Source organism: Rousettus aegyptiacus, unplaced genomic scaffold (assembly GCF_014176215.1).
Source record: "Rousettus aegyptiacus isolate mRouAeg1 unplaced genomic scaffold, mRouAeg1.p scaffold_m13_p_10, whole genome shotgun sequence".
NCBI lineage: Eukaryota > Metazoa > Chordata > Mammalia > Chiroptera > Pteropodidae > Rousettus > Rousettus aegyptiacus.
The window spans coordinates 60,447,797-60,591,975 of NW_023416285.1; the positions used below are offsets into that span (position 1 = coordinate 60,447,797).

The 144,179-nt window shown below is 31.2% G+C and overlaps 1 pseudogene; it reads right to left on the reverse strand.

Moving 5' to 3' along the window:
* Positions 1–43,634: 43,634 nt before the first annotated feature.
* On the reverse strand, positions 43,635–43,752 carry LOC118609125 (annotated as a pseudogene).
* Between the last annotated feature and the right edge of the window lie 100,427 nt (positions 43,753–144,179).

Consider the following 144,179-nt stretch of genomic DNA (forward strand, 5'->3'; position numbering starts at 1 on the left):
ACCATAGATATGATAATAGTTGACCCCTTCTGGAGAGAAATAATAAGCATTTAAAATGTAAGCCTTAATGTGGTGGTTCAACTGCTATTTTATGTAGTCCACTGGTCATGTCTTTTCTAACAGTTATTTATGAGTGCAGGGGCTCGCTTTAGAATACTTTTTTAGAGAAATGAACTTCTGTTGTAGAAAAGCAAAGGAAGAAATCCCTAAGTGAGCAATAAAAGGTTACAATGATAGATAGTGTTAGCTGAGTGAAATGACCAGAGCTCCTTTACAGCCAAATTAAAATGGGCAATGCCTGGATAATTGGTACCTAAGGCCTCCAATTCCAATTTGTTGCCCTTGAAAGGCAAGTAAGAGAGGAACTAATGTAGGGAATCTCTCTGACCAAATATGGTTCTTAAAAGGTAAAAATCTACTGCTTATGATCATCAGTCTTCTGAGTCACTAAGGATCCATTTAATTGTAAGGAATAGATATCTGACTTAAAGTTAAATTATAAAAAATTGCATTGCCATATAACAAGTAGTCTACATATGGAGAATTTCAGAGCTGATACAGTAGTTGAAGAAATTAAGCCTCACTTCCCTGGTATATTTTCGGTTTGTTCTTTTTGGTTATAAGGATGCTGCAGTAGCCTCTGAGCATTACTTCTTTAATGACCTGAATAGGAAGAGGGAAAGGATTGTTTATTTACCTGCTTGCTCAGAGATGAAAACATTTCCTGGAAGCCCCCACCTTACTTCTCTTTAAAATTCAAATGCCACAAATGAATCATATGTTCACTTTTAAGCTATTTACTGTCAAGTTGGGATGGGATACCATAATCCGTGAAGAGCAAATATGATTTATTCCCTGAGGAAGGGAATGTAGCCACCTACGAAATAAAATAAATAAACAAACAAGAAAGAAGTGGGCACTTTTTTGATTAGTAGCTAATCCACATTATCTGGTCCATCATTTCATTTACTTTTTTTTTCCCCCCCAAAGCTTTCTTTCTCTATACATTGGGAATGTATTATCTTTCATAGCTTGAAGACATTGTTTTATTAAACACCAGTTGAGTTTGTATACTGGACACTGCAAATGTAAACATTGTTATTGTTGTAGCCACCAGCCCCCGAAATACACGTGGACCACCAGAACTCAGTGAGTTATAAGAAACACATTCTTTATTCAGCCAGCTGGGTCTGCCAGGGGTACACAGACCCCAAATTAAGTAGCCCCGAAATGTAGAGGTATAGGGTTTTTAAGCCCAAAATTCTATTCTTCATTCTGTCTAAACACAAAGGTCTATTTTTCTTTTATTCACTACCTGTCAACTCACAGGTCAGGTGTGTAAGCGGAGTTACAGAAGCAGAAAGCTTGTTTAGAATGTTATGTTCCTATAATCAAAGGCCTATGATCCCATAGTGATAGTCAAACAGTAATTTCCAGTAAGAGTCATTTTTTCAGCCACTACGTTATGAAACAGATCTTAGTTGCAGATTCACCTTATCCGACCTTGGAAGGTAAGATTTAAACAACAACAAAAAGTTTCCTAAATGAGAGGTCTGTCTGAGTTTTAATGTAGAGAAGATATTGTTCATGTGAAGGTCTGGTTGTTAAGTTGTTAGTCAGGCATTAGCTAAAGAGTCAAAGCCCAGCTCTGTAACCATAGAAAATTCCCTTGAAGACTTTCCTTAAGTATCTCCCAGAAATACCTCCCTTTTAGGGTTATAAATTATTCCAAATCCTAGAGCACAAAGGCCTTAAAAGCTGCTGGCTAAACCAGCTACAGATGCATGCACAGAAAGTATTGCCCTTAACTTCAACCTTATAGTACCATTATTATAATATTATGACTATCCTAGAAGTTCCTGAATCTAATTATAACAGACTAAATTCTGGATAAAGCACATGCACAGTAGACAAAGTATTATATAGCAGCTAATTGTCAGTCAAGGTAACCTCATATGTGGATCATTTAGGCCCTCCCATCAAGGCACAGATATAAACAGATCTTCCCATTTCTGCATTGTTACAGTTCTCCAGATTGGAAACTCACCCCTCCCTTTGGGGTATACTATCTTATCTCTTCACCTCCTAAATTCCACAGGGCTGCAGCCTATCTTAGCATGGACAGTCTCCTTCTAAAATGTACTTTCAATGAATTTTATTTTATCTCAATCTCATTGACCTGTAATTCATTGCTGTGTCGCTGTGGAAGAACGGAGGAACAACACACCATGACACTGTCCACTGTCCACCACCTTCACCTTCCCCATGCTGTGGGGCAATGCCAAATTTCACATCACCCCAGCAATGACAAGGTGAAGGGGAACAGTGTGTGTAGTGAAAAGGAGAGCAAAATTATGAAGGACACAACTAATAAACAGCCAATTTGCCTGGAGAAACTGTAGCTCAAGGCTAGTGGCTGCTACATGTGAGGTGGTAGATTGCCTTTTTAAAATTAACTTTAGGGAGTTATGTATTAATAAATTATTACAGACCAAATGTTTGTTTCTCCTTCAAAATTCCTAAATTGAAGGCCTAATCCCCAAGGTGATAGTATTTGGAGATGGAACCTTTGAGAAGTAATTAGATTTAGATGAAGTCCTGAGGTTGGGGGTCCTCATAATGGGATTATACCTGTATAAAAAGAGATCAGAGAGATTCCTCCTTTAAGGACACATCAAGAAGATAGTCATCTGCAAGCCAGGAAAAGAACTCTTACTGGGAATGAACTGGCCAGCATCTTGGTCTTAGACTCCCCTGCCTTCAGAACTATAAAAAATAATTTTCTGTTGTTTTAGCCATCCAGTCTATGATATTTTCATATGACGGACAGAGCTAAGACATAAATATACAAAAACACTGTAATACTTGAATAACCCTGATAAACTTGGATAAAATAAAGATTCAACCTCAGAGCAGGGTCATAGATGAAAAGCACAGCATAGAAGTTAGCTATCAACAAATGTCTTAAATGGATCGAAGAATGAAGGGGCTCTAATAATTGTTATGAACAGGAAAGCAAACTGCTAAATGAATATCTAAGAACTGTAACATTGTGAAGAACTCTGAGATCACTACACTCTCATAGTATTCAAGAGAAAGAGGAGGCCATACCAGTTTACTGGAGATTATAGCAAAGAAGAATAAGGGGGCGATTTATACATCTCTTAATCTCTGTAATGCTATGTGAGCTATGGGGGGAAAAAATGTTATTGCTAAGAGGTCTGCAGAGGAATCCTTTGCCTCAAGGGACAACTGAGTATTAGTTACAGCAGCTAGATAAAAGGTGGTTTCACAGAAGTAATGAAGATTTGGAGAAATTTGCTAGAGAGCCAGATTAGGAGCCAAATTAAGGAGAGCAGAGAGTGTGACTTTTTTTTTTTTTTTTAGAATTTTCTTAGGTGGCTATAATCTTGGTCAGGGTGGTTTTAGTGGAAGCTCTTAGATTCTGCAATCTCTTCAATTTCAGATAACTGTGATGTCTTGTGTAGCTGCAGAAAAGTGGCAGTCATGCAAAGAATGAGATAAAGTTATGATGGCTTCTCTTAACTCACACATTTGGTATTTCTAATATACTAAATGGGAATAAAATGTATTTATATTTACTAAAATTTATTCAAATTACCTTTTTTGAACATTTTCTTAGAAAGAAAGAAATACCACCAAAACCCCCCATATTACATTTGAAGCACTTACCACGGATTTACTTGGTAGCATTCTGAGAATACATACTTTTTTAAAAAATCCAGATTGAGTGCTGTATGAACTGTTAAAAAGTAAACTAAAGCACAGTAAAATTTTTCAAATGTTACTTGAGCATATATCAGTTTTTGGATCTAATCTGGCGGTCTCAATGAAATGTACTTTGCATGGGTACTTCAGTGACAGAAGTTAGGGGAGAGATTTTTATAGAGAAGGTAGGAAAGCAAAGCAAGGAAAAGATTTGATTGTCTATAGCTTAAGCAGTTGCCTTATTGGGAAAGGCTGGTTGGCTGTTTGTGATTGGTTGTTCCTGTTGTATTTTCTCACATTTGAGTGCATTGACTCTGGTTTTGGTTTTGGCTTGATTACGTAAGCTACCAAGGCATTAGAACAACCTCAGTCCAATGGCCTCCTTATTTAAATAATTTAACAAGACTAATGCTTATATAACACATACAAAAAAACTCTTTGCCATTATAATTTGTTGAGGATTTTATTTAACTTATTTCACGTAAAAAATAAATGTTACAAATCTTTCAAAAACTTTATAATCCATTCACTAGCCTGCATACAGTGTGTTTCAAATATTTTATTTATAAATTACAAGTTTAGATTAAAATCAAAGCAGTTTTAGTCAGATGTGGATTATAAATTAATGCAAATTTTTTATTGATATTTATACATTTGTCAATTTTACTCTAACAGCTACACTTGGTATTTACTTTGTTTTTACTCCTTTAATTTGCCTCATTTTACTTTACACATTTACCCATTTTTAAAAATGCATTGCTTTATTTAATTCTTGATGAAAACTGTTATTTTATAAAGAATGACATTAAATGCATTAAGTAGCATGGAATAGATCATTTTTTGGAGTAAATAATTATTTTATAAAATACTTCTTAATATTTTTAATTGACTTTATTTTTTGGAATAGTTTTAGATTCACAGCAGAAAAGAAGCAGAAGATATAGAAATTTTCTATATATTCCCTGTTCCCACTTATATATAGCTTCCTCCATCATCAATGTCATCTGATACAGAGTTACCTTTGTTACTTTTGATGAACCTTTATTAATACATCATTATCATCCAAAGTCCATACTTTATATTGGGGCTCACTCTTAGAGTTGTATGTTCTCTGGATTTGGACAAATGTATAAAGGCATATATCCATCATTATGGAGTAGTTTCACTGCCTTCAAGACCTTTCAATACATATATATTTTGCAAAATAAGATATACTTAGACATTTTGTTCTTATTGGTGTAATTTCATCTGTGTTTTTGCTCTCTGAAAATAAAACAGTTTAAAAGACTATCATACCCTTCCACAGTGGGTACAGAAGAATTTAGAAGACTTCGTCATCTATATCACCATCTTTGAGTACATTCTTCCACACATAAGCAGTTAACTCCAGAAGAGGGAACAGATGGTAGGTGGGACATAAAGTGGATCTAACTGATTTGTGCAGGACTGCACCTGGGCAAATAACGCCCTTTGACCCTATCTTGGAAAATAAGATAAAGGAGTTCCAGAGAAAATTTTCTCTCTTTCTTGTTACCTGTCACTGTACTATTAATCATCTTTCAAATTCTACAAACTAACTTCAGCCAGTCTTAGAAAGATAGTCTTTATCTTGCAACTTGGGCCATATAAATGTCACTAGATCAAAATCATGCTCATAATCACTCTATAAAACTATAAAGTCTGGGTCTTTACTATGAAAGCCTTTTTTACTTGTCAAGGTGATAGGTGACTTAATTAATTAAAATTAGGTTCTTAGGACAAAGGCTCCTGACTTCCTTTATTGCTTTAAAACTTAATAGCTGTCAGCCTTAAAATAATCAGTTTTCTATACCTATAAAATTATGTAAGTTAGGAATATATCTGGTAACAATATTAAAACTGAAAGTTAAATGTGAATGACTTAAAAATTATAAATATTTTTTGGAATGTTGACTAAAAATCTGATTATAGTATAAACAATATTCTTCTGTCAATTCATATTGTCAAAAGAAGTTTCTGGGTCTAAATATAAATTAAAAATTAGTAACATGAAAAATATCTTTTCCCGAACAGAGAAATATTTTTCTTTTAACAAACAGAAACAATATAATTTTGCATCTTATTTTAAGACTACCTATTGATGGGTCAAGAAGACTTGAATATGTCTTCTTGAATATGTTTAGGAAAATTTAAGCCTAAAAACCTTACGTACCTTTTTAGGTTCTCTTTCAATATTAAAGATTTAAAATTACCCTGTATCTATTTAATGAGCCCTAGGAATGAAAAAATAAACAGATGCCATGACTGAATTTGCAGTGTAACTGCCTTTTGTAGCTATAAAATGAGAATACTCTTGAATTACATTTTTTGTTATGTTTTATAGAAATATTTCCAAATAAAATAAAAGAGGTGGCATTCTATTGAAGAAAACATATAAACATCAAGCTCTTTACTCACCCTGATGCTGTTTATTTGTTCATTTGTTTTTGCTAGTGTGATGATTTCTTAGATAAGCATATGGTATCCACTTTCTCTCTTCAATGTATCTATTATGTAGATATGAACAAGGCTTTCCTTCCGAGTGTTTCTGAGCCCAGTATAAATAAAATGTAAAGTTTTCATTGTTATAATTCTTTGTACTTTTTGACTGTTTAAACAGGATTTGGTTAATAAGCTATTACACGCATCTGCCAGTAGTCAACTCACTTCCCACAAAACTAAAAAAAAATATTTTTAAGATAGAATTATTTTGTTACAACTGACATAAAAATTCATATAACTGGAAGTCTAAAGGCTGATTATGTCAGAAAAAGCATATGATTTAGAAATATATAAACAAAGGCTAATCTAACACAAACTAAGTAATCAACTACATGGTCTATCTTTCCTACAGAGCTAGTTTCTCCTTTTTCTCCATAAAACTTGGCTACCTTCTTTTCCAGGATTACAATTGTTCTTTTACCTGTCAGCCTTCCCATTAGATATTCTGTCCATCAAAGTCTAGAGATGTGCCTTGTTCTTTGTAGCCATTACAATGCCAGGATAGTGAATTATTGAATTAATAAAGATGAAAACATAAACAAACAAGATAACATCAGTAAAAAAAATGTAAGGCCTAACTTTGTATAGATGAGTTTTCAAATGTAAAATAATGTATTTGTAATGATAATGTTTTTAAAAAAGGATATTACAGTAGTAAAATGTATTGTGTATATTTCTTTTTAATATTGAGTTGTGTGAAATGAAAGGAACTAATATTGAATATCTTATGAACCTTCATAAACGAAAAATAAATAAATCTAATTAGTCAACTTAAATGAAAAGGGAGATGGAGAAAGGCAGGGAAAGAGAGGAAAAAAGGGGAGGGAGAGGGAAAATTTGTTGAATATAAGGATACTATTAATCAAATCTTATTAATTAAGGTTAGAATTTTAACCATAGGGAGCTATGTACTTTATGAATTCAATAAACCTGGAAATCAGCTTTCTGTCATATTTTCTTTAGACTTTTTTAAAGTAATCTTTAATATTTTATGTGACAAAGTCACAAAGAAGGCTGCACTCCTCTTATCTATTTCTTGTCAGAAAATCTGAAATATAAATTTTTTCTTCCTTCTCTTCAAAGTGTCCAAAGTGAAAGTGAGTCCTAATATTCACCTGTATTTGGTAAACTTTATAATTTGTGTAGCGAAGGATAATGCAGCTTCTCTGCATCCACTGTGTAAAATATTTTCATGATTATAATCTGTCATTAAAGGGTTACATTAGAGAATTGCTGGTGGGAAGCACAGCTGGGAAAACAAAAAAGTAAGTGTTCGAGAACTTTTTTTTTTTTTTTAAAGAGAACTGTTGTCAAAACTTAGAACTTTGTAATTCTCATGGAATAATGAATACTAATTGTTAAAGCTTATTGAGCATAATCAAAGGATATTTTTATTTGTAAACAAATTATTTTTAATAAGCGGATGCAATGTAACATAATTATTATATATTCATGAGCTTTGGTGCCAGATTCATTAACATGCAAAAATCAAAACCAGGATTTGAAGTTATTTCATCATGAACAACTTACTATGATTTTTCTAAAATCATCTCAATTTATCTATAAAATCAGGATAATTATGCTTACCTCATGAAGTTGTCATAAAACTTATTTGAGAAAAAATATATAAAATGCCTACCACAGGGCCTGCCTCCAAGTAAATGTTTAATAAATATTATATTTGTACTTGCCTACAGAAATGTCTAGAGATTTTAAAGCACTGGTGCAAATTATGCACTGATATGTTAAGCTTTTAACTCATGACAGGTAATGAAGTCCTATTCTGCCTCCATAGGCTGTTTTCATTACTCTGCACAGGCTTCTTTAATGTATGAGTTTGAAATTAATAGATGGAATTTAGGCAAGTTTTTTATTTACTTGAAACAAGAGTTTTTCTAGCCATTTTAGGTTATTACATATTATATAAAATGAATAAAAATATTTATCTTTTTAAAAATGGAAGTTCTCAGCAGTTTAAATATTCTAGTAGTTATTTTTTTATATTCTAGTACTTATATTTTATTTTTGTGTTATTAAATTATTATTATTGACCAAGTGGAAAGGTAATTATCAAATGCAAAAATGCAATCATGTCTTTTTTTAAGGAACACTTTAAAATGCTCCTTTAAAATAGATAATTGTAATCTTAAACTCTCAGATAACTTTATTCTTTGTCTCTTTTACTTTAACTAAGGGAGAATTTCAGTTTCTCTTAGAAAATTTTGTTGAGTATTTCCTGGGAAGGCAATGTGGTCAGAGTTTGGAATAAGAGAAGAGTATAGAAGCTATATTAAATTCCCAGAATATAAACACCACTAGGAACAACAACAACAACAAAACAAAAACAAAAAAGGGAAGGAAGCATTTGTGTTGTTTTTTATTAAATTCTGTTGTTCCTGTAAGAAGAAATAGAGTAATAATTACTTTTATTTTCCATTCTAGTTATAATTATTGATAGCTACAGAATTATACCTTTCCTAATTAGAGTTCAGTCATATAGTTAGATAGATATATTTTTCTTAAGTCGTTTTCATCACACACCAAATTAGCTGCTAGTAAATATGAAGAATCAGAAGATTCTATCACTATATCAATGGTAAGGAAATAAAGGTTAATACAGCCCACCTATTATAGGATAGAAATTGCTCCTATAGGGCAGAGTAACAGCACAACAAACATCATTTATTAAAGCAATAGAGACTTGATTAACATTAAGTCAGACAAGAAACCTAGATGGTGAAAATTCAAGAAATAAAATTGTGATCTAATATAAAGGGATTGACTTAAAAAAAATTACATTGGATAATCAAAGGATTTTTGACTTCACTTTTAACATTTACATAATATATGAATTTATAAGCATATACATTTCAATGAAAGAATAAAAAATAGGTGAGATGAAAGTATAGAAACCTTATATATATATTTATTTCCATCAATAATTTTCAATAATGATTTATTGTTCACTTATTATTACTAAAACAAAATAAGGCCACAAATTTTCTAATGTTACTGACAATCTGCTAACCATTTGTAGAGATTTGCAAATTCCTGACTCAATGTTAACATTTTATTAATAAAGTTTACTGTCTTCATTATTACTGTCAGCATTCCTTTATAGTTCCATATATTTATGTGACATCTAATTTTTTGACTCCAGAAAATACACAATATTTTTGTCTATAGTCTGTTATTTCTGAACACATTTACCTTACAGAAATGTTGATTTCATCAGTTTCCTAAGTACCTGAAAGATCACTAGTAGGAAAGCAAGATTGATATATGGATTGATAAGAATAGCTGGTTTTATATGGAGGTGATCTTATTTCTCAGGCTACACTCTATTCCCTAATTTATTAAAGAATCTATTAAGAATCATTGGGCTAGTCTGTTGGGAACAGAACATGAGAAAGATGAACATGAAGCAGAGGTTTACGGGCACTCTGAGCATGGGAAAATTGGCAGTTCTCTCTGGAATCTCATATTTACCTTAAAATTACAAATTATATTTATATTATCAGAAGATTATAAATTATATTTGTATTATCTAATATGAAGCACATCGGTAATAATTTTTAAATGATAATTAATATATAAATAAAAACATAAATAAAATTATTTAGGTAAAAATTAGATTTGGATGAAATCATTCTCTAGAATTTGAGAGACAGGTGTTTCTTACCTCTGTCACAAAATATTAATCTAAATTTTTGAGAATTCCAAGTAAAACATAATTAATAAGATCGTTCCTTTATACATGAACTTTTATAGGGAGTGCACATCCTCCAGCCACTTTCCACTCTATGTGACCACAGAATGAGGAGTTCCGATGATTGTGGCATGTAAAGAAAACTAAAAAAAATAGATTATACATAAAAATATATTTTGCCAGGAAAATCATGTCACTTAAGTTGTTTCAACTTATAATTCTTTTAAATTTTGCCAAATTTAGATGCTATAATATCATAGCCTTTTCCGATTTATTCAAGTACTGACATAGAATTATTCAATTAAAAAAAGAACTCCTTCCAATGACTTTTCGAAGAAATAGAAAATATCTAATCTAAAATTAATTTGGAATCTCTAGGGATTCCAGATAGAAGTCACACTTTCTTATTTCAAAACTCATTACAAAGCTATGGTAATCAAAGCAATGTGGTGTTTGCATAAAGAGACACAAGGACTAATGAAATAGAATAGAGAGTCCAGAAATGAACCATCACAAATATGCTCAAATGATTTTTGACAAGGATGCCAAGAGTATTCAATGGATAAAAGACAATTTTTTTCAACAAATTATTCTGGGAAAAATGGATATCCACATACCAGAAAAAAATAAGTTGGATCATTATCTTACTCTATATACAAAAATGGACCAAAAAAAAATGAATCAAGACCTGAATATGTCAAAACTCCTAGAAAAAAAACATATGGAAAAAGCTTTAGAACACTAATTTTTGGCAATAAATTCTTGACTATGATATAAAAAGCACAGGCAACAAAAGAAAAATAAATTAGACTTCATCAAAATTAAAACTTTTGTGTATTAAAGGCCACTATGAATAGAATGAAAAGTCAGTCCATAAAATAGATGGGAATATTTGCAAATCATACATCTGATAAGGGGTTACTATCCCAAATATTTTTTAAAAACTTCTATAATTCAACAACAAAAATCAAACCACTTTGTTAAAAATTAGCAAAAGACTTGAATAGACATTTTTATAAAAAAGATGTATAAATCACTAATAAGCAGATAAAAAAATGCTCAACATTTTAAATCAAGAAAATGCAGATAAAATCCACCTCACACACATTAGGATGATTGATATAAAGCAAATAAATAACAATAAAAAATAACAAATCTTGGTAATTATATGGAGTAATTAGAACCCTTGTACATTGCTAGTGAGAATGAAAATAGTATGGTGATTGCTCAAAAAATTAAAAATACAATTAACATATGATTCAGCAAGTCTACTTCTTGGTATATACCTAATTGAAATAAAAAAAATCCAAGAGATATTTGCACATCCATGTTCATGGCAACATTATTCACACTAGCCAAAAAGTGGAGGCAACCCATCAATGGATAAATAAATAAACAAAATATGGTATACAATGAAATACTATTTGAACTTAAAAAGGAAAGCAATTCTGACACATGTTATAACATGGATGAACCTCGAAGACACTATGCTAAGTGAAATGAATAAGTCAAAAAGGATAAATACTGCATGATTCCACTTATATGACATTCCTAGCATAGTAAAATTCATAGAGACAAAAAATAGAATGTTGGTTGTCAGGAGCTGCAGGGAGAAATGAGTTATTGTTGATGGGTACGAAGTTTCAGTTTTGGAAGACAAAAAATGTTCAGGGAATGGATGGTGATGATATTTGGTGATAATATTCAACAGTGTGAATGTACTTAATGCCACTAAAGTGTATGCCTCAAAATTCTTAAAATGATTAAAAAAAAAAAACCTATTAAAGTCTTTTTTCTCTTAAGGCTGAGATAAAGCAAAGCCCACTGATGGAATTTAGAAATTGTGCTATTTGACCACTTCTTGTTTAATTTGTTTGAGTTTTTCATTCTCTTGTAAGAATAAACATCTGGTTTACTTTAAGAGCTTTCTTTACATCAATTTTAGTTAATTTTTTTTCAGGATTTTTTTGGCTCTATTCTTTATATTGATTAAAGATTTTTAACTAATTTTTGAAAAAATGGCAACCAAAATTTAGAGTACTTGAATAAAATGTAATATTATTGTAGCAGTTAGGCTAATTCACAAAGTAGTTTATTTAAAAGATGCAAACATTTCCAAAATCTAATCGATAATAGGAAGCAGAGAGAAAACATATTATAACATGTAGAAATTTACATTTTTATCTCAACATTTTATGTAGCAAATGTACTATAGATAAAATATTTTTAAATTTTGACAATTTTACTCCTTAAAGTTATAACTTTTTAAATCCAATTTTATTATATGTTCATAATAAACAATTGCAAATTTATTTTTACTCAATAGTTTTCTCATTTACTAATGACTATGTTTACTAAGATAGTGTGCTATACCAAAATTTGTATTTGTGTTATCATTACTATTACAAAAATAATTTAGTCTTGAATGTCAAATTTGTATTGATAATCTCAATGATTTCAGATGTTTTGTGTTTACCAAAGCCAACTTTCAAAAGGCTTACTAATTGACTCCATGAATCGGATAAAAAAATAAATTATTGCTGAAATAATTTTTTTCAGTTTCTTTTTGAAGACTATGTTAACAATAAAGTTTTTTGTAAACTTCTGCTGATGCAATGAAGACAATGATTAACATCTATCACCTCACTTTCAACAAACACAAATGAATGAGCAGGACTTTTCCAGAATAATTATTTGATTTAAGTAAAAAGTCATGTTTCATATAGAGATACATATGAACATAACTTCTACAGTTGTACTCACTTGCCTACATTAAGGAGGATAATCTGCTTTATCAAACTCTACTGATTTAAATGTTAATTTCATCTCCAAAATACTTTCATAGCTAGATCTAAACTGGTGGTTAACTGAATATCTAGGCACCATAGCCTACCCAAGTTGATACATAAAATTAACCATCACAAGTTCAATGAATCAATAAGACTGCTACAATGAATACAGAATGTATTTCCAAAGGGCACAATAATTTCATTTCTTGGTATGACTGCTTCTTTCAACCAGGATAGTAGTTTTGGCCTAAGAAAATAGGAAGCACGGGTCTTATTTTATTGTTTTGAGCAATCATTCTAAACTATGTTCTGAGGGGCCAAATCTCTTTAACCACTTCTTTTATAAATAAAATTTTATTGGATCACAGCCACACCCATTCATTTGTGTCTACAGCTGCTTTCATGCTACAAATGCAGAGTCCAGTAGGTGTCACAAAGATTGACCTAAAGACTAAAATATTTACTAGGTTTTTATTTACAGGAAATATTTGCGGATCTCTTGTCTAGAGTCAGAACCTCCATGTATTACCCGAACCTCCTAGAACTTGAAAATATGGAACAGATAAGGTCTAGTAGAAGTAAAGCCATATTATTGGAAAATAATTTTATCTTGCTTTTACTATGTCAAGCAATGAGAAATTACTTCAGTTATTACTAGAATTGTGCTCTCAATAATTTTGAGATAATTACAGTGGGTGCTTAAATAAAATGGGCATGAAAATGTCTTATTACCTTTAGAAATTGTAGCCAAGGTTTCCAAGGGACTACTTTTGTATTTGAGATGTTACTGTTCATTGCAAGAGCTTTACTAAATATTAAAATAAAGCCAGAGTTACTGCTCTCAAGACTTGTAAAACATATCCTTGGAACAAACTACTAAATTATGCAAACTGTGTGTGTTTTAAAGTGTGACCAGATAGCCTGTTAGGAAATTAACTCTCGACTACTTTTCCAGTTTGAGGCAACTTAAGCTTTTTAATCACAAACTCGCCACATCCCACTATATTTTGCATAAAGAATAATGCATTCAATAATTTGGGCTTCGAAGGCTAATGTGGTGATGAAAATTCAGTGTTTGTAGCCACTCAAACTAATTGTTCCATTGAAAATATAATGAAGAAGCCATAAAGGAATTTCATGGATTTTTCAAAGTGCTGGAGCAATAAATGATCTCTCATGGTTCCTCTTTGAAACATTATTTTTTGTGCTTCACAGCTCTTACTAACAGAATGAGAACTATTTGGGATGTATTTATGCATTAAAAGAATATTGTCATTTCTGACCAAGGCACAGATGGTGAGAATTAAAAAGTTCATTCCCAGGGACAAGATTCAATATATGAATACAAAGAAGTTGATAAATGATTTAAAAAGGAGAAGTTAACTGTAGAGTGTGAAATCTTTCTAACAAACATGTTAAGTTATTACAATATTACCAGGTTATTCTCCAAATGTACTTTCATAGATCTCTTTAAAGATAGACTACATTTATTTTTAAGATAGACAATTGTTAAGCTGGTGCTTATGACACTTGGGAAGTAATAGACAGGACAGTTATGCCAATATGGATCAGGAAAAAAAATGGAATTACTTATATTAATATAAAATGTTATAGCTGTCATTTTAGCTAAACTGTTATTGTTGAAAGCAAATATTAGCCCCCCCCCATTTAATTAATCCCATTTAATTAGAACTGTCTAGTCTGTATTCAAATCATCAGCACTTTGGTGGGCAAATTTAGGCAAAGGCACAATTTTTGTTATTTTCTGTTCCCTGATTATTGCCCAAATTCATTTGCTAGTTCTTGCATGGTCTATTTTTAAAATTCTTTTATAAGTATATGTTTGTTACTTGACAACTATGTATTTATGAGACTGGTTTTGCAAAGGAAGAATGATTCTAGTGGTAGACAGAATTCTAGGATGGCCAGCAACAACCAAAGTCATTGAATAACCCTTGCATTTAATGTGCCTAAGACCCCTGAATGCAATGTGATGTCACACCTATGATTAAGTTATGTACATAGCACAAACAAAAAGTATCCTGACAGTTTCAGAGAATAGGGGAAAGTTAATTAGCCAAGAAAATATATTAGGCAATTTTCTTAACCCAGAAGAAAAATAGATAAAATCCATAACTCATTTTTAATCCAATTATCATTTAATTCAGTTATAATTTATAAGAGAAATTGTTAGGACTGGCTATTGATGACAAATTGAAGATAAATTTTGAAAATATGTCATTACACTGTTGAGTTATTTTGAGTAAAAGTTCAAAAGTAATTGTTTGAGCTTCCTAAAATTGCTTTAGATTTTTTTTTCTGTTCTCATCAATACATTCTGTTAGATTGGTTTCTCCTATAAGTTGCTGTATTATTGTCATCAGTCCAACCTAAACTAAATTAACAAATAAAAAGCAAGCTCATCACTTAAACTTTTAAATATTGATATGCATAGTATTCATTCAGATACACCTTTACTGTAAATAATTTTATTTTACACATGGAATTTTGTTTATATTGCAGAAGAGAAAATAGTGAGTATAATAGCTATTTTCTATATATATTGCCTATGTGTTCATTTTTTTAAATGTACATTTTAATGTTTTTATTATGTTTATTGAAATGTAATTTTAACAGTAAAAATTAGCATTTATGATTCGAGGATACCTTTTAACATTTTATTTTCTAGTTCTTAGTTTTTTGTGTTTGTATGCATGTGTGTGTGTGTTTTCACAGGAGAATCAATCCATGACAGATTAGTTGAGAAAATCTGGTTCTTTTACATGGATGGTTTGAGAAAAAATATCCTAGCTTTTAAGGATATAATTTTTTCAGTGTTATATGCAGACTATTTTTTAAGTCATATCCAGATAAGATTCTTTAATATGGAACTGACTCAAGAACTGGTATGGTATAGAAGGGCTAAATGTGGACCACTCATAGATTTAGTTGTAAAAAGCAAGTAAGAATGAATGTATGAGTTGTGTTTGATATTTATTACAGACAACTACAAAGGAATATAGCTCAAGAGTAATGGAAAGGTGGAGACATAAGTTTCTTAAAATATATTTGAAAATTATCTTGTATAAAATTTAAAAGTCTAAGGAAACTGCTGAATTGCACAGGAAGTTCTCCATTGAGCTTCCTCTTAAGGAACCATATACAGCACTTGTAAAGGGAGATTCTCATTGCTATGCCTAAATAGCAAAAAAGGCATAAAGATATAAATCCATAATATTCAATTTCCTTTACTTAAATTTTGAAAAAAAAAAAGCAGTGAAAACGTCAGTAGTTGTGGAGATCACTAAAATGTTGGCCTCTCGAGGAATAAAAGGTGTTGGAAAATTTTGGGTGATTCTTACCATCCTGAGGCCCAGTATAGCCCCTGCAAAAATAGATATCAAGATAGCAGAAGAGGAATTATTGATTCATTTGCTAGACATTAAAGATGCACATTTCTTAGAATGTCCTAAAAATGTAGGTCTTGATTGTTTCTTAGAGTCATTTTAACAAAGAAAACAGGCAGTCTCAAAGGACTCTGTAACACTTACCAAGCAAGAATTGTGATGACATCCCATGACAATGTGAGGTGGGAGATAAGAATTACACAGTTTTCACACTATTCTAAGGAGCAAAGTTGATGTGAACCTTAAAAATGTAAAAAACTCAGTGAATAAATCTTTGGCCTCAGATTTTGCATTATGAACCTGAATCAATTGGAAGCACTGGGGCAAGTTTGAGTGTAGGAATTTTCTCCTCTCACTTCGACTGTCATTTTATGGCACAGTCCAGCCTGTGCAGTGTACACATGGTTTCTTTGCATGTAAAGCTGAAGGATGAAAACAAGGAGTTACAGTTTAGGATATGTTGAAAATTAAATCAAAATGGAAATGCCAAAGATGACTCCAATTGAAAGGAGTATATGGGTGAGAGGAGTCAAAGAAATAGACTAAACTTAGAGATAAGGAAAAAGAAAGTGAGTAATTATAATAGTAAGAAAATAACAATAATAATGACAATAATAATGCCTAGCATATATTAGTTACTTGTATAAGTCATTGTCCTAGGCACTTTACGTACATTCACAGTTAATCTTCTCTGCTTAATGATGGGATGAACCTTGCTATTGCCATTTTTTTGTTGTTGTTTACAGGTATATAGACTGAGGTACACTGAAAATAAAAATTTGTTCTTATTTAAGTAGAACAAGAACTAGCATGAAGTTGGCCTAGAGATATTTACCATGGTTATGCTTGTGAAGATATGCTAGGTTAATTTAAAGGATAAAAGATGGAGCAGGTAGACCAGCTACTTGAATTCAGTTTGTAAAAATGATTGAACAGCACATTAAGTAGTTGAGATTTTGTTATTTTTCTCTGCTTGGATATCTCTACAACTCCTTTAATAAGAAATAAAGAATAATCTAATAATTAGAGTTTTAAAAAAATGCATTACCTACCATAAGGGTTTAAAATAATTACATTTTAAAAATTAATCATGCCCATACAGTCTGTAAGACTGTCAAGAGTTGTTTTAGAGGAGATTTCTACATTTGGATGAAACATTCTTTAGTGTACCCTCCATTTCAGAAATTGTATGGTTCATTCTTATCCAAGGTACTGTCTTTTAAACAAATAGATATTGCTCTAATTAAATATATGATAAATTATGGCTTTAAAAAATCCTATCCTATATTGTAAGATAGCATGCTATGTGGAATTTTTCTCAAAATGTAGAACAAAAGCCTTCCACATATTTTAACTTTGCTTAAAGAAACCTTTGCAAAATTAAACTGAACTCCAATTATGTGTGTGTGAAAGAGATGTGAGAGATAAACTATACTGTGCATTTTTATTTTCTAATCCAGCCAGCCATTAGTGATTGTTGAAAGTTGATGTATAAATTAAAAACTTATTTTCATCTCTAGTTATCAATGTGTCTTGGTATCTGTTTTCAAAACTTATTGAATATGACAGAACCAGAATAGAGGGAGTCTGCATTTAGTTTTGTTTGTTGGAAAATAAACGAACTTATGTGGGGAGAAGAGTGTTAGATATTGAGTTGAGTTTTGAGTTTGCTATACCTGAAGGATGAAGACTTTTTTCTTCTGGGGGCAGGGGAGGCTTTTTTTTTTTGTAAACCCCACCCACCCAGAAAGTTATAAACTGTCTCAGGAATTGTTAGAAAAATTTTAGATGGAGTTATAGATTTGCAATGCATCTGTATGCAGATAATAATTGAGAAAATGGGAGGGAGATTTTCTAGAAAATTAATGCAGAATGAGTTGAGACCCTAGCAGGGAAGATATATTCTAGGGAATAGCAAGAAGAGAGATTAACATGACTATGATTCCTCCTCAGCTGGAGAAGCAGTGCTGTAATCCTGGGAGTTAGGAGATAACAGTATTTGTCCCATGTCTAGACACACTTTGTTTTAGACAACTTATTTTTTCACATAAATCTACTACCCTTCTCTGAGCAACTATCAGCTCTCCTCAAATAGTACCCTCCCCTACTTTCCACTCTTCACACACATAATTGGCTTTCACATGGGAGCTAACAGAATATCTTAAAATGTAATAGATTTTTATTATTAATCTTTCTTAAATATTTTAATAGATTCCCACCTCACACTTAAAGCCAGAAGTCCTTCTAGTATACAAACTCTACGCTTGATCTGACCTTCCCCTCCAAATCTCAGTAACCTAATTTCCTACTATTTTTTTCTTAATTTCTTATACTATATCAATGATATTTCCCTCTTCTTCAATCCCTTTCATGATACAAACATGCCTACCTCAGCACCTCTGCACTTTCTGTTTTTTACTGGATTTAATCTCAAATCTTATGTAATAAATAGCAGCCCTATCCATTTGTCACTCTCTAAAATATTTATTGGCTTAATGTTTCTTGATGGTACTTATCTCAACTCTATATGGTAAATAATTATTTTTTTATACGTTATCTGTCTCTTTCTATTAAAATCTAAAGTCCCTGAAAGCACTGACTGTATCTGGTTTACTCACTAATGTATCCTGTGACAAGAATGGATTCTGTAAACATGTGGTAAGCATAAAATAGAATATTATTCAGCCATAAAATAATAAAATCTCTCTATTTGCAATGTGTGGAGGAACATAAAAGGCATTATGCCAATTTAAATAAGTCATAGAAAGACAAATACTGTATGATCTCTCTTATTAGTGGAATAAAAAAAAAATCCTCATAGTTTCACAGGATAGGTTAGTGGTTACTTGAGGCAGGTGGTGGAAGAAATGGGTAAACAGTTCTTATATCTGTAGATTTATGACTAACACATTTGGGAAGTTTTCAGTCATTATCAATTCAAATATTTTGATCTGATCACAATTCTTTCACTTTCTGGAACATTGATGACATAATGTTAGATCTTCAGTTTTTGTTGTTCTGCAATGCAAGTCATGTGCAACATGTTCATTTGTTTTTCAATTTGCCTTTGTAGTTCAGATTGAATAATTTTTATTGATTTATCTTCATGTTCACTGATTTTCTTTTCTTTTGTCATCTTCATATACTATTGAGCTTTTCCGGTTGAGAGTTTTGTTTTTGTTTCAGATTTGGATTTTTTAGTTCTAAAAGATCCTTTCAGTTCTCCTAAAGTTATAATTAGAAAATATAAGTATTTTCTATTTCTTTACCAGAATCAATATTTTCTTAATTAAATCTAAGAGTGCAAATAATGGCTTGTTAGAGCATTTTAAAGAATGTGGCTTTAAAATATTTGTCAGATAATTCCAACAGCTATACCATCTTGGTGTTAGCATCTGCTAATTGAGATTTTCTTAGTTCTTGTTATAATGATTAACTTTGGTGTATATTGGCAATTTAATGTTGATACTCTGGTTCATATTTGACTCTCCTAGTTTAGGAGGCAGTCAACCTGTTTATGTTCAGAATAGTACCTCTTTAGGTTTTGTGGGCTATGGTTCACATGTAAAATTAATTTTCAAAGTCTTACCCCACTGTGTGCTAACCAGAAGACAATTTAAAATCTGGAGAGTTTTCCATACCATCAATCAAAGTATTGGCTGTATTGACTCTGGTTAGTTTATCCACGGGTCACTCAGAGGTATGCTCAGACTTTCTTTCCTCTCATAATCTTTTATCAACTCCCTCGTTGGGAAGGAATGAGTTGACACCTATTTGCTCTATTTGCTATAATTTCTTTGGTACCTGGAAGGAATGGTCAACAGGGTTTGTAACCTAGTTTTTGTAAACAAACAAACAAACAATAATAAGAATGAGTGCATGTAAAAATGTAAAATGTAGGTAATATCATTGTTGAACAGTATTGTACTAATTTAGTTTCTTGGTTTAAATAATATACTATGGTTATATAAAATGTTATTGAGAAAATCTGAGTCAAAAGCATAAGGGAACACTATATTATTTTTTAACTTCTTGTGCATTTAAAAATTGAAAACAAAATATTTAAAAATAAAAAAATAGAAAGATACATCTGTGTATATATATTTTTAAAATTATATATAGAGATCTTAACGTGATGGTATACATATGATAAACAAATAAATTTATAAATGTTCGTGTGTATAATGTAACCTATACCAAAAACTTAACAATATACATATATGAACATAGCATTTAATATTGCAAAAATAAAAATTATACTAAAGTAATGAAAATGATGGAAAATTTGGAGAGATATGTCAGGGAAGGGGAGATTTTTCATGTTAAAATTATGTAATCTTTTTATTGTTTCTTTTATTAAAGTTAGGTTGCGATATATTGAGAAAAATTCTCCTGCTTTTAATGTACAATTCGGTGAATTTTGACAAATACATAGTCATGTAATCAATACCACAATCAAAATATGAAACACTTCTATCACTCTGAAAATTTTCCTCATAATTCTCTGTAGTTAATCCCTTGCCTCCATTCTCAAGCCCTGAGAAGTACTAAACTATTTACTGTCCAAATGCCTGTGTGTTTTCTGGAATGTCATTGAAATGTTACGATAGATTACTAAATCTTCTGACCCTGGCTCTGTTCAGTTAGCATAACACATTTAAGATTCATCCATGTTGTTTTATGCATTCTTAGTTTATTTCTTTTTATTGCTCTTAGTACTCTATAGTATGATGAGCGTACAACTTTTTATTTTCCATTAACAACTTGTTGGACAATTGAATTGTTTCCTGAGAGTGGTGATAATAAATAAAGTTTATATAAATATCATATACAATACAAGTGTTTGTATAGACAGACGCTATATTTATTTTTTTGAGTAAATACCTAGCAGTGAGCCATAAGATGAGAATGTGTTGCTAGCCCCTTTTGCAAGGTGGCTTTATCATTTTGAATTTTTACCAGCAACTCATGAGATTGCCAGTTAGTCAGTTCACTCCCTCACATTTGAAATGTTCAGTTATTTTACTTCTTTAAAACCACTTTAATACGCATATTACATTATCTCAGCATGGTTTTAATTTCCATTTCCCTAATGAGAAATGATGCTGAGTGTCTTTTCAGGTGCTTATTTGTCATCTATATCTTCTTTGGAGGAATATCTATTCAAATCTGCTCATCTTTAAGTTGGGTTATTTCTTATAATTGACTGTTGATAATTATTTTTATATAAAGTGCATCTATAATTTACATGTACTGTATATTGTGTGTGCGTGTGTGTGTGTGTGTGTGTGTGTGCTGTGTAAATATTTATTTTTTGTACCTAGTCATTCTCTTCACTGTCTAATAGTAGAAGTTTTAGGTACTTAGTTGTCACAAAGTCAAATTTATCATTTTTTTCCATTTATGCTTCCTGTTTTACGGGTGTTATCTAACAAAAATTTTATACTAACCCAAGATTGCAAAGATTTTCTCCTATGTTTTTATTCAGAAATTTTATAATTTTGGATTTCACATTAGATTTATGATCCATTTTAAATTGAGTTTCTTATATGCTTCAAGGCAGTACTGCTCTTAGACTAAAGACTATCTTTACCTTTCTCCCAACATTAAGAGGAACATATTCAGTGTTTCACCATAGGGGGTCATGTTAGTAGGTTTTTCAAAGAATTTTTTTTTTCAAGTTAAGAAAGTTTACATGAATTCTTACTTTGCTAATAGTTTTTGTTTTGCTTTGTTTTGTTTTAAATTATAAATTGGTGTTGAATTTTGTCAAGTGCTTTTTCTGCATCGTTGAGGTAATCATACTGTTTTCTTCTTTAGTCTATGATTATACAGCTGCATTGATTGATTTTCACTTGTTGAACAACCTTACATTTCCAGGATAAACTCCTGGATCATTATGCTTTTTTTTTTTTTTCTCCCAATGCCCTTCTATTCTCAGAGCAGACTTGTGCAAGATATAGGTCAAAATTAATGTTTTATATAGAGTTGATTTACTGATATTTTGTTGAAGATTTTATTTGTATTCATGAAGGATACTTTTCTATAGTTTTATTGTAATTCCTTGTTTGGCTTGCAATCGGAATATTTCTTGTCTTAAAAAATTCAGTTGGGACGTATTCCTATCGCTTCTATTTTCCAGAGAGATGATGTAAAATTGATATTCTTTGTCCTTAAATATTAAGTAGAATTAATCAGTGAAGTTATGCAGGCCTAGAGCTTCCTTTGATGGAAAGTTTTCAAATATAAATTCAATTCTTTAACAATGTGACAATTTTAGATATCTTTTTTTATCTTGTATTAGTGTTGATACTTTTTTTATATTTCAAAGAATTTGTACATTTCATACACATTGACAAACATATTGTCATAAATTTGTCTGTAACTTTCCTTTGGTTTCCCTTTAATATCTACAGAATCTTTAGTAATGACCTGAATTTTATTTCTATATTGATAATTTGTTTCTTTAAAAATGTATTTTGAAATAATGTTAGATTTACATATTTACAAGAGAGTTCCCTGTGTAATCTTCGCCCATCCTCCCCTAATATTAACATTTTACATAACCAACGCACTGTTACCAAACCTAAGAAATTAACATTGATAGATACTGCTAAAATGATAACTGTATCTGGATTTCTTCAATTTTTTTTCTACTATTTTTTTTTTCTATTCCATGATCTAATTCATAATCCTACATATTTACTTGTCATGATTTCCTTGGTCTCTTTCAATCTATAGCAGCTTTTCAATCTTTCTTTGTTTTTTATGACCTTGACATGTTTGAAAAGTTCTGGTCAGTTATTTTATAAAATGATATTAATTTGATTTTGCTGATGTTTCTCATGATTAATTTGAAGTTATGCATTTTTGTCAAGTATATCACAAAAGTGATGTGCCCTTCTTGGTGCATATTGGAGGTATATATTCTCAATATGTATTACTGATAGTATTCAGCCATCCCTGTACATTTGTGCCACAGAGTTGTTTTTGACATTATTTTGCCCTTCTCTCAGTGATAAGCTGTTGCTGTTTGTTAGTGGGCGCATACCAGTATGATTTTGGTGAGAGTAGTCTGGCCTCATGGGTGGGATTTCTTCACTGTTTCTTCCCTTCTTTCTCCTGAGAGTCAAATATTTTAATCTCTGGTGAGTCTCATGTGGGAAAGAGGTTTTATTCCCCCTAGAAATAAGAGATCTCTAATAGTATTAATATAGGCTCTAATAGTATTAATATAGGATGCTGAGCTCAGGAATGCTTCTTGCCACTCCCCCAGGTTTATAAGGTGTTTTCTTTCCATCCTTTCTCCACTCACAACCAGATGTTACTTACATCCTGATAACAGCAGAGTTTGCTTCTCCTCTCCTTAGCTAGGGTTTTCTCAGTATGAGAGATGAATCCAAGCAGAGGGTAGAGTTTTGGAACCTTTTTAACAGCAGCAGTAAATCCTTTCCTACAGGCACTGAGGGACAGAGGTTCTATTTTCATTCATCTACTCTCCACACTCCAGTGCCCGCGCCCCCCCCCCCCACTTGTCTTTCTTGTGAGCACCTATTGGAGAGCGGTGAAAAAGAACTTGAAACAGTGTTAGTTCCACTTATTTCTGAGGCTGCAAAGAGTTCTATACTGTCACTCTAGACCACACTCATCCTTATCACAAATTCTTTAAAACATTAGCTTAATTTATTCTCATTCAATCATATCTTACTTTCATGTTCTGCTATTCATGATCCAGTCTCTCTCTCCCTGGAGGAGTCTGTCTCTCCAACTTTATAGTTCTTCCAGCTTTTTCTCATGTATAGAGTGAGATTTTATTTATCCAGTTTTCTACATTCAAAAGGGAAGGAAGCTCTTCATTCTTTATAAACTTATTTAAAATATGGTTATAATTGTTAAAGTAAAGCTTAATTTTGATCACTGAAAAAAAGAAAAATATAGAATTTTTATTTTTTTTCATAACTTTGATAATATATTTAACATACCATAAATCTATAATTTCAAAAGAAGTTATTGTGAGATGAATTTGTTTAAATCTGTTGGAAAATGTGATCTCTAATTATGGTAATTTCTTCTACATGAATGGAGCTTTAATAACAGTAAGATTCTCGCTATTAGATTTCACATTAATCAGTCTTCCCTTAAGGAACAAGAGTGACTTAGCTGATTAGAAATTTAGAAAGAATAAACTGGGTATGTGTAGCTCAGGCTGTCCTTTCTCTCACAATCTGTGTGCCTATAGAAATCACAGATTTTGCTCTGCTTCTCCATGCTACGAATTTGACTTAGTCAGGCTACCTACATGGAAATCACTGAGACTGATATTGTTAGTAACTGGATGTAATTCTGCATTTTTGAGTTTAGTAAGTGACCCATTTAAATATCATATAAATTAAACTACATTCTCCAAATAAATTGCTATCATGGTAATATTTTAATTAAATATTTTAATATTTAAAATGTTACCAATAATGGTAATATTTTATCCTCCACCTAATCAGTTGCTTTTTCTGAATTTTAAATATTTTTTTAGAACCTCACCAGGGAAGATACAACTGTTTATGTAATGCCCTATTAGAGACGCCAATGTCTTTTGCAAGACTGGAGACATTGCAAAGCAAGAGAACACAAAATATATAGTAGAGGCTTTTTATGGAGCCTGACCATGTTGGGGACCTTGCCTAGAGGGGCAGATTTCATAGAATGGCTAGCTTTTATATGTAGTAAATGTGTTGCAACAAAATTAACTTCTTGTTGGGACTTCTCCTAATTGAATGTTAACCAGGTCATCACAGAATCCAGATAGCCGGCACAGACTACTTAGTTCCAGACTGCCTGGTATTCCTGATTTTTGGCTAAAACCAAAGATTCATTTTTGTATCCACTCTTTTACTTCCATATGATTAAAACTCTGTCTTGACTTCAGTAATACTAAATACTGGGTCCTGACACAACTAGTGTAAAATTAGAATGGATTTTTTTTCTGAATTGGTAGTTATACAGTTAGTGCTCTGATAATCTTGTTTCTTAATATTTTGGCCTCTTTAAAATATGAATTATTCCATTGTGAAAATGTATGATAATGCATTCAGCTATTGACCTGTGGTAGAGATTTGGGTTGTTTATAGTTTGGGGCTATGCACTGCTGAAAAAAAAAAGAGAAGAAGGCAAACATAAAGTCTACATACATTGTTATCATTCCATTCAAACAAAATTCTAGAAAGTCCAAACTATAATGATAGCAGTTGGGAGACTTCAGGAGTTCACTGAAAAACGCTATTAGAGAGATTTTTGGAGTGATAGCAGTATTATATCATAATTACTGTGGTAGTTACATGGCTCTACACATTTGAAAAAATGTAATAAATTGCATTTAAATGTACATTTAAATTTAGTAATTTAAAAATATAATTAGATGCATTACAGACTCAATGTAAAACCAATACAATTTCAGAGACTCTGAAGGAACTTTACCAATTATCAAAACAAACAGCACAGACTGTAGCTTTAGAAAGAACATCAGCTTTGATAAAGAATCTATGTGGGACTCAACAGGAAAAGGAATTGGGGAGAATGGTTTTAAACTTAAATTTACTTAAATATTTGGTCTTTAAACTTTTAAGTGAAAAGAACAAAATAAGTCTATTTTGAATTTAAAACATTTTATTTTTAAATACAAAGACTAATATTTAATTTCAATTTCTCCCTGATAACTTATTAATCAGAAAAGATTTAATAATCAAGTTAGATCAAACTACTAATAGTTATTACAACAATTTATATTATGTTCATTATTTCTTTTCTTTTTTTTAATATTAGGTGTTGTTTTTTGTTATTTTGGTATGAATTTAGTTTGGAGGATATATTTATATTGGCTTCTTTAAATAGTTGGAAAGTTTTTCTTATATCTCACACTCTCTGGAAGAATTTGGATAAGATCGAGAGTTGGATAATCTTGTTAGTGACCACTTGTACACTAACATATTTCAAGTACCCAAGATACAGATGGGAACAAGTTTGTTGGATTAATGTATTTATCCATCATACTTAACATTTATTTATTTGTGAATTTTTTTTCTTTGCAGCTTTTGACCAATATCATCTATTTTGCACTGCTTTAAATTATTGTTGTGTTCTCTTTTTAAAATTCTTGAATTGAATACTTATTTTTACTCTTCCTTTTTAGTAATGAACATGTTTAATCCCATAAATTTTCCTCTAGTATAATTTTGGCCATATTCCATTTTAACAATGTGCTGGGCTCATTAAGTTATTTTCTAAATATGCCATGATTACATCTTTGCATTTTTCTATGTACTCTGAGTGCTTTTTCAGAAAACATTATATGTTTTCCCAGTGACTTTGTTTAATTGCTGGTAATGTAGTTTATCCTATTTCTAATGTTCTTGGATTTTATAGAGACATTTTTTATCTTTTCTATTTTCTTAATTTAGAATAAAATATGTTTATTTAGAGCCTCTATATTCTCTCCTTGTCTTTTTGAACCATCAGAGAAGACAAATACATTTTTTGTGCTCTTTTTCTTATCTTTCTATCTAGCATTCTTTTCATTTTATATATTTTGCTACTAATTATTTTTTACTTTGAATTTAATTTATGTTCTGACACTAAAACATGTGGCAACTGGTTCGTTTTTATTTGCATCTTCCCCAGATTGCTCTCATTCTTTTACATTCAAGTATTTAAAATCACTCAGTTTTAGGTGTGTCTGTTTTTAAACAATGCACAATTGAATTTTACAACTAATAGATTTAATTTTATAACCCTGAGTATAAAGTTATTACATTTATACGTACACATATGCATATGCCTATATTTATCAATTTAGCATATAATTTTTGTTTTACTAATGTCATCTTATTTGGTTTTCTGTTTTTTACTGTTTCCTAGCAATTGCCTTTGTTTTTTAGCCTGTGCTTTATGAACTGTATTATTGTTTCACCTGTTACCTTCTGATAATCTGGGAACTATAGAATGATTTTGTTATATTAGTAGAATATATTTTACTTGTTTATATCAATCCTTAATTTATATTTCTTGATTTATCAACTTCAGAAACCAAGGACATAATGCTGACTCTATAAAACTAAAATAATATATTATTTATGCCTTCTATGACCCTTCTAAAAACACTATTTTTCATGTTTACTATTTTTATTTCAGATCTTAGTAAATAATCATAAATTTTGCATCAGATAGTAAATTTTTCACAAGTTACAAAATAATGTCATATCAACAATTAATACAGTTAAATTAACACAATTCCATGTTTATAACTGGACTCAAAGCTACCACCAGTATTCAATACTGTTATGTTCTGATTGTAGCTTTTATTTCTGTTTATTATTTTGTAATCTAGATGGTGATATCAAGTAGATTTTATTGGGAAATTATATAGATTATATACGGTTCATAGAGAGGTTGATTAGAGTTTTTATTTTCATTGATTATTTAGGTGTTTGACTTCTAGCATTTGTTTATTAATATATTAAAATATTTATTGATAATCTATTGACTATTTCCTTTCAAACACATTTTCAGATGTCAGGTATACAACAGTATACAAGCATTCAGAACCTCAACCTTAATAGAACTCTCACTGAATTAAGACTGTAACTCACACATAAATAAATATATATGTATATATACACATATATATGTGTGTATATGTGTATGTGTGTGTATATATATATGTATGAATATATGAATATGTAGGCTATGTTTTGGAAGCATGGGCAGGATAGGCATCTGGGAGCAAGCAATTTGAAATCAGACAAGAGAACACCTAAGCAGTGGAAACATCAAATACAAAGTGTCTGTGGTTTTAAAAACTCTTGGCTTTGCTAGGAACAACATAGAGACCAGTACGGGCAGAGAAAATTAAATGTTGGAGTATGTTGTATGAGAGATTAGAGATAAAGCTATGAGCCAGGTAATTTAGGGAAAAGTAGTTTGGATTTTTTAAGTGTGATGCAGTGTTCTAGAAACGAGGGGTTAAATAATCTGATTTAATGTTTAAAAAAATTTTCTAGTCATTCTATTCTAAATAGACTTTGGAGTTACCCAGTGTCACTGAGAAGGCTAAGATCAGTTTGTTTAAAATCTTTTTTTTTTTCTTTAAAGGTTAATAGCTTCAGATAGTGTGCTCATGGGTAGGAAGAATCAATATCATTAAAATGGCCATACTACCCAAAGCAATGTATAGATTCAATTCAATCCCTATCAAAATACCAATGGCATTTTTTAGAGAGCTAGAACAAATAATACTAAAATTTATATGGAACCATAAAAGACCCTAAATAGCTACAACAATCTTGAAAAGAACAAAGTTGGAGGTACCACACTACCTAATATAGAACTATACTATAAGTCTACAGTAATAAAAATAGCATGGTACTGGCATAAAAACAGATACTCATCAATGAAATGGAATAAAAACCCCAGAAATAAATTCACACCTATATGCTCACTTATTATATGACAAAGGAGGCATGAATACACCATAAAGTAAGGACAGTCTCTTCAATTAAATGGTGTTGAGAAAATTGGACAGATACATGCAAAAAAAAAAAAAAGAAATTATATCACCTTCTTACAACATATGCAAGAATAGACTCAAAATGCATTAAAGGCTTAAATGTAAGACCCAAACCATAAAACTTCTAGAAGAAAACAAAGTCAGTAATCTCTCTAATATTGCTACTAGTAACTTATTTGGGGGCATATCTCCTCAGAAAAGGGAAACAAAAGAAAAAATAATAAATGGGAATATATCAAACTAAAAATTTTTGTACAGCAAAGGAAACCATTAACAAAACAAAAACAACCAACTGAATGGGAGATGACATTCATATATGATACATCTGATAAGAGGTTAATATCCAAAATACATAAAGAACTCATACAACTCAAGAACAACAACAAAAATCCAATTTAAAAAATGGGCAGAAGATGTTTTTCCAAAGTACAGGTGGCCAATAGACATATGAAAAGATGCTTAAGGTCACTAATTGTCAGAGAAATGCAAATTAAAACCTCAATGAGATATTACCTCACACTTGTCAGAATGGCTGTCATCAATAAATCAAAGAACAACAAGTGTTGGTGAGGATGTGGAGAAAAAGGAACCACATACACTGTTGGTGGGATTGCAAATTGGTACAGACCCTATGGAAAACGGTCTGGAGGTTTCTCAAGAAAGTAAAAATGGATAAACCTTTTGACCCAGCAATTGCAATTCTGGGTATTTATCCAAAGAAAACAAAAACAATAATTTATAAAGATCTACGTACTCTTCTGTTCATGGAAGCACAATTTATAATAGCCAAGATATGAAAACAATTTAAATACCCATCAACAGACAATTGGATAAAGAAGTTATGGTTCATTTTTACAATGAAATATTACCTAGCCATTAATAAAATGAAATCTTACCATTTGCAAAGACATGGATGGACCTAGAAGTTATTACTCTGAGTGAAATAAGTCAAACATAGAAGATAAATACCATATGATTTCATTTACACGTGGAATCTAAGGAACCAAAAAGAACAAACTAATCAAAAACAGACTCACTAATATAGAGGACAATCTGGTGACTGCCAGAGGGGAGGGGTCTGGGAGGAAGGGGTGAAGGGTTAAAAAAGTATTAATTAGTAGTTGATACACAGTCTGCCTGGCTTAATTCTCTTAGCATGAGTATCTCAAGGTCCATCCATGTTGTCACAAATGGCAGTATTTCAATCTTGTTTTATGGCTGAGTAATATTCCATTGTATATATGTACCACTGCTTCTTTAACCAATCGTTATCATAACACTTCAGTGTCCTGGCCACTGTGAATAATGCTGCTATGAACATCAGTGTGCAAATAACTTTCCACATATGGGTTTAGCTAACTCAATCTTCATCACAAGCCATTGTCTTTTATTTTTTTAAGTAGAGTTCATGGTTTATTTATTTATTTTTTGTAACTTAGAGTAGGAATGTAAATCTTTACTAAGTCATTGTTTATAATTTTTCTTTATTTCTACATGATATCTGTATTTCCATTTTGTTCACTGCATCTTATTTACATATGTTTCTTTCTTTTCCTTCTTTTGTTTGGATGAGTTCAATTTCATACAAACCTAATTCTCATATTAAATATTGGCATAATGTATGGTCTTCTCATGAGGCCCTCTTATCTTCTCTATATAGAGACTCTTTCTAGTCATATAGCAAACCATAACCACATACTAATGTGTCCTAAAGTTATATTATGATTGAACTGCTCAGTTGTGTATTAAATTACCTGCTTTACATGTTAATTTTTAGGTCTTATTACCCATATCGTTAAATGGTAGCCTTGTCAACTCAGTTGTCAGGTTTCCTTTTTTAATTGGAATTAAATAGTAGTTTATCTGACAGATAATATTCTAAGTTTGTAGTATGAGGTTGTGACCATTTTCCAACATTTTAGCATAAAGGTTTTTAAAAAAACTCTTTAAAAAATTATGTGTTTTCAAAGATGGATTATTATAATTATGCTGTCTACTTTCCAGAAATCAAACTAGTTTTTAATAGAAATGAGGAGAGCTATCACTCAGATTAATTCATTTTGAAAAAAACTTTTTTTCTCAAAATGGAAACAGTAATTAATGGGACTTTCTATAAATAATTACTCTAATTTGTCCAGAAATAATATAATTAACTTATTATTAATTTACAAAAAATAAACTCTGCCTGTCAAAAACCTCATCTCTAAAGGATTCACATTGGCTTATCTTTGCCTGCTCAAGAAATGTCACTCTGAGGCTCAGAAATGGTAAGGTCTATTTTGACAATTTTTATAGTTCATTTAAATAATCATTCAGTATCTATGAGATATTAAAACCTATTTTGTGTATGATGCTTATATCAGGTTCCTGTGGCTACTGTTACAAATTAACATAAAATGAGAGCATAAAACAAAAGAAATTTATTTCTTCATAATTCTGGGGCTAGAAGTCTTAAGTCAATGTCACTAGGCTAATATCAAAGTGTCAGCAGGTTTCTCTCTGGAAGCTGTAGGGTAGAATCTGTTCTTTGACTCTTCTAGCTTCTGGATACTCCTGGCATTTCTATTCTTATGGCCACATGACTCCAAACTTCAAAGCCAGCATCTTGAAATTCTCTTTTACTCCATTTTCACTCGTGTGTGTGTGTGTGTGTGTGTGTGAGTGTGAAGGAGGGAGGGAGGGAGGGGGAGAGAGAGAGAGAGAGAGAGATCTAATTCTCATAAGGATTACTTAAGGGTAGGTAAGTGTATTTAGAGCCCACCCTTATAATCTAGGATGATTTCCTTATCTCAAGATCCTTAATTAATTACATCTGCAAAGGCCTTTTAAATGTATAATGTAACATTTCTAGGTTTCAAGAATTAGGATCTGGTATCTTTGAGAGCCATTTTTCAGCTGCCCACAATGATACTACAAGTCTTATTTCTAATACTATTCACTATCTACTTTCAACTGAAACATGTCTTTCTGAAATTCTCCTCCTGGTGTTATCTTTCTTTCTCCCAAATATTGACTTCTTTTACTTTGCTGTCCTTTGCATCTTTAGTTTATTGAGGGGAAATTGGACTCCATGTGTATGTACCAGCCTGCCTTCGATCATTCCCTATAAATATTCTTCTCTATAATACGACATTCTCCTACCTCTTTAGGTTGTTACTGATGAATGTATTTTTTATTTAAAATACATTTTTAAAGGTTTTACTCTAGCCTATTTTATTTGATAAAAGATAGAAGCGTCTCTTATTTTATATGAACATAACATATACTATAGACGATTAATGTTATACTTGTCCTATGCCAGATTTATAAACATTTCTATTGTTAATATATTTCTTACTCTTATTATATAATTTTCTTTGTGAATAACTTTATTTTTCTCTATTGTGACATTATGAGTGTGTGTGTGTGTGTGTGTGTGTGTGTGTTTATTTTTAAGCTACTAAAATAGGTTTGGAAATAGAGAAATGTAGCTTGTACCTGAGGAGAAATTTTTTAAAAACATTATACACTGCTATCTCTAAAGAACACACTTCTGACATAGAAATTTATGTTATTATTTTAGAGGTGACCTGGAATTGTTAAAAACATAGTATTTGGAAATACTAACTTTGTAGCTTAAATAAAAGTAAATTACCTGACTAAACCATTGAGTATTTACAGCAGGCATAAAAGACCAGTAATAACTTACACTTTAAGAAAACTTCTATTTTCTGAGTTTTAAAAATTGTAATACTCAATGACTTCTAAGTACATTTGATAGAATTAATTAATAATAGAGTTTTATAATAGTAACTAAAGAGAATTAACATACTTGCTAAGGTTATAATAATTCTTTTGCATCAGGTCCACAACTATCCTGGGTACTAAGGCAGTACATTTTTATGAGCCTTCATTTATCCAGTCTAAATCTCTATTTTTTCCATTATTTATCACTAGTCTAAGTAATGAACTGAAGGCACAGTGAAGATATAACTTAAGACTAAATTTCGCCCACTGTTATCTATTAAAATCATGTGAAAATAAACTTTTATTTGGCAGTAATGATGACCGAATATTATTAAAAATATTGAATCCCAAACTATTAAATCTGTGAAATTCAGAAATCACTTATAACATTATAACATAAAATTACTAGACAATTTAGAAATTATTTTTTATAACTGATTTTCATTTTATGTTAATGAGCAGTACCCTATTTATACTGAGAATTCTTCCTAGTGATTCAGAAATTTACATATTTGTCAAATGTTCAAGATTTTTAAATGCATTTTTTTCAAACACTTATACAAATATTTCAAGTTATATTTGCTATGAATGAGTTGAAGTTCATTTTTAAATTTATTTTAAGTTATTACAGTTATAAATTAGAAAAAAATGATTGTTGAAAATGAAGAAAAATGTTTTACACTTCTATTTAATCCATATAATTGCTTAGTTTGAATGGCTTTGTGTATACATTTACATCGCATATAGATTATAAGAACTTTTACATAAATTGATTAATTTGGCAATATTATAGACATATAGGACACATTAGTGAAAAATTCAGATGAAAATTTATGCCCTTTTATAGATTACATTTGTAGTTGAAAAAGGCAAAAAGAAATAATTATATGGAAAAATCAAACAAACAAGAGGAGAGTAGACTAGAGCTACTGCAACTTTAAGTAGTATTATCAAAAATGCAAACCAAAGGGTGACATTTGAGTAAAGGTCTGAAGAAGGTGATTGAGCAAGCCATTTCAATAACTTTTAATTTTATTCCAAATGATATAAATTGTCATAACAGAATTTTTAATGAGATGACATATGCTATATTAATATCACATTGGCTGCTCAGTAGGTAATATTTAAACATATTTTTTAAAAACATATGTATGGCTACCTAATATAAAAATATTCCCTTGGAGAGCTAACCCCAACATTTAACTTACCTTTTTTCATTATGTCAAACACTTGAGTAACTCATCACATATATTAATCAATACCAAGACTTGCTGATAACTAAATATTTAGAAAGATATCCTATTTTTAACAATTATCCTTGGCTAACTAATTTTATTGCTTTAATAAAGTAAGTCATCAGAAAACATTAAATTGATCCATACTATCCCCTGAAATATTCTTTGCAAATTCAGGGCATGATACTATGCTTAATTTTTAAGGGTATAAATGTGGCCCATTTGAAAAATATTTGTGAAGTTTTCACAAAATCATAACCAAATGTTGTTAAAACAGACAAAGGAAGAGACACGCACTATGAACTCATGGTGTAAGTATATATGTTAGATTGTGAAGGGAGAAAAAAAAAAGGGTGAATAAATAACAGGTCCAAATTTTGTGAGGAACGAGGAATGGGGGTTGAAATTTTAGATAGAGGGCCTAGGAAAGGTCTTTTTAGAAAGTTACTTTTGAATGAAAACCTGGGAGAAATGAGAGAACTGACCATGTAGATATAAATGGAAAGAGAGATCCAGGTAGAGAAAATAATAAATGTACTTAGAGAAGAGCCTTTCTGGAGTGTTTGGGAAACATGAAGGAGGCCAGTAAGTTGGAGGTAAAAGCAAAGGAAGAGGGGTGAGAGCCAAAGAAGGCCTGATCATGATTGGAAAGTTAAAGGGGGCAAGTCATGTGGGGACTTAGAAGGTTTTGACTTATACTATAAATAAAAAGAGTGGCTTGGGTCAGAAGATTGGTATGACCTTAGGCTTTGACACAATAACTGTGGCTGCACTGTGAAGAACAGAGATAAAGACAGCTTCGCTATCAAAGCAGTGTATCTAAGATTTTTTTTTAATTAAGATATAATTGACACATAATGCCGTGTAATTTAAGGTGTTCAATATGTTGATTTGATGCATTTATATATTGAGCCATGATTACCACCGTAGCATTAGCTAACCATTATATCTCATAATTACATCCCATAGTATCACATAATTATAATTTTTGTTGTGGTGAGAACTTTTAAGATCTAGTTTCTTAGCAACTTTGAAATATATAATGCAGTATCGTTAACTATAATTACAATTCTGTGCATTAGATCCCCAGAATTTATTTATCTTCTAACTGCAAGTTTGTACCCTTTGACAAACACCTAAGATTAAATAAATAAATGACTAGCTTTGACAGCTGAGTCACAAACAGGATTGTATTGATGCCATTTCAAAAATTTTTTTCTCCATTCTGAAAAACACCAGACAGAGTGTTTGAAACCATAGCCAATGTTTCAGAAGTTGCATGCTGGTGATCTAAAGAACAGATTTAGCCTGTAGATTTATTTTGTTTGGCACATGACTATTTTCAGCCAACATTTAAAAATTGGAAACATTTGTATGAAATATGTTTTTTCAGATTATCTTGAAATGTCAGACACTCTGGCAACATTAGGTCCAGCATCAGACACTAAGCAACAACAGGAGCTGGTTAACAGCTGCCTAATTTACACAAGGCCATGGGCTTTCCAATTTTCCACAATCTCTACCAGACTTTATTGTAGCACTAATAACAAAGAGTGAAGGTAAGTTTCATTACATCATTACATTTTCCCTTTTGTTTTTCTTATGATATAGAAATATTCTATGTACATCTCTCTCTCTCAAATGTGGCAAAATAAAAGGTATTACAGAAAGTGACCTGCTTCAGTATTTATATTCTCAATTTATGAGTATTTGAGTTTGTGACCTCTATATAGATGTTTTACAAAATTTAATTGTACAGGAAAATAATTGAGACAATACATTCAATGGAATTATACTTTGGTATTAGGAAACAATATATATGTTGCTAAAAAATAACATATTCTAACATGTCCTTCTTTAAATTCTGAAGCTGGTAATGAAGAAAATTATTATGAGTCTGGAGGTCTTTTCACTTTCTAGAACTATTACACTTCGTAACTCTGCCTTCAGTCAAAACTTCATTTGTGTTCCTATTCTTTGCTTAGTTATATATACATCTTACTTAAATTATATAAACACCTTACTTAAATACTAATGTTTTTTTCTTGCACATAGAAAGAGAAATGTCCATAAAGAAACAACACATCGGTTTAATTTTTTTCTTCTATTAAATCATAACTATTATAACATTAAATTATTTATAAAGAATAAATAACATATATCTATATTTATATCTACTTAATAAATTTGAATCCTATCTCATTGATGAATTGAAAAAAAATGTGAACTACTAATCTCTCAATCAATAATGTTTATTTCCATAGATTGGTTCTGTGTTCAAGAGGGAGAATAGAGAATAGTGGTTATTACGTACTTAGAAGGCAGATGATTGGCATTCAAATAATTAAAGAAGGTACAAGAAAGTTCAATAAACATTATAGTGAAGTGATTAAGAGCAAGAGCCTTGGCTCTTAAGTGAGGTAGATATAAGTTCAAGTCCCAGACCTGACCCTAAATATGTGATAATTTGGAACAAAGAGCTTAAACTCTCTATATTTAATTTTAGTCATTTATAAAATGAAAACATAGTAATAATGCCAATCTCAGTCTTATTATGAGGATTAAATAAAACAATATTTCATTGTGTTCTTGTTTCAATATTCTTTCCCATACAGTTCCATAATAGAACATCTAAATGTTATTTAAGGCTATTTAATTATATTTATTCTTCTAAAAATGTCTTCATTTGAAATCCATGCAGTGGTCTTGGGAATAGTACTGACAAAATAGAAAGCAGTAAGTATGGTAGAATACTTGACTTTTAGCATAAAAATCTAGATATTCATTTAAAATTTTACATCAAAGCAAAGCAATTATATCACTACTGATAGATTTATTCCCCCCCCCCCCACCAACTGACACAGCTGTTAAGGCATGGATTCAATATCTGAAAATCCAAACTTATAATTACAGGTCATAGGAAAAAAGCATCAACTCTTAGGTGGCTTTGTCAGATAGTTCTGGTTACTGATTTCCTAATGTAAACCCATTGCAGTCTTCTATCAGACACTAAGTTCAGAATGTTTATGTAACAAGTAGTCTATATAACAGCAAAGAAACTTTTAAGATTTAAGTTGTAAAAAAAAAAGTATGTACAACATGAATTCTCTACAAATAGCCAAGGACCTGATAGCTTAGATTTCTACTTGACTCTGTGACACTGGGAAAATTACTTATTTTCTCTATGCCTATTTTTTTTTTCATGAGTAGAATTATAATAGTATATTTTATTTGATATATTCTCATTGAAATGAGACAAATTATTGACTTGGTTTGCATAGACACTGGCACAGAATCTGGGCTTAGTAAATTATGATTATTATTACTATGTAAGCATAAAAAATATAAAGATATGTAATGAGAAGATGTTATAGGTTGAAATGTGTGCCCCCGCCATTCCAACATTTATATGCTGTAATCCTAACACCTAGAATCTTAGACTGTGACCTTATTTGGAAAAAGAGTAATTGCAAATGTAATTGGTTAAGAGGAGGTCATAGCAAAGTGGGGTGGACCCCTAATTTAGTATGGTGGTTACCCTTATTCAAAGGAAAAATATAGAGATGGATACACAAATAGGTAGAATGTCCTGTGATGATAAAGGCAGAAGTCAGGATGATGCAGCAAAAGCCAAGAAAACTGCTGGAATCTAAGAGAGAGTCATGGAACAGATTTCCCCCTCACATACCTGAAAGGGATCTCTGCCAACACCTCAATCTCGGGTTTCAAGCCTCTACAATTGTAAGACAATAGATTTCTGTTGTTTAATCTACCCAGTTTGTGGCACTTTGTTATAGAATCCCTAGTAATCCCTAGTAATACAGATAGTAAATAGTAGTCATTTCTAAATACAGAAATGATGAGAAATGTTAATTTTCAAATTTATGTCACTTCTGTCAAACTTTCAAATTTTAATATATAGTACTTTTTAATAACCAATATATTATAAAAGTTATTCATAATTTAGAACTTTACTAGTAAAATATACTAATTACACTTCATGTAGGACCACAATATACATTATTACTATTTTGTATGTATGGCAATATTTATACATGAAAGTAAAATTAGAATACAGAGTTGTATCTTTTTCATTTTAACTAAAGTGAGTTGGAATTATGTTATTGAGATTGAGTCTATAGATATTAAGAGATGGGTGCTAAAAGACCCCACAAGGAATGACAGTTCAAATTTCACAATAATCACTGTGTGGCTCAAAGTAGGATGCTATACAACAAAATATAAGGCCGTATGTATGGCAAACATATTGGCTTTAAGATGGGCTCATTTTGATGTCTTAAGTATCATAAAATATGTGATTCAAGGAGGAAGAACTCAGATTTTCTAGCACAACACTGGTGAACTTAGCATGGATTTTGTTCTACTACTGACTTAAAAGATGGATGGACCAAAGCTATTGTATAAATAGAAAAAACACAAAACTTTGAAATAAGGATATTACAGAAAACTTACATCATATTCTCATTCATAGTTTTTTTTTAAATCACTAGCATATGACACTAGTCAATGTAGCAGACACAGACATTGCTCCAAATAAATTACATATCACTTAATACCCACAATGAGAAATGCTATTTATATAATCACTGGTATGTAAATAAAATTTTTAAAAAATGCTTTCTTAACAGACATATATCATATTATTGACCGTGTTGAAGAGACTTTGGCATTTTAATATGGTAATTTGAAACCATGCATTTTCCTTTAAGTAAATCAGTTAAATAATGATGTGAACATTATTTAACTGCATATATATATATATATATATATATATATATATATAAACTTGAATAGCATAGTCAACACATGGTTATAATCGTTCCTCTTTAGATAACTTATCCATTTTAATTTATTCCAGGCTTAACAGCTCATCACTGTTCTTGTGTTTGCACTGTTCAATCATAAATTATACAGCTCTCTTCCTTGGAATTGTTGTGAAGTATTCTTAAAGTTTTTTGAAAGGATCTCCGGTGGCTTTTACAAGCTCTGTTTTGTTTTATTTTTCTTCTTGTAGAAGCTCCAACTAATGGCTGACTGCACAACCTTCTATACTAGCTTTGGCTATTCTGAAGGAAATCAATATTGAAAAGGTTACGCTACTTGGCCTTCATTTTCGCTTTTCTTTAAAGCAGACAAAGGATTAAGTTCTCTCCACCAATCATCTTTCAAGAAGGAGCTTTGTTCATTCTCACCATTCAGATACTTTATTGGTATATTCAACACACAGGACTAAAATTTCTAGTTCCTAAACCAGTTTATATATTCCTCCCACCAACCTTGCCTCACCAGTAGAACTGGACAAATACATGTTCTAAACAATGCAAATGATTATGAAATTAAATGGAAATAATAAAAACAAAATGATTAATTCAGGGACTATAAGTAATCATCACAGGAGGCAGAAAATAAAAAGAGGCTAAAAAGTGATAGAAAAGGAGAAATTTCACAGACCTGAAAACTCCTTTTGAATGAATGCATTGATTAAAATAGTGGTATCCTCCTTTACAAATCTTCATTTTCTGAATTTTAAAAACTCCTTCAAATGTAAAGTTAAGTGCTTACTATTAATGATGAAATGGTATGTTACTATTACCTGTAGCTATAACATTTTTCTGACCTTCTCAAAAAAAAGGCCATCTTGCCGAGGAAAGCTTGAAAGCACTAGAATTTCTTGCTTTTTTTTTTTTTCTATTACATTGTGGCATGCTTTAGAGAAGATAGAACATCAATTATAATTAGACATTTCATTTTAGAGCAGCACTTTGCCACCCAGCTACACCCTTTGCTTTCATAATGGCTGTGCTATGCCTGCAGGGCAACTCCAGCCTCTATATTATTTTACTTTGCAGATTATTTTCAGTTCACAATTTACTAAGAAAAAACAATTGCATCAGAGTGAAATGAAATAAGCAAAGCACCAATCAACAGCTCTTTTCATCTGTTGGTGTCTGATTACTTATTAATTCAGTGGCCAAGGCTGACTGCTCTGTTACTTAGAGAGTCAGTTCTCGAGTCAGTTTTGTCCCCATTCTAGCCAATGCTCAGGGTTCAGATTACTTCTTTATTGTATTTAACACTGAGCAAACTGCTTCCAGTTATTTTGTTTTTTTTCTCATTACCTACAGGCCTCCAAGATTAGAAGCACAATGCTTTATTATACATTATGTCATAGGAACTTTGCCTCTCCCAAAAGGGAAATATTTGCCATTCTTAAAATGCATCATGAGGACTCCATATTATTAAATATTTCACAGAAAACTCTGATTCTATTATGTACATGATATACTCCTAAGAAAAAGTATAGAATGGCAACTATTACTTACTGATTCTTCAGATATTATTCTCATTTCAAAAATATATCTAGAAGAAAATAAAAATTCTCTACATTTTGAAAAAAGTATATAATGCATTAAAAATATTAAATCAGCCTAAGAAATAATTGGTGTATACTAATCAGCCAGAATGAAGTTTCATGCTAGATTTAAATAGACTCATTTAGCTAGAATATTAATATCATTACAAGAATAATGAATTATCTGTTACCTTTAATGACAGGGAAATGTGGTATTATAGTTAATCACATATTTGTATTAATGCTATTGTGCATATCATGCTTTTTTTAAATCCAAATACAGTATGTTAAAGTGTTGTTAAAATCATGCTGAAAGGAATTTAATAGATAATGAGTCAGATATCATCAAGGTGTTCATATTATCATCATTCTAAATAAATGCTGAAATTCTAGTTAATAGGGTTCTGATGACTGTAATAATAGATGAAAGAGAGGTAATAGAAATATATACATGTCCCAATGCTAATAAGCATTAAAATTTCAGAATCGTGGTTATATTATCTACTTCCTTAAGGAGTCCAGAGAAAATCTTTTGTTCATTCATTCATCAAATATTTATTGAACATCAATAATAGGCTAGTCACTTGGTTAAGGGCTATAAATATAACAAGGGATGAGACACAGTCACACTCCTCAAGAAGCAAAAAGTCTAATGGCCAATTTAAGCAGGTAAAAATACGACCGATTGCACAAAAGACACCTCTCACAGTCCTGCAGTGTCATAGAAAGATTCATGGAGCCAGTAAAAAGGATGCTGAAGAACATTTCAGGCAGCCTGGACAGCAAGGGCAACGGACCACTGCAGAAAAAGCATATTAAGAGGGGAAAGTATAAGTTTTAGAGTAAAGCATCTTTCAGATCAGAAAATGCTGTCATAAATTACAAATCTGTTTAATTATGTTTTCCTTTTAAAATATGACATAATTAGAAAAAAATTTAGCTGAATAACAAGATCAATATTGTACTATGGACACAGAGGAAATAAGTATTTACTCAGGCTTTGCAATATGACAAAAAATAAATTCTATAATTTTTTTTAAAAATTGCATTTTATACTTTTTGTTAGTTCTAGTTCTGATAGTGGAGATGAATAAGGAGTTATTACAATAGTAATAAATTTACCAAGGGTACTGTAGAAAAATTCAAAGAATTTAATACTGTTAGACCGAGTACATGTAAGAAGCTATGGGGAAAATTTTCCATTCATAAAATTGAATGAGAAATTAGATTGTAAGCTACATGGTTTATAGATATCACTTGGTCTAATTTATTTCATCATTTATTTATAAAAGATTTTTCTTTATAATTATTCAGTAGTTACTATGTGTCAGGTAATTCTATAGTCACTGGGTACACAGCAGAGTGATGAACAGAGGCCATATTCCTGATTTCATGGAATTTACACTATTGGATTATAAACTTTTTACTATGATCCTCAATTTAGAGTTATCTGAAGTAGCCACATATGCCCAATGGGGTCAATTTATCAAAGTAGGAGTTATATGTAAGGTTATGAGACGATTTTACAGCAAATAAAATGAAGGGATGTCCTGTGAAACACAGTCTTAATGCATATTTCGTTTGCTCTTGGTCATGTAAGCTGAACCTTCAGTATGCATTTACATTTTTGAATTAGTTGTCAATGTTGAAATATTAGGAGGTTTCATTAACAAATTAGGATTCTTAAATTTTCCTTAACCATTGGAAACTGACCATACTGGGCTTGTGTGATCTCATGGAACCTCTGGGTTGTTACTGGATAATATCTGCACCTCTAGAGTTGGGGCAGGGAAAGGAATCCCTACTTTGAAGTGGAGACTCATAAGTACAAAATTAATTTGATATGACATAGTTTATATATTTTAAAATTTTATTTTTAGAGCAATTTTCTGTTTACAGCAAAATTAAGAGGAAGATATAGATATTTTCAAATATTCTCTGTATCTACACATGCATAACATCCCCTGTTATCAACATTACGACCCCTCCCCACCCCAGAGTTGTAGATTGGTTATAATTGATAAACTTACACTGACACAGCATAATAGCCCAAAGTCTGTATGTAGTTTACATTACACTCTCCGTGTTGTACATTCTATGAGCCTGGACAAATATATAATGGCATATAACCATCATATATCCATCTTTATATATCTGCCATCAATACAGAACATTTTCACTGCCTTAAAAGTTATCTGTATTCTGCCTATTTATCTCTCTCCAACCTAACCATTGACAACCACTGATTTTTTTATTGTCTCCTTAGTTTTCCCTTTTTCAGAATGTCATATGCTTGAAATCGTATAGTATGTAGCCTTTTCAGATTGACTTCTTTCACTTAATAATATGCATTTCAAATTCCTCTAACTCTTTTAATGGCTTGATAGCTCATTTATTTTTTAGCACTGAACAATAATATTCCATTATTGGAATGTACCATAGTTTATTTATCTCACTTAAAGAAGACATGGTTGTTTCCAAGTTTGGAAATTAATGAATAGATAATATCCATGTATATGTTTTTGTGCAGACATAAATTTCCAGCTCTCTTGGATAAATACCAAGAAATGGGTTAGATAATATGTGAGAGACTACCAAACTGTCTTCTAAAGTGCCTGTACTATTTTTGCTTTGCCACCAGCAATAGATAAGAATTTCTCTTGCTCAACATACTCTTCAAAATGTGGTGGTGTTAGTGTTTCAGATTTTGGGCATTCTAATAAAAACGTACTGATATCTCATTATTTTTTTATATTTTTCTGCCAGTTTTTGGTTTATGTTCTCATTCTCTTGACATTGTCTTTGGCAGAGCAGAAGTTTTTTTTAATTTTAATGAATTCCAGCTTCTCAATTATTTCATTCATGGATCATGCCTTTTGTGTTGTATATATAAAGCTATTACCATACAGGAGGTTATCTAGATTTTATTCTATATTATCTTCTAGCAGATTTACAATTTTGCATTTTAAATTTAGCTCTCTGATCCATTTCGAGTTGATTTTTGTGAAGTGTGAGTTTATGTCTAAAGTCATTCTTTTGCAGGTAGATGTCCAGTTGTTCCAACAACATTTGCTGAAAAAATTATTTTTGATACATTATATAACTTTTGTTCCTTTGCCAAAGATCAATTGACTGCATTTGTGTAAGCGTACTTCTGAGCTCTCTGTTCTGTTCCGCTGATCTATTGGTCTAGTCTTTTGTCAGTACCAAACTATCTTAATTACTGCAGCTTTATTGTAAATTTTGAAATCAAGTAGTTCTTCAATGGCGAGTTGGATAATCTGGATCTTTTTCTGCTGCATATAAATTTTAGAATTAGTTTGTAGATATCCAAAAATAAATAAATAAAATGATTATATTTTGATTGGGATTACATTGAATCTATAGATTGAGTTGAGAAAAATTAACATTTTGACAATATTTAGTTCTCCTATTCACGTACATAAACTCTCCATTTATCTAGTTTTTCTTTGATTTCATTCATTAGGGCTTTGTAGATTTTCTCATACAGATCTCATACATGATTTTTTAAATTGATACCTTAACATTTTATTGGGGGAGGTGTGATAGTTTATTTTTTTATTTTTTAACACCTACAGCACTTGATATTCCTAGGTGGTCTCCCATCCAAGTACTAACCAGGCTCAACCCTGCTTAGCTTTCAAGATCAGACAAGATTGGCATGTTCAGGGTGGCATGGCCGTAGACTGGGGGGAGAGGTGCTAATTTAAATAGTATTGTGTTTTTAATTTTATATTCCATTTGCTCATTTATTGCTGGTCTATAGAAAAGTGATTTATTTTTGTATGTTAGCCAGTATTCTATAAACTTGGTATAATGACATAAGTTCTAAGAAGTTTTTTGTTGATTCTTTTGAATTTTATACATAGATGATCACATCATCTGTGAACAAAGTTTTATTTCTTCCCAATCTGTACACTTTAATTTTTTTTTTCTTGCTTCACCTGGTTATCTAGGACTTCCAGTACAATGTTGAAAAAGGGTGGTGATAGAGGATATCCTTGCCTTGTCCCTGATCTTAGTGAAAAAAGCTTCAAATTCTTATCACTAAGTATGTTAGCTGTAACTTTTTGCATGTGTTCTTTATCAAGTAAGAAATTCTCTATTCCAAATTAATTGAGAGTTTTTATTCTAAATAGGTATTGGATTTCATCAAAACTTTTTCCGCATTACTAAAAAGATCATTTAATTTATCTTTAGTTTGTTGATATGATGAGTTACATTTATTTTTTAGTTTTGAAGCAAAATTGCATACTTAGGATAAATCCCACTTCGTTGTGGTGTATAATTTCTTGTATATGTTGTTGGACTTGATTTGCTAAGGACTTTCGCATCTATGTTCATGAGAGATACTGGCACGTAGTTTTCTTTTCTTATAATGCCTTTGCCAGGTTTTGTTATTAGGGTTAAGCTGGCCTCAAAGGATAAGCTAGAAAATATTCTTTCTGCTTCTGACCTCTGAATAAAATTTTAGAGATTGGTGAATTTTTCTCTGTAAATGACTTGTAGAATTCACCAATGAATACATCTGGGTCTGCTGTTTCTGTTTTGGAAATTTATTCACATGAATCCAATTTCCTTAATAGAGATAAGCCTATTTTATTGTATTCTTTTTGTGTTGGTGTCTTGTTTAGCTTGTGTCTTTCAAGAAATTAGTTTATTTCATCTAGGTTATCAAATTTACGGGCACAGTTGTTTATTGTATTCTCTTCTTAATCCATTAATGCCTGTAGACTCTATAGTGATGCTCTTAATATTAGTAATTTTTATCATATCTCTTTTTTTCTTAGGTGACCTGGCTAGAGGCTTATCAATGTCATCACTCTTTTCAAAGAATCAGCTTTGGTTTTATCAATTTTTTCTTTTGATTTTCTTTTTTCAAAGTTATTGATTTTTGCTCTAATTATTATTTTTTCTACATACTTAGGATTCAATTTGTTCATTTTTTATTTTTTTTTTGATTTCCTAAGGTGGAAACTTAGATTACTAATTTTAGATCTTTTTTTTTTTTTTTTTTCTGAGATATACATTCACTGCTCTAAATTTCCTTTTAGGCGTGCTTTAACTGTATTAGTTTATGTTTTAAAGTCATGCATATTTTATCATCCACCCATATAACACTTTTCTATGAAAACATAATCTAGTAAAATTAATACAATGTTCTTATTCTATGGTTTTGGATGTTGCTAGCATGCCTAACCCTAAGGATATAAACACTTTGGGTAAGAAACAAAATGTTAAATTAATAGTTTTCTAAGCAAACAATGATGGTTGTAAATATGGCCTGGGAGGCAGGACTATTTCTTTATACTACCAGAAATGTTCTTGTTTCTCAGCAATGACCTTTGCTCTAATACTTCTAACCTATCACTGATGTCCACAGAAATGATAGAGCCAATTGTCCAGCAAGCTACCCAAACTGAAAGAAACATTTGGTGCACAATATTAAGTCCAGGCTCAAAAGGCTGTGCATAGAATATTTATGTATTCTGTGTATACAGTGTTCTTGGTGTTATATAATCGATGGCAGTGGAGTACAAAAACAATATTCAAAATTTTGAAATTGAATGTTCATCTGGGAACACTTTTATTAGAAAGCCATTTATTAAAAAAATAAAATAATTGAAATAATTTTAAAAACCTCTTTTTCCTAAATGGTTTTTAGTTAACCTGAAAATGTTTGTTTTCCCTTCACTATTAATAGCTTTCCTAGGTACATGATTTTACATTGACAAATATTTTCTCTTCTCACTTTGAGGTTAGCAATCTAATATTTCCTCTGATGTTGGAAAAAATGCTATCAATCTAATATTCATTTTTATATACAATTAGTCTTTTCTATTTGACCATTTTTAGATCATGTCTTTGATATTCTTTAAACATGAATTTCTTTATTCTGCTTGGATTCTGGTGTCCTTTATGAAATGGAAGATTTATATCGTTCATCAATATTGAACATTCTCACCACATTTTTTAATATAGCCTTCCCATTATTATCTTTATTCATTTATTTATTCTGGAATTCGGATTAGATGTACTGTATACCTTCTTACATTAATATGCATCTACCTCAATTTTATATTTTTCTCTTCTTTGGGCGGTGCATTTCTATATTGTTTCTAACTGCTTTTTAAACTATCTGAAGATTATATGATATTTTGTTTTGTTTTTATTTTGGTGACTACGCGTTTAATCACTAGAAGTTTTAATTGAGTTATTTCTAAATATAAGAAGGTGGTAATATTCTAAATTTCTGTTATCTCTTTTTCTTGCACATTTAAAAAAATTTGTATGCTTTCTTTTTTAAAACTTTCTGCATAGTTACTTTACAATCTGTATTTCATACTTATAACTTTGTATTATTTGGTTACATATTAATCATGTACAGTTTTGGCTAACTCATGCTTATGGCAGATAGCTTTCCCATGGCATTTGTTACTATATTTTTATTGCAAACTCACACTGACCAGTACTTAATCTCTATAAATCTTAAGGCATATGTTGGGAGATACTTTCATATAGGTATCCAAGAACCAGAATCCTATTCCCTGTGAAGTCTTTAATTTACACATTTATGTTGTTAAAATTGTTAAAAAATGCAAAATGTATGGCTTCTTTGTTCAAAGAACACTCTAATTTTAGTGTCTGTCTTTTTTATTGTTTTGTTATTTTTAGTTAACTTCCTTTTAATTATTTTTATTTAACTTCCTTATGAATTCAAAAATGTTTTAAAAAGTTTTCTATAATTTATCCATCATTTATATGTTATTATTTTTTTTCAAAATGTCTATATTACTATACTTTTAGGAGAGGTGTTTAGTCATAGTGATATTTTCTCAAAAATTTTGTTTACTAATTCTTACCTACAGAACTGTGTAAAACAGAATACTAACTTAATAATAAATTTATTCCCAATTAATACTCCTTAATATTTAATACAATATTGTATTTGATTAAATATTAGGAATCAATAATACACTTTAATTAAATATTAAAAATCATAAGACATGACTTTCTGAACAAGTTGTTGTATTAATATTTTTACAGTTACAAGTGTTTTCATATATACATGCTACAAAAATAATCTGTATTTTTAAAAATGTAGAAATTGATGCATTTAGACAATGAAATCTGCAATAAGATTTGAATACATAACAAAGTGTTCCTTAAATGAATATATTGAGCCAGCAATAGTATAATATAGAAAGATATACAGTAGTGTAATGCTATGTGAGGTAGCAGTGGACATACTAGTTATTTCTTGAATGCTAAGACAAGCTAGAAGTATCCCAACCTGGCTTCCTAATTAAATTAATGAGATGTAAACATGGAAAATGCTCACTGTGGACACACATATTTTATTTATATAAAAGACTCACGTTTAAAGTCTATCTTATTAAAAGAGAAAAACAAGTATTTTTCAGGCACATATCTGTGTCTATTAAGTAAGGAATATTCAAAGAATGTATTTAAATTCTTAAATGGATTTATTAAATAGAAATATTTTGAGATTTTTTTGTTTCTAAATAGACTTTTCAATAGTACCCACATAAACACTCTCTCTAATATAGCTAGATTCTTCTCTATATCTTTTATGAAATATATTTCAGTATTTTGAAAACAAGTTTTTATAAAATGTTCTTAAATATAATGTAAATGTATTATGAGCAGAAAACATATGAGTCTCCCAATTCACTTAATTTATTAATAGAGTATTGAGTTCTAGACATAACTCAATTTTAACAAAATTAGCATGTAGAACAAACTTTTTTGTGTTGAACTATAATAAATACATAGTTAATACAAATTTTGTCATTACAAATCAATAAATTTTGAATGGTGGAAATTCAGACAATATAAATCAAAGGATATTATATAGGAAACATCTCCACTGTGGATATTTTTGAACAAAGAAAGCTAAAGTTTTTATGTGTGTTAGGAGCCATAATTCTACTAAGTGCTGTATATGGATTGTTGCATTCACTTCTCAGAAATATACATGGTAATATTTATAATATACACATTATTTCCATAGGAATGAGGAAGCTAATCTGACACTATATGCCCAGTGTTTGATTTTACCTGAGCTACCTAACTTAAATGTTCCTATTAAAAATTATTCTCATCTTTCTGATAGTAATAACCTATTCAGATGAATGTCTCACAAAGACTATTCCAGACATATAAAAATAAGGCATCAATAAGCAAAAAAACTTTCTCTGCTCTACAAAAAAATGAATTAAAATAACTAAAAAGTATTATCGAAAATTTAATATAGACATTATAAAGAAAAAGATATAGCATAGTCTTTTTTCCCAGTGTAAATAGAGGGTATCAATGAATTTGGACTTTCATGGTAATTTGAAGATATATGTTCTCCAGATGGAAATGTGACCTGAGGCCCATATTGAATATTTATGCATTAAATAAGCCGTAAGCATATTGTAGCCATTATTGTATTGTTTCTCAAATGTTTCTATGAGATAATCAGTATAAAAATTGTCCAAATAACTAGATTACTTGTCTCATGAAATGTAGTTCCAAGAAACCCAGATTTATGTCTTGTAAAGGAGAAAACATAGTCTCTAGCAGAAAAATGAATGTATAGTATAGTATATGGGATAAAAATACTTCTCTGTTAAGAAATAGTGAACTATATTGTGAATTCATTTAGTTATAGTACCTGCAGAATTAATCAAGAAAATAAAAGCTCACAAAACGACCTAAATTTGAATTTCTAATGACCAAAAAAAAAAAAAAAAAACCTCTTTGGATTTTTGTTTTTTAATTTTACCTTTTTAAATGCGCTATTCTCTATGGAGAGGCAGCATCAGAACATAAAAGAGAGTTTGCAGTTGACTGTGTCTTCAAAAGCTAGGAAATTTATCTTTCCTGGTACTAACTGGAATTCAGTTTCTATTTAGTGTTATTCACTAAATTTACAAGAAAGGGTACTATGTTTCCAAAACGAGTACCTATACAAATACTTTGATTTAGCAAGACACTAAGGAGATTCTTTAAATTGTTTTGCATGCTGCCTTAGTCCTTTTGAAATAAGAAATAAATAATTAGTGAAACTCCAAAATATTATATGTAAATCCAATTTTGCTCTGTCAAAATTCTATTAATATAAAATAAATAGGGAAATTTTTCAAAAGGCATTTGATAGAGTCCACGAAGTTTTAGTTTATTGAATGTTTTTTTCCAAATATAAGAAACTATTAGGTGTGAAGAATATGTGTTTTTCTCCAATAGTCAATCTGATTTTTAACTCTTAAGTCATTAGGTTTAAGAAGAGTAAGTATGTTTAATAAACTAAGCTCAACACTCTTCTAGTCCCCACGTAAAATTATGTCTAGTAATATAACGTTTATCAGAAATTTTGCAACAGGATTAAATTACAGTAAGATATTCTGATAATTACATGCTAAGGATATAGCATTGTCCTATCTCAAAATACAAAACAAAACAAAACTGTTTTTCTCATTATGATATTGGAGGAGAATTAAATTCCAAAATTTTAGAATGCTAAAGAAATAAAAATCCAAAATTCTTAGGTTCAAGACCAAATTAATTACTTTGATATCAAACGTTCCTTATCTTCTTAGTTAAAAGTTCTAAAAAAATTAAAGTCAAAAATTATTATCTTCAAGGTCTTACCATGTTCACTCTTAGCTAGAGGTTTTTCTCTGTCTAGAGAAACTTGGAGAAACCTCAGCAGCTGTAGCCCAGGATAACTTCCCTCTGTTATGTCCATATTTACCTCAAGATATTGGAATTTGAATAAATATTTTGTGTAACATACTTTGCAGTAATTCCTAAGACATCATAGATTATTGTAATCATCCACACTGATAAAATATAGAAAGCATCCCAACTCCTAAAGGACTTATACAGGAAAATTTTTTCTTCAAAATCTCATTATTTGTGTTACCTAACATCATAGCAAAAGCTCCAAGGACTCTAAAAGAATTAGAGAAGACTAAGAAAACCCAGGTTTCAGTTTCATCAGAATACCGGGCAGTCTGGGCCTGATGTTCAATGACTGTCACAGTTTTCTTCTTTGACCCTGAAGTCAGAATTTAAAAAAATAAAAGTCTATTTCATGTTAATGTATGAATTTAAATGCCTTAAATCCCATTAAAATAACAACTATTCAAATGAAAATATATTTGTAAGCAACACCTCCAATAAGGACCTAATATCCAAAATATACAAAGAACTCATATAACTCAATAACAACAAAAAAACAAATAATCCAATCAGAAATGGGAATAGGACCTGGACACTTCTCCCAAGAAGGTGTACAAATGACCAACAAACATGAAAAGATGCTCAACATTGATAGCTACTAGAGAAATGCAAATCAAAACCATAATGAGATTCCATCTCATATCCATTAGAATAGCTGTTATCAACAGGATTTGTAAAAACAAATGTTGGAGATGATGCGGAGAAACAGGAATCCTTATATACTGCTGGTGAGATTGCAAACTGGTATGGAACAGTATGGAGTTTCCTCAAAAAAACTAAAAATTGATCTACCATATGATCTACCGATCCCTCTGCTGAGTATTTACCACAAAGAGTTGAAAACCCATGTCCAAAAAGATATCATAGTAGCATTATTCATGGTGGCCAGGACATGGAAATAACCAACATGCTCTACAGCGTGTTCTACAATAGATGATTGGCTAAAGAAGCTGTAGCACAAACATACACGGAGTATTACTCAGCCATAAGAAGAGATGAAATACTGCCATTTGCGACAACATTGATGGACCTTGAAATAATCATGCTAAGCAAAATAAGCCAGACAGAAAAATTGAAAACCACATATCATTTATATATGGGATATGAACCTAAAAACAACAAATGAATAGGACAAACAAACAGACACATGGACATGGTCAAGAGACTAGTGGTTACCAGAGAGCAGATGGGGTAAAAAGGGTCAAATATGTGGTGACAGAAATTTAACTATGCTTGGTGAACACACAATGCAATATATATATTGCATTCCTGTTCAATTGTATACCTGAAACTTACTAGATTTTGTTAACCAATGTCACCATAATAAAAATAGTAATAATAATAATAAACAATAACAACTAAAAATTAAATTGGACTGATTTATCAATAAATTTTAAAGAACCATTTTATTAAATAAATAATGAACTCAGTTCTATAATCAAAGATTAATTTTGTCAACAATATTTTTATTCAAAATTATTTTTCCTTTTTAAAATTCTAATTTTTTTAGTGATAAGCTCTTATTTCTTGTTCATGTTTTCAGGTTCATCTTTAATTCTTTACTCTTTTTAAATATACTAATATAGTCAGTAACTGATCTAATAGGAAGCATCAATGCATGGTGCTTAAAAGCAAGAATGCCAGATTCAAACACATTAATTTCTGTTTTATATAAAAAAAGAAAAAACTTCTCTAAACATCTATTTTATTGTTCTCATTTGGGAAACTTGCACACTGACAATATTTTCATTCTTTTGAGAATTAAATGTTAGCACATGCAAAGAACTCTGTGACACAATGCACATTGATCAAATAATAGCTGTTATATGAATTACACAGAGTTTGAGTAGGTATCTACTATTGTGTGTTCTTATTGCTTATTATTACTTATGATACTTGGTTGGTTGATTGGTTTCTCTGTTCTATTATTGTTGTTTTGTTGTCATTGTTTTGTTTTGCTTTTAGTAGCAATCTCAGGCAGTTCTTCACTGATGAAATGATCTGCAGTCTCACCTTGAAAACGTGGCTCCTCCATAGTGCTCTGCATTCCTTCCGACATGTACTCTAGGGGAGCCACTTCTCTGGCAATTACATAGCCTGCATTACTTAATGAAACTATAACAAATTTATATCCCAAACAAACAGTGTTTGTGCTGATGATTTTCATGAGTTACTGCTTTTTTTTTTTCCACATAAAACACAAAATAAGACAAAGATGTGTTCTTGTCATTTCCTTTGATGGATTGTATTTTATTCTATAATTTCTCACAAAAGATGAGGTCTTTTTAGCTTTTTTATATTAAAGCCAGGTTCTAATTTTTCTGTACTTTGTACAATCTGAAGATGTGGCTTCCTTTCCCCCAGATCATTCAATGTAAGCTGCTTGGTTATAAGGATTGATAAATGCCCCACCTCACCCCTGCCCCCAGGCAGCTGAGTGTCATCGCAAGTGTACTTTCTTAGTTTCACACTCACTTTTTATGTTTTAACCTTTTTACATTTTACCTTTCTTAAAATCTCAGCTATATATTTTTAAAAATTTACATGTATTTTTATCTGGTATATCAACATGTATGGTGGAAGAACTGTTTTAGATAAACATATTGCAAGTTATAGAAATTATGATCTGGTTATCTTTTAGGACAGTGTTTCAGACTAGTAGAAAAGAGTGATGGGGCAAGAGTAAAAAGAAGGTGACCAATTCAGAAGCTATTGCAGTCACCTTAATGAGAGAGAATGATGACTTGGACTGGTTTACAAATATCAGTAATTAAATGTGGTCAACTTAGGAATATATACTGGAAATAGAGCCTATAGGAGTCACTTAAAAATTCAATGTAGGTTGAAGAAATAATTGAAAATAAAAGTGATTTCTAAAAGTTTGACCTGAAGAACAGACTAAATAAAAGTGTGTATCAATTATTGAAGAAAAAAAATGAGAGCATCATTAAAATTTCTAATAATTAGGCTAGAAATACACTAAAGAATTGCTGTAATATTGTAATATTAGTCATATTTGATGATGAAAGAGTGCATTATATAACATAGAGAAATAATTTATATGTGATGTCCACAGTTGCTGGAAGTTTCAAGAGGAGAAGATTTGTGAGAATACTGACACAAATTCAGTAGTAGACATGCTACATTTGAAATGCTCATTGGATAATCATTTGGTTATTTTCTGATTTTTTTTTTTTTTTTTTTTTTTTTTTTAGAAAAGGATTTCTTCCTCAGGGTAAAGTTCTGAGCTAGAGGTAGAGATTTTGAAGGTATACTTATATTAATTATCTAAATTTCTGAGATACAATAAAAAAAAGATATGTAAACTTTCGGGAACTTATTGTAGACATTTTATAAAGTCAGTAGCACTTATGAAAAACAGAAATAAAATTATATCACCGTATCAGTTTGGTTCCAAATCTCTCTTCACATTCTGTTTGTTTTACCTGTAAGTTAGCTTTATTTCAAAATCTACACTTTGCAATAATGAATTCATTAATATGTACTTGAATTTTAAACCTTGACTTCAAACACTATTCTCCTGTGGCAAATAAACTGATTAAAATTAAGACCCAGAAAATTCCTCTATTAGTCTGTTGTTCAGATGCTTCCCTTTAATTTCTTGTATTATATAACTCTGCTTCCAGGCTGAAAACTGTAAACAATTACAGTACCGTAACCGAACTTTGGCCAAAACACAGGAATTATTTTAATGATCCCCGTATTCTCAAATTCTTCACTTGAAATATAGGGCACTCTCTAGAGAGCAGAATCAATAAACCTTGAAGAATGCATATGGAACATTATTTAAACTAGGAGCTGAAGGGAAGCTAGCAGATGCTTAGGAGCACTGGGGGTGAACTGAAGAAATCTGCTAGGGACAACAGGCACATAAATGAAACATGTATCCACAGGATGGTAACAGTGGTATAATGAGAAGAGTGAGAAAAGAAGGAACAGGGAAACTAGTTACTTGACAGAACAGTAAGGGCTCTATGTAAGTGCATGCTCACAAAACTAGTATATTCATTCATTCATCTAACAAAATAATTGTGCTTCCTAGCACTCTGCTTGGTTCTAGGGGTGCAAAGTTGAATAAGATTTTGGAAGAAGTGCTGATCATTATGATATAATTTATATACTCACAGTGATATTCAGTGGTCTACTGGAAGTCATAGGAAGAACATTTAATGCAAATCAGTGGGTTAGCAAAGACATCCACTCTCCAAGAGTTTAATCCTTCAAACTTATGTTAAAGTTAGTCAGAAAATGGAAGCAGAGAGAAAGGCATGTGTAAAGGCATGAAACAAGAAAAGAATAAGCACTCTTGAAATTTGTCTTCTCCGCTGTGTCTATGATATAGAAAAATATGAGGCTGGAATGGTTTTGAAAAAGACTGAGATATGAACAAGTTTGTGTGCTCTACCCAGGAATTTGCATCTTAATTTGAAAGTGGTAGAAAGCCACTGAATTATTTTAAGCAGAAGAATGAAGAAATGTGCACTTAGTTAATGAGGTAAAAAATGTTGTGGAGGGAAGCAATATCCATATTGGATTTTATAAATGAAACTGATACTTAAGAAGTGGTGGCAATAAAGGAGATATAGGGAGAATTAGCAAATAGAATACCAATAATTAAGTATTAAATCTCTGAAGTTCTTTGAAATTCATTCATAAGTGCTCTATATAAAGATACTTTTTTTCTGAGAAAATGAATAAAGATTATCTAAAAGTAAGTTGTATAACAAAGAACAATCAATATAAAAATCAAGTGCAATCTTTAGTTAGCTTATTCAGTGAATAGCTGCAGGGACAATGTCCAATGGAAATGAACTCTCCAGAAGAGTTCCTCTGTTAACTGCCTGAAAAAGAAGTAGCAGGAGATGGCATGTCTCAGTAACAGTATTAACACAGATGTTCCAAAACCTAACTTCACACATGTAGAAAATTTAAAATTTCCAAACACATTTGATATTCTGCCTTTATTTCTCAGGAAACTTTTTAGAGATGTGGTATGCTCGCTAACTTTTAAACTATCACATAATAACATTGACTATTACAAAGTGGACAAAATAAAGGCAGAAATATGCTGGCTTTATTCCCTTTACTGTTATTCTTTTTGTACATTTAGTACTAAGCAAAATACTCTGTTCTGTCATTAGCTGCTATATTATCAGATTAAAATTCCATATTATATTCATTCATCTATTCAATTATTATATTAATAAATATTACTTCAGGGTTTCAGTGATGTGAATTACTAAGATAGAAATCATAAATATGATGATAAATAATGCAAAAAACTAAGTTATTTATTTATAGAGAGGCCATACAAACAGAAACTTACACTAAAGCATAGTTAATGCAATGGTATAGTGCAAACACAGATAAGGATATAGAGACAGGAAAAGTCTTATGTTAACCTGGTAGGTAAGAGAGTAGACACCAAATGGGTCCTGGATGAGGTTAGTATGTCTATATTGAACCAAAGTAAGAATATGAATTAAATAGGTAAAAATGCAGTGAAAAGCAAATTCCAGTGGCATATTTACTAAAATTTATAATGTAGGTAATTGTGAAATGTTAGCCTTAAAAAAAAAAAAAGATTATATATGTCTTTCACTTTTATTATTCTAGTGGCAATGTGAAGGATGTATCACAGATTGTCAAACAGGAGGGTCCTGGAATAACCCAGACTAAGGAGAATAATAAGTTCTACTGAAAGAAGCAAAGAGAGTATAAGTTCAAGGAATGCAAATTTGGTCAAATCTGATAAATGTGAAGGCGGTTTAAAGTAACAAGAGTGGAAAGTAATATATAAAGTTGAAGAATAAGGTTATGGAAGTAAAGGAATAAAAGAACCAGAAGCAAAAGATGATGATTATGAACAACTACATATACATATATTTGAAATATTTGATTAAATAAATAATATCCTAGGAAAATACCAAAACAGAATAATACAAAAAGAATAGCTATATATAATTTTAGAATCTAAATCTATAATTTTTAAATCTTTCCACAATTTACCCTCTAGATCTAGACAGTTCCACCTGTGAACTATAACAAATATATGTGATAAATTCTGCTAATTTTGCAAAAACTTAGAGAATTAAAAAGTAGAAACATTCCCAAAACATTTACTGAGACTCACATAACCTTATTACCAAAACCTGATAAGAAGAATATTATAAGAAAATAAAATTATACACCAATATCTCTTATGAACATAGATGTCAATAACCTAAATAATATATTAGCAACTTGAATTCAGAGATGCATAAAAAGAATAGCAAATATAATTCCTAATCATTTAAAAAGGTTAATAAATTTAATTCATAAAATTGAAGATTATTTTTCATCAGTATACATAATTGAGAGAGTGAAAATGCAATTTGCTCAATTTTAGAAGATATTTTCAGCTCATATAACCTATAAAAGTCTTATATCTAGCTTGCATAAAGTATCATTTTAAAACAATAAACTACCAAGCACCCAGGGAGAAATAAAGCCAGGGAGATATAAAGAGTCATTTCACAGCTAAACAATTCTAAACAGCTAAAAAATTCATATTCTTATAAATATGTAAATATACTGAATTCTTATATAATCACAGAAATGCCAAGGTGTACTCAACTGACTTACCAATATTAAAACAGAAAGAAAAGAAAAATTCTAACAAGGTGATGAAGAAATATGGAGCAGCAAGAATACCTAAATGCAGCTTGAAGGAATATAAATTGTTAAAATTTCCTTTTGAAAATTATTTGGTATTATGTACTAACGTTGAACATGCAAATAGTTCATGAACCAGCATGTCCACTTCTAGGCATTTACCCAGCTGACATCCATGTATATATTTTCCCAAATTCTTACAGTTGAATATTCATGGGAACACTATAATAGACAAGAAATTGAAAAAAACACAAATATCCACAAAGAGCAGGTTACATAGATTGCTGTAAATATATTCAATGAAATATTATGCTGCAAAAAAAAACACACAAAGCATTTATAATTAATAATTGTTCACACATATTTAATGAGTAAAAGAAGCCAGTCAGAAAATAATATATTCTGGGTGATTACATTTATATTAGCTTTAAAACACAGGCCAAATAAAGCTACACTTAGGCATGCCCACAAATTATTGCTATAGAATTGGGATAATATTGATCTCTGATGGAGGGGATTAAAGATGTAGAAATTGAGAATGATAATTGAAGTGTCTTTGGGAGAGGTAACAATATTCTATATCTGTATCTGTGTTCTAGTTACATGAGTGAATTAACTTTTCCTTTTCTAAAAAATCATTGAGCTGTACATTTTTGTTCTGTGTATTTTCTTTGTGCTATATTTCATAATGAAAATGTTAAAAGCTATTGTTGAAAGACAAACTATTATCGGCTTGGTTTTATTTTATTTTATTTTTCAAATGGCTAAATCCAATTTGAAATAACCTTAAGAATGGAGTAAAATCAAGTAACTTAACTGCTCAGAAATTTATATTCTTAAACTAAAAAAAGAGTAATATCGAGTTACTTTTTGTTTTATTATGAGAAATAAATGTAAACATGTTGGTAAAAGAACCTGGACTAGCAGGTTTTTCTTACATTTTAAATCTATCCTTTCAATTAATTTTCTCTTATAATCTAATTATCTATATCATATCAAATAAACTTGTAGTCATTTTTCAGTTTGTCTGTCTCTCTGTCTCTTTTTCTCTTTCTTCTCCTCCAAATCTACTTCAATAATGACAAAAGCATGCCAATTTATTATCAAAATATCTAAGTTCTCCCTCAACTTTTCTATTTCTTCTGCCACAATAACTTTTAAAATTACTTGAATAATAAGGAAGAGGGGGCTGGAAAATAACATCAGACTGAAGCAAAATTGCCAGTAAGAAAGCTGTAGGATTTGGTAGCAGAAATTTCAGCAGTGAGAAAAAAAAAAAAAAAAAATAGGGTCAATAATAAAGCCTAAGGCATATAAATTTTTAAAAAATCTGTTACTGGAATAAATATCAACAGAGGGGATTATGAAAAAACTGTTTTTTACACTAATTGCAAGCTATTAGGTTAACCTATTGTGGTTTCACATTTACTGGTAGAAGACATGAGACTCTGAGAAGAGAAAAAGGAGCAAGTAGCATGAGCTTCATGTTCTTGTAAGTTTCTCTGACATACTAGAGTAGGCAAAACTATAGTGAGAGAGAACGTTTAGTGATTGTTAAGTATTGGCGTCAGTGGTGTCTTTACTGAAAAGTATCAGGAGAAAGCTGTTGGGAGTGATGAAAAGATTTTATACCATGAGGATGATGATATTTGCATACTTTGTTTTCTTTAGTAAAAGAGAATTATATTTTTATGATTGCTGAATTATTTTCTATGTATATGTTGTCAGTTGAATTATGTTTCTCAAAAAGAAATGTTCATATCCTAACCCCTAGTAACTGGGAATGCAACATCATTTGGGAATAGGATCTTAGTTCACAGATGTAATCAAGTTAAGATGAAGTCATACTGGATTAAGATATGCCTAAATTAAATAACTGATGTCCTTATAAGAAAGCTGCATGAAGGCATAGGATACAGACACTCAGAGAGAATGCCATGTGATAAGAGAGGCAAAAAAGATGGGAGCGATGCAGCTGTAAACCAAGATGTGCCAGAGATCGCTAGCAATTATGAGAAACTATGAGAGAAGCAAGATAAAAAATTATCCTCAGAAAACCCTGAAGGAACCATCACTGCTGACATCTTGTTTTTAAACTTCTAGCCTTCAGAACTATAAGAGAATAAATTTATGTAAACCACTCAAGTTGTAGTAATTTGTTACAGCATGCCTACGAAAATAATATAGTGTATTTTATCCCAGTAAAGCTGACTTTTGAAAAATGATATTAGGGCATATTGTGAACAATATATATAAAGAGCATGGTGGAACATCATGCCACTAATTAATAAAGATTAGTGATAATTATTACCTTACCAAAAAAAAAAAAAAGGTGAGACATGACTAACTTTAACATTTTTAAAGTTGTTTTATACAAAATCGACGTATTTTTAAAATTAAGTTTTGGTTGTGTATGAGTTAGCATAGCCTAACTGATGTAATAAGTTGGCTGTAAATGTGTAACATATTTGCTCTCCTAATAATACTGGATGGGTGAAAAAGTTGACAGTGATCCAACTTTATGTAGGCTCTGCCATATTCAACAGTTTGTTTCCTACATTTCCTGTGGGGAAGCACAGAGGAGCACAGGTGGGACAGGTCTATGAGCCAAGGCTGGAATAGGTGCCAATCACTTTCACACATATCTCATTGGAAGAAAAACAGTCACATGGCCATAACTAACTGCCAAAGAACCTAGTAAATTTATTTAGCTGTGTGCTAGCTCTTAGAGAAATATTGCTTCAATTCAAGAGGAAAAAAAACTTGAATATTCTCAGCTACGGAATTTCTGTGAAAATTCATTACTATCATACTACCCTAAACCAGGCTATACTGGTAGTATTAAAACTGATCTTAATGTAGCCACTCACTTTCCAGCTAATCCAATGTGGACTTCTTAAAATGTAAGCCTCTTTATATCATTACTTGGCTCAGTACTCTTCAATAAATATCCAGTGTTGATTTAAGTGGAAATACTTTATACTTATATTCTTTTCTCAAGCCATTTCAGATTTCTTATGATACCTAAAACTCATCATGATCACTTTCTTCAGTACCTAAAACCCGTTATACTTTCTCTCAGCTCTGAGTATTCACATAATCTGAAACATTCTTCTTTTTTCTCTCTACCTTGTTAAATTATCTTATCATTTAGGTCTGGTCTTAAAAATATTTTCCTTACGGAACCTTTTTCCATTGATTCTTACACCTCAGGGTTAAGTTACTTTTCCTGGGTTTAGACTTACACAAAACCCTGTACACACACCCTTTAGAGCAGCAGTCCCCAACCTTTTTGGCACCAGCGTTCGGTGCTCCTATGAGAATCTAATGCCTGATGTTCTGAGGTGGATCTGAGGCGGTGATGCTAGTAGCACTGGGGAGCAGCTGCAAACACAGACTAAGCGGCACTCACTGGTCTCACCGCCTGCTATGCGGCCCTGTTCCTAACAGACCACAGACTAGGGCCGGTCTGCAGCCCAGAAGTTGGGAATCCCTGCTCTAGAGCACAAGCATATAAGTAATTATTTAAAAATTATAATTCTTTTTTATCTGTGTGTCCCAGGAAACCTTTTTAAAAGCAGAGATTGTGGCAATTTTGTTCACCACTTCTTATTTTGGTGACCATCACAGAGTAGGTTGTTAAAACGTTACTTAATGAAATGACTTATAATGATGAAAGGATATCTAACTGCATATTTTTCAAAATGAATATTTACTAGAATTAAGAAAGACATAGTAAAGCAAACAAATGATCATATTATTTTTTAAAAACTTTTGAAATCCATGAGATAGCATACCATTGGTAATAGCCCACACAGCACAAACCTAACCCCTGCCTCTTTTATAATCAAGTGTATAACAAAACTGTGGACTGGAAATGGTAGAGACATATTATTTGGTATAGATGTTATAGATTTTAAGATGCTATTAATTCTTTTAAATTCCTTTACTGCTATGCTCATATAAAGTTTGCATTAAGGAATAGAAATATTTCCCAGACACATAGCTGATTTCATACTCAGATGCATTTAAATATCTATAACGCCCTGCCTCTCACCACAAAGCAACAGTGCTTGGTTGAGAATGATGAAATAAATAAAATAAAACAACAAAAAAATTAAGTTAATGCCCTAAATTGCAAAATTAGTTTTATTTAAATAATTTTAATGTTTTAAATGTGCATAAATATAACATGATATAAAGGCAGAATATTTATTAATTTATTAAGTATTGTTCTCAGTACTTACTGCTTATAAATTATAAGAGGCTATGTCCAGAATTTGCATGAATACATAATGCTCATCACTGATATAAAAATGCAATTATCATGGAAAATTCTATTGGGACATTGAGGATTCACTATATGTGTTTTCTCATACTTATAATTAAAGAAAATATGTTAAATAAATATTTTCTTTTAAATATATTATTTTTACATTTAGAGAACAATAGGAAAAATATTGGGTCTTTTATCACAATCATCTTGCTTGAATTACAACTTAGTCACTTAGTTGTGGTGTGACTTTGGGATGTAGCTTGACAACTCAGTGATATAATTTGTTTTTACAATAAAATAGGATCATCAATGACTGATTTTATAATTGTTAGAAGTAATTGAGAAAAATGTTTAATATAACCTGGAGTGTTGCCTACTGTAGATACTCAGTATACCTTAGATTCATCCTCTGTTCTCTTGACTTTCCTTCTAATGCGTATGTCTTTATCTTAACAAATAAAGTTGAAGTCATCCTCAATATTTTTTATTCCTTTTACTGGTGTCCACTATTCCAAATGTCACCAGACATATTGATTCATCTCCAAAACTTTTCTTTAGTCTCCCTCTATTGTCCTATTTCTGTTGTTAACTCACTATTTTATGTCTTCAAAGCTTGCCAATTTATATCACAACAGCTTTTTATTGTACCTTCACTTCCTCATTTTTTATGGCCCATAATTCTATAACTTAATTTTTTTCTTGTAGACTATTTCAATATTTGTGGGGATAGAAAGAGGAAACTAAAATAACACTTCTCATGAATAAACTGTAGGCTTTGGAGACTCATTGGATGTAGGAGTTTAGGAAAGAATGGCATCTTAAATGAAAGGGTGAATGGTGACATGTTCATTGGTGTATTTAAATTTAGAATATAATTTATTGTAAATGATAATAGATTTAGTTGTGAATATACTATATTTGACCCATTCTTATGATACTTAGATGAGAATGTCCAATGTGTGGCTTGATGTACAGTTTTGAGCTCAGAAGTGAAGTCTGAAGTGTAGAAAAAAATAGGGTGGTAGTAACTCTTACAATGAGACCCATGGAAGTCTGAGATGTTAATTAAATACAAGTTTTAAATAAGCAGGCAGTAAAAAGAATAAAATACATAAAAATAAAGAAACAGAAGATAAATTCCTGAAATCCCAGAGAGAAGAGTGTTTTTAAGGGCAAGATTAACTAATTTTCATAAATTTCGCAAGATTAAGAAAATGAAGTTTGAACGGTTTCAGTTGGATAAGAAATCATACATATATAGGCAACTTTTACTAGACTACTTTAGGCAGTGTTGTTGGCAGAAGTCTGGTTGAAAAATGAGATAATAAATAAGATGAGGAGATTAACTCTGAATCATTCTTTCAAGTCCCTTGGTTCTCAAAGTAATAAGGTATACAAAGCATTACAAATATGAGAGAAGAAATTCCAGATAAATTTTATTTGTTTAACAGAAAAGGTTGGAAAATGTTAATAGACATTTGGGAAAGGCCCAGGAAAAAGTGGGAGGATAACTAAAACAGTGAATACTCAGTAATGCAAAGATCAAAAGCAGATATAAAGTTATCAGATTAAAATGGAATAGATACAACTAATCACATAATTTTCTCCTTTAAGATGGGAAGTAAGGTTAACTGACAAAAAAAAAAAAGAGATTTAGAAGCATGGAGAGAAGAAGCTGAGTTTTAGAGCCTGTTGTATTCCAAACCTAGAATAATTATATTCATATATTTAAAATATAAGCTCATGAGGGCAAGAATTTTTTCACTTGTTGAACTTATTTCTATATTCCTGGTGTTTGACATATATTACTACTTATAGCTCGTTAATAGATGAACATTACACAAATTTCATCTTTATAAAAATTTAATAATTTGGTAAATTCTGCTTCTGGTTAAGATGTAAAAGAATAGAGTAGTCCTCTCCTATTATTTTTTGTACCAAGAAATATCCAGATAAATAAAAATTATAAATATCTATGGCATTCCCAATGAAAAATACATAGAGGAGATATAGTAGAACTGGAGAGAAGAGGTATTTCAGAGGTGAGCCACACCGGCTTCCTGGAGATAAATGCCAGGTCTTGGATATGCAGGGACTTTGATGGAGGGAAGAAAGGCCAGACAAGCTTTTATTGAGAATGGGGTAAATCAAGATAGAAATAAATACAGCTGATATTCAAACAAAACAATAATATACCTAATTTAGCAATATGCTCCTTCCCCAAATTTTATTGAGAAAAAGATAGGAAAAACAGGGATGAATTACTTATAGAGGGCACAGATTTCTATATTCTTATAGCTTCTTGAGGCTTCCTACAGGTAAATCCAAAGATGAAATCTAAGCCAATCACCATCTCGGCTAAAAGCACCAATTAAAAAAACAAAACAAAACAAAAAAGCAGACATACAGGCTGGTTGAATAAGGTTCATGTTGGACTAACCTGAGGGAAACTCAATCTTATTGAAGCCTATTTTAAAAACAACTCAAAAACAATGATCATTTCCTTAATTACTGATGAACATAGAAAAGTTTGTATTCCATGTAATAAGCAATATAGAAAATAAAATTTTTAAATTCTACTTTTCTTCTACAAAAATTTCTAGTATGAGATATTTTGAAATGAGATAGTCACTGAAATAGATAAAAAAATATTTTCTAAATCTACAAAAGCAATTTACCAATCTATTTGTAGCTAATAGTCCGACGACTAGGTCAAAAAAATATATATTTTATCTAATTGTTAATAGGAAAAGACATCAGCATGTGTGACTAGGTGAGCAATCTCACCAGAAAAGTATAAAATATTTTTTAATCAAATGTATGTTTTAGAACCAAAAATACAATATCTAGAAAACAATTGCTGACTCCACATCAAAATGAACATTATAGAAGAAAGAGTTAATGAATTAACTTAAAAGGTCAATAAGAGTCATTCAATAAAGAATATATATATATATATGCTAGATAGATAGATAGATAGATAGATAGATAGATAGATAGATAGACAGATTTCTATATATTTATGTATATCAAAGATGCTAAAATAGAACAAATTTTTAGTGACCCTGAGATCTTGAGACAATACTTAATTCTCAACATATGGATTATTGAGAATCCCAGACAGTGTTAAAAATTTAGGTTACCTTAAGCATGATTAAGTTAAAAAAATCAACCACTAAGGCACTAAATGTCATAAAGCTAAAAACAAAATAAAAATAAAAATTATCGAAATAGCTAGGCAATGATGTCACAGATAGTTTATATTTATGTAAGTATATATAGCATATAATTACATTATATTATATAGAAATATATAATTCTATCATTCTCTAAAGTATTTATTTATTTTTAAATTTGTATTTTAGTTATAGTTGACATACAATGTTATGTTTCAGGTGGACAGCATAGTGAATAGACATATACTTTATAAAGTGACCACCTAAATAAGTCCAGTACCTATCTAGCACCATATATATTTGGTAGATTATTGTTGACAATACTCTCTATGCTGTACTTTATATTACCTTTACTATTTTTATAACTGGCAATTTGTACTTTTTAATTGCTTTCACCTTTTTTAGTCATACCCCAAAACCCCTTTCCATCTGGTGACCATCAGTTTGTTTTCTGTATCTAGAAGTTTGTTCCTATTTTGTTTGTTCATTGTTTGTTTATTTGTTTGTTTTAATTTGAGTTATAAGTGAAATCATATAGTTTTTGTCTTTCTCTGTTTGACTTATTTCACTTAGCATAGTACCCTCCCTATAGGTTCATCCATGTTATCTATAATTCTTTATCCAAGAGAATATAGATACTTCAATAATAAAGACAAAATAAAATAGTACAACAATACAAAAACTGACAAAAATTAAAACAGTAGAAAACACTAATATAAATGCTACATTTTAAAAAGAGATAATTTAAATGACTTTTTAACACTTGTCTAAAGTTAATTTAATGGTGAAATTTTAACTTTTTAACAAATAATGCTAAGTTAATTAGGTATCTTTAGGGAAAAAACTTAATTTCTCCCAAACACTATACATAAAAATTTACTAATCAATAGATCATAGATTTAAGATAAAGGCTAAAATAATAAAAACTACAGAAAAAAATATAGATGGATTATTTTTACCTTATTTTCATAAATTCCTAAGTAGTTTACTAAGACAGAAAAAGTGCTACTATTTGTTAAAAATGATAAATGGACTTTGTCGATATTAAAAATTTCTTCATCAAAGACCCTGGTTAAAAAACAAAAAGTCAACCATATGCTGGGAGACGATATTTATAATGAATGTATTTGACAAAGGACTTTCTATGAAATTTTTACACCTGTCTAATAAAAATACAAACAACTTGCTATGAAAAAGCAAAAAAAAATTCCTGAGACATGGTGGCTTAAAATAATTGTTTTATTCCTTTTCATAATTCTGAGGGTTGATTTCAATAATATTGCCTGTTCTTCTGCCAGTGTAATGTAGCAGGTGCTGTAGTTAACCTGGTCCTTGACTGGGCTAGAATGACAAAGATCGCTCACACTCAAGTCTGGTCTTCGGTGCTTCTGGTGATTGTCCTCTCCAGTGGTATCTCAATCTCCTACCTTTCTCCAATAGAATAATTGACCTTCATACATAGCAGCTGGCATGCTAGAAGACCAAAGCAGAAGTTCCCAGGCTTCTCTAGCTTTGTGTCTAGAACTGATAAGTATTACTTCTGCTACATTGAATGATTAAGATGTGCTATAGGACCTTCTGGACTACAATGTGGAAGGGCAGTATCCAAAACATGAATACTGAGAGGTGTGTTTCATTGGGAATCATTTTTGGAAACCAGCTAAGATAGCTAAAAATACCAATCATTTGTAAAGATGTGGAGAAACTGGAACATTCCCATATAGCAGGTGAGATTTTAAAATATTATAAACATATAAGAAAACAATTTGACAGTTTATTATAATGAAGTTCTACATAAACCTACTTTATGATCCAATAATTCCACACCCAGATATTTACCCACAAGATAAACATATATGTTAATGAAAATAATTATAGAACATATTTATAGAACTTTTGTTTCTAATATCCAAAACCAAGAGCAATCAAAATATCTATTAATAGGTGAATCTATAGAGAAACTATGATTGAAATATTGGTTATATGTTTTTATATATTTCAAACCTTGATTTGGGTTAATATATATGTTAACCCAAATTTGCTTTAAATCTATCTGGTTTATTTTATGTATTTTATTATAAATAAATAACATTGATTTGAAATCTCATGGACTCAATAGTTTATTTAATAGCCATTAAAATAAAATATAATGAACATCTTAAACTATGCTTTCATTTGCAAAACCAACTATGGTAGATCAATTATTAGTTTTTTGAGGAATCTCCATACTGTTTTCCATAGTGGCTGTACCAATTTGCAGTCTCACCAGCAATATATAAGGGTTCCTTTTTCTCCACATCCTCTCCAACATTTATTACTTATTCTGTGATTACAGCCATTATAACAGGTGTGAGATGGTATCTCATTGTGGTTTTGATTTGCATTTCCCTAATAGCTAGAGATGTTGAGCATCTTTTCATATATTTGTTGGCCATTATATGTTCTCTGGGGACAAGTGTCTGTTCAGGAACTCTGCCCATTTCTGATTGGACTGTTTTTTGTTGTTGTTGTTATTGAGTTGTATGAGTTCTTTGTATATTTTGGATATTAGGCTCTTATCAGAGGTTTTACTTGCTAATATACTTCCCCACTCAGATGGTTGTCTCTTTACTTCGTTGACAATTTCTTTTGCTGAGCAGAAGCTTTTTAGTTTGATGTAGTCCCATTCATTTATTTTTGCTTTTACTTCCCTTGCCTCTGAGGTCAAATTTATAAAATCCTCTTTAAGTCTAAGATCCTTGACTTCAGTTCCTTTGTTTTCTTCTATGTGTTCTATTGGTTCCAGTCTTATAATCGTTTTGAGTTAATCTTAGTGTGTGGTGATAGACAGCGGTCTAGTTTCATTCTTTTGCAGGTGGCCTTCCAATTTTCCCAGCACCATTTGTTGAAGAGGTTTTATCCATTGTTATGGTTTTGGCTTTTTTGTCGAAAATTATTTGCTCGTATAAATATTTGTTTACTTCTGGACTCTCGATTCTGTTCCACTGGTCAATGTGTCTGTTTTCCTGCTAATACTATGCCGTTTTGATTGCTGTCACTTTGTAGTATAATTTGAAGTCGAAAAGAGTGATGCCTCCAGCCTCATTCTTTTTTCTTAGGATGGCTTTGGAAATTTGGGGTCTTTTGTGCTTCCATATAAATCTGATGATTTCTTGTTCTATTTCTTTAAAAAATGCCGATGGGATTTTGATAGGGATTACATTAAATTTGTATAATGCTTTAGGTAATATACTAATTTTGATTATTCCAATCCCAAAACACAGAATATCATTCCCTTCTTTGTATCGTCTTTGATTTCTTTTGATAGGGTCTTATAGTTTTCAATATATTGGTCCTTCACTTGTTTTGTCAAATTTTTTCCTAGGTATTTTATTCTTTTCATTGCAATTGCAAAAGGAATTATTTTTCCACTTCTTTTTCTGATGCTTCATTATTAGAGTATAGAAATGCTATGGATTGTTGAATGCTGATTTTCTATCCAGAGACTTTACTGTACTTGCTTATTGTTTCTGGTAGTGTTCTTGTGGAGTCTTTAGGATTTTCTACACAGAGAATCATGTCATCCACAAATAGTGACAGTTTGACTTCTTCATTTCCTATTTGCATGCCTTTTATATCTTTCTCTTGTCTGATTGCATTTTCTAGGATGTCCAATGTTATATTGAATAATAGTGGTGGTAGTGGACAGCCTTGCTTCATTCCTGATCAAAGAGGGAAGGTTTTTAGTTTTTCACCATTAACTATAATGTTGGCTGAGATTTTGTCATAGGTAGCCTTTATTATGTTAAGGTTCTTTCCTTCTATCCCAATTTTGTTAAGTGTTTTGATCATAAATGGATGCTGTACCTTGTAGAAGGCTTTTTCTGCATCTATTGATATAATCATATGAGTCTTATTTAATCATTTGTTTATGTGATGTATCACATTAATCAATTTGCATAAGTTAAACCATCCCCGTACCCCTAGGATGAAACCCACTTGATCATGGCGTATAATGTTTTTAATATGTTGCTATATTCGGTTTGCTACTATCTTATTTAGGATTTTTGCACCTGTGTTCAGGAGAGAGATTGGTCTGTAGTTGTCTTTTTTGTGTGTTATATTTACCAAGTTTTGGTATCAGAGTAATATTGGCCTTATAAAATGAGTTGGAAAGTATTGCCTCCTCTTTGATTTTTTTGGAAGAGTTTGAGAAGAATAGGTAAATTTTCTTTGAATATTTCCTAGAATTCACTGGTGAAACTATCTGGTCTTAGACTTTTACTCATTGGTAGGTTTTTCATGATTGCTTCAATTTCCATACTGCTGATTAGTCTATTTAGATTTTCCATTTCTTCTTGATTCAGTCTAGGAAGACTTTTTCTAAGTGCTGGTCCATTTCTTCTAGGTTATTAAATTTTGTGTTATATACTTTTTCATGCTATTCTTGCATGATTCTTTATATTTCTGTGTTGTAAGTTGTAATTTCCCCTCTTTCATCCCTGATTTTGTTGATTTGTATCCTTTCTCTTTTTTCTTTAGTGAATCTAGCCAGGGGTTTGTCAATTTTATTAGCCTTCTCAAATAACCAGTTCTTTGTTGCATTTATTTTTTCTACTGTCTTTTTTGTTTTGTTTTGTTTTTTATTTCATTTATTTTTGCTCTAATTTGAACAATTTCTTTCCTTCTGCTGAATTTACACCTCATTTGTTCTTCCTTTTCCAGTTTTTTAAGATTATGTTGTTTATTTGGGCTTGTCCTTTTTTCTGGAGGTAGGCCTGTAATGATATGAACTTTACTCTTATGACTGCTTTTGCCATGTCCCAAAAGTTTTAATATGTTGTACTATCTTTATGGTTCATTTTTATGTATCTTTGATCTCTCTTTTTATTTCTTCTCTGACCCAGTTATTCTTCAGTAGCATGTTATTTAATCTCCATGTATTTGTGGTTCTTCCTGATTTCTTTTTGCAGTTGATCTCTAGTTTCAAGGCATTATGATCAGAGAATATGGCTGGCATCATTTTGACTTTCTTATATTTGTTGAGTGTGTCTCTGTGTCCCAGTATGTTGTCAATTCTTGAGAATGTTCCATGTGCACTAGAGGAATGTATAAACAGCTGTTCTGGGTTGGAGGTCTCTGTAAATGTCAATTATGTCCAGTTGGTCTAATACATCATTTAAGGATGTTATTTCCCTATTGATTTTCTGTTTGGATCATCCGTCCATATCCAACAGTGGGGTATTTAGGTCTCCTACTACAATAGTGGTTTGGTCTGTTTCTTCCTTTAGTTCTGTTAGTAATTGCTTTACATATTTTGGGGCTTTCTGATTAGGAACATAGATATTAATAAGAGTTATGTCTTCTGGTATATGCTTCCCTTTATCATTATGAGGTGTCCTTCAGTATCTTTCTTTACTTTTTTGATTTTGAAGTCTATTTCATCCGGTATTAGTACCACTATTCCCGCTTTTCTCTGAATGCCATTTGCTTGAAATATCTTTTTCCACCCTTTCATGTTGAGTCTATATTTGTCTTTGGAGCTAAGATGTATCTCCTGGAGGCAGTATATAGCTTAGTTTTATTTTTTTGATTCATTCTAAAACTCTGTGCCTTTTATTGGTGAGTTCAGTCCATTTATATTTAGGGTGATTATTGAAATATGAGGTTTTCTTATAGCCATTTTACCTTTTTCTTTATGGTAGCTCAGTGTTTCCACTGATTTTTTTGTCCTTGTGTTTCTGTTTTCTTTATTTTGGTTGGCTTTTGTGGGTTTTGCCTCTGGTTCTTTTTTTTTTATGTTATATACTTCAGTTCTGAAACTTTGGTGTGTGGTGATCATGATGAATATGAAAAGGATAGTTATATGTATACAGTCGTCCATTTTTTTCTGCATGTGCCTCATCCATTCCTCTTTGCAAATTTGGATCTTTGAATCCTCCTCTTTTCAGTCGTTGTTTTCTCAATTTGTCCTTATGTATACTGAATGTTCATTACTATCTTGCTATGGCAATTCTCTTCTTAATATTTAAGCTTATAATACCCTGTTCTTAGTAAGGGTTGGATTCCTCTGTTTCTATTGTCAGATAGTCACTTTACTCCTAATTATGTATTTTTGTTTTGTTTTCCTATTTTGTTTTAGATGTACTGACACCTTTCAATATTTCCCGTACTACAGGCCTCATAGTGGAGAATTCCATCAATTTTATTATGTCTGGAAAGTCTTAATTTCTCCTTCATAACTAAAGGAGAGCTTAGCTGGATACATTATTCCAGGCTGGTAGTTCCTTTCACTTAATAATTTAAATATTTGATTCTATTCCTTTCTGGCTTGTAAGGTTTGCTCTAGAAGTCTGATGATAATCTAATGAGTTTTCCTTTATATGTTACCGTCTTCTTTTCCTTGGATGCCCTGAGAATTCTGGCTTTGCCGTTGATTTTTGATAACTTTAATGTGATGTGTCTTGATGAAGTCCTTTTTGGGCTGAGATAATTGAGTGTTCTATTAACTTCTTGAATTCCAAGCTCCAGCTCATTTTTTAGGTTTGGAAAAATCTTGTCCACTATTTCTCTGAAAATGCTTTCTAGTCCCTGCTCCTTTTCCTCACCTTCAGTAATGCCCATTATTCTTATATTTCCTCTCCTGATAGTATCAGCTAATTCTTGTATTTCTTTTTCATTATTTTTCATTCTTCAATTTCTCTCTTCTTCCTTCTGATTTATTTTTAGATTTCTGTCTTTGATATCATTGATCCTTTCCTCTATTTGGTCGACTTGCTATTTCATTTTTCAACTCTTGCAGTGTGTTCTTCATCTCCAGAAGTTCTATTTGTTTTTTTTTCTGTTGTTTTTTTTTTTTTTTTTTTTTTTTTTGCAGGTTTCAATCTCCTTACTCTGCTCATCAAGTTGTTTTTTCAATTCTCTAAATTGTTGATTTGAGTTCTTTTGGATCTCATTAAGCTTTTTCAGAAATATCATCCTGAATTCTCTGTCACACAAGTCGCATATTTCTATGTCTGTAAGCTTATTTTCTGGAGATTTTTCTTTTCCTTGCTGAGATGCCTTGTCACCTTGGTTGTTCATGGTGTTTAATTGACTATTCCTGTGCCCAGGCATTAATGAAACTGTATTTTGTTGTTTTTCCAGAAAGAAAATTTCTTATGTAAAGGTATTTCTTTAGCCTGTTGCAAAGAAGGCACTTTTCTATTGGTTTCCAGTAGATAATGTCTAAGCCTCTTGGATCCTTGCTTTATATAGAGGCTAAATTCTTTTCTATTTTCTTGTAGATATTTAATCACACTTGCTACTCTCAGTTTCAGTCCCTGTCAGTGTTAGCAACCGTTTTGGTAGTGTTTACTCAGATTCCCCTGGGACTTTGTGGCAATCAGTCTGGGAGGGGATGCGGGGAGGGGCCTTCTGGATTGGGAGTTGGGGGCTGCAGCTCAGTCTCAGTTTTGCAACCGGGGACTAGTAAAAATCAACTGTTCTTTCTCGGCTGTCCCATCCCACTTATCTTCTTTCTGCCCTGATGACTGGGCCCTAGTGCTGGTTGCTAGAGTTTCTGGTACTTCCAGGCAGGCTGATTAGGGAAGTCACCGCACCTTCTCCCTTCCACTTCTTCCTGTAGAGAGCTCCAGAGGCTGTGTGAGGTAGCTTTAATCTTAGAAGCTTTTGCTCAGATGCCCCTGGGACTCTGATAAGTTCAGTCTCAGAGGGTATGGTGGCAAGGGCTCTCTGAATTGGAGTTAGGGCCTGCAGATCAGCCTCGGTCCGGGAACCAGGGCTGGTAAAAATCAACTGTGGTTTCTCTGCTGCCTCATCCTGCTTCTCTGTTTTCTGCCCTGACAACTGGGCCCTGCTGCCGGCTCATATTATTTATTTTAATTCTAGTTAACATTCTTGCTTATATTGCAGTGAAACAGACATGACATCTACTATTCTAATTATGTCACACAGTTTTAAAAGATAAAATTATGATAAAAGGCTCGAGAAAAAAACTTGGGAAAGTGTATTTTCTATTTTATGAAGAAAATAAATATATTTTGAAATTCACTTGGAAAATTAAATGGCAGTGATAGAAATATATTAATAATTCACTAATTTACAACTAAATATAAAAATACAGAAATTTATGTAATAATGCCATATAAAGAATAGTGGTACTGCAAGTATCTCTATAGGTTTCAGATTGTAGGAATTCAGAAAACCTTGTATACATTATCTGCAGCTATGGATATTCTTCAATTATTAGGTTATAAAGAAGGTTACTGCCCAAAAGATAATTTCACTTAAAAGATCATTCCGAAGTTCATGATAGAATACCTGAGTCATTTTGTGTACTGGCAACAACGTTAATGGGGCAGAAAAATGCTAAGCAGTATATGCTACCAAGAAACAATAGTATATTGAAGTTACAAAGAAGGAGTCACAGTCTACAAAAATAAAAACAAAAACCTTTTTTGAAGGTTTGTTTGTATAATTTTATACATTATCTTATATATAGATGTGACAGCTGGAGTTTTATGTCCAAATATCTTTACGCACCTTTTTTGAATTAAAATTTCAACATCATTGTTGAGACATGCTTAAAAATCTTCCTTTTGGGTTTTCATAAAAAGAAACTTTTAATGCTTTGGATTGGGTAAACAGTAAATCTATGTTTTGTTTTGTTTTGTTTTGTTTTAACAGAAGAAAAGCATACAAATTTTATGTTAATACTTTTACATGCATGGGGACTTCATAGAAAATAATTGAAAAACTCAAAGAAATGGTTAGACTTTGGTGCTTATTTACTGTTTTAACATAGGTCGATAAATTCTGGTGAAGTGACTAGAAAAGGAGATTTGGGCTTCTAGGAGTAGTAAGTATATGGGGGAAACTTAATGGTAGTGATATTTTTTAATATATTTACTTTATTTTTAAATTATGGGTGACATACAACATTATATTAATTTTAGATGTACAATATAGTGATCAATTATTCATATACTTACAAAGAGATCACCCAATAAATACTGCTTAGCATTTTTCTGCACCCATCTGACACCATGTATAGTTATTACATTATTATTGACTGTATTTCTTATGCTATACTGTACAACCCCATGAATATTTTGTAACTGCCAATTTGTACTTAATTCTTTCTGCTTTTTCATTCCCACCCCAATCTCCCTCTCATCTGGCAACTATCAAAATGTTCTCTATATCTATGAGTTTGTTTCTGTTGTGTTTATTTACTTTGTTCTTTAGATTTTACATGTATGTAAACTCATATGCATTTGTCTTTGTCTCTCTGACTTATTGCACTCAGCACAATACCCTCTGGATCCATCCATGTTGTTCTCGATGAAAAGATTTCATTCTTTTTTTGTGGCTGAGTAATATTTCACTGTATACACTGTACCACCTCTTCTTTATCCATTCATTCCTTGATGAACACCCAGATTACCTTCACATCTTGGCTATTTTAAATAATGCTGCAATGAACACATGGATTCATGGGGCTCTTCAAAGTACTATTTTGGGTTTACTTAGATAAATATCCAGAGTGGAATTCCTGAGTCCTTCTTTTTCTCTTTTTATAGCCTTTTTAAAAAATCTGTTCTGTCTGGTGTAAATATTGCTACCCCATTTTTTTTTGTTGTTCTTTGTTTGTTTTCATTTTCATAAGTTATTTTTTTCCATCTCTTTACTTTCAGTCTGTATGTGTCTTTCCATCTGAAGTGAGTCTCTTGTAGGCAGTACATATGAGGGTCTTATTTTCTTATTCATTCAGTCACCCTATGTCTTTTGATTGGAATATTTAATCCATTTGCATTTAAAGGAATTGTGGATAGATATTATTGACATCTTATTATTCATATTTTTTATCTTTTTCTTCTTTTTCTTAAAGAAGTCCCTCGAAACATGTCCAGTAATATAGTCTTAGTGGTGATAAACTCCTTTAGCTTTTTCTTGTCTGGGAAGTCAATTTTTTTTTTTTTTTTTTTTTACTAGGAAGATGAAAGTGAATTTTAAAGTATTTTCATAATTATGAATAGTAAAGTAGTACAATTGAATTATCAACTTAAATAAAGTAGTAAAATATATATTTAATTGTCTATACTGTAATGAGTAAATAGAAATGATTATAATTACATCATTTTCTAAAATTATAATATTAATATTAGCTTTATGATGGATTATCCTAGTGAGGACTTACTATTTACTTCATGCTAATTTCTTCTTCTATTAGATATATTTATCCACACTGGGTAACATTGTGCCAAATTTGGAGACTCTCTCAGTTTCCAGTTCCTTCCAACTTTATTGGTACTTATTTTAAAGATTTTAATAGGAAAATTTTAAATTACTTTCATAGAAACTGCTTGGGAAGGTTTAGTTAAACAAAGAAACTTAATATTTACTACGGCTGTTTTGCCAACTTCCCCCACAATAAACACATTGTATAACTTTACCTGTGTTACCTTTTATCTCACACATCTCAGGTATTTTATTCATACTGGAAAGAATGAATCCCTAAAGGCTCAGTGAATCTTGACTTTTAATGTGAATAATATATTCTAATGATACTTGAATGAGGTAGAAGTCATGAGGACAAAACTCTTTGCATCCTGGCTTCACCAAAACAAACAAACAAATGAACAAATAAAATAGTGACAGCTTGAAATCCTTTTTTGTTGCTTTATTTTCCATTTAAAACTCTGTGAAAATGAAGAAATAACTTAGTCTTGAAAGGGTAAGAGTCATTACCATAACTTTCTATACCTCATCTAAAATCCCAAACAAAGTTTTATTTCAACTTAGGAAATTCACACATTTTACTAAGTATATCTTAGTTGGGGATGGACATCTAACATGAGTAAAGACAGAAAATTTTAATTTTATGACTGACAAGGCCGACCTCATGAATTTCATTTTAAAATAATGTTTGTGTTTTTCCTCCTATTTAAACTACATTTTCCACTTCTTTGTTGACTTCTCAAATAGATGAATTCTAGGTCTTGATATTCAGAAACAAAGGATCTGAAATAGGAGAGATAACATATGTATTGCTTAGCAAAAGCAGTATATTCCTGAAAGGAAGAATCCAGGATCTGTGAGGCTCAACAGTGTGTTTAGCGAAGAATAGTTGATGATCCCACCAAGCTTGTTGCTGAGGTAGTCATTAAAAAATAAAAATTAATAAAATAGGTGAAAGAGATGGGTCAGCTGCTCATAACCAGAAATACCAAATTTCTGAACCAAATAAACAAAAAGTTTATATGCATTTACAGGAACAATGAAAACAAATAGAAAAAGATAGGTTAATCGGAGAAAAATTATTTCTGAATTCAAAACACCATACTGTGCTAAATTATCTTTTCTGGTTGCTGCATAATGGATTTTAAATCCATAGTCCTAGTGTACATTTATATATAAAATTTTCAGTAAATGTATTTTACTTTTTAATATTGTGAATAAAGCTATTGTAGCAGAAAATTGCAAATGATTCAGAAATGGAAAAGAACAGAAGAGAAAGTCTAAAAACCTGACAGAGTTGAGGGTTTGGGTAAGGAGGTATCAAAATAACTTTTGTGAAGAAAAATATTATTTTTATGTCATATGTATCATTCATGCTTGTGATATTTGAAAATATTTCTTTCTAAATCTTTGACTTTTTTGATTTGCCATGATGTTGCCATGCATACAATTTTCTTTAGGTTAAATGCAAATTCTCTCTGTCTCATTGCTTTCCCTGGCATCTATATAAGATTTATTTTCAGCCTTCTCTTCCTTTCCAAATGCTTGTACTACTGAATGCTTTTCAATCAAGATTGAACAATGGGAATTATTAAGGAAGAGAGGTAAATCCTTATTCTCTAACGATCAAACAATTATTAAGTGTTATTCAGTTTGTTACTTTATCATTTTTTATAAGCTGCATCTCATTCGAGTGTCATGTGTGGGCAAGGCAAGTGTATGTGTATGCACATATATTTTGTTTGTTTGATCTATGGTTATGTCTATATGATAGCAAAATCACTGAGATATGGAGAAAATCTGCCAAATAAGATTTCTATATAATACTAGAGGCCAAATTTCTGTCTCTTGACAAAATAATGTTAACCAGTCAAATCAATATTTATTCCCTTTGATCAATTGGTCTATTGAGACCATTAAATTATTCAACAGGCTCTGTTCTTCTATCTCAAAGATCTGATTAATTAGTACTTTTCTCCCTTAGAACAACATTAGCTTCCTCTGTCTGGAATCATTATATTTCACAAACATTCACATTTAATTTCTCTCAGTCTATTTATCTTAGAAACTGAGGCTTCAAAGTAGTCAGGATGATGGATTCCTTCATGGTTTAACCAGTGAGAACATGTGTATGAGGCCGTGCTCAAACAAATCCTTTTGTCTCTAGCCATGTCTTTGTATATAAAAGAGCCTATTGGAAATAAAGCTTGTAGTTCACTTACAAATAATATTGTTATGTGTCCACAGCTTCAGACAATCTCCTAAATGCCAGCTACATGTTGGCAATCAAAACAGAGTGGGTACCCATTCAAATTTGTATCCACTTGAATATGTATAACCTCTTTTGCATATATAATACAATGCAAATGTTTGCCAATATTGAGAATTTGGATGGATTTAAATGTGGCATTTGAAACCCACAAAAAAGATGTTTTATCAAAAAAGGAAACCAAGATTGCCATTTAAATAGAAGATTAAAGGATATAACAAAGACTTACAATAATGAGAAAAAATATGTATAGGGAGAGAAAATAGAAAAAGTTAGAAAGTCTTTTGATTGAGATATAAAATATTGAACACTTTGTATGTAATCACATTGTAAAAACCAAGAACCATATAGAAATAATATATACAAGCTGAAGGCAAGTGCAATAAAATTTGAGAAAAAATTTGATAAAAATATCAATTGAACAATGAATTACAAGAGTGTGAACTAAAGGCTAATTTGTGTGGCAAAAGTATTTTTTAAAAGTTTGGGTAATGAGATCAGTAAGGGCTGGTGTAGCAGCAGAAAAATTATGGCAAATGTTGAAACCATGATAAATAATACTTGTAGAAGGAACAATTTGACTAGATTAAGGAGAGATGAGATTGATTCTAAGTGAGGGAACAAAGGAAGAGTGGTAAGAATGTACAGTTATTTCTTGTGGCTGCTGTAACAAATTACCATAGAACAGATGGCTTAAAACACCAGAAATTTATTCTCTCATTGTTCTTATGGCCAGAAGTTCAAAATATTATTATTGTGCCAAAAAGTCTCAGTAAGGCTGCCTTCCCTCTGGAGGCTTTAAATGACAATCCATTTCTTGCCTCTTGTAGCTTCCAGTGTTATTGGTTTGTGGTTCTTAGTTTGTAAATGAATCACAATAATCTCTGCCTCCATGATCACATTAACTTCTCTTCTGCTTGTGTTCAATCTCCCTCTGTCCTTCTCTTGTATGGGCCCTGGTTATTGCATTCAGGGCCCACTCAGATAATCCAGGATAACCTCTCCATATCAAGATCCTTAATCGCATCTGCAAAGATTTTTGTTTGTTTGTTTGTTTACAGTGACAGAAGTTCCAGGGATTGAAGATCAAATCCCCAGAATTTGGATTAAAAACTGGATAAGAAACTAGGATACTTTATAAATGACCTAGAAACCCACACTAATTTATACTTGACAACATAATAGGTGATCTCTCAATCTATTTTGCCCTGAAGATCCCTTTTACAATAACACATTAATCTATAAATTTCTTCTAGATATTTTTAACTTTCTGATTTTGAGTACTTTATTCTAAGTGTATCATATATTCTCTTAATCCCAAAAACAGCTCAGTGAGTAAAATACCAATATACCCTATTTTACAGAAGAGGCAGCTGAGACATGAACAGGGAAGAAATCTGCCCAATGTCATACAGTTATTAGCTGGTAAAACCAGGATTAAGGTAAGCAATTTTGTTCCAGATTCCTTGCTTAACGACCTAATAGCTTAGTACCAGAGCAGTAAACTCTCTTTTTAATATGTCTAAAATGCTACCTGGAATATAGTACATACTTAATAAATAATAACTTATTTTTAAAACTTCGACTGTCATCCATGTATATATTTGCCTTTGGAGAATCTGTAATACTTTCTAAGTCTTAATTTCTTAATTAATATGATTAAAAGAATGAATCTCATTGTTTCTTCCTAAACCACAAATTCTCTGTTGACACCATTATATATGTTTATATAATTATGTTCAAAAAGTAATTTAATTTTTTCAATAAATTAAGCTATGACAATTCTCCTTTATCTATGTCAAAGTATGTAATATATAAGCAGTTTTTTTTTTCCTGTGGTGAATACTTGTAAATTAGGCATAAAACTCAAAATAATTACAGCCATATAAAGTAAATTTCACTTTCCTTAAAGCACAATTCATATTTGTCTGTACCAGAGTAACCCATATTTTTTAAGATAATTAATTCAAGAAAATGATCCTAGATGATAGCAACTTCACATACAAATAACTTGACCTTTAGGTATTTGTGTCTCAGAGTACATTTTGATACATAAAATGAATTTCATATGCTTGAACATTGCTCCAAAATTCAGTAAAAATAATTTGGTCATTTTTTTTACTGAAGTCTTTCCAGTCTAATTATAATTAAATTTAACAAAAATTTATTGGGATTTACTCTGTCAAGTACTATAGAAACTGTACAAGGGAAGAACAAAAGACCAAACACAGTCTCCAGAGTCTAGATTCTCATAGTTGTAGTTGCATAACCACATCACCATACAAAGCACAGAGAAACATAAAATTGTGTGTGTGTGTGTGTGTGTGTGTGTGTGTGTGTGTGTGTGTGTGTTCGGAGTTGTTGTTTAGGAAAAGACAGAAAAGTAGAGGTTATAAATTGCTGACAGATCCAAATAACTGAAAATGAAATTGAGATCAATGAGGCACATTACACACAATTTTCACTGACAGCAACCACAGGGGCGTAGAATCATGCCCACTAAACCAGAATAATAGTATTACTTTTAGAAAGTTTTAAAACATATCTAAAATTAATATTTTTTAAAGTTCTATCGACCCTGCTAAAACTTAGACAATGTTCCACTGATTATAGAAAAGACTCATTCTCCTGACTATCCGCAGCCCAGCCTCATTCATTCTGATCTGTAGTACATAACGAAAGCCGTGAGATACAAAAAGCCAGTATCAGAGGGTTACTTTTTTTTGTTTTTGTTTTGTTTTTCATAACAATGTATCTTCACTGACAGAAAGCAAAGGAAAATAGAGCTATTGATGCAGCAATAGAATTCATAGGAATATAAGCTTCAGTTTCCCTAGGGACACACTACCCCCCAAATTACAAGATACGATTTTGATAAGCGATCAAAATAATTCCAGAAGGTATAGAGAAACCAGACAACATCCTGCTTAATTCATCAAAGTGCCTGAAGTTCCCATTTAAAGTCCAGTGAAACAACAATAAATAATTGCAAAGTAAATTAATCTGTACCCAGAGTATTTTAATAAATAAAAGGTCAAAAAAACATAGTACAGAGTTTTTAGCTCTCACCATATTCTGTAAGATTTGATTTCAAAGGAGGAAAAAAATAACATAAAGGACATAAAAATACAAAGACCTGTTGAAGAAAAGCTGACACTATTCATTTTACATGCATACTTTGAATTCAATTTGAATCATAAAATGGTCATTTAATGTAAATTGCAGCAGGTAATTAGTAACCAAAACATAGACCTAAAGTTTTTATTTTAATTAGTAGTGGCAAGAATTTAAAAAAAAAAAAAATTTAAATGATTAGGACCAGAAGAGTCAAAGGAATATTTTTCTAAATTGTAATGGGGAGTTAGAGGAATTTTTAGTTGGAGAAAATTCATCTAGGAACAAGCTAATTTCTTTATTTCTATGTTTTATCTGTCTCCAAAGTGAGTAAAAATACATATCCTAAAACTTTACTGAATCACATGACAAAAATATTTATTATGAAGCACTGTTTGCACATTTTTTGGGTTTATTTCTTTTCATTAAAAATCAAATAAATTTTCATGATAGAAAATAGAATTTGCCACTAATTATATTAATAGCACTGAAAAAAATTGCAATAGAATTTCTATGGCCTGAAAAATTCCCCTTGTGATAGTTTATATTATACATTTATAACTTTAAGCAATCATGAAACAAAAAACTAAAGCTTTATGAATGGTTAAAAGCAAAGATAGCTTTCGGCTAATATGCATCATTCAGATTCATACTGGATATCATCATTCATGCTAGGCTGCTTATCACGTGTTTAACTGAACTTGGTATTTATGCCCTTTGTATTGTTTTTCCTTTTTATATGATTGACTTTAGTCAATGCTACCAAAAGCTTAAAGAAATTCTCAATTCTTTTATTTACACCCACCAAATCACTCAATTTTTTTAATATTTCTAAAATCTGTTTAGTTCTTTTTATTAATGTCTCATACTATTGACTATTTTAAGTCTTTTACTTCTCAATATCCCCCCTAACTATCTTTTTCTCTGATTATGCTATAATCAAATAAACTGTCTACCCCAAGGGCGGTATAAAAAACCTAAAATCTGCCAATGTCAAAGCTTTCAGGGGTTCCATCTCACGCTGAAGTCCTTTAGCATTTAAATTTCTATGACTTGGGCCCCTCCTCCTTTAGCTGTTTTACCCCCCAAGCCTCATTCACTGAATTCCTTGCACTTCCATAAATATGCCATGCTGTTTCTTGCTTCCTTCACTCTTGACTCCTTAATTTAGGGTATGCATGCTGGATGTTAGGTGCATATCACGTCCGAAATTTAATATAGCAATAATAATAGAAACTGCTCCCACAGTTTCTTCTCTAGATCAGAACCTGTTCTAAGCAACATGCATATATAAATGAATTTAAATCTATCAGATCTATGAGAGATGTACTATTATTATCCCCATTTTAAACATAAGGGAACTGAAGTGCATTTAATTCATTTACTCAACTAGTGAATTTGGGAGCTGGAATATAGACCCAAACAGTCTGGTTCCAAATTTCGTGCTGTTAAACATTTTTAACTGGTTATTTATATTCATTATTTTAAAACCAAACAGGATTCCCATCCTCCAGAACACTTTTCATTAGTTATGAACAATACTAGGTACATGTTCTCTCTACTAGGGTCCTTGTGTTTTCATTGAAATTTGTTAACATCAAAATCTAGAATATATATCTTACTTTTCTAAATTTCTCACTTAATAGTTCTATTTACTTGGACCAGATTATTTTCCTGTGTAAAGTGAGGATAAAAATAATATCTACCTCACCAAACTTTGTTGAGAAATAATTAAGATGTGTGCTTACCACAAGATAAATACTGTACTAATACATTGGCTCTGTTTATGTGACTCATGTTCAAAGCAATTTTTCCTCATAGATATCAACTGCGAGTTTAAATCACTTAATTATGAGGATATTCCAATCTTGATTTCACTGTGTTTAATGTATTTTTTTTCATTTAATCTGGGTTTGTTTTTATGAAATTTTTATTATTGTTCTTGATGGTGAGAAACTCAATCCAACAAAACAATAAATTTAAATCACAAATATTAGTAATTTAGACATCATATTTTGATAAGCTCAAGGAAAATTTCCTGAGTGTTTTATTTATTTAATCATGGTTGATAGCCTAAAGAAAAGTACAGAGAATCTTGAGAGGAGAGGCATATCAAAAGAAAGAAAGAAAGAAAAGAAAGAAAGAAGAAAGAAAGAAAGAAAGAAAGAAAGAAAGAGAAAGAAAGAAAAAAGAAAGAAAGAAAGAAAGAAAGAAAGAAGAAAGAACGAAAGAAAGAAAGACTGCAGGAAAGAAGAAAGAAGGAGGTAGGGGTTCAAGATAGAGGAGGCGTGGTCGTGAGAGAGAGAAATAGAGAGAGGATCGAGAAAATTCGCCACGAGACAGATGTCTACCTTCTACTCCGACAAAAGAAAAGAGAGAAAAGGCTTACTCTGAGGGCCGAATTATTAATAGCACAATTTTTTCAGCTAAGTCAGTTCTAAGTGCACTCTACTGAGGCTGGCAGCTGCTTGGGGTTTTCTTGTCAAGTGTTTTATGCCATCCCATACACATACTTCATAGAAACTTTTGTCGATGGAAGAGCTTTAAAAAATTACTTGTATTAACATGTAAATAATCTCATCTTTCCAAATATGTACACACATGCACATCCCCCCACACACACTTAAACATAAACACTATAACAGTGGCTTTAGCTATAGGATGGAGACATTAGGTGAACCAGGATTCCTAGAATGAATCCTGCTTTTTGCTTTCCTCACCTCCAGTTTGAAAACATCAGCTAAGGAATCTGATCATTTGCCTCGGGCCTCTCAGCAGCTTCCTGGTGGAGTGTTGAACAACAGACTCCTTTTGTATTGAAATCAATTTCCTAGTAAAGGTCAGCTATTTACAGGTAGTTTAGCCTTGCTACTATCCAAAATTTTCATTTCTGCATTTCTTTCTGTTTCCTTAGGTCACAGAAGCCATAATTACTAATGCTATCACAGTTGGAAATACATTTAGCTTGTCTGAGAGAATTGATTCCTGCTGTCCCAGCGTTTGTTCTGTTCTTTTATTCTCTTCACTTCAGACTGTTCTGCACCTCTACTAAACAGACCTTGAACCTCAGGTAATGACATCCATATTATATCTCATTATAGTGTTTCTCTCTCTCTCCCCCCCTCCACACATACAATATGTAATATGTAATATTTAATTTTTGTTTCATATTATGTTTTCATATTATGATATTCTCAAAATAGAAAAAATATATAGAAATATATGGAATTATGTTTGGACTTTTAATTTTTTAAGATCATTTTAAGTGCATTATTCTTATTTTTCTTGACATTCACTCACTCATTCAAGGCATAAATCTCATGCACCTGCTAAAAAAAACTTCTAGCGTGCCAATTCTTTTGCATTTTATGTTCTACACTAAATACTTCTAGGAAAAAAAAAATATTATTCACACAAAAGTTAACTCTGTATAATGATCAAACAATATAGATTATCATAGGAAAACATAAAAATGCTTTTTTCCCAAGTAAAAATAATTTGTTGGGTTACAAATATTATATATAAATATGTATATTAAGTTTTTTTCTAGTAGGAGAATGGCAAAATAATGATTAAAAGCATGATTGTCATTTGGGTGGACAACTGGGCTGTAAGTTACTATTAAACTCTAGAAAAAACTCTTCCAAAAACAAAAGTTTTCCCAAAAGACCTCTCTTTATTAATTTTGAACATAAGAAATAAGATCAATTGGCTGATTTTAAATCAGACTACCAACTACCTAGATGGATTACATGTAGAGAAACAACAAAAAAAACACACATATACTCCAAAAAGTGCATTCTTAAAGAACAGACTTCGTGTAATTAAAATTAGTAACCTTATATTGCTAATAAATTTTTTCAAAAAGTGTCTTCTTAATTCATTTTTTGAAGACACAAAAATTTAGTTATCTAATAAGTGTACATAGTTTTATATACTCTCTATTACATCATTTTAAAAGGAAGAAATTATTTTTCCTCTCAGAATAATTATATGTGATGATTATACCTAAGACTTTGAAATATAAAATAATAAAAACAGTTTTATTATTATTTTGGCATTAAATATATAGTCAAACACTGCATGAGTTGTTTTATTTCAATTATTTTACATAATATTTCTTGGGAAGAAAGTAAATTATATTCTCTCACATTCATTTTTCATAGTCATTTATTAAGTTTTTAATATTCACCAGGAGCTAAAATTGTAAAGACAAACAGGTGGAATAGATTAGTCAATATTCTAACTTAAGGGTATAATTTCAACATTTTTATATTAAAACAGGCAAATATAATGAATAGTAGAAAAGGTAAAAAGATGCCCAGATCATTGAAATAAAGAGGTGATATATTTTAAAAGATACTCTTAAATAAATGTGTATAAGATATTTCAATATCCAAACATTAAAATTGACTAGCTTTCTCTTTTTTGAGATAGATGAGGGATATTTATAAGATCTAGATAAAATATAGGTTATATTATCTCAGGTTTTGTATTTAGTGATGTAGTAATAAAGTTACCCAGTACTGCCAGAATTTGTAATTTTTTTTTTCTTTTACTCCAAGATCTTATACTGAGTGATTTAAATAGACTAAATGAAGTTGGTTATTTAAAAGACATTTTATCTGACATATACATTTATATCACCATCATGATGGCTCCATCAACTGTAATGTATTTTGTTGAATTCTGTTTCTTTATTAATTCAAAATAACCTCTGTCATATTCTCTATGCAGGAAAAAATAACAATACATTTTCTAAGTAGCCTTTTGGAAATAAGTAGAAAACAAAATAGAAATATAAAGCTATTATTTTTAAGCATCAGCTACAATTGTATTCTTCTCACCCCAAACAAAAGCAAAGAAAGAGTTTATTTCATCTAAGTTTTCATCTGTCTAAATAATCTGCATGATAATCTTCAGCATAGAAGATAATAGACTTTCTACCCAAACCATATGAGTTTCTATTAAGGAAAATTAGAGTAGCCAAATGATAGTTGGTTGACTTTTCTTGTGAATTTGTCATATACCATCAAATTACCTTCTGCCACTGACTTGCTCTCTCATTTCATTGAAAATATTGAAATTTCTGAAATTGTCACAATCAAGCCTATAATCATTATGATAAAACACCTTGTAGTGGTATAGTTTAAAAGCCTCAAAAAAGTAGGAAACATATTAAAGAGAAAGAAGACAAATTAGCAATAAGAAGCTTGTCAACAGTGGAAGTATTGCCAATATATCTGGAAAGGGGCCAAGACTAGCTAATCCAAAATTTCAAAAGACACTTAGACATGTCTCCTAAATATTGTAACAAGTTTATAAAAGAACTACAGCTAGTTATTAAATAATATAATCTGTATCAAGTACTTTCATAGAAGGGCAAAATTTTTTTTACTATTCTTATTTATATAAAGTGTATATTAATTAAATTATTTGCCTGGGGTTTAAATTTTTAGCATAAAACTGAAATTAAAGAAATAAAAAAATATTTATCACACTAATTTAAGGTTTACCAATAATTTTAGTACCCACTAAAATAGTTAAATTCCCAATTACTTCTAAATATCTATTATAATTTTTTGCTCTTTTTTTCTGTCAAACGTACTTATTTTCTATTAGAGAAAACTTTTGTTTTCAATTTTAATGCTTGCTATAGAGAGGTATTTCCTATAATAGATCATCGCTTCCAACCAAATTATAATATATGTGCATTTTATCTTTATATTAAATAAAAATAATTTTACAATATTCTTTCAGCTGAAAACGCTCCAAACATGAACTTGCTGAAGACTTCTTCAAATAGATTATGGCAGATTTAGAGAGAAAATAAAGAATACTTCTATTCAGTCACAAAAATATTCCCTTTCAAGATGTAAAAAAAATCAATTGTACTGAAAGTTTGTGTAAAATTGTTTCACATGTGTTGCTGTTAGACAAAGGCTACCTCTACTGTTATTACTCGCAGAAATCATATAGCTTATGCCGATCAGTTCAATTTGATATAATTTATAAGATACATATAGATAGAAGATGATAGATAATAGATGATAGATGATAGATAGATAGATGATAGATAGATGATAGATGATAGATAGATAGATAGATAGATAGATAGATAGATAGATAGATAGATAATAGATAGATGTGTATGTGTGCCGTTATTTTTGGAGTAGTTGCTAATTGCTGTTTTAGAATTATTCTATACATTGCAGGTTGTACACACACATACACACATACATCAAATATTTCCTCATAACATAGAGATTTACAAAAAAGCAAGATGATTAAGTACTGAGATAGTGTAGTCTAAGCAAGAGGTGAAGATGTAAGATTGGGATAGATTTGCCTAAGTAAAATGGACATGTTAGAACATAGGTCTTCCAAACAATGTATGGTTTGCTTATTAAATATAGTGTGTGTGTATGCATACACATACATGAAAGAATCATAGAAAGTAGGTTTAGATAGATATGGATGAGTAGATTTTTTTAAGCCTGAAAGCTGGATGAGATTTCAATGTGATAGGCAAATAATTAGTAAAAACACAATACTAGATAACTTTGATATTAATTGGCAATACTTGGGTGGAACAAAGAAATTTATCTAGATGTTAGCAGTTCTCAAGAATTCTCATATCACTGATATATCTGCATTAAGCAGAAACATTTTTAACAGTCCTACTCTTTGACTTGATAGAAGAAAAGACCAAAATACAAAATGAACATTCTTTTATAAAAGCAAGTTATCCACAGATACTTTAAAATTTAAGTAATCATCAAATTATCTTTAAGAAATATACAAGTGGAAACAAGAAGCTAACAATTATGCATAGTAGATGAAAATCACTAAAAAGTAATTTGACCCATTTTGGATTTATTTATATTGTTTATAAATTTCTGTTTTTCTCAAATCATCACGTTGGAATATATATCTCATCTAAGGAATAATATGTAGAGTATAATTCTGCTAGCCACAGAGTAAAGTGTTTTACAGACAAATTTTATTTTCTTCAGGTATCATTTATACAAAAGAGCAATTTTACAATTTTTTGCACATCTCTCTCTTCCTTAGTTCACTTTTATTTTCCCAAATCTTACATGCAAAATAAACAATATTATTAAATTTATTTTTCTTGTCTTAGTTCGTTCAGGCAGCTATAACAAAATCCTATAGACTGAGTGGCTTTTAAACACCAAACATTTATTTCTTACATTCTGAAATCTGGAAGTCTAAGATCAGGATGCCAACATGGCTGGGTTCTGTTGAAGGCCCTCATCCAGGTTGCAGACTACAGACATCTTGCTGCACCCTCACAAAACTGGAGTAAGAGATCTCTCTACATACACCCTCTTTTATAAAGGTACTAATCTCATTCATGAAGGCTCCTCCCTCACGACCTAATCAGATTCCAAAATTCTGCTTCCTAATACCATCACTTTAGGGTGTAAATTTCAACATATGAATTTAGCGGGGGGGGGGGGGGGAGCGGGGCAAACATTCAGACCATAGCATTTATATACTCATCTACTGACACTGGCCATAGTATTCTCTTTTGGACTGCTTAACTCAGTAAGCTGATATTTTGTTTTCAGTTGAGCAAAAAGACTTGCATTCAGGATAAAATTGCTATAAAAATTGTGTCAATTAAATGCACTTCACTGAGCTATCAAACTCATTTCTAATCAGCTAGATCCGTGTTGCTCACTGAATATGCAATATAAAGGAAACTATTAGATGAGGTTTAAAATTGTTAGCAGCTTTGTTGGATAACACAATTTAGAAAGCAGTGCTAAAGCTACTTGGGAAATCACTGGAACCAAGAATTGAATAGAAATGCGTCAACTTTATGGACAATCCATTCGGTAGTCATTCAAGTGATCAAAAGAGTAACCATGAAAGAGAATGTGAATATATCAATTTAAAAATCTTAGTTTCTTAAGTAGATGATAAATCTACAAGTATGACTTTCTAGCTTTAGTCCAGAAACTGCACTCATTTATGAATGTGAGGACATGTGTTACATGACCAAACCATTCTGAAATCTTAATCATTGACTATCTTAATGACATTTCAGAGTGTATCTTCATATTACTATGTAATGATTATATTAATAGCTTATATTACTATAAGCTATTAACATTATAATATCTTAAATTTATTGCTAAATTTTAGACTTAATATGAATAAAATTTTTAAATTGCCTGTTCCTGCTACCTTGTCTTCTAAATTGCTAATTTAATCTTATGTTTTATGTAATCTAGTGTTGATTCCTTCTAGTATATTCTTCATTCCAGTTACTGTATTTCTTATTTCTGACTGGGCCATTTTTATGGTTTCCATTTCCCTTTTTATGCTTACTATCTCTCTAGTGAGGCTCTCATTGAAATCATCTATTCTTCCCCTATATTACCTATATGTTTATATTCACTCTTAATTTGGGGAAACAATTGAAATAAAACGTTCATTGGAAATTAATTTCAATATTTAAAATATTATATTAATTTAAATTATCTATGCATAACTTTATCTAATTTAAAATGTGAAAAATAATATAAATAATAAATAAAAATGTATAAGATTGAAGCATATTACTAAAGCTTGATGTTTGCTTGTAACTGCCATTATATGCCTGAATTTTTAGCCATTAGTAAAATGAAAAAAAAATCAAATTATAAAGGTCAAATTCTGCCTCTATATACAGCCATCAACTCAAATCAAAAACCTAATTTTACAACTCGCAAATTGCCAGTGGGAATTTTGTTGTTGGGCAACCAGCTCCACCCCACACTATTGTCAAGAAGCTTCCTCAGCAACAATCAACAAGTCTTGGCTGGAGCACCTGTGGAAACACTTTTATTGGCAGACCACCAGCATCAGCCCTAGCTGCAGAATTTCTTGAACAAATCTTGGGGGGGTCTCCAGGCTCGAGGTGGGCAATAGCTTTCCTGAGACTTCTGTTAGTGGCCACAGGCTCAGGACTATCAACAAAGCTGAATCTGTGCTAACTTGGGGAACACCACTTGCCCTATACCAGTGACTCTGAGATCCCACCTCATCCAAATTGAGTACTTCCCAAGGCTCATTCAACTTCTAAACCTTAAGGCAGCCAGCAGTCAGCCTCAGGCCTGGGAGTGTCCTGGGGTTTTGCTAAGCTGCCCTAGTCCCAGTACTGGTGGCAGCTGACCTCAGTTTGCAATATGGCATCTCCCATGAGCCTCCAGGTCCAGCAAAGGCAGTAACCAGCCTTGGATCACTTTGTACCAGGTAGGCCCAGACAGTAACAAGCAGCTGTTAACCTTGGCCCGCATGGGAACCCCTCCCGAAGGGTCCCAGAACCAAAATATCTGGAGGCTAGCATTAGACCTCAACAGAGCACCACCTGATTAGTTCCATAAGTGGCACACCCAAAGGGTTGTCTCAACAGGCACGTACATGAGCCTACTGGGGCAAATCCCACTCTGCGGGGTCATATGCTGTGGGCATGGCCAATCCCCACAGCCAGTCATCCTGAGAGTCAACCCCACCCACCGATGTGCCAATAATGATCAAGGCTTAAGTACAATAGGAGGGCACACACGGCCCACAGAACAGATACTTGTGGAACACCCAGAACAGGTGATAAAGGAGACTAAGCCATAGAGCGACCCAGATAAGACTAGAAGACATAGCAGATATGCATAAAACATAGAAATGAACACAGAGAGGTAACCAAAATGAGAAAACAAAGAAACATATCTGAAATTTTAAAAAAAGGAAAAAAAAACAGAAGATAACTCCAGAAAAATAATAAAATGGAAGTGAGAAACTTACTAGATACAGACAGAGTTCAAAATGCTGGTTATAAAGGTGCTTGATGAACTTAGTGGTAGAATAGATGATCTCAGTGAGAACTTCAGTAGAGAGGTAGTAAGCATAAAAAGGGACAGAAACCGTAAAAAAGACCCAGTCAGAAATGAGGAATACGATAACTGAAATAAGAATACACTAGGAGGAATCAACAATTGTTTACATGAAACAGAGATTAAATCAGCAATTTGGAAGACAAGGTAGCAGAAAACACCGAATTAAGACAGCAAAAAAGAAAGGGGCCTCTGGGACAACATTAAGCATAAAAAAAAAAAAATCATATCATTGGGATATCAGAAGGAGAAGAGAGAAAACAAGGGTCTGAGAATATATTTGAGGAAATAATGTCTGAAAACATCATTAACCTGGTGAAAGAAATAAACATACAAATCTTGGAAGCATAATGAGTCCCAAACAAGATGAATCCAAACTGACCCACAAGACATATTGTAATTAAATGCCAAATGTTAAAGACAAAAAGAAAATTCTAAAAATAGTAAAAGAAGGTCACTTAGTTAATTACAAGGGGACTTTGATAAGATGTAAGCTGTTTTCTTGACAGAAACTGTTCAGGCCAGAAAAAAATAGCACAAAATATTTAAAGTGATGAAAAGAAAAGACCTAAAACCAAGACTACACTATCCAGCAAGATTATTAATTAAAATTAAAAGTGAGCTGAAAAGCTTCCCAGACAGGAAAAGCTAAAGGAATGTATCACCACCAAGCCAATTTTACAAGAAATGTTATTTTTTTTAAGAAGGGAAAGAAGAAAATAAGAACATAAATATGAATAATAAAATGGCAATAACTATATACCGAACAATAATTACTTTAAATATAAATGGCACGCATAAATTAAATACTCTAATTATAGTATTTTGTATAAATTAAATACTCTAAACAAAAGGCACGTGATAGTTGAATGGATAAGAAAACATACATATGCTGTCTACAAGACACCCACTTCAAATCGAAAGACATGCACAGACTGAAAATAAATGGATGGTAAAAGATATTTCATGCAAATGGAAATGAAAAAAAAGCTGCAGGAATAATGATTATACTAGACAAAATAGATTTTAAAACAAAGGCAATAATAGAGACAAAGAAGGACAATACATAATGATAAAAGGATCAGTCCAACAAGAAAACATAATCCTAGGAAACATTTATGCACCCAGTATAGGAATACACAATATATAAAGCAAATCTGACTGACAAAGAGGGAGAGATTGATGGTAATACAGTCGTACTAGAAGATTTTAACACCAATTGACACTAATGGACTGATCTTCCAGACAGAAAATCAACAAGAAAACAGCGGCCTTAATTGATACATTAGATCAGATTGATTTAATTGATATTTTTAAAGGATTTCACCCCAAAGCATCTGATCACACTTGTATGAAACTAAAAATCAATTACCACAAGAAAACTGAAAAATACAAAAACATATGGAGGCTAAATAGCATGCTGTTTAACAAAGAAAAGGTTAACGATGAGATCAAAGAAGAAATCAAGAGATACCTTGAGGGAAAAAAAATAAATAAATAAACCCACAATGGCTTCTCATCTATGGGACACAGAGAAAGCAGTTCTAAGAGGGAAATTCATAGCAATACAAGCCTATCTCATGAAACAAGAAAAATCTCTAATAATCTAACATTACATTTAAAGAAACTAGAAAAAGAACAGCAAAAAAAGCCAAAAGTGAGTAGAAGGAATGAAATAATAAAAATTAGAGCCAAAATAGACAAAATAGAATTTTGAAACCAAAAATTTTTGAAACCAAGAGCTGTTTTTTTAAAAAATACAAATAAAATTGATGAACATTTAATGATATTCATCAAGGAAAAAATAGAGGGTTCAAATAAATGAAATCAGAAATGAAAAAAGAGAAGTGACAACTGACTCAACGGAAATACAAAAGATTATAAGAAAATACTATAAGCTATATATGACAACAAATTAGGCAATCTGGAAGAAATAAATACATTCCTAAAGACATGAAATCTTCCAAAACTGAGTCAAGAAGAAAAATAGAATCTGAACTGATTAATTGCTACCAACAAATTCAAATCAGTAATAAAAAAACCCAACAACCAAAAATCCTAGACCAGATGGCTTCACAGATAAATTTTACCAAACAGTAAAAGAAGAACTGACACCTATTCTTCTTAAACAATTTTGAACTTCAAGAGGAGGGTAGGCTCCCAAGCTCATTTTACAAGACCTGCCATCATTACTTTAATTTCCAAAACAGATGAAGATATTTATTTAAAAAAAGAAAATTATAGGTCGATATATTTCATAAACATAGATGCAAAAATCTTCAAAGAAATATTAGCAAACTGAATTCAGCAATACATTCAAAAGATCATACAGCATGACCAAGTTATATTTATTCCTGGTATGCAAAGTTGGTTCAATATCCGTAAATCAATTAATGTGATACACTACATTAACAATTTGACAGATAAAAATCATATAAGCATATCAATACATGAAGAAAAAGCATTTGACAAAATCCAGTATCTGTTTATGATAAAACCTCTCAGCAAAGTGGAAATATACCTCAACATAGTAAAGGCTGTGCATGATGAACCCACACCTAACATTATACTCAATGGGGAAAAGCTAAAAGCATTTTCCTTAAGATCAAAAACATGACAAGAATGTTCACTTTCATCACTTTTATTCAACATAGAATTGGAAGTTCTAGCCACAGAAATGAGACAAGAAAAAGAAATAGAAGACATCCAAATTGGAAAACAAAATAAAACTGTCATTATTTGCAGATGATATGATACTATATAGAGAGAACCCTAAGGAGTCCACTAAAAAAAGCCTGTTAGAACTGTTAAATTTTAAAAAGTAGCAACATGCAAAATTGATATTCAGAATTTAATTGCATTTTATACATTAATAATAAACTATCAGAATGAAAAATTGAGAGAACAATCCCATTTACGACTGCATAAAAATATAATAAAATATCTAGGAATAAATTTAACAAAGGAAGTAAAAACCTGTACTCAAAAAATTGTAAATCATTGAAGAAATAAATTGAAGAATATGCTAATAAATCAAAGTATGTACCATGCTCATGGATAAAAGAATTAACATCATTAAAATGTCCATACTACTCAAAGCAATTTGGGTAGATTCTATGAAATTCTTATCAAAATACCAATAAAATTTTTCACAGAACTAGAACAAATAATCCAAACATTTATTTGAAATCATAAAAGATCCTGAACAGCCACGGCAATCTTGAAAAAGAAGAACACAGTTGGAGGTATCACACTACCTGATAATCACACTATACTAAAAGGCAATAATAAACAAAACTGCATGGTACTGGCACAAAAATCAGATCCATAGATCAATGGAACAGAATAAAGAGCCTAGAAATAAACCCAGGCCTGTATGATTAATTAATCTATGACAAAGGAGGCAAAGATATACGAGTTAAAGACAGTCTATTCAATAAATGGTGTTGAAAAAACTGAACAAATATATGCAAAAAAACTGGACAGATACAAGGGGGGAAAAAAGAAAAAAGAAAAAGAAGAATAAACTAAAAATGGAGTAAAGACTTAAATGTAAGACCCCAAATCATAAAACTCCTAGAAGAAAAAATAAACAGTAAATGATCTGATATTAATTTACTAATATTTTTTTCTGATATATATTCTCATGCGAGGGAAACAAAAAATAAACAAATGGGACTACATCACACTGAAAAGTTTTGCACAGCAAAGGAATTCATCAACAAAATAAAAAAAAACATTCTACTGAACTGGAAAAGGTAGTTTCCTATAACACAACTAATAAGGGTTAATATCCAAAATTTATAAAGAACTCATACAACTGAATACCAAAAAAACAAATAATCCAATAAAAAAATGGCAGAGGACGTGAATAGACACTTCTCCAAAGAAGACATACAGACAGCCAATAGATATATGAAAAGACGCTCAACATCTCTAATTATCAGAGAAATGCAAATTAAAACCACAATGAGATGTGACCCCATGCCTGTCAGAATGGCTACTATCAATAAATCAAAAAGAAAAAAAAAAAGACGTGTTGGCAAGGATCTGGAGAAAAGAGAACCTCGTGCACCACTGATGGGATCACAAATTGATATAGTAACTAAGGAAAACATTTTAGAGATTCCTCAAAATGGTCTCATGACACCACAATTGCACTTTTGGGTATTTACCTGAAGAAAACCTAAATACTAATTTGGAAAGATGTATGCATCCCTATGTTTACTGCAGCACTATTTACAATACTTGTGATATGGAAGCAACCTAAGTGCCCATAAATATATGATTGGATAAAGAGGTGGTATATATGTCAATGAAAATTTATTTAGCCATAAAAATAAAATCTCACCATTTGCAACAACTTGGATGGACTTAGAGGAAATTATGTTAAGTGAAATAAGTCAAAGACAAATACCATGATTTCAGTTATATGTGGAATCTAAGGAAAAAAATAAATGAAAAAAAATTATAACACTCATAGATACAGAAAAGAGACTGGTGATTGCCATTTGGGAAGAGGATTTAGGGGGATAAGTGAAAAAAGTGAAGGGATTAAGAAGTACAAATTAGTAGTTACGAAATATTCACAAGGATGTGAAGTACAGCATATGGAATATAGTCAGTGATATTATAGTAACTATGTATAGTGCCAGGTGGGTACTGAACTAATCAAGCATCACTTTGTAAATTATATAAATGTCCAACCACTATGCTGTACACCTGAAACTAGTATAAAGTAATATTAAATGTCCACTCTAATTAAAAATAAAAATAAAAACTTAAAAAAAAAATGGTGGTTTAATTTACAACCTCCTGGGAGACTTATTTGATGGCATATAGATCAGTTTATAGCCATTTGAGCTATTTCTTACACTCATATAATATTTAATTTGTGATTAATTAAATAGACTGTCATGCCCCAGGTGTTAACAATTTTATTTTAATATAGAATTTTGGGGGGATTTTATTGGTTGGTTGGTTGGCTGTTTTTTACAACGAGATGGAAATAGGGCTTTAAAAAAGTCCTGAAATCTGACAGAAAAAAAAAAAAAACTGGATTATCAAATCTGAATTCTGAATGGACAATCTTGAGTAAATAAAATGTGTAAAAATAAAGACAGTCATTGTATCAAAATAGTTCAACATACACTACACTATTGTTCTGATTATAATAATAACAAAATTTGGCAGTAGCCCAATATTTTATCAAAGGCTCTAAGGAAAGAAATTATAATTTTTATATTTTATTGGCTTACATCATAAAATTCATCACTAATCTCAAAAGCCAGTCCTTATGGATAAAAACTTATGATTGTGAAACTCATTTGTGAAAGAGTTTTTGTCTTGCTTTGTTTGTTTTTAGTGCATTGGTGCCAGTCATATTGTCATAGAGATTTGTTTTTATTTCTTTAAGAAAATGCTAAATTAGTTTTTTTTAAAAAAAACTGTTTAAATTGCAAGGAAAAAAAAGGAAAAGATTGTAGGCTTGAAAAAGTTGGCAGCTTTTACATTTTCTTCTTGTGATTCAATTTCATATTTATCAAATAAAAGAAATAATATAGCTTAGCCTACATTAAAATAGATAAAGTTCTATAAATGTATATGAATATTTTTAAAAATGTATTATAAGAAACAAACATTACCTTTCTCATTCTTTATATATAGATGCACTGACCAAAACGGCCATCATAAGGTATGCATATGTACGTTTAAACTTAAATTAATAAATAAAATTGTATTGAAATTTATTTCCTCAGTCACACTAACCACATTTCAATTATTTCAGAGCTGCACAGGACTACTGGATAACATATAGAAAATTTCCATCTGGACAGATCTAGAGAGTCACTAAAAATATCACACTTAAGAATTGTGTTATAGAACACTCTCATATTTCTCTTTTAAATATTACTTTTTTATTTCCTACTTCCCATGCTAGTTGGAGAGAAACGCAATCTAGGTATTTTTCAGGCAAGAATGAAGTAAATATCTTTTTTTTTTTTTAATTTTTTGATGGCAGTAGCAGCATATAACAATCTGCAACAAATAGGACACATTACTTGTCTTTCTTTAAAAAATCTAAAATTTTTTAGATTTTTAGATTTTTAGATTTTTTAGATTTTAGGAGAATGAAGAAACAACGTAATCAAGAATCCACAAAATCTTCAGGGAAGAGAATGAATTTTGGGGCTGAAATATTTACACATAGAAATAATTACAATTGATAATTATCTCCATTCAGCAGATTTTGATCTAAGATAACAAGATAAATCAGAACCAGTAAAAGGAGTATTTAGTGTTTTGTTTTTCAAGTAAATATTATAGACTAAAGAGAAGAAACTGTGGAGATGGTTATATATATGAAAAATACATTTTAAATACATAAATATATATTTATATTTTATTTATATATATGAAAATGCAATTAATAAATATTCCAGGTAAATACAAAATAAAATGCTGATAACATATAGAAAACATATTTTTTTGGAAGAATACTATCAAAATGTCATTAAGAATAGATTTCACCTAGAGACTGATGAATGTGTACTGTCAACACCAAGCTGATCAAGAAGGGAAGATTTCTGTGGTAAGATACCCAGTTGGAAGAATGGAGGAGGGGTTGACATGAGAATGAAAGGCAGGCACCAACTTTATTGTGAGGAACATGCTTCTGTGCTAGAGGACCGCATGGGCTCCACATACATGTCAGAGTACAATAGTGGCATTCTGCCACACATGCATGATACAATAAACTGAATCATGCTTATATAGGCTGGGTGCAGCCAAACTAATGTAACATTCTAAATTTGGAGTCTTATTCCTAGCTAAGAGTCTGGATCACAGCTAAACCTGGGACCAGGCAGGCCTGAGGCCTACGGTATACCTAGAATCGTTGTATTGCTTTCAATGTTCTAGTAATCAATGCAAAGATGATTTTTTGCTTTAATATATTTAGCAACATATTTTTATTTTATAGGACATAATTTTATATTGAAAATATTTGTCCAATAAAATGAAAGATATCAATCTATATTTCAAAAGTAAAAAATTTCAATAATATTAGTATTCTTTTTCTTCTTGATTAGGTTCCATATTGGCTATAAATTTTTGCTTATCCTTCCTCTAATACATGGTGTTCACCTAGTGTACCACGTGTACTGGTTGACAGCTCTGTCCCAAGGCACACTCAGTTAGGTGACCTTCTGAAGAAGGCTAATTGCATGTAAGATCATTTATCCTGATTGTCTGAAAATAGGAATGTATGACCTATACCTTAGGCTAGTCCTTTGCAATAAAAGATATTTCAGCTAAGTGTCTGGCTGATGTTATATAGCTAGAGATTCAAGATGATTGTTGTCAGGTATAATGTTACTATTTGAGAGAAAATCTATTATCTATACATCTCAATAGTCATTGAAATGTGTGTTGTTGTGGTTGGAACAGACGGAATGGAATGAATCTTGAATTCTATCTGAAACTTCAGCTAGCAGTTTATTTTTAATTTATTCATTTAAAAATTATCACTAAGGTTCAGGTCTATAAAATTTATCACTTTCAATTGGATTAGGTAATGTTGTCTTAGACTGTGTTTGATTAAATCAGTTACAAAGTATGGCTTATATTTTTGCCATGATTAAGAGCTAAGTTTCTTCATTATGTAAAGTAAGGAACAGGAGGATAACTAAAAATTAGAGGACTTTCCAAAGGAGCTAATTATGAGTCTGCTCAAGATTAAAACTCAGTAGTCCAGTATCATAGTACATGAAGGGGATAACTTAGGTCCCCAAAATGTTGCCATTACATATACATTTTCAAATTTCCTGAAAGTAAATTTTTAGTTTATTCTGTGATGCAGTTGGATCTAAAGGAATTTAATTGTATCTAAAGGAATTTGGGTTAGTGTGAGTTAGGCAAGTGGTAGAGGTTATTGAAGTCCTCTGGGGAGAAGTAGAATAAACAGTTCTTATCAAATTAGATATTAGACATGGCCCAAGACAAAATGTACTCATCACAGATTCTATTTCCACCATGGCGTTTTTCTCCCACATAGAAAAGTCACCTTACTACCGAATTCACAGGCATCATTACTCTGCTGTTCTTCCAAAGCCAGAAATGTCTTCTTTCAGAATTTCCATTCCTTACCACTAAGAAAGACCTGTTTCTTGTGGGCCTTGTTTCCCTTAGGCCATTTTCTGATTGCGTAGTTGGTGGTCCATTAATTTGACAAATGAAGACTTCACAATGCTAACTCAAATTCATTTAAGCTTTTGGGCATCTAAACCAAATTTATAGCAGATCCTATGGGGATATAAAGAAGTATGAATCTAATTTTCCGATGGCTAAACTAACTCGATTGGTGGCCTGGAGGGGGTGACCCTCATTAACAAGTTTTTTGTTTAGTTTTGTTTTGTTTCATTTTATTTTGATTTTAAGTCAAAATATCCCACTGTTTCTTCTCTTGGAGTTAATATAAATAGAACGCTTTAAAGCAAGGGTATGTAGCTCGGTCTGAGGAGTCAGATTGGGCTACGGTCTTGTTTATAATTAAGTGCTCTTTATTAAATGTAGCTGTTGCGATATACATATAATTTAATACTGATGTTTTTTTCCCCCATTAATTATCACACACAGGCAAATCTTTACAATTAAAAAAGAATAACTGAGAGTTTAAATAATTTTGTTCTATTAATAGTGAAAAATAGCCATTTGTAGATTTAAGTAATGATTGGTATATGTGTGTGTATGTGTTTAAATACCAACATGTAAAATAATTTAAGTGCTTAGAATTCTAAGATAATCCATAAAATTGACATGTCTATAAAATTCCAGTGCATTATTTTTTATTAATAGTCACAATATGCCTAATGAAAGCTGATTTAGTTAGTAAATTATTAGTATTTCCATGCAAATGTAATCATAATCTTTTAAACTAATTAGTTAATTCAAATTGCTTAGCTTAGGCATTATGTTGAAATGTCTTTTGACATTTCCCCAAAGTCTTTTGAAAAGAACCACATTTGATATCACTCAGAATAGTCCACCACAGTTATCTAGAATTGTTGATCCAAATGCTGTTATATGATCCAGAATGATTTACTTGAAGATTTATCATTGCCATATTCAGTTTATATAAAGACATATAAACACATAAGACAGTAAGTAGCAAGCATGATTTCTTCTTTTGCTGTAGGAGTGCATACAAAATCATAATGAGATAGCTAATGTGAAAAATCAAAAAATATTTTGAATTAATATTGTTATGTAATTATCTCATTATTTTCCTATATCATTTTAAACTTCTTAAGTTCTTGACAGTTTAATATTAAAGGGAAGAATCAATAAATCAAATGATCTAAGGAAACTAACAAGAAATAGTTAAGATTTTTGTTACTAAAAAGTGACTGAAAATATTGATTCAAACTGTATAGTATTAAGTATAATTTAGGTAATTTATTACTTCATAAGGAATAATCCCACTTGCTGATCAATAAACAAAATATCTTGATTTAGAACTTAATTCTTTTTCTTTTAGTTTTTCATTTGTTTAATGCAATATACCTGAATCATTGTGGAATTTTGATATTGCAGATCATTTAAGTATCTTTAGCCAGCAACCTATATCTTCTCCTAAAAGGAAACATATTTTTGCTGAAATATAATCACCGGGCCACACCAATGGATGTTTAATCTTAGAGAAAGTGAATTTTCCTGTATTATGAGACTTGGCTGAATAGTAGCAGTTAACTTTATTCTTTTTCTTGTCCTGTTTCATTTGAGAAAGGAATTGGCGACTATGAACAGGATTTTCTATAATGTCAAATGATGCAATGATTTTAAAAAATTTATTAAGTTTTCAGTCCTCAAACTTACTGGACTAACCAGCACTTCAATTTTATAAATATCTTTAGTTTTTAAATTGCTGCAAAATAAGGACCAGAAAGAAAGCAATGCACTGTCAAAAGAATGCCCTCACAACAACTTTTCTACTTATTTTTAGTACTTTTCTAAATAATTTCTTTGTGATTATAGCAATGGGATAAGCTTTTATAATGAGATAGCTGAGTGACCCACCAGAAAAAGACAAGTTTGGTTTTGAAGTGTGCAATGAAATTTTAGCAGCTAGAGATGTCATGAGTAAATTATTTGGATTGTTTTTTTTTTTTTTTTCTTTCAATTTCTGAAATGCAATAATGAATTCTTGGTTTTCTTTTGGCATGATTATCTTGAGAAAGATAGCATTTTAAAAATCATCAGACTTAATGTAAATACTTCATCAGAAGCTCATTTCTATGATTTTTTTTTTTTTTTTTTTTTTTTTTTTTTTTTTTTGTAAAATGACATGAAGTTCCAGGAACTTTCTCTGTTTGGTGAGTGGGAAACCATGCTTACTTCATGTAGAATATATGTAAGCATACTGTATAAAAGGAATAAATAGTAAATTGTGTAAATTAAGTTACATGACTAACACAATTGCTGAGATAAATCAACTTACTCTAAGAAATATACTTTGCATTTAGCAAGTATATTGGTGTCCCCAAATAAATACATATTTGTTCTTCAAAAAACATTTAAATTGTGCACTCTTATTTTAGCTCTAGTTAATTAATACATATTTGTTGTTTTTCAAAGATTGTTCAAACTACATTCTGATTTTAACTGTAAGTAGTAACATAGTATTCTTCAGAATAAGAAATGATGACATATCATTAAAAGAAGAAACCTAGTTCACAAACTATGTAACTACATTATTGAATGTTCCAAATATTAACAGTCCAACATCAACAATAGTTCACACAATCATACACATGCACACAAACACAGCATCTGCTAGAGATAGATAAGTAAGACTTAATGAACAAAAAATTATGTGTTCTAAGATGGAACTATGATTTATAATTGTTTCAGAATATGGTAGAGGAGCAGCATGGATATATAATTTAGTTGAATGTTCTCATTTTGCAGATAAAAAAAGGGGCTTCAAGATAACAGTGTGAAAAAAGAGTAGCAGTTCCAAACTAAAACTCAGATCTTATATCCATGGTTCTGTTTCCATACCCAGTGTTATATGAACATAACTTTATTTTTTTTGATTGTGGTAAAAAATACATAACATAAAATTTAACATTTTAACCATTTTTTAAGTGCACAGCTCAATGGGATTAAGTGCATTCACATTGTTGCTCAACCAATACCACCATCTATCCCCTGAATTCTTTTCTTCTTGCAAAACAGAAAACTCTATATTCATTAAACAATAACTCCCCATCCACTCCCACCCCAGCTTCTGACAATCACCATTCTACTTTTTGTCTCTAATAGTTTGACTTCTCTAGGCAACTCATAAGTGGAATCAAATATTATTTGACTTATATCCCTCAGTATAACATCTTTGAGTTTCATCCATGTCGTAGCATGGGTCAGAATTTTCTTTCATTTTTTAAAATTTATTGTTCAGTTACAGTTAACATATAATATTATATTAGTTTCAGGTGTACAACATAGTGATTAGACATTTATATATTTTATGAAGTGTTCACGTCAATATGTCTAGGACCCTTCTGACATCATACATAGTTTTCACAATATTACCAACTATATTCTCTATGCTGTACTTTACACCTCATGACTATTTTTATAACTGATAATTTGTATGTCCTAATCTCTTTCACTATTTTCACTCATCCTGCCGATACCCCTTCTATCTGGTGACCAAAATTTGTTTTGTATCTGAGTTCGTTTCTCTTTCCTTTATTTTATTATTTAGATTTCACATATAAAAGAAATCATGTGCATTTTCCCTTCTCTGTATGACTAATCTCATTTAATATAATATCCTCTATGTGTATCAGTGTTGTTGCAAATGATAAATTTTGTTTTTTTCCATGGCTGAATAATATTCCATTGTATATATGTACCATTTCTTCTTTATCTACTTATTTATTTATCTATCGATGGGCACATTTGGTTGCTTCAATATGCTGGCTATTGTAAATAATAGTGCAACACCCAGAGAGTGAATATACCTTTGAATAGATCTTGTCAAATTAGTGTTTTGAATTGCTTCAGATTAACTCACAGTGGGATTGCTTAGTTATATATGGTAGGCCTATTTTTAATTTTTTTGAGAAGACTCTATACTGTTTTTTTTTTTTTTTTAATAATGGCTGTACCAATTTACTGTCTCACCAACACTGCACAAGGGTTCACTTTATTCTACAATCTCTCCAACACTTGTTTGTTGATTTATTATGGTTTCTGCTACTTTATGAATTTATTTATTAGCTATAATAGTTTTTTGGTTGAATCTTTAAGGTTTTCTTCATATAGTGTCATGTCATCTGCAAATAATGACATTTTTACTTCTTCCTTTCCAATTGGGATGCTTTTATTTCTTTTTTGTGTGTGTGATCGCTGTGGCTAGGACTTCCAATATGTTGAATAAAAGTGAACATTTGTCTTGTTCCTGATCTTATAGAGAAAAGCTATTAGCTAATATAATACACTGTTGAGTATGATGTTACCTCTGGGTTTGTCATATATGGCCTTTATTATGTTGATGTATGTTTCCTCTATCCTCAGTTTGTGGGAGTTTTATATTTTAAATCAATATTAGATTTTGTCAAATGCTTTTTCTGCATCTATTTATATGATTATATAATTTTTATCCTTCATTTTGTTTATGTAATGTACTATATTAGTTGATTCATGGATATTAAACCAACCCTGCAATCCCAGGAATAAATCCCACTTGATCATGCTGTATAATCCTGTTAATGTATTACTGAATTCAGTTTACCAATATTTTCTTAAAGATTTTGTATCTATGTTCATCAAGGATGTTGGTGTGTGTGCATATATATGTATATATGTATGTATATGTATATGTATATGTATATGTATATGTATATGTATATGTGTATGTGTATGTATATGTATATGTATATTTTTTGCAATGTCTTTGTCTAGTTTTGATATCAGAGTATTGCTGGCTTCATACAATTTGGTAGCCTTTCCTCCTCTTCAATATTTTGGAGTAGTTTGAGGATAGGTATTAATTCCTCTTCAGTGTTTGTTAGAATTTACCTATGAAGTTATTTTGTCCAGAGCTTTTGTTTGTTGGGAGTTTTTGAATACTGATTTGATTTCATTAGCAGTTATTGGTTTGTTTGGATTTTCTTTTCCTTCCTCATCTGGTCTTTGAAGATTGTATGTTTCTTGGAATTTATCTATTTCTTCCAGGTTGTTCAATTTGTTGGCACATAATATTGTATAGTATTTTCTTATAATTCTTTGTATTTCTATGATGTCTCTTCTTTCATTTCTGATTTTTTTTTTTAATTTGGATTCTCTCTCTCTTTCTCTCTCTTTTTATTTTATAAATCTGGTTAAAAATTTATCAATTTTGTTTATTTCTTTCAAAGAACCCGCTCTTGCTTTTACTGATCTTTTTTATTGATTTTTAGACTCTTTTTTAATATTTCATTCTGATATTTATCTTTTCCTTCCTTCTAATTACTTTGAGCTTTGCTTGCTCTTCTTTTTCTAGTTTCTTTAGATGTAAGATTGGTTTGTTTATTTGAGATTTTTTTTTTTGTTTCTTGAGGAAGGCCTTTATTGCTATAAATTTCTATCTTAGAATTGCTTTGACTGTGTCCAATAGATTTTGTGTCATTGTGTTTAATTCTCATTTATCTTAAAGTATCTTTTGATTTCTTCCTAGATCTCATTGTTAATCCAATTATTGGTTAGTAGCATGTTTTTTAACATCCAGATATTTGTGTGTTTTTCAGTTTTTCTGTTGTAATTGATTTCGAATTTCATACCATTGTGATCAGAGAAGATGGTTGATATAATTTCAATCTTCTTAAATTTGTCAAGACTTATTTTATGGCCTAACATGTGATATATACTGGAAAATGTTTTCTGTATAATTTAAAAGCGTATATTCTGTTGCTTTGGGTGAAATATTCTAAAAATTATCAATTCAGTACATCGAGTCTAATGTGTCATTAAAGGCCACTGTTTCTTTGTTGATTTTCTGACTGAATGATCTATCCATTGATGTCAACAGAGTGTTAAATTCCTCTACTATAATTGTGTTACTACAAATCTCTTCCTTTATGTCCATCAAGATTTCCTTTATACATTTAGGTGATTCTAGGTTAGATGCATAAAAGTTAATGAGTGATAGCCTCTTCTTGGATTGATTGTTTTGTTATTATGAAATGCCCTTATCTCTTTTTTCGACCCTTGTTTTAAAGTCTGCAGTGTCTATTGTGACCTCAGCTTTTTTAAATTTTAATTTCCATTTGCATGAAATATCTTTTACCATCCCTTTACTTATACCCTGTGTGTGTCTTTTAATCTGAAGTAGATCTCTTGTAGGAAGTATATGCATGGGTCTTATTTATTTTTTTCCTCTATTCAATCACCTTGTATCTTTTGATTAAAGTGCTTAGTTTATTGATAATTATGTAGTTATTGCCATTTTATTAATTGTTTTTTCTTTCTCTATATTTCTTATATCTCTCTTGTAGATTTTTGGTTTGTGGTTACCATCGGCTTCATATATACCAACCTATGTTTAGCAGTCATTTTAAGTTGATAGTTGCTTAAGTTTGAATATATTCAAAAATCAATACATTTTTTACTCTCTCCTTCTACATTAATGTTTTGGTCATTATGTTTAATTTTTAATTTTTTTTTTGCATGTCTAATTGTGTGTATCCTTTAATTTATTGTTGTAACAATACATATTTTTACTTTTGCATTTTAACCTTTCTACTAGTTTTACAGTTGGCTGATCCACTGCTTTTACTATGTATTTGCCTTTCTTAGTAAACATTTTTTTCTTTCCTATATTTTTTTTCATATTCTTTTATCTTTTCTACTTAAAGGAGTCCTTTTAACATTTCTCATAATACTGGTTGAGTGCTAGGGAACTCCTTTAGCTTTTTCTTGTCTGAGAAACTATCTTTCTTTGGATTCTAAATAACAGCTTTGCTTGATAGAGAAATCTTGCTTTTAGGATTTTGCTCTTTATTACTTTAAATATTTTATGCCAATTCCTTCTGGCTTGCCAAGTTTTTGTTGAAAAATCAGCTAACAGTCTTATGGGAGCTCCCTGGTAGGTAATTAACTGCTTTTCTCTCATTACTTTGAAAATTCTCTCTTTTTCTTTAAATTTTGTCATTTTATTATGATGTGTCTTGTGTGGGGCTTCTTTGGGTTCATCTTGTTTGTGACTCTCTGCACTTCCTTGACTTGTATATTTATTCCTTTTTCCAGGTCTAGGAAGTTTTTCATCATTATTTCTTCAAATAGGATATTATTCCCTTGCTCACTCTCTCTTCTCTTTTCTGGTACCCCTATGTATGAGTTTCAATACCTTTATGCCATCCCAGATATTTGGTAAACTTTATTTTTTAATTATTTTTAATCTTTTGCTATTTCAATTATGTGTTTTCCACTACCTTGCTTCCAGATTGCTATTTTAATCCTATATTTCATTTAAACTTCATCTAATCTGATATTTATTTCCTCTAGTGTATTCTTCATCTTAGTTATTGTATTCTTCATTTCTGACTGGTCTCTCTCTCTCTCTCTCTCTCTCTCTCTCTCTTTTTCTACATTTTCTAACTTTGTTGAAATTCTCACAAATGTTATCTATTCTTCTCCTAATTTATTGCACAACCTAATAATCAATATTTTGAACATTTTAGCTGGTAGATTGTTTGTCTCTACTTTCTTCAGTTCTTTTCCAGGAGTTTTCTCTTTTTGTTTAATTTGGAATATATTTATTTGTCTCCTCATTTTGGCTGACTCTCTATGTTTATTTTTATGTATTAAATAGATCTGCAAATTTCCCAGTCTTGTCAGAGTTGTCTTATGTAGTAGTCGTCGTGTAGAGTTCAGTGATATAATCTCCCTGTTGACCTGAGCCAGGTGCTCCAGGGTGTCCCTTGTGTGAATTGTGCCCTTCTATTTTAGTTGGGCCTCAATTGCTGTTGGCACATTAGTGGGTTGGATTGACCCTCAGGCTCACTGATTTTGAGGCCTGTGTGGCTAAAGAATATGAACCGTTGTTCTGGGGCTGATTCTATGAAGAAGGAGTTGCTTTAGTGGGGCTGTGGCATTAGCTGAGTCAGCCTTTTGAGTGTGTCATTTGTGTAGTTGGTTGAGTGATGCTCTGGTGTGGTCTGAAGCCAGTCACTGGGTCTGTTGGTATGGGGCCTCTTAGGAGGGGCTAGGTGACAGCTAAGTTCAACTTTCACCTAGACTTGGCTTGGAGCTTCTTGATAAGAGTTATAAAGTATTCTGTAGTTGGTTTTCATTTCTACTGGGTTTGAAGACCCTTGGAGAGGCTATACTGAAAATTGAGGCCATTTTTCATTTGTGTTGGCTTGGAACCCTTATGGATACCACAATGTTAGCTAGAGACAGTTACCACTTGTCCAGGGCTTGTGACCGCTTAATTAAAGCTATATTCCAGGTGAAGACTGGCTGCCACTAAGCCATGCTTGGTGTCACCAGATGAGAATGACAATGCAAGTTGGCCACCATTTCTACTGGGCTTGGGGCTGCTTAACAAGAGCTAGAAGGCACACTGAGGTTTTTTGCTGCTTGTTTGGGATTTGTGGGCCTCTGAGAAATTTTGTGAAAGTCTGCAGCATGAATCCAAACAAACCACTTGTATAGAGGAGCCCAGCCACAAAGAGTCTCAGGATGGATGGGCAAGTTGGATGAGGTGGGATCTTAGGGACTCAGCAGGGCAGGGTAAATAGTGTTCATCAGGTTAATGAAGAGCACAGATTTGGTGTCCACTTTTTCCTGGGTGGATTGGGGGAAGGCTTAGCAAAGTACAATGGTACCTGCCAGTTCTTCCATCCCTAGAGACAGCTGCTCCAAACCCTGCCCCTCCAGCCCTTGCTCTAAGGTTTTATTTTTGTATCTCCCCATAAGTCTCTGGAGCTTTTTGAGCTGCTGTCCATTCGCTAATGCTTAGAATGAGTTTGAGAGTGAGTGAATCTGTGTGCAGGCCCCTTAAGATCTTCATTGGCCCAGTCTCCCACAGCCCTTTGTCTCTCTGGGACACAATCCTCACTGGTTTTCACAGACAAATGTTATGTGAACTCCTCTTTGAGCACTGATGCACTGGGTTGGGGAGCCTGGTGTGAGGCTGGAACTCTTCACTCCTCAGATGGGACCTCCATAGCTGAAGTAACCCTTGCAATTATTAATTGCCACACCATGAGTGTGAGACTTGCCCATTCTGTATTTCTGCCCTTCTGTCAGTTGTGACATGGCTTTTTCTTTATATCCTCAATTACAGGAATTCTGTTCAGCTAGTTTTCAGGTTGTTCTCAATGGTAATTGTTCTATTATTTAGTTATAATTTTGATGTGGTCATGGGAGGAGGTTAGCACAGAGTTCACCTACTCTGCCATCTTGACCAGAAGTTTCTTTTATATATAAATATAACTTTTGAACACAGTTCTTATATATGCTTACTTTGTTTATTCAGGAAATCAAAGCTTAGGATATATTAAAGTGATAATGATCTCGCCTTAAGGTCTTTGACTCAAAAACCTGTGGTCTTGAGACTCCAGATTCTGCTAACAATGTAGAAATCTGGAAAGAGCATCATTCTCACATTTCTGTCAGTAATAACAACAAAATCCCTGAGCAATTTGCAATTCACTTTAACCCATCAGATAACTGCAAGGCAACCAAAAAATCCAAATTTAAACAAAGACAGGCAACTCTAAGGAAATGAGCATTTATTTAAATATGGTAAGTGCCTCCAGGCACCAGTAGTAAGTGTTCAGCTACATGAAGAGTGAGTGTGGGATAGTGAGACTATAGGGACCCCTGGATTTTGCAGATACACCTGGATTTCAAGCCACTCTCACTTTTCTACACATACCCCACAAAGTGCTCACAAATTTTTTGGATACTGAGCAGGAGAACAAGGAACATGTTCCTCATGATTCAGACAGGGGAAAAGTATTTTCCTTAGAAAAATTACAAGTTGCGCCTGGATTGTTTTCTTGTCTCTCTACAATGGAAGAAATGCCTGAAACCTCTGGAGAATATGAAAAGTTCTATCATGCCTTTAAGACAATGGTGGTCCATTACATCTGGGAGACAGGAAAAAAAAAAAAAAAAGACCTTCTACCCCTGGCTGACCAAAAAAATGTTATGCTATGCTCCAGACCTACTGCTGATATCTGACCAAGCTAACATGTGTTGACCAGCAGGTCACAGAAATTAACTGTTAGAAGAAAATAAGCAATAAACACAAGATAGTAATAGAGGAATCTAAAGCATGTGACTTACTAGTAGAAAGTAAGACATGCCCATTTCTATGCATAAATCTCTATATATTAGTTTTTACTGACCTACACAAGATCATTATAGTTTAATAATAAGAAAAATAATGTAACATAAAAAAATATCGAAATGTCAAGAGCCAAAGAAATCAACAGAACCAGACACAGAATGACCCAGATATTGGAACTATTAAAAAAGGGATAACTATGATTAATATGGTAAATATTAAAAATGGTGAACAATATGTATGATCGAATGGATAAAATTTAAGCAAAGATGTAATAAAAAATATCTGAAATATCTTCATTTTAAAACTATAAACTGTGGTGAAACAAAATTTTTTAAAAAATTTAAGTAGAGAATTATACTAAGTGTTGAATTGAGTTCCCGCCAGAATTTATATGTTGAAGTCCTAAGCCCTACTATCACAGGTAGCGACTATATTTGGAGGAGTCTTTAAAATGTAACTAGTTTAAAATGAGGTCGTTAGATTGGGCCCTAATCAGTATGAATGATGTTATAAGAAGAGGATATTAGGGCACAGACACACACAACAGAAAGACAACTTAAAGATATAAGGAGAAGACCACCATCTATAAGATAGACCTCTGAAGAAACTAGCCCTGTCAACACCTTGATCTTAGACTCTAGTCTCTATAATTGTTAGAAAATAAATTTTTGTTATTTAAGCCAGTCTGTCATGGCAGCCCTAACAAATTAATAAATATTATATCATCATGGATTTGAAAAGACAATATTATTAAGATGTAAGTTTAATTCACACGATTCCTTAGCTACAACAAAATTTTGATTAATATCCTAGTAGGAATTTTGTAGATATTGACAAGCTGATTTCAAAATTATATAGAACTATACACATGTGAGAACAAAAATGATTTTAAAAAGAAGAACAAAGTGAAAAGACTTGCACTACGTAATTTAAAGTTATTTTTTTTTCTCTTTTGTAAATGGTGTTTGGAAAATTGAATATTCACATATAAAGAATGAAATTAAAAGACCATTTTATACCACTCACAAAAATAAGTTAAAGTAGATTAAAGACTTAAATCTAAGATGCAAAACTATAAAACTACTAGAAGGAAACAGGAAAAAATTTTTAGGCATTGATATCTTGGATATGACTATGAAAACATAAGCAATATAAGCAAAAATAAACAAACAGGACTACGTCGAGCTAAAATTCTTCTGCATGACCCCCAAAATACTCAGCAAAATAAAAAGACAATTTAGGAATAAAAGAAAATACTGACAGACCATCTATTTGATAAGTGGTTAATATTAAAAAAACATGGAGAACCTATATAACTCAATAGCAAAAAATCAAACAACCTCATTTAAAAATGGGCCAAAGTCTTAAGGAGGCATTTTTCCATAGAAGATATACAAATGGCCAACAAGTACTTGAAAATATATTTAACATCACTAATCATTAGGAAATGCAAATCAGAACTACCATTAGATTATCAGCTCACACTTGTTAGAATTGCTATTGTCAAAAAGATAAGAAACAGCAATGCTGATGAAGTTGCAGAAAAAAAGGAATCTTTATACACTATTGGTGGGAATATAAGTTGGTACAGCCACTATAGAAAACATGTATATATCTTCAAAAAATTAAAACTATCATCATATGTAGACTTAAATTTAGATATTTTATATGTCTATAATATCACATTTAAAATTAAAATACAATAAATATGGGAGGAAAAGACATATTTTAAAGCTGCACTAATGAAGACTATATGGTATTTGGGAAGAAAGAGGCAGAGAAATTAATGTAACAAAATAGACAATCAGAAATTGACCCACACATGTGGTAAATCAATATTTAACAAAAATACCACTTACCTTAATAAACAAAGGATAGTCTTTTTAAAGAGATGGTTTTGGAACAATTAAATATCCATATGCAGAGAAAAAAGTTAATCTAGGTTTATACCATATTTTCTATGAAAAATAAATTTTAAAAGTCACAGATTTAAAGATAAAATCTAAATGTCTAAAAATCTTAGCATAGGGGAAAATAATTGTGATCTTGGGTTAGATAGAGATTTCTTACAAACTATAACAGAAGTGTAATGAGAAGTTTCAAAGTGATAGATATTTATTAAAATTTATCAAAAGTATGTTAAATTTATTAGTTTTTCGAAAACATAAACATTAAAAATGAGAGGTTCTATTTATTAAAAGACATACTTAAGAAAATGAAAAAATGGGTAACATCTATGAGAAAATACTTGCGATCACATATTTGATAAAGAACATTTCTAGATTATATAAAGGATTCTCAAATACCTATAGTACAAAAACAAAACCTCAATAAATAAATTGGCAAAAGATTTCAAGATACATTTCACGAAAAAATGTTATATAGATGATTATTAAACAAATGAAAATATACTGACCATCATTAGTTATTAGAGGATTGCACATTTATATCCCGATATGTTATTACTGACTTTCTAAAGTGACTAAAATAAATTAACTAATCCATAAATAAACTGAAAAGCTGACAATACTTAGTTCTAGCAAGGAAGTATAGCAACTGAAACGCTAATAAATTGCTAGTAAAATACAAAACATATATGGAAAACCAATTATTATCTCTTATTTGGTTAAACTTATACGATCCAACAGTTCCACTACTAGATATTTATCCAGTTACAATGGAAATACATATTATCATAAAAACATATACGTAATTTCACTACTAGATATTTGCACAATGAAAATACATGGTCTCATAAAAACATGATTTTTAAAGCAGCTTTATTTATAATCGTTTACATCTGGAAATAACCCAAGTGTCTCTAAACTGGAGAATGGGAAAATACAATGAATTAAACTTGTGCAATTGAATTCTACCCAAGAATAAAAGGAATGAACTACTGATAGACCAACAGCATGGATAAATCTGAAATGATTTATATAGAGTGTAATAAGCTAGTATAGACTGTGTGATTTTACTGAATCATATTCTTGCAAAACTAAAATTATAGAAGTAGAAAAAAGCTGAGTCATTTATAAGGGCCTTAAAGTGAAGGGATGGCTGATTACAAGAGTGACTGAAGCCTTAACATTTCACCTCAGCCTGGTTAAACTTTAAAAGGTTTCCTCCAGACAGTATATCTCTTCCTTTACTTTTCTTAGAGTATTTACTTTAGAAAACTTTCAGTTGTAAATTCTCTCCCTGACTCTTTGAGGTGTAAGTCTTCTCCCTACTCTTGCCGGTTTTAAAATCCAGTGATGTATTTCTCAAGGACCTGGGAGCCATTAATTCGTAATATAACTTTTACTGTTGGAGCAATTGGAGTTTCAGTAATATATACACACTTCTAGATCCTTTCACTGATGAAAAAATGAATTTCAATTCAGTGAATATGAGAAATATTCATTTATTAAAAGCACAGCATAAGGTAGAAGACAGGTCAAGCCTAAAACTGGCTAGCCACATAGAAATGAGGTTACATATCCCTGAGGGTGGTACAGGTTACAGCCAGGGAAGATGGAGAGCTGTAACCCTGGGGAAGGAGAGGTCTTTGTTATATTTTGGGGCTGTGATGGGTGGTTACAAAAGCATTCTTAGGTGATTGGCAAGTGAGATCATTTTGATTGACACTTGGCTGCTATATAACTCCTTACCTAATGTGGATGATCTTACCCAGAATTCAGTCTGTTATAATTAGATTCATGAACTTCCAGTCATAAACATAGTATTATAATGAAGCTTAAATTGTAGACAGCTTAGGTTAGTACCTTCTGCTCAAGCGTCTGTAGCCAGATTAGGTCAGCTAAGATTATGACCCTCCTGTCCTTTGTCTCGAGGGATGCAGGAAGGATTTTCTAACTACCAATAGGGTATTCTCTGGGCAGTCTGTAGGCTGGGCCCCTATTCCTTCGTCCTCCCTGTTGCTCATGTCTGCCTACCAGAGTCATAGCTACCTAACATAATCATCAGGAAAGAACCGTTACTTCTCAGTCTATGTGGGAATGTAAGGGCATACTCTTTGTAAGCACCAATTATCAAACAAGAATGGTCTCTTCATGTTGACCAGCCTCGCCCCTAATGTCCTGTGGCACTTCTCCACCAGTTCACTCCAGCTCTTAAACACTCTCCTGCCTTTTGCTTCAGTGAAGTTGTGTTCAATTTTTTTCCTCTTGCAACAGCGTTCTCTATTGTAATTGTTTTGAATAAGGTCTTCCTTGCCTATTTAACTTTATCCAGTGTGATTTTTCTTTTATAAGAGCAGTAGAAAATTTTTTGAGGTGATAATTTTTTGAGGTGAAAATTTTGTGTCTTGATTATAGATGTAATTTGAGGACTGTATACATTTGTGAGATCTTGCAGAATTGTGTACAAGAAAGGGTGAAATGTGCTGTATGTAACTTATATCTTAATTTTTAAATGTAATTTAAAAAAGAAACGTGTACTTAATTACTATGAATATAGGTTTTAGCCAAAGGACATTGTTTCTGTTACTTTTTTGCCCTATAAAAGTCTCATTTTAAGTGTAGTCAACATGAAAACAACAGTAAAAAAAAAAAGAGAGAATAAACATAAGGAGGCTGTGAAAAATTTCTGGAGAATGTGATATTCAAGGTTAGTGCAAACATTAAAATGAAATAACCCAGAGGTTAGGGACAGAAAAGAGTGTACTGAATGCTTTTGAGAAACTTTAAAGAAATACAGTATGACTAACCAGAAAGTGAGACGAGAATACTGAGTGACATACTATTTAAAGGTCAGAAGAAGAGAACTCAAAAAACATTAATTGCCAAAGCAGGAAGGACTGCTAGGCATAAGCTTAAAGAGCGGAGAAATAGTACCTTTAAAATTAGAAAATCTGTCAAGTTCTATTTCACTCACAGATAATGTCTTATCTATAGTATACCAAACAGGGGATCCCCAACATCTGCTTCAAGACATGGGAATAAACTGAGGTCTAATCTATCAATCCGATGGCAAGATAATTTTTTGATCAATTTAATCACCCCCTTCATTTAATCCCTACATTTGCTCCTGAATTCTAAATTTGAACAGCACACAAATCACACTGACTGACTTAAAACTGATTTTGCTCCCCTTAAAACAGGTCGATTTTTAATACAATCTTTGAGTTATTTTACAGACACAGCACTGTGCATGTGCTACCTTTTTCCTCCAACTGTATCAGGAACCAAAGTCTTATTCCTCCTAACGAAAGCAAAGGATGGGAATATGACTGGAACTTGAATACTGGAAACTTTTCAGAAGCAGGATCTGTTATCTAGGAAGATTTGGTGTGAAGCTCCTTAAAATAAATGGCCAAGTTTCAAGATCCTTCAGTTAAAACTTGCCCCACCAGCACTTTCACATACCTGTGCCCCCTAATGCCTTAAAACTGTAGATGAAAAAGAGGTCACATACTAAAACTGAGAAGCTCAGCATGACAGGACCTACAAACTCAGAGACCAAAAGTAACCATATAGAATTGTTTGAACATAAAAAATTTCTAACTTATAGCAGATCATGGTGAGTAGTCACATCTTAGGCCTGCAGCTGCCTTGACAAATGTCAATTTTACCTTAAGAGAGCCTGTTTACTGTCCCTTTGCATCTAAATTAACGACTCCTTTGAATGTCTGTGTAATCTTCTTTTCCAGACCCATCAGGGCATACCAGAGCATGAGACCACAGAATCCCTCATTATTTTCTTCCCGAATACTATCTCTATGTGCTGTAAATGTTAATTATTAACTATCCTGTTCCCAACAATGAAAATAAGTATGTGCCTCTTCATATTACTTTTTATCCACTTCTATTGATTTCTCTGCTTTATTTTCTCCTGCCTCCCTAATCTACCACCAATGGAGTTCATGTAACTCTCCTTAAGTCTTCTCCTTTGATTCTAATGTATAATGTATATATAAATCCTTTGATTTATGTATAAAATAAGCTGCAAAACTGCCATTCTTCAGAGCATTTTCTCAATCTATTGAGATTTTACTTTCTGGCAATTGTCATTAGTTTGGCTCAAATAAACTCATAAAAATTCTCCACAGGTTTGGATGTTTCTGACGCCGAAAAACCCTCTGATTGTAAGTCATCAGGAAGTTCGATCTTTTGAGCAGTAGCTTTTCCATTCTCTTTGAGTGGGCCTAACAATAAAATGACTCTAATGTTTCCATTGCAATTCTTGATATTCAATGTTTGGCTCTGCTGGCACTAGGCAGATGAACTCTTTCTTTTCTGTAACATGCATAAAAGAAATTGCAAACTGTCATTTTTCAGAGCATTTAAAATCTTGCTTCCCAGCCTTGTCCTCAGTTTGGCTCAGATAAACTCATAAAAATTCTCTACATATTTGGACACTTCTTATGTTAACATCAAGTAGAATAGAAGAGACTGTCTCCTTCTTTCTCTATATATTTCACCAGATCTCTGATATTTTAAATAAAAGAAAAAAAGTTTCAAAAAGCCATTGCAATTAATATCAAAAACTAGGAGTGGAAGAATATGTTAAATGAATATATTTTCTACAAAGACTGGAGAAATCTCCTTTTGTGCTTTCTGTAATGCTTATGGATGCAAACAGCAGGGGACATTAAATGAAACCAGGAATTTCCATGATATTCATTCAAGTCAACTATTTGAAATTAAACACAACTTACCTATGTCATATAATGCAATTAAAGACACAAACAATGTAGAAAAGAAAAAAAATCTCCTGCCCTTCTTGGATGCTGGTTTAATAATTAAATTGACTTAAGAAAATTTAACAAGAGAAAAACAAAAGTTTAATAACATATATACATGGGAGAGAAGTAGAAAAACTCAGTACTCCTCCAAATGGCTACTATTAGCTAAAAGCAAAGGAAGATGTGAGGGGTAAGGGAGAGTCAGTTATGGGAGGTTACTGAGAAAAAGGCCAGTAGATAAGAATAAAGCTGTTATGTAAATTTAAGTCATTGTCTTCTCCGCTGAAAAGAGTTTGTAGAAATAAGGTCATTCCCCTCTTTCTGGTCCAGTAAGGGAGACACCTTTTCAAATGGATATTTTCCTTATACATATGATGACAGGTTAACTTCTATTCTTTTTTAGAACTTTACCTATGTCTGCAATTTCTCAAAATAATCACCCTAAAATAATCTTTATACCAAAAAGACATATTTTAAGGCTACCAAAATCTGTTCCCCTAAAATAACATGCTTCATTAAGGATGCCTATGAACAGAAAAATGGTCAAATATCTTTAATATCTTTGAAATAGCTCCTTTTACATTATTTTTCACAAATATAACCCTTAAGAAGCTAGCCACAGAAATATGTAAAGCAGGGAACAGCAAACTATAGCCTATGGACCCAATCCAACCTGTCACCTTTTCCCATAAACAAAATTCCACTATAACATAGCTTTGCCCATCTGTTTACATTGTCTGTAGCTGTTTTAACATTACAACTAAAGTCAAATAATTACAATAGAGACCATATGGCTCAAAATATTTACTCTCAGCCCTTATATAGAAAAAGTTTGCCCACCCTGGTCTATTCAGTGCTGTCCAATTGAAATAAGTATAATAGAAATGTTTTTTTACACTGTTCTTTTAGGTGTTAGCCACATGTGACAAACTGAGCACTTCAAATGCGACTAGTGTGACTAAATACCTGAACTTTTAATTTTATTTATTTGATTTTACATTAATTTAATTTTAAAGTAGAAACATGTGGCTGAGTGGCTATCTTATTGCACAGAACAGGTCTAGATCAAGAATATGTGGGGCACAGAGAACAGCAACACAAAGCTACTGGAATGGGCCTGTTATATTTCGACAACAGAAAGAACATCAGGGTGGCTGACAAGAAGAAAGCAAAGGCAAAGAAACTGAAATTTGAAACATACAGAGAGAACAGATTTTGAAATCTCAAACACAATAATAATAAAAGACATTTAGATTTTATTCAAATATTATGGAACTAACCATAGGCTTTTAAGAAGCAGTATGCCATACCTAATCTTTTAAATTTTCTTAAATAACACTTGTGCTTCTGGATATTACTTTAAAAAAATATGTTGTTTTAAAATAAAAAATGAGACTTCCTTTATGTTATCTTGAGCTTTCCTGAGTATGTATATGTTAAATTAGAAATTTAGAGATGAATAGCAAATAGAAAAAAATGGTAGGAAATGGTAAATCAGGGAAAGTAAGCAGCATGGGCCATGAATGGCCCGAGGTGTGAGAAACATGGTGTAAGAAGACTAGAGTGGGTAAGATGGACAAAAGATGGAGAGTAACTATGAGGACGTAGGGAGCAAGATCGTGAATGTCTGGACAAGAATAACAACGGTATAGGATTTATCTTAAGAGCAATGAAAAAATATTTTTCTTAAATGTCTCTTGTTATTTTCCCCCATGGCTGGACAAAGGTACAAATACGTCAGCCCTCACACACACACAAAATACCTAAATAATTACTTACTGTGACCTCTAATCACCTGTGGTTCTTGAGAACTGGAAAAGTGGCTAATATAATTTGAGATATGCCATGAGTAAAATACACATTTAATTTTAAAAACTTACTATCCAAAAAAGGATATGTACTATTCCATTAATAAGTGTCATACTGATTGCATGTTGAAGTGATAATATGTCGGATAGGCTTAAAACAATATGTAATTAATTTTAATTTTTTAAAACATTGCTAGAAAACTTAAACTTACATATATGGCTCCTATTTGAGGTGTGGATCATATTTTTACTAGACAGTGCTGATCTAAATAAGTTACGATGATTATCCTACAGGGGTGGCAGTAGAGTTGAATAATTAAAAAATTTGCAGAGTAGGCGTCTGGTTAAAAAGAGCACACATATTATAACACTTATGATTCTATCTAGTGTGTCAGAGACATTTCCTCTGGCATTCTCTAAGGCTAGAAGGTAGTTGCCATTTTCAGATTTGGTTTGGCTTAGCTGGAGCATTTACAAGAGTCGGTATTCCTCAATGGGAAATAATCGTGATTTAAATATGATTCAATAAATTATATATTTTGTTAACTAACTTTAAAATATTAGTTTTCTTCATAAATGGGTTTGTGTGTGCATGTGCGTGTGCATGTGTATCTACTTCTGGTGTTGTTCTATTTTTCCTCTTCCAAGATTATCTGTTCTGTGGTGGTAGATTTATCTTCTTTTGCCTCTCTTGAGTCTCTCTAGTCCAAGTATTAGAGTTGTTGTAGGGTGGTCCCATTCTAAAAATCTAAATTTCTTATTTCTTGGCATAGTTTATCCTGATTTTTCAGAATGACTGCTTTTGTCTCTGGTACCACTTCAAGAAGCAGGTAGGTACTATCCTACTGCCTCAAATAGTACTTTCAGCCTTTTCCCCTCCTCTTTTTCAGGTCTTCTGCCCATTTTTTGATTGAATCATTTGTTTTTGTTGTTGTTGTTGTTGTTATTGAGTTGTATGAATTCCTTGTATATTTTTCATGTTAGGCTTTTATTGGAGGCATTGCTTGCAAATATATTTTCCCATTCAGATGGTTGTCTGTTTATGTTAACGGTTTCTTTTGCTGAGAAGGAGCTTTTATAGTTTGATGTAGTCCCATTCATTTATTTTAGCTTTTACTTCCCTTGCCTTTGAGATCAAATTCATAAAATCCTCTTTAAGTCCAAGGTCCTTGAGTTTAGTTCCTATGTTTTCTTCTATGCATTTTATTGTTTCAGTTTTATATTCAGGTTCTCTCCTCTTTTTCAAATTATTATTTTTATGGGTGTAGGTGTGAAAGCAAGAAAAAGTTCTAAGTTCTACGTTGCATGATCATTTTCTGACTTGTTTTCTCCATCAAAAATGTAGTGATTTTCATACCTTTACCTGGTTATTATTATGTGTTTGAGGTTTGGAATCTAGCACATCTGATTCTTCAGCCTTCACCACGTTTCTGTACACAAAGAGGATTATTTTATTTTTAAAAAGAGCTAGTCCATTTGATATATTTAATATTCATGATAAAATCTTTAGCAACTCCTTTCCTCTTACGTGTAATGTTAGATTATACAGAGAAATATTTCCACTCTTTCTCTGATCAACTTAAAGCCCCACAAAATCCCAGACTCTCCAATAAGATACTAAGTGCACTTATTCAGAGAAGTGCTTTATATTTCAATTGTGGATCTTCTGACAATTTTCCTATGTCTGATTTTTAGTAAATTCCAAACCTCTTGGAAACTTTCCAGCAGGGGAATTCAATATTAGCAATAATGAAAAATAACAGAATTCTAATAAACCTTGTTTATCAAAAAGACTAGCACAGCTGTTTTGGTTGTTGACACTTGTTTCTTATGTGTTCATGGAAAATTGACAGATAAAAATATTAAGATGCCTCTGATGCCTCTTATTTTCTCCTCTTTTCCCTTGCTATGCATTATAGACTATTTCTTATTTTTAACGTAGACATTAAACTTACATTTTGACTAGAACCTATCCCTTTCACAATAGGTAGCAGTGACAAATGAAGGATCAAGGAAAATTATGGATCAGCTGAATGAGAGCAAAGACAATATATTTTGTTTATCCATTCAACTTTCTATGGACATTTGAAGCATTTTCATGTATTGGTTATTGTAGATAATTATACTATGAACATTGGTATACACCAATGTTTGAGTTCCTCCTTTGAATTTTTTGTGTATATACCTAAAACTGAAATTGTCAGCATTTATGGTATTCTGATTAATTTTTTGAGGAAAAGGCATTTTGTTTTCAATAGCAGCTACACCATTTTACATTTCTACCATTCATATCTGAGGGTTCTGATTTCTCCACATCTTTGACAACACTTGTTATTTTCTTTTTTTTTCTTTTTAATAATTACCATTTAAATGGATGTGAAGTAGTAACTTGTAATGACATATATTATTATATTGAATATTATTTGAATTTGTTTCTGGATGTTCTATTTCTGTATCTTTTGTTTAAAGATAACGAACTAATTAAATTGACTATTAAAGCATAATCCGATTTTGTTGAATATGTACTAGAATGGCTCATCCTATCCCTGGGGCTCAGAGTTTTACTGTGTAGGATGCACTTGTCCTCAAGACGAGCTTCCCACTGATGCATCTATATGTGAAATTTACTTTCTCCTAAGTGTCGCCAAGGGAAAAAAAAAAGAGAGAGAGAATGTGGTTCAACAATATTAGTTAAAATACTTTATCTTATCTAGACAGGTAAATTTTAGTATCTAATACTAAGAAAATATTCAATGTTAAATATTGCTTATTGTGACAAGACTATTCTACTCACTCTTTTCATCAATACACTCCAAGTTCATTAATAAGTTCTCCCTGATCAATCTTTAATACTGACAGCTGTGATCATAGTCATGTTTGTTGATTTTTTTTGTTTGTTTTAATTTTCCTGGCTTTGTAGTATAGACTTATATTTAATTGGTCACATCCCGCCCTATGTAGATTTTATTATTATCCCATTTTTTAATTTCGTAAACTGAGAAATAGAGAACTAAGTAACTTGCCCAAACCACAAAGCTATTAGAGAAAATTTAGGAATTTGGCTTAAAAAGTATGATTTTAGATTCTGTTAACTCATATTTTGTACTTTTACCTCAAATAAACTAAATCAAGTCAATGTACTACCTTCTCAGGAGCCATTACGAGGCACTGAAGCAGCTGCTAAATCTGCTTAAGCAATGGTTTTATGAAGCAGGATTTTAAGTTAATCATTACTGACCCTGGTGAGGAGATTAAGCAGGGTTTTCAGTTAAACATTACTGACCCTGGTGAGGAGATTTGCCTCCTAAAGAAATCCTTTTAAGATAGCAGAATGTTTTACAGCCCAGAAAGCAAGGATGTTTGTACCCTGAGGGAAGGATGTATAAGAACTTATGTAAATGTCAGCATTCCTGTGGTAATATACTCTGTGCTTAGGTATAAATAGGCTGCGTTCAATAAACTTGAGGCTGTAGCATTGACTGTATGCCCTCCCGAAGAACTTTCCTGTCTTCTCTTTTTTTCCTTAGGCTTCATCCCCCTCTTTTAGGTGCTGTTCAACTTTAGCCAGCTGGTTCTGGCACTACCCGAGTCTCTTTCTTTTTCTCCCCCTGCCTCTGTTACTATCTTATCTAAATTTACCTTTATCATTATTAGTCATTAAATATCCATTATTTAATTATCCATACAAAATTTAGTATTAAGGAAAATGGCTTTGGTGGAAAATAATTTAGTACATGAAAGACTTTAAATAATGTATTAAACAACTTACATATTATAAAAGAAAAATGACCACAAAGGCACAATAATTTTCATGAACCTATTGAAAAGATTTTACCAGGCTCATTATGGTCTCACTATCTTATCATTTGCTTTTCATGTGACCTAGCAGCTTGCTTAGTTACTGTGTCAAGTTGTCAATTTATATTTATTTATTCTCAGCTCCAAATATACTGCATTTTCTTCAACAAGGTCAGCATTCTTAAGCTTATCCTTTCTTGAGTACTATCCCTTATCCTTAAGGTACTGTATAGAGTTTTCTTATACCTTATAATTATTCTTTTATTATAGCTAACAATTTTTATTTTAAAACACTTTTTAATTTATTGTATAATTTCTTTCTCATTATTGGATCAAAATGACTACAGTTACAATTGTTATTGATATAGGGATATATTTTAGGAGTCACACTATGTTTCCCAGTATGTAGTTCCTCAGTGTAACAAGTTTGTTGATACACTTAGGCCCCAAATTTTACCAAATTATAGTTATGCAACCTTTTATTTTTATCTTATGTGCAATAATTTTTTTTTTTTTTTTTTAGTATTTGAAAATAATGCCTTCTGTTTCACAAGTCAAGGATCTAGGATCAGGAGTTAAAGGATAAAATAGCAGAAGAATGAAAGTATCCCATAACAATCCATAATTTTCCAACGATGAGAAAATTTGGATAAACATCTTACTCAGAACCTGCCAGGAGATGCCTAGGAATGATACAATTACTTCTACTTCAGTATTGCTGCAAACTAATGAATGAACAAGTGACATTTATATATTTTTATTCTAAACATATTATGTTAGATAATAAAGCGTGCAGGAAGGAGTATTTCAAAATTCAAAAGGCAGTCCTTTTTAAAGGCAAATGGTTTTTTCATTTAATACAACAATGTTTGAATATGTGAAACCTAATAAAAGCGAATTCACTGTGCATTTCCTTCAGGGAATGTTTTTGATTTAATTAGTGTATAGGATTCTAGATGGGAGTCAAAAAACTCAATCTATCACCTCTTCTTAATGGTGATAGTTACTTGCTTTGTCACTCATATACTCTTTTGAGTTCCTTGGAGCTATACTTTGATACTGAATATCACTGTTTTAGGATATTTTGGGGCTATTTCCCTCAAGTTTCTAAAATATGGGAAACTATGTCAGATGGAAAGAATGGTTTGCATCCAATCTACCAGAGATTTAACTGTGACCCTTAATGGTGCGTAGTATGCTTTTGGCTTTGACTTGGGATCTGAGTTCAATTCTGGCTCAACCATATAAAGACTCCTTTTGACATTGATGATAGGTATCTTAAATTATATGAATATACAATTGGGGCATTAGGGTTGTGAAAATAAAATAAGCTAAAATGTTCTTTAAATTATTAAATATCAATAAAGTTATTGTCATAGTTACAGAAAAAATACCATATATATAATAGAAATGTAACTCTTATTCTTACAATTACAAGAAAACTTCAGAGAAAGGAAAGCAACTGTTAAAAGGTCCAGATAATCCCCAAATGCCATAAATTACTCTGTGGAAATCTCAGCAAGCTAGTTTGAGAACAGCACATAAAATAAGGAGGAAGTTTTCTAGGATGCAACAAGACCACAGTAGGAAATGTTTGAGTTTTGAGAACTGCTGAAATGAATCAACTAAAACTTCCTTTGTCCCGGAAGTACAAAGCCCAGATTTGAGAAGAAATACTGAAAATAAAATCTAAATTGAATAGAACAGGTACAATAGGGGCAAAGAAAAAGAGAGGCTTAAAAAGTTTGAGGAGGGGATGAAGCAAACACTTTTAACACAAGGGAAAAAATAGAAAAAATAACCTCTAGATGATGAAAGTGAGAAAATTGATTTGGTCCACCCTCTTCTGAGAGTTCAAGGAAACATATGGTCTCAAGTATATTGTGAAAATAATGTAGTCTCAAATAAAAAATGACCAAATATTCATTAGCAGGGGGACTGATTGAATAGAATTTATTATATTCTCATAGAATATAATTTATTATATTCTCATAACAGAGTACTGTGAAAATACAGTTTCAAATTTGTTTAAAAAAGGATAAAGCCTTTCTCTATATAATACTATGAAGTGAACTACACGGTTTATTATTATTAAATCATCACAGAGAAAAGTGCATAGCTAACATAATGTAAAAAAAAGGGAGTGTCTTTATCTATTAGGGTTGCTATAATAATAATAGTATAAACTGAGTGGCTTATAAACAACAAAGATTTATTTCTCACAGTTCTATGGACTGAGAAGTCCAAGATTATGGTGCCTGTGGATGTGCTGTCTGGTGAAGCCTATTTTCTCACTGAGAGCTGTGTTTTCATTGTAGTCTGACATGTTATAAGGGAAGGAAACTCTCTGGAGATTTTTTCTTAATTTTTATTTTTAAACTGGGGTTGACATTCAGTATTCATTTCTATTAGTTTCAGGTTCTGTGGGGTTTGTTATAAAAGCCCTAATCCCATTCATGAGGGCTCCACTCTCAAGTCCTAAGTACGTCCCAAAGGCCCCACCTCCTAGTACCGTATACACACATACACATAGTTATGTATATTTGCTCTAATAAAAATAGGAAAAATAAAACAATAAATCATAACATGGGGAAAATATTTTCTACAGAAAGAGAGAGAATAATGTGGAGAGGAGCAGAGATAGAAACTAGACTTTTCCGAATATATTTTTTTCATAGTTTTGATTTTAGAACTAAGAAAATATTTTACATTAAGAAGGTCATCTTTAAAAATAAAAAGTAAACTAAAACAAACCAACTTAACTTTATATTCAGGTTGTATACTATAGAGAAAAACTCTTTCAAGAAACTTTGAAAAGCAGTAATTTAACTCTACATCCTAGTGTGATATGAATTAAGATCAAAAAGTATTGCAACATAGCTTACATTTTTAAAATTTATAACATTAATAATAGTTCTGTGATTATTCTTCTGAGACAATTGTATGTGCACTTTGAGAAAAACAAATGGGTAGTTGTGATGTTATTGTGAGCTAGGATTTTTACTGAAGGAAAAAGAAAATAACAGTTATAAGATCAATAAGACCGAATGAAGGTTTGATAGTCTTGAATTTGCACTGAAAAATGTTGGAATGTACTCGTGAGGTATTTTATCTTTTATATTATATCACATACACATATATATGTATATACATATATATGTATGTGCATGTATGTTTGTATATTGATCAAGATAGCTTTAATATTTTCCTCAGCTTGACTGTGCTTAAGACAGTTTTTTTCTCAGTATACACTCAGACCTTGTTTTCTTAGAGTATTAACTTTATAGAACTTTTAGTTGTAAATTATTTCTCCACCAATTTGAGATGTAAATTTCTCAACCTCTTATTCATTTTACAACCCAGGAATACCTTTCTCAAGGACCGGGTAACCATCTATTTGAAATGTAATCATCAAGAAAGAGCCCCTATTTCCCAGTTTCTATGAGACCATGGGAATATAACTTCAATAAGCACCAATTAATAAATATAGATGCCCCGGTGACATTAATCAATCTCCACAATGCCTCTAGTTCTTTTTCACTAGCACACCCTAGCACTTTTGTTTTAGGGCAGTTGTGTTCAAGCTCTCTCCCTTATTTCAATAGTTCTGACTAAAGTCTCTTGCCTATTTAGCTTCTGTGACTTTTCTTTGGCAGCACACACACATACACACATAAATGCAAAAATTCATTTTAAATGTTTTTATACCATAGCTCTGAAATGCTTAGAAATAATTGTTAAAGAGAAAACCACAGGCCCAAAATGGCATCACTTGTGCTAAATGGTGTCACTTGTGTGCTAAAGCCCACAATACCAAACCAAGATTTAATACCTAATCATCAGTCTGAAATTTCCTGACCCACACAAGTGAAGTAATCTGCCTGATAAGATCCCTTTATCTAAGAGAAGGCCTGAAATAATCCATTCCGAACTTCTTAGTTCCACCCTCTTTTGCCTATAAAAATGCCAAGGCTTCTTCAATTTATGTTTTCAGGCTACTGTCCTCAGTAAGGCTCAAGTAAAACTCTTTCTTAAATTTACAGAAGTTTACTTTTTTTCTTTACACAATATCTAGTCTGGTAGCAATGAGTAATCTTATTTGTATATTGTGGTCTCTAAATACCATTAAAAACAAAACAAAACAAAACAAAACAAAAAGAGCAAGAAAAATCTTGGAGAGATGGCATATACCAAAACAAATATCACAAAGAAACATATTAAAACTACTAAAAGCATTGATATTATGTCAAACTGTTTCAAGAGCCCATGTAATGGAGTCCTGCCACTTGCTGATGGAGAAATAATTTAAGCATAAGGGTATTTGGTTAAAACACAGTACAAAGTCTTATTCAAGAATCTATAATGTACTCAAAAACAAAAATAAACAGAAACAAACAAAAACCTCATCTGTCACATTTGATTAGTGCTAGGGAAATACCTCATTATTTTGTTAAATGGCAAATACCAGAAGATATGTATATATAATCTCTTTATCTCTATATCTATATCTATTATGTATATTAGCTTATAAATGAGAAAAGAATTGGGTGATTATAATTGTATCATTTTGCAATCTCTACTGAATTAATGAATTGATGTTTTCTAAAATAAAGAGATAGCATTGATATTTTCTTTAATAAAAAGTGCAAACATATATACATAAAAATTGATTTTCAGAATGGCCAAGTGATACTCTTGATTAACTACTCTCTCTCTCTCTCACACACACACACACACACACACACACACAAATATTGGCAAAAACAGCTAACACCAACCATTTCAAAACTTTGGAAATTAACCAAAATACACCAAGTAAACTGAAAGATAGTACATCCAAAAGAAACTACTAAACCTCTATAAGATTGCTATGTCTACGATATTTCAACTTGTGATTCTCCCCAGGCCCTCCTTCTTTAACTCTGTATCACAGTAGCTATGAAAATCAACAGACTCACAGCCATACGAGAGGATTTATCTCATTCAGAGCTTCATTAAAAGTTCTAGCCCCAGATTATAGTCTATATTTAGTCCAAACCAGCAACATTCTGGAAATCTCCATTCTCAAGGTATTGTGGCTATTGATTTGACTCAGTGATCAGTTCAATTAAAACAAACAAACAAACAAACAAATAACATTAAAAAAAAAAACCTTTTATTTCTAAGCACTGTAAAAGATGGTAGCAATCTACTGACAAGTTTGCAGCATCCATAGGAACTAGAATTCAAGTGAAGAAATAAAGAGTAGAAGTACTAGTAAAGGTAATTACAGAGGCAAATATAATGGACAGTATAAACATATTTTTGTTGATTAATTTGGTCTTTTACTTAATATAAAATACAACTTCGTAAAGCAATAATTATACAATTGTGTTGATAATCCATAAAGATGTAATTTGTATAGTAATAATAGCACAAAGGAGCAGGAGAGAAAAGAGGTGTTTTGGGGAGCAAAGGCTTCTGTATACCACTGAAACTAGGCTAATATTAAAAGGAACTAGATTGATTTAAGTATATATGCTAATTGTTATGTGAACAAAAAGGGGCTCTATAATAAATTTGACTAGCTCAGTGACCAAAGTAACCATACCGGGTGATCTGATCATAAATTCCTAACTGGGCAGGTTATTGTAGGCAGTAACACTCCAAGTCTATAACTTCTTTAGTAAAAGGATTATCATTACCTTAAGCAAGTCCTGATCATTTTTCTTGTGCACCTACGTTAACACAACTTTGAAATGCCAGAGCAATCTGCTTTTTCAGCCGCCTGGGAGGCATAACCACCCTCAAGGGAGCATTTAGTCTTGTTAACTATACTGTAAATCAACCATAGAGATTCCCCCCCACCCCCTTGCTTTCTCTCACTTTCATATAATTTTTCTTACATCCCTTTATAACACCAAATGTATAAAAAGAACTGTAAAACTGTAATTTTCCAGAGTATTTGAGATCTTGCTTCCTGGCATGTCATCAGTTTGGCTTGAGTAAACTCATAAAAAAATATCTACAAGTTGAGACATTCTTACATCAATAGTAATGGCAAGGTAACCATCTTAGTCTGCTTCAACTGCAAGAACAAAAATATCATATAGACTCTGTGGCTTATAAACAACCAAAATTTATTTCTCACAGTTCTAGAGTCTGGGAAATCCAAGATCAAGGAATCAACACATTTAGTATCTGGTGAGGATGTTTCCTGCTTCATAGGAGACCATCTCTCTCTACCTCACATGGCAGTAGGGGGAGGAGTATCTCTGAGGCTTCCGTGATAAGGGCACTAAATCCCACTGACAAGTGCTTCACTTTCCAAAAACTCCACCTCCAAATGCCATCACATTAAGGATTAAGTTTCAACATATGAATTTTATGAGAGACACAAACACTCAGTTTCTAGCATTCCACCCCTAACCTCCCAAAATTCATGTCCTTTTTTTGCATGAAAGTACATTTATTCCATCTCAACAGCCCCCAAAATCTTAACTTGTTCCAGCATCAACTCAGAAGTCTAAAAGTTCAACATCTTATCTAATTATTATCTAAGTCAGTTGTGAGTGAGACTCAAATTATAATTCATTCTAAGGCAAATTACTCTCCAGCTATGAACCTGAGAAAACAAGTTGCTTGCTTCCAAAATACAGTGGTAGGACAGGCATAGAATAGACATTTTCATTCCCAACAGGAAAAATAAGAAGAAAGGAATGACAATGCCCAAGCAAGTTTACAGTGAATAACAGACATAAATGTAAGAAATAAGTCTATAAAATTCTTAGAAGACATCATAAAAGTAAGTCTCTGTTACCTTGGTTTCTTAGGACAAGAAAAGTACAATTGACAAAAGAAAAAACAATCTTCAAAATTAAAAACCTTTGTGCTTCAAACATCTTTAAGAAACACAAAATATATATAACAGAATAGAACAAAAAATTTGCAAATGACATATATGATAAGGAACTTGTATCCAGAATTTATAAAGAACATCAAGTTACCATACAGCCCAGCAATGCCATTTCTATGTATATATCCAAAGTTAACAAAACCATATGTCCACACAAAAACTTGCATACAAATGTTCATAGCACTAATATTTATAATAGCCAAAAGTTGTAAAAAACAAAAAGTCCATTAACTCATAATAGAAAAACAAGATAAATTATATCCAAACTACGAATATTATTTATATTATTTAGCAATGGAAAGCTATGATTGTACTAACTAGTACATGCTACAAAAAGAATGAGCCCTGGAAACACCATGCTAAATTAGTCAGAAAAGACACAAACTGCATAATTATTCTTTTAAAAATATTTAATTTTTAGTAAGTATATATTTTAAATATATGACTATTATTTAGATACAATGTACAATAGAGGCATATTTATAAGGACAGAAAGTAGATTAATTGTTGCCTAGGAGAGGCAGATGAAGAAAGAGACTGCTAATGTTCATGAGGTTTATTTTAGGGATGATGAAACATCCTGAAATGATATTGTGGTGCAGCTTACATGACTATGTGAATATGCTAAAAACTACCTAACTATAAACTTTAAATAAATGGATTTTATGGTACGAGAAATATATATATTTATAAATATAAATATATATTCTTCTAGTAAAATAGATGCCACTAAAGTGTCAACATTATTTTCCATTTTGGTGGAATATATTGGCTTACTTAGTCAAATGTTAAGATTTAATTATCATAATGTGAAATAAATCTAATATTATACATCTACTTCTAATAGTCTATGTAAATAAATTATTAATTTATAAGTGAAGAAACAACTTCTTTTAAGTGTATAAACACATAATTTTAGATAACGTAATACTTTATTGTAGGAAGCCCATTGCATAACTGATAATGAGGCTATCAGTGAATATTTGAAAGTTAAACATTCATTTAAATGAACTGCATAATGAAGAAATATCATAATTTAATACAATAAAAGTTAGATGTCATCAGCAACATGTTTAATTTGTACTTGAATCTATTTTTTCTCCATGTTGATAAATGTTTCCAAACATTTAATATATTTTCTTAGTTATATTTTTACTAGATACTCCACCCAAATGTTTAATATATTTTTAATCTTATCCTAATCTACTAGTCTCAGTTTATCACATTTAAGTACCAAGTAGTTTTAGAAGTGTGTATATAGCCACCTTGCACTTCTTGTCTGTGAATTTAGGTAAGTTATTTAACTGCATTTTAATATAATCTCTTTGGGTTTAAAAGGTGAAAATAGTAGTCTATGTTATTGATTTGTGTGAGGACAAAATGAATTCAAGTATGGAAAGAACCTGATGTACTCGTTATTTTTTCTACTTATAGACACTTTCATGGGTCCCCTTTTTGCTCCTACTGGCACTGTGAGCCGACCTAACAAATATCTCAGAGCATTACTCATTACAGATACTTTCATAGCATAGGACAAATCCCTAAATGTCCTTTACCTGATATTCTTATATCATTTTAAAAGTATCTATTAAACACATATAATAACAATATCAAATTATCAAATTATCCTATTATCTGACACACTTTGATTTCCTGCTTCTGCTCTAACCTCCCTTCCAGGTTTCTCTATATTTTAATTGATATGTTTTGTAAATAAAATTATTGAAAAACTAAAAATTATACTTAAGCTATCTATCATACATTGGAATTGACTTTAGGGAAACTGTATATTAGAGAGCCATTATGTTCTACTTCGCTGATAATCTTAGATAATGACCAAACCAAAACAATTGAAAAAAAAATTATAAAGTGTTTGCAACCAATACTTTGGCTCATTTACTTCTTTTTTTTTTTTCCTTGTTTTTTTTTTTTTTCTTTCTTTTTTTTTTTGCCAGGGGTGTTCCCTAATGTAGGATGCAAATGGATCACATGCACTTCAGCTCTGTTTTCCTCCTTTATATTTCCAGATTACATGAGAAAAAAAATACACAAAAAAAGAATATTTCACAACATCATTATCTGAGAAAGGAATGAGTATGGGTACTATAGTAACTTTACACTAAAAATGTGCATACGGGTTTCCATTAAACTGTGTTGCAAAGCATTTATACATTTTAAAGTATATCTTCCCTTCTATTTGACTCAATCTATGACCATGCTAAAAATAGTATATCATTTGGTCAAGTGTATTCTAAGTAGTATTTGTTAAAGAGAAAACTTAAAAAAGGAATGGATCTTCAAAAATTTTGCTGACCTGAAATGTCAGTAAATTAGGCGTCAAGAGCACAATACTTTTTATGCTTTCATATTTTTGCTGTGTATTGTTTTATTGCAGAACATTTTATTATAATAGTCATTTCTGAGTTCACACTTACTTTTATGACTTTAATATAATTGGAATATATTATATCAGTAAAACTCGACTTATTAGTTGAAATAGATGTATGTATGAGTATTTCTAAATGTCATTTTACTAGAAGTCAATATTTTATATAAATTACGGGAGTGACTCCCTAAAGACAAATCTCATGAACTTTCATTTGCATAAAGCTTCTTTTTCAACGGACATAGATAATAGGACATCACATCTTTGCAGAATACACAATTCTAAAATGAGGGAACAAGGAGCAGCTAGGAAGAAAAAAAAAAAAAACCAGAAAGCCAAAGCACACCTTCAAGTAAAGTTATTAAGTGAAATGTAGATGTAAAAATATCCAGATCATGGATTCCCAAAGTTATTGAACACATTTTTGTGATTTTTTACATTTTATTTTAAATATGTATGTGTGTGTGAGTGTGTGTGGGGGGGTACTTATGGAAGAATGCCATTCTGTGTTTTTAATTTTTATTTCCTTCACTAACATTTGTCTTCAGGGAATAATGTCTAAAAATCTATGCACCATCATATCCTTTAAGAGATTTTTTAAAAGATCAAAATAAGCAAATGCATGTCTATTAAAAACAGATGTTTTCTTTGTTTTTTTAATTTTTGAAAATTGAGATATAATTCACACATCTTAAAACTCACCATTTTATATGTAAAATTCAGGAGTTTTTAGTGTTTACATTGCACAAACATGATCACTAATTCCAGAACTTCCTCATCACCCCCAAAAGAAACCCTTACATATAAGCAGTCACTTCCCTTCCCCTCTTTCCTAATTTCCTGGCATCCAGCAGTCTACCTTTTTTTTTTTTTTTTTTTTGTATCTGTAGAACTGTCTATCATGGACACTCTCTATAAATGGAATTATACAACTTTGTTTCTGACCTTTTTCATTAAGCACAATGTGTTCAAAGTTCATGCACGGCATAACATATAAAATTATTTCATTCTTTTTTATTGGCTTAAAAAAATTCCATTGTACAGATATACCACATTTTGTTTATCCTTTAACAACAAATGAGCATTTGGGTTGTTACCACTCTCTGGGTCTTGTGAATAATGACACAGGTGCTTACTTAAATTATTTAATATATTCCTCCTATATTCTAAAATTAAGAAAGAAACTGGATGTCTGATTTATGTTTATATATAATTGGTTTTAAGTTGATAACAAAAAGGTTTTTTAATGTAAGAGAATCCAATCCTAGAGAGAAGATTATATTCAAACTTTTTACAGCCCTTCCTATTTAAATTTAAAAACTCACAGAGGATTTTTTTTTTTTTTTTTAGGAAAATCACTGCTATTGCTATGGCTGAAAAATTTATTTATCAAGATCCTAAAAAATATAAATATAATAAATTCTCTCTTTTTCTTTTTTCGTAATACTACAAAGTAAAAAAAAAAGAAAATTTTTGAAAGTAGATTTTGACTTGTACGTTAGTTATTTCCTTGCATTCATCCTTGCAGGGAAGAGAAGATAAATGAATTAAGAACTTAATACGTAAAATAATATCAAAGAGAACTTGGAAAAATGATAAGAAATAAATAATTATCAGCAAAACTAATGAACAGAAAATAGAAAAACAATAACTTTGTTAAACAAATTCTGGAATTTATCTTAAGATCAAAAACTTATTTTTTATAAATTATATGTATACATACACACAAACATACATGTGCATATGTGTGCGCACACACACACACACAGTGTGACTCCCTTATCTTTCCTGTATCTTTTCTCTTCTGTACAATCAAGTACTCTGGACATTCTGAACTATCTCTTTCATATCAGCATTGATGCTTTCTAAAATAACTCCCATTTGAGACCCCATTTTACATTTGCCTTCACATGCAAAGCAGCTTGTACTTCTCCTAACTACTATTTCTGAACTTTCCAATCTTTCTCTTTTTAGCATTAATAACATTTCTTTCTAGATTTTGCAACAACTCTCTCTTTCCCACTCAAAATTAGTTAAGTATTAGCCAACAATTTGTTATCAAAGCACTTAACATCCTTTAAATCAATTGCTTCCTTAGTTATCTTCTTTTCTTAGTTATCTTAAGTCCATCTTCTTACTGGAGACTCCCTTTCCATCTTACTAACCATTGTCTCTTCTACATCTAGAACTATACTTGAAACATAAAACAGTATTCAATAAGTATTTGATTAAGAAATCAAATTGATTCAGAGATGAAACAATAATCAAAGTATAATATTTGTTTGTCTATAGGAACCAAAATATTGGCATAATGCATTTAATTGCTTACTATTTGAATGGTTGCTTTTTCTAAGTCCAGTTCATTTATGGGTCACCTCTTTGTCTCATGTGCAATATTTGTTTTGCACTTTAGCTGCTAACGTAAAGACCTTTCATTTTTAACATGGATGACAGCTCTTCCAAAGAGGTGAAAATTTGTCTTTGGAGTGTAAAAATGTTTATGTAATAAAGTGGTTCATGAGCCTCTAATGCTCAATTCTACCTGATAAAACCTTTTACTTAATATTTAAGTTCTTTTGTAAAATTTAAATTATATTTATTTTTCTCTTTAGCAGGATAATAATGAAGTATTGAAAAACACTGATCTGGACAACACTATACTTTTAAAACTTTTGAAAAGACTACCTGCAGAAGGCCAGGTAAGAAATAGTTTTACAAACAATCTACATCAACATCATATTACAAAACCAAAAGCAAATTAGAAATAAAATTAGAAATTATTTTGCTAAAATGTCACTACCCTATTCACAAGAGATTTCTTAAACTCCACTTACTTCCTCACTTCTTCCTTAAATCAATAGTCCTACTTAGTCCTTTTTCTTTCTATTCCACATTATTTTTAAAATATTATGTAGAGATTTTAACTATGTCTTTTATCTATTATCTTCAAAGATATTCTAGGAGACATCATCTGCCACATTAATAGTATAGTCAACCCTTGAACAGTGCAGTGGTTAGGGGTACTGATCCCTCATGCAGTCTAAAATCCTAGTATAACTTTTGACTTCCCCAAAACTTAGCTACTAATAGCCTATTATTGACCAGAAGCTTTACTAATAACATAAAAAGTTGATTGACACATATTTTGTACATTGAATGTATTACAGTGTATTTTTATCATAAAGTAAGTGAAAGAAAATAAAATGTTATTAAGAAAATTATAAGAAAGAGAAAATACATTTATAGTATTGTATTATGTTTATCAATACCATTAGTTGACATCATCTATTTACAAGATGAAAATCTCCATATTTAAGTGGACCCGCACAGTTCATACTTGTGTTGTACAAGGGTCAATAGTACTTCAAAAAATGGGAGATGGTGGAGAAGAAGCTAGTTGTTAAGGGAAACTTGTGGAAGGGGAAATAAAAAGGAAGAGGGAGGTAGAAGGACAAACGAGGAAAGACCATTAAGGTCAGAATATGATCCCGTCTGATCTCAGAAGCTAAACAGGGTCAGGCCTGGTTAGTACTTGGATGGGAGGTCACTTAGAAAGACCTGGTGCTGTAGATGTAAAAAATAAAAAATAAAAAATAAAGCATCGCAAGCTGACAAGGTCCTTGCAATTTGTGAGGCCAACCAAGCGTTGCCTCACTTTAAAAAAAAAAAAAAAAAAAAAGCTCCAGAATAACTTTGAAATGTCAGTATCCTACCAAGCTAGCTGCTAGCAGAATGTGATATATAGTTATGTTTAAGTTTTACTCTAATCCATTCACCAATTTTGGACTTTCACAAAACTTTCCACTTTGTTTCTTGCTTGTCTAAATATAAGAGGCAAGCATTTCTTATCTTTAGAGTTTTTGAACTCCTGGAAAAGACAGGTTTATCTAAAGCATACTCACCTCATAGAAATTGACATTTAGATAGTCAACCACTATAGAGGATAAAACACCAAAATCAGGGTGCACAAAGATGGATTTACAAAAAATGTGCCAGAGTGACAGGAAGATGCTGAAATTTTTTCTTATTAGATTATCCACAGTAAACTTTATTTTATTTTTTGTTCTTGCCAGAAGAATAAAAATTAATATTTTGGCATTAAAATGAATTAAGGAGAATATTGGTCTAAAAATCGCAAACATATTTTACCAAAACTAATAGTTAGACTTTCTAGTTACTGAAAGCAAATTCTATGAAGTATGTTGATTAAAAATGCAAAAGAGGTTTACCTCTCAGTAATACTTTTTCTTTCAAAATTATTTCATATGTACCAAGTGAGTAGTACTTAATTTTTAATTATGAAGGATTTTATTTGTTTAAGAAATTGAATTTCATTATATGTGATACCTAGAAAACAATATACCTATTTTTAAAATTATAAAGGTAAAAGGAGGAATTTTAATTTATAGAGTTAGCAACATCAACACTGACTTTTTACTAAAGTTTGAGTTTCTCTGATATTTGCATGGCATATTGAGTTGCTTCCGTCTGTTCTTTTCATCTTTCTCTGACGACACCTTCATAAATAAACCAACACACACTAATCAGATGTAGAATAAAAGTTCTCTACTGTGGTGGTCAGTGCTGTTATTCAAGCAGCAGATATCACTTTGGCCATATTGACTATATATATCTACCATCCCTTATAACTCATGGGTGCTGTGTCATTGTGTTATTGGTTTGTTTATTCAATATTTTTTCTATCTCCCACCCTTTGCAGTGTGATATTATAAAGTTACAAAATGTGAAAAGTGGGTTTTTGAAGGTTTATTTAGTACAATCATGTACATATTACAAAGTTATATAATGTAAATGTAAGCAAAGATTATTTCTTCCATCACATTTTACATTCAATAATTAATTAACATACTTTGTTAAGCATTTGTATGAACCAGTTATTCTGAAACAGAGAAAGATAAGACACAGTTGCTCTGAGGTAGAGGAAGAGAAGGCAGAGTATCTATTCTTATTAAGTTCAACGCATAGCAGGAGAGGCAGTTATGAAACAAAAAGACGATTCAGCTCTGTGGGCACAATAATAGAAGAGTGCACAGCATAGTAAAAGGATAGAAAAGAAAGACACCTTGCACAGGACGATGAGGGCTGGTTACAGGAAAAATTTTACAAAAGAAGACAAAACTAATTAAGAAATTTTCTGCCAAATGAGGAAGGTAAGGGATAACATTACACACATTGATAACACATTTCAATTAAGCACAGAGGTGGAAGGAAATGTGGCTTATAAGGAATTCTTTGATGTTTTTGTTCTGACTCTAGCATAAGTTTACTGTAGGAGATGTGCTAAATATTAACAGACCTAGAACATTAAGTAGTTAATTTTTGTCTCAGGAAACCTGAAATAATTGTAAAGCAATGAAGGAAGCATTGAATTTAAGAAATAAATAACACATAAGGTGATGTATTGCAAAATATAAGAGAAATATTTAATTCATAATATTTGTCAGGTGCTAATATTATAACAGAAGGAACAAATTAAAGGATTTCAAGAGGCATAATTAATAAAGATTGATATTTAATTGGATATAAGGAATAATAGAAAGAACATAAATGAGACTTCAAAATTATAGTCTTAGCAAATATGTAGATGCATTTATATATATAGTATATGCAATATAGACCATGTGTGACACTCACACAAAGCCTAAAAAAATGGTACTGTCTGGTCTCTTACAGAATAACTTTACCAGCCCCTGGTTTAGACATAGGCAGAGCTGACAGTTGAAAATGAGACTTTACTATAAAACTAATAGCCTAGAATGGCTCTAACTTCTGGAAACTAATGGAAGAAAAATAATTGATTCCCTAGCCATGGAAGCAAAAAGTAAGCTTCCCTACTTTAGGCTAAACACTGGAAGGAAAAAAATGTAGTCTTTTTTGGAAATTTATCAGTATGGATCTGCCTTCAGCTATCTTTGGGGCACAAACAAAACTATGTGAATACTTCTTTCAGTAAATATGCAGTAACAAGCACTCAATTTAATGTCCTGCCTGAAATACCTAAAATACAAGAAAATATATAAAACACATGTTAAATAACTTGGATATCAATAAAGCAAAAAGAACAATGATTAGTGATTGCTGGAGTACATGAAGTAAATAAGGTGGGACCTATGATTGTCCTATTTTAATTTCTGGAGAGAGTTTCTGGTCAACTAACATGGGAAGAGAAACTCCCAGCAGAGCATTGATTCCCATGGATTTGAGAAGGAGCTGGGTGTCTGGAGACAGAACAGAGGATGGAAGAGGTGAGAGCTGCATAGAAATAGAACATAGGTGACTTGCAGACAGTTCTCTTCAAGTCTTCTGCAGGGGGCATACCTGTCAGGAAACCACAAGTGATCAGGAAAAAAATCGCACCAAAGAAGCAGAAGCAACCTCAAGTGTTCACAAAGGACCAGGAATGATTCTTTCCTACCAATTCAAGTTAGAGAAAGTCATAATTAATGGGGCATTAGAGTACCCAGAAGGGTATTGCCTGAATAAGGAGGAATAAATTATGCCTGGATAAAACATAGCCTGGGACTTGTGTAACAAAGCTTAATGGTGAAAACAACAACAGAAAAATGAATCAAAAAAAAAAAAAAAAGAAAAAAAAAGAAAAGAAAAAACTGAAAGGATCAAACAATTTTCAAGTCACTTAACTGCTTTTCAAAATAAAACTCAAGAATATTCATAGGAATATTATATATATTTATAGTAATACTATATATGTGTGTATATATATATATGTAATATTATATATATATATACACACACACATATATATACACACACACACACACACACATATATATATATGTATATTTCTCCAGTCTACAACGAAGTAAAATTCACAATGTCTGGCATCTAATAAAAAATTTCCAGGCATATAAAGATAGAGGAATTAAAGTAAGCTGACAAGAAAATCAGAGAGCATTTATTATTTATTTATTATGTTTTAAAGTTTTCGACTTTTGATTTTTAAAATTTTAAAAATATTTTTTTTAATTTCAGTTACAGTCAGCATACAATACTGTATAAGTTTCATATCTAAAAAATAGTGACAGAGAGGGTAATTTATAAGAAAAAACATAATTACATTTTCCAGGAGAAAAACTATAAATTTCTAGTTCAGTTGCAGAAAAAAAAGCAAGATGAAAAGATGTTAATAAGAGAAAACAAATAAAATTTACTTGTGAATAAAAAAAAGGAGGAAAATACAGTCCATGATAAGGAAAAAATCAATCAAAAGTGACATAGGAATGGAATGAGTTATTAGAAAATGATACTAAAATACTTACATGCTCAAGATGCTAGAGGAAAATTTGATCTTGCTAACTAGAGGAAGAAAGACATTAAAAAAGGAACCAGATAAAACATCTAAATATGTCTAAATGTCTAAACTACATTTCTAAAATGAAGAATCCCCTGAATATGATCAAGAGGTTAGATATTGCAGAAGTAAAGATAAGTGAATTTGAAGAAATAGGAATAGAACCTACTAAAATAAAACATTCAACAGAGCAAAATGGACTGAAATACCAATGAACTAAAATAAAGTGTACACTTTTTCAGACATACAAAAGTTGAAGGAATTTGTCACCAGCAAACTTTTACAAGTAATTTCAAGTTCTCATACAGAAGAGAAATAATACTAGACAGAAATCTGGTTCTACATAAAGTAATGAAGAGCAAAGGGAAGAATAATGTTTTTCCTTATTATTTTAAACTCTTTAAATGATAACAGATTATGCAGGGATATGGCATGATAAAATTCACCTTTCAAAAAATACTTGATTTCAGTGTGATCGGTACCAGAAGATATTAAAGGATAATATTTATATTTGAGGTAAAAAATGGTAGTAGTATGGACAAGATAAAATCGCTCAGGTTTCTTACATTTTGGAGTTAAAAGCAGTATACTTTGGATATAGGAATAAGGGAGAATAATTTTTGTTATGTATTCAAAATAAATTCAACTTTCTCCAAGAATGTACTCTAGATGTACTAGCTAGTATTTTGCTGCTAGGTATTCTAGCTCTTGCAATTATTTCTAACTTTTACATTACCAAACATTTAGTACTTTAATTTTCTGTGAGGGTAAAGGTAAGATTCATGTTTGTCTTATTGTCTGCCACTAATAGAGTGCTAATATATCTAGTAAATGCTTGTTATTTTTTATGCTAATGATATTTACACTCATAAGAGATTTTGAAACATTTATATATATATAATGTTTATTTGATGTTTTAGAATTGATATGGCTAATTAATTAAAAATTTGTAAATTAACTAGATATTTAATAATAAATTAAATATTTAATTTGATAATGATATTATGGTTATGTTATAAAATATTTTATTTTTAAAAAAATTATTCAGAACATAGAATAGATGAACTAGAATTCTAATATTTTCTACAAAAGTAACTTAAGGAAGAATATAGGGGGGTTACCATAAAATAATAATTTTTGAAGCTGGATAGAAACAAAGAGATAATTTTATCTACTATTTTATAAGTTTAAATTTTTCTATAATATGTAGTTCATTAAAGTTTGGCAGGTAATATATATTTACTCTTTCTTTCTCTTTTTTATTAATTTTTTATGGTGACATTAGTTAACAAAATCCGCTATATATATCTTACATTGTGTGTTCACCTTCCATAGTTAGATTTCTGTCACCATATATTTGACTCTATTTACCCCATCTACCTTCCCGCCCCCACCCTCTAGTAACCACTAGCCTATTGTCCATATCCATGAATTTCTTTTTGTTTCTCCTATTTGTTTGTTGCTTTTAGGTTTATATCACACATATAAGTGATATCAAGCAATTTTCAATTTCTCTGGCTTATTTTACTTAGCGTGATTATCTCGATGTCCATCCATATTGTCACAAATGGCAGTCTTTCATCTCTTCTTATGGCTGAGTAATATTCCTTTGTATATATGTGCCACAGCTTCTTTATCCAATCATCTATCGTAAGATACTTGAGCTTATATCCTGTTTCTTTAGTGATTAAATTATGCGAAAAACAAAAAGACATGAACATTCAAAAATTTCATGGTGAAATCATTTTGCTAAATATAATTCTAAATTGCTCTCTTGAAGTTTCAAAGGCTATAATAGATATAACTATATCAAAGTCTATGAGATATTTTGATATAAAATAATTTAAAATGCTTTAGTCCACCATTCCCAGGTAATTTGATCACTGAATAATTTTATTATCATGGTAGTAGCTATTAATATCCCAAAGAATACACCAAGAGAATCTTTAATTGATAATGTTTCACCACTTATTTTGTTATTGAACTTTTACTCATATTCCCTATAATTAAGGACATGTGTGAAACAGCATGGGCATTGATGTCAAATAGTTGTGGTTTGGAAGTATAGCATACCATTTCCCAGCTTTATAAATTTAGGCAAGGTAATTAATATCTCTGACACTAATTTCCTTCTGTAAATTAGATATAAATAAATCTTCAGAGAGTTATTGTTAAGATTAAGTATAGATCCATGTGCAATATTAGTAATGATAAAATTTCATAGTAAAATTTATTATTTACTAAGAAATTTTATTTAGGTCAATAAACAAACTGAAACAGAGCTATTAGTCTGAAATTACTTAATTTTATTTTTATGTGTATAAAACGATTAGAATTTATTTACCACAAGATTGATTTGAAAGATGGATGTTACTTGAGTAATGATCATGCACAGATCAATGATATATAGGTAAATATTAGGTATAATTATGCTATTAATTTGAAAAATTATGATAGACCATTAAAGAAAATAATATTATCATTCTACCCCACATCAATTTCCTCCCCCACCTCCTTAGCGTAGAGAAGGAGTGCTGGTTTCGTTGTGATGTTAACCTCTTTCCTACGTATACCTCCAAACCCTGAAACCATTTCCAAGCTCAATGGGTCATGTTTACTAAGTAAAATCTAATAATAGTGGTTGTATTTCTCTTGCTTTTATCTCTTTAAGAAGGAGACGACCCAATTCCGACTCACTAAATATGTGGATATTCGACTTAGTGTTGGCAGGTGGAAGGTACAAGTGCACAGAATTAATGTTCGAATTCTGCCAGGTAACATACATAGTCACAGATACACAGTCATATTGATCACACGTTTATTTGTTTAAAATCATCAGATCGAATTTGCCATTCATAACATGAAATAATTTGTTTCTAAATTATATTTTATGTTATTGTTGAAATCATCCCAAAATCTAAATAAAGCCTGATATATTAGGGAAACACTAATGTAAAATTATCACAATTTACTAGCAAAATAAGCTAAATCAATTAGAATTCTTGATGAAGTGAAAGTACATGTGTGTGAGGAAACAACTATGTATTCCTTTCTTGTTTATTTGAATTAATATTGTCTATTTTCTCTCATAATATCAAGTTCTGTATTTTTCTTCTCCTTAAAATATATTTCTTTAGAAGCCATTTAGAATTCTCTAAATAGACAAGGAGAGGTACAAAGGGATAATTGGATCTTATATTTGTTTCTACACCTTTTGAATATGCAATGAACTACACATTATAAGAGGGTTATATTCAACTGGTAGAATTATATAAATTTCAATTAGACCTGCTAGGACATATTACTGAGACTAAAATTTTTCAAACGGATAATGAAAGAACATGAAAGGAATCTCTGTAAAAAGGCTTAAAAGTAAAGTATGTAACTTAAATTCATAGCATTCTTAAAGTGAGCAGAATCTTAAGGCATCTTTATTCTGCTTTTTAAGTATCAGACCTCAGATAATATGGTTATGATAAAAATTCTGGCAGAAAAAAATAATAGAAGTAATAAATAGAGTTGATATGCAACTACAAACTACTCTAAAAATTTACATAGAGGATTCTTGACAAAAGAAAAAAAAAACAGTATCATACATAATCACATTAATATTTGAATCTCAAAAACTTTTATAAATATTTTTACTTAAGAAATATGATTCTGTAACTATGATCCATAAAATGTAGCTCATGAGATTATTTAAAAATCTATCCCAGATGAAAATAGAAAATTTTCCTGATGAAAAAAATATTCATGATTGTTCTGTTATTCTTACCTTAACATATAGTGTCTATTACTAAGTCAAATTTTTTGTTTGGGCAAGATTTTAAAAAGTAATAAAAAAATGGAAATAAATCTTAAATTAAAAATGACAGGAAATTAATTTTTATAGAATTTGACAATCACTTCAATAGAAATCAGGGAGACTTTAAAAAATTATAGTCACTTTAGGGTTATACAGCAAAATATATTTGTTTTTCATATCAAAGGGGTCAAAAAACGGTTAAAGATTTGCCATACACAAATCCATACTAAACTTTATCTGAATTAACCAGGCAATGAAAGCAAGTAAATTAGAGAAACACATATGAAATGTTAGAAAATATTATCTTTATGTATCCTCATGTGGTGAAATAAAAATTAAAAGAGTATATTTGCATATGTTTCTTACTTTTTTATTTCCAAATTATGAATATTTTTCTAAATAAGTTTTTATATGTTGGGCACAATTATATGAAGTACTGATAAGTAAAAAAGGGGAGAAAAACAAGTGTATTTGCACATTCATTAAAATAATATAAAGTGCCAAGGGAAGAAATGTAATTTATAGGTGTCTTATAAAATAAGAATTTAGCCTAATTAATCCTAAAGAGGAGTCTAGCCAAATCTTCATCTTAACCAAATCCCTATGTATCGAGTTTGTTAGTTAGATATAAAAACTACATTATTATAAGATGTAAAATTAATATCATGTAGTTTTTATATCAATGTGATTGTCTAATATTAAAAATATAGAAATAAAATTAAACAAAATAGATTGGACTTTAAAATTCAAGCAGAAGTAAACTTTTTATAAAATAAAGATAAAATCTGTCATTTTACACAGTTTTATCTCTTCCCTTTGTATTTAATAAATATTTTACATAAAGGGCTACTCCCTCAAACTTTAGAATTTATTTTGCTTCCATATTAAATGATCTCTGCTTTGTCTCCGTCTCTTATATTTGAAGAAAAATTTTTCACTTCTTCCCTAGAAAACCATTCTCTTCACCCCACATCACACCTGACTCTTCCTTTTAACTGTTGAACTAAATTTATTTTTTATATTAATTAATTAATTAATTAATTAACATTACTTTACATGATTAAATAGTGTTGAATGACTGATATTTTTTACTCTGATCCCTGGGTTATCATTAAGTATAAAAAACTTTTTGTTTGTTTTATGAGTGAAGAATAATATGTCACTGCAGCAACTCACCGAAAACTATTCTGCAGTAAAATTGTCTCGTGTAATTTTGGCTTTTATTCAAATTGGTCTAATTGCAGATAGAGACTTGTTAAAAATAAATTGGACTTGTTAAAAACTAAAGTCATTTGAAATGCAATAAATGCGTGTTGTAAAACTTCATTTGAAAATCATGTTAGGAAAAAAGGTAAGAGAATATGTAATACCAGTGTAAATATTAAGACGTCAATTCATCTTGCAACCTCACTTTTCCTATGTTTACTCAGATTGGAGGCTGCCTATGAAAACTCTTTAAAAATGGTAAGACTTTTACAATATGTGAAGAGTTATGGTACATTATAATTATTTACTATCATTTCACGTAGCACTTTAAGCTCTTCTGAATTTGAATTTTTCACCTAAAAGATAACTTATTTCTACATCTCTTTTAAATTGAGAGATAAAGAGCCTAGAGTCTAGGACTTACTAAGAAGCATATTTGTGAATTTATCTCTTGTTACAGTCTGACACTTCTTTTTCCAAATATTTTCAGTCATTTGCATTGCTTTTTAAAGAGAGAAAGGAATAGAATTTTATGTTGGCATTTATTCTAAACAGTGGCTATGCTAATAAGGGAGTACCTCCTTTGTGACTATCTTTGTGCGGAAAATGGGAAAAGGTACTAGTTAAGGCCTTTATTGTGTAAACTTCTACGGTCCTCCATAAACACCTTCAGAGTTTAAAGAGGTAACTATTTTTACAGACAAAAGAATGAATACAGACAACATGCAGTACAGTTAATCTTACACAACACAGGTTTGAATTATGTGAGTTCATTTACACGCAGATTTTTTTCAATGAATATATTAAAAAATTTTTTAAGATTTGTGACAATTCGAAAAAACTCATGACCAACCATGTAGATTAGAAATATAAAAAAAAAAAATAAGAAGAAGAAGAAAATTTAGAAGGTCACGAATGCATAAAATATATGTAGATATTAGTCTATTTTATAATTTGCTACCATAAGATATGTACAATTCTATTATAAAAAGTTAAATTTTATCAAAATGTATGCAAAGCTAGTAAACACCATACCAGAGGAATTAACAGATGACTTGATAGAGATGAATGCTTCTGAACCTCTGCCAGACGATGAGAAAGAAGACATAAAAGAAGCAGTGTAAAAAACAGGTTGACATTAGACAATGTGGCAGAAGGGTTCCAATTATTCAAGATTACTTTTGACTTCTTTTTATGACATGAACCCTTCTATGCCGCAGGCAAAGCAAAGCAAATAGTGAAAGAAGGATTAATACTACATGGAAACATTTTTAGAGAAATAAGAAAGCAAAAAATATCAGATAGAAAAGACAATATAATTTTCATAAAGTTACACAAAATATGCCTGCCTCTCCTGCCTACCCTTTCAACTGCTTCCCCTCTTCCCCCCCTACCACCCTGAGACAGCAAAACCAGCCCCTCCTCTCGCTCCTCCTCAGTCTACTTAACGTGAAGGCAAAGAGTATGAAGACCTTTAAGAAGATCCACTTCCACTTAATGAACAATAAATAGTCATCATGCTGTACAGTTAGTTAACTTATCTACCGAGTATGTGTGTGTCTCCATGTGAAAATCTGATAACTGCACGACAAGAACTGTGTGAGACATTTCTGTGTTATCATCAGTGTCTAATTATTTTCGTGTAGAACATCATGTGCAAGACTTGTATTGAGGCAGATAGTCTATCCTTACATACGCATAAGGAGAGTAATATTTAATATAAAATTAATAATGTGGTAGTGTTCTCACTGTTTTATGACTTTGCTTTTCAGAGAATTACACTATGCCTGTCTCTCTGGTAATTGAAAAACTGCATATTGGCACATCGTTATGCTTTTTTTAATGTTACAATGTTTCTAGTACTGTATTATAAATATGACTGCAATACTATATGGCATAAAATTGTAAAATGATTCATTTATTAGTGTGTAGACAAGGCTACCATAAAATAATCATAATGATAATACTAGGCTAACATAAAGCAATCATATTGCTGTTTCTTCATCAATGCATGAATTATTACACCTAAAAATAAATATAAATTTCTTTTTCATCTTATTTTCTCATTTTTGCTGTATAGTATTAGTAAATGTATAACATCTATAGTGTTCAGTATCACATAAGATAATATTGATGTAGGTTCTGACAAATGATTCATTTTGTAGACAGATGATGTAAACTTACAGTATCAATAAACAGAATACAGTACCCTAAATGTATTTTCTTTTAATTTTATTAATAACATTTTGTTATCTCTAGCTTCCTTTATTATAAGAGTATAACATATAATACATATAACATACAGAATATGTGTTAATTGTTTATGTTATCAGTAGGACTTTTGGTCAACAGCAGGCTATTAGTTAAGTTTGGGGAAGTCAAAAGTTATACTTAGATTTTTGACTGTGTGAGTGGCCACATCCTTAACTACTGCATTGTTCAAGGGTCAGCTGTAAACTT